The sequence below is a fragment of the Symphalangus syndactylus genome, chromosome 9, assembly GCF_028878055.3.
Source record: "Symphalangus syndactylus isolate Jambi chromosome 9, NHGRI_mSymSyn1-v2.1_pri, whole genome shotgun sequence".
NCBI lineage: Eukaryota > Metazoa > Chordata > Mammalia > Primates > Hylobatidae > Symphalangus > Symphalangus syndactylus.
Window position 1 is genome coordinate 61,903,033 of NC_072431.2, and position 129,481 is coordinate 62,032,513.

The following is a 129,481-nucleotide window of genomic DNA, read 5'->3' on the forward strand; positions in this document are numbered from 1 at the left end:
CTCCAGCCTGGGCAACAGAGCAAGACTCTGTCTCAAAAAAAAAAAAAGGAGGCTTTATTTCTCTTTGTATCTCATTAATGGATCACCTGTGATGGACATCACAGTCTGGTTTAATGCTTATTCAATAATAAAATTATTTTCTTTATTTTCTGAATTTGTGGAGAGAATATTCTAGGTTAACAGAAGAATTTATTTATTTATCTATTTATTTATTTTGAGATGGAATCTTGCTCTGTTGCCAGGCTGGAGTACAGTGGCATGATCTCGGCTCACTGCAATCTCCGCCTCCCGGGTTCAAGTGATTCCCCTGCCTCAGCCTCCCAAGTAGCTGGGACTACAGGCACGCACCACCACACCCAGCTAATTTTTTGTGTTTTAGCAGAGACAGGGTTTCACCATGTTGGCCAGGATGGTCTTGATCTCCTGACCTCATGATCTGCCTGCCTTGGCCTCCCACAGTGCTGGGATTACAGGCGTGAGCCACTGCGCCTGGCCTCAGAAGAATTTATTTTTAGTCTTTTCCTTACCAGTTTTTATGAAACAACTGGGCAAGAACACTGTTAGATTTCACCAAAAAATTGTGATGAATCATTGTCCTTATCATCCCATTTTTGAAAATTTACATTTTAATTGTAATCCAAAAATAAAATTCTAAGCCCCCACAACTGACTGAATGGACTCCCCTGTTGGCCAACAGGATCCAAAATAAACATGAAAAACTAATTCAGGTCATGATGGGAAGGAGGGGGTCGGACATGCCTTGTCATAACTCTCCTCCCTTCAGAGTTTAGGCACAGCTGACCAACATTAACATTAGAATAGAGATCATAAGACTGACAAAACAGGCTCTTTGTATCAGTAAGATACCCAACTCCAACCAGACTCTGATATAGCATCACATGACAGATAGCAGTCTCTGAAGGAAATCATAGTATTTTACCCCATAATATATTTTCTTTAACACACTTTAAAATAGTCCTGCAAAGCCATCTCTTTGGGGGAAATTTGCATTCTGTAGAGAATCTCCTTCCCTTACAGAAAAGACTCCAGGTCTTTTCCGGAGAGTCTGACACCTTTTAAGATCCAATAAGAGATATTTATCATCTATTCTCTCTGAAGCCTGTTCTGAGGCTTCACCTACATAACAAGAACCTTGGTTTCCACAATCCCCCTTATCTTAACTCAACCTTTTCTTTTCTTTCTTTTCTTTCCCTCCCTCTTTCTTTTCCTTCCTCTTTTTTTTTCTCTCTCTCTTTCTCTCTTTTCTTCTCTGTTGCCCAAGCTGGAGTGAAGGGCACCATCATGGCTCATGTAGCCTCAACTTCGCAGGCTCAAGCGATCTTCCCATCTCAGCCTCCTGAGTAGCGGAGACTACAGGCGTGCACCACCACGCCTGGATAATTTTTTTTTTTGTAGAGGTGGGGGTCTCACTGTGTTGCCCAGGCTGTCCTTGAACTCCTGGCCTCAAGGGATCCTCCCAGCTGACCCTCCCAGAATGCTGGGATTACAGGCATGAGCCACCACAATGGCCCATTTCTTTGTGTAGTCTTCCAACTGTTCAGCCAACCCTTAACTCTGAACCAACTGCCAATCTTTGAATCTACTAGTGACCTGAAAGCTTTTCCTGGCTGACCCAACATATACCTCCCATGTATTGATTTATGTCTTTGCCTGTAACTGCTTTCTCCCTAAGATGTATAAAACCAAGCAGTAACCCAACCACTTTGGGCTCACGTTCTCAGGACCCCCGAGACTGTGTCACCAGCCATGGTCACTCAAATAGGAGGCCCAGAATAAAACTCTTTACAGCCTTTGACTCTTTTTGGCCAACATAACCTAACCCTAAATATAATCCTCCTGGGGAAGGTAAGATCACAGGTATCTCTTTTCTTCGTTCGATTTGTGTGTGTATTTCCTGATTTCTCTACAGTTTTCAGGCATTCGCTGTGTGATCTAGAAAAGCTACAGAGTCTCACTCGGTCGCCAGACTGGAGTGCAGTGGCGCGATCTCGGCTCACTGCAACCTTCGCCTCCCAGGTTCAAGTGATTCTATCTGCCTCAGCCTCCCAAGTAGCTGGGATTACAGGCACACACCACCACGCCCAGCTAATTTTTGTATTTTTAGTAGAGACGGGGTTTCACCATGTCAGCCAGGATGGTCTCTATCTCTTGACCTCGCGATCCGCCCACCTCGGCCTCCCAAAGTGCTGGGATTACAGGTGTGAGCCACCGCGCCCGGCTACAAATTCTTTGTTCTTTTTCTTCCTTGGAAAGCATCGCTGGACATTTATCCCGTCCTAGTAGTCGAGTGAAACTTCTCTTAGCATTTCAGCGCAGTGACCATGAGACACCCTTTCCTTTCCTGCTCCTTATGGGAAACTCGGTTCTAACCCAGAGGACTGGGGCTCCAGGACCCAGTCACGCAGCCCTGGACTTGACCTTAAAAGGGAGTAAAGACAAACGTGAAGTTCAGTCCGGTGTTCAGGGCTGCCAAAGCTCATAGCCTGGAGTTTCTTTTTTTTTTTTTTTTAAGAATGAGGAAATTTATTAACCCAGCATGGTTTGTTCTAATGCTTCTTGTTGGCAGCTGCCACCTGTCCGGTGATTCTGTCCAGATCTCTCTGTCTCTGAGGTGTCAGTTTGCGGCCCCCATCTTGGTCCTTTTCCACCATTTTCAGCCCCTCCAGGGCTTGGAGGACCCGGCGGGCCACACTCTTGGAGCCTCGGCTGAAGTGGCTGGGCATGACGCCGTTTCTCTGACGTCCCCCATAGATCTTGGTCATGGAGCCAACCCCAGCGCCACCCCGGAGGTACAGGTGCCGCGCTGTGGAAGCAGCTCGCGTGTAGAACCAGTTCTTACCGTAGGGAGCAAGCTCTTTGTGCTTGGCCAGCTTGACGGTGTCCACCCATTCGGGGACTTTCAGCTTCCTGGACTTTTTGAAGAAGGCTGCCAGAGCTCTGACGAACTCCTGCTGGTTCACGTCTTTTACAGTAACTCCAGGCATCGTGCGGCCTCCGCGCTGCCAGCCAGGGGAAAAAAAGCTGGAGTTTCTTTTTTTTTTTTTTTGATTCGGAGTCTGTCTCTGTCTACCAGGCTGGAGTGCAGTGGCGCGATCTCGGCTCGCTGCAAGCAAGCTCCGCCTCCCGGGTTCACACCATTCTCCTGCCTCAGGCTTTCCGAGTAGCTGGGACTACAGGCGCCCGCCACCACGCCCGGCTAATTTTTTTGTACTTTTAGTAGAGACGGGGTTTCACCGTGGTCTCGATCTCCTGACCTCGTGATCCGCCCGCCTCGGCCTCCCGAAGTGCTGGGATTACAAGCGTGAGCCACCGCGCCCGGCCAAAAGCTGGAGTTTCTTAACCTCTAGTCGGGGTAGAGACATTTAAAACGGCCCCTAAACTTGGGGGGCGCATAGGCTCATGGGAAATAGAGTCCACTACTTGTCCAGGGACAAGCAGTGGGCCCTGAGAGGCGGACTTCCGGTGCACTTCTGCGCGTGTGCACCTCTCCCTGCGTGCGTGTTCGCGCATGCGCCCCGCCGCCTCACTGCCCCCCGCTTCCTGTGCGTCCTCAGGTCGCCGCTTGCTCTAGTTCCCAGGCTTTGGCCTCCAGTGGACGAGCATGGCGGAGCCTGCGGGGCTGGACGCTGACCGCCCGGGCCAGCACCTAGGCGGGCGCGGAGCTGTGCAGGCCAGGGTTCGCGCGGGCCGGGTGGAGGCTCGAGCGGGGACCCCGGAGCGTGAGCCCCGGAGTCGGCGGCGCTGCGGCCAGAGGGGCCGGGCGGGAGTTGGCTGAGGTGGCGGCGGCGGCGGCGAAGGGGCGGCGGGACCCGGGCCTGGCCCGTATGTGTCCTTGGCGTCCTGGACCAGGTAGTCGCTGTATGATGAGCCCCAGGGAGGCGGATCTGGGCCCCCAGAAGGACACCCGCCTGGATTTGCCCCGTAGGCCCGGCCCGGGTCCCTCGGGAGCAGAACAGCCTTGGTGAGGTGGACAGGAGGGGACCTCGTGAGCAGACGCGCGCCAGCGACAGCAACCCCGCCCCGGCCTCTCGGGAGCCGTGGGGTAGAGGCTGCGGAGCCCCAGGAGGGTAGGTCTTGGATTTTCGGGCCCAGAGCGAGAAGGGCCTGGGTGAAGTCACCGTGTGCTGGGGACCTTAGAGTGTGGGGCAAGGGGAGGGTCCCGATCGTTTGCAGGAGAGGCGTGTGTTGGGTTTGAGGGCAGGGTCCGGCTGCACCGAACAGCCGCTGCATGGGAAGATCTGGGAGGACGAGGCTTACGGGGGCATGGAGGGTGTCACCAGCCTCAGCTGCGGACGTCGTCTCCACTCCCCCCTAACCCCTAACAGCCCTTCCTCCTCCTCTCCGTGCTCCTGATTTCGACCGCCTCAAAACGTCCGTCAGCACCTCTGTTCTCTCATTTAAGCGTCTGCTGATTCCTCCCTTAGAGCTGCCCTGGAGAATAGTAGTAATGCAGGAACAGTCTGCAGGGATTCTCTCCTGCTGCCTCAGTTGTTAGGGGAAGAGACTGGGCCTTAGCAGGTGGGTGACTTGAGCAGGTCACCGATTTTGTGGGTAGAATTACTCATAGTAGAACTCAGGGGTCTTATCTCCCAGGCCCGTGTTCTTTCTCCCGTATCCTAGTTTTCTTAATAGAAAATTATTAGGGGCAGCAGTAACCAAGTTCAGTTAGATAATTTGGAAAGAAAGCCATATTTTATACACATTCATTTCATTTCTGAGAGCTCACATTCCTATGGCTTCTTTGATTTTTAAGCGGTTTAAAGAAACAATAAGAAAATGCGGGCCGGATGCAGTGGTTCACACCTGTAATCCCAGCACTTTGCGGGCCTAGAGCAAGAGTATCCCTTGAGACCAGGAGTTAGAGACCAGCCTAGGCAACATAGGGAGACCCTGACTCTACAAAAAATACAAAAGTAGCCAGGCATGCTGGGATGCACCTGTGGTCCCAATTACTCAGGAAGCTGAGGTGGAGGATCCATGGAGCCCAGGAAGTCGAGGCCGCAGTGAGCCGTGAATACACCACTGCACTCCAGCCTGGGTGGCAGATTGAGACCCTGTCTCAGCACACCAACCTCAAAAAACATGAGCCGTATAATGGGAATTTTTTTTCTTTTTGCATGTTGTATTTGATGGCAGACCATGTTACCCATGAGAGTCTAACTCATCTGATTACTACCTGATTATCTTAGAGTTACAAAGTTACAAGTGCGTGCTTCCCCTATCACTTTTTTTTTTTTTTTTTTTTTTTTTTTTTTTTTTTTTTTTGAGACAGTGTCTCTCACCCAGTCTGGAATGCAGCAGCGTGGTCTCGGCTCACTGCAACCTCCACCTCCCAGGTTCAAATGATTCTTGTGCCGCAGCCTCCTGAGTAGCTGGGACTACAGGCATGTGACACTACACCTGGCTAATTTTTTTTGTTATTTTTAAGTAGAGACGGGGTTTCGCCATATTGGCCCGAGGCAGGTGGATCACTTGAGGCCAGAATTCGAGACCAGCCTGGCCAATGTGGCGAAACCCTGTATCACTCTTTTAGACCCTTCTGAGTGTTTGCAGGTTGAGTGTTCACAGGATGTTAATCTATTGAGCTTTCTTTTGTGGTTCTTATGCAGGAGATTCCTGCCTTTGCAGGCCGGAGCACTCATGACTTAAATGACCTGCTTCTCCCCTCTAGGTCTACCAGCCACAGTCTCTGCACATTTCCAAGAGCAGCAGAAAAATGAACACATCGCAGGTGAGTTTTCCTACTTGTGTATATGTTCCTCCACTTTATTTTATGATGCATTTTAAGAGGTTTATAAGGATTCATACTTTTTTTTTCTTTTTTTTTTTTTTTTGAGATGGAGTCTTGCTCTATTGCCCAGGCTGCAGTGCAGTGGCATGATCTTGCTTCACTGCAACCTCCACCTCCTGGGTTCAAGCGATTCTCCTGTCTCAGCCTCCCGAGTAGCTGGGATTACAGGCATGCGCCACCATGCCCAGCTAATTTTTTTGCATTTTTAGAAGAGACAGGGTTTCACCATGTTGGCCAGGCTGGTCTCAAACTCCTGACCTCAGGTGATCCTCCCGCCTCAGCCTCCCAAAGTTCTGGGATTACAGGCATGAGCCACCGTGCCCAGCCAGGATTCATACTTTAAAATGGGAATGTGGAAATAGACATTATCCTGTAAAATATGGTTAGTGTGGCAGATCAGCACAAAAAATGATTTGTGAAACTTGTATGTGTGGGTAGTATATTTTAAGGCTGTTGAAATTGAGCCGCACCTAGGACTGATACTCTTGGCAGTCATCACAAAAGGAAAATGCCATCTTGTATTAGTCCATTTTCACACTGCTATAGAGAAATAACCAAGACTAGGTAATTTATAAAGAAAAAGAGGTTTAAGTGGCTCATGCCTGCAGGCTCTATAATGGGAAGCATGGCTGGGGAGGCCTCAGGAAACTTACAGTCATGGTGGAAGGCGGAGGAAAAGCGGGTACATCTTCATCACCAGAGCAGGAGGAAGAGGGAGGGGGAGGCGCTACACACTTTTAAACAACCACATCTTGTGATAACTCACTCAGTATCAGCACCAAAGGGGAAACTGCCCCCATGATCCAATCACCTCCCACCAGGCCCCACCTCCAACATTGGGGATTACAATTGAATACGAGATTTGGGCGGCCACACAAACCGAAACCATATCACCATCCATGACGTCGTTTGCATTGATTATAAGGAGAAACCAATTTTGTTACTTGGTGGATTAAAGTAACAATCTTAAAAAATCTTAAAAATGGATTTAAAAGATTTTCTAGGACTTGGAAAAATTTCTTCATTCAAGTTGATATAATTGTGGATAGCTTTCCTAATAACAACCATTAAATTACTGTAACGTATGGCTTATTCTTGGTGCTTATGTAAGCAGAGGGCCTGCTGCCCAAGGAGAACTTGGTGCATATAATTTTTCCGGGGACGGAAATATCGTGATCCAAGTAGACAGAATTCTATTTTTACTGTTGAGTCCTAGATCATGGGGGGAATGAATGACGTGATCATCCTTCAGATATTTGTTCGTCTTTTTGTTTGGGTTGCACAGCAAACAATACAAACAGTTACTCTCGTGAAGATTTCCTCATTTGTGTTTCTCATTTCAGTTCTCAGTGTTTTAGTTTTGTCCTTTTCACTTTGCTGAGTCAGTCAGTAAAGATTACCAGTGATTTAATTGCAGTCAAATCCAGCGGGCATTTCCTAGCCCCTTCCTCACAGGAACCTTTGTCTGCCTTTGACATCTGTTACTTCCAAACTGATATTTTCTCCATGGAGTCTCTCTTTTCTTGGCTTTTAAAAAGAGTCATCTGTAAGTATTTCTGTTTGTCTTTAAATGGTGAAGTCTGTTTTTTCTTTTTCTTTTCTTCTTTTTTTGAGATAGGGTCTTGCTCTGTCATCCAGGTTGGAGTGTAGACATGATCACAACTCACTGCAGCCTCAATCTCCTGGGCTCACATGATCCTCCTGCCTCAGCCTCCTGCGTAGCTGGGACTACAGGTGCACGCTGCCATACCTGGCTAATTTTTTTTGTGTTGTAGTAGAGACTGGCTTTCACCATGTCATGCAGGCTGGTCTCGAACTCCTGAGCTCAGACAATCTGCGTGCCTCGGCCTCCCAAAGTGCTAGGATTACAGGTGTGAGCCACTGCTCCCGGCCTAGAGATGTATTCTCACTGTATTGCTCAGGCTGGTCTCAAACTCCCAGCCTCAAGGAATCCTTTCACTTTGGCCTCCCAAAGTGCTAGGATTACAGATGTAAGCCACCACACCTGGCCAATAAGGAATCTTTTTTAAAAGGGGCTAGGAATAACATATAATACTGTCTTAATACATGTGGCAGTTGGGTTAAATCTTTTAGTAGTTCCCATAGTATGTCTCTTGCGTGCTCATTGTTTTGAAGAAACTGGGTTGGTTATCCTCAGTTTGGATTGTGTTACCCTTGTTTCACCTTTAGCACATTTTTAAAAAATGTCTTGTATGCCTTGTAAAATTGGTGGTTTGATCTGGAAGTCTAATCAGGTTTATGTTCAATTCTTTTCACACAACTATACCGTACGTGGCATTTGTCTACTTCTGGAGGCACCTGTTACCTTCTTTGTTTTTGTGAAGTTAAGAACTATTGACTGTTGATTATTGCTGTGATTTACTAGTTCATTAGGGGAGGCAAAATGGTATTCTGCTAATTTTATCATTTCTTCTTTATTTACTAGCCAAAATACCTTTCTTTTCTTTTGTTTTTTTTGGAGACAGAGTCTCACTCTGTCGCCCAGGCTGGCACATTTATGGCTCACTGCAGCCTCAAATTCCTGTGCTCAAGTGATCCTCCCACTTCAGCCTCCCAAGTAGCTGGGACTGTAGTCATATGCCACAATGCCCAGCTAATTTTTTAATTTCTAGTAGAGACAGGTTTCGCTGTGTTGCCCAGGCTGGTCTTGAACTGGGCTCAAGTGATCCTCTTCTTTGACCTCCCAGTGTTGGGATTATAGGCTTGAGCCACCACGGCTGGCCTAGAATACTTTCCTAAAGATAAATTTCTATTCTCCATTTGGTTATGTAATTCATGCAGGAAAGACAGTTTCTAAAATATTGAGTGGGCTTTTAAGCAGGAAGGTTTTTTTGTTTTGTTACCATTATGAGCTCACAGATTTAGACTGTGAATTTTTGTCTGGAGCACTACATGGAACCTCTTAAACACATAATAAATATTTCCGTACATAGAAGTTATGATTCTTTTTGAAAATTAAGTGGTTCCGTCTTTGGCCAGATGGAATCCCTTTGAGTTGGTTTCTGAGCCCTTTTGAAATATATTTGATATATTTGATAGCTAATATATACATAGAATATATATTTGATAGCATTATTTTCTATTCAGCATTTTATTTTGAAATCATTTCAAATTTTCAGAAAAATTGCAAGGATTTTACAAAGAAATCCCAGATACTTCCTTTTGTTCAGATACTTCATTCTTAACATTTTCCCACATTAATCATTTATATGCATATATACATATGTGTGTATATATATTTATATTTTTTTTTTCTGAACTATTTGAGAGTGGGTATGTCATGCCTCTTTACCCTATAAAGTTTTAGATTATATCTCATAAAATCAAGAACATTCTGTTAAATATCCATAGCACAGTAATTGAATTCAGGAAATTTATCATTTATTTAATACTTTTATCTATAGTTAATTTTCCAGTTTTGCCAATTTCCCGATAATTTCCCTTATAGCAATTTTTAATTTTTGGTAGAAGATTCAGTCTAGGACTGTTAATTGCTTTTAGTTTTCAATCGTTTTAAGTCTGTTTAATATGGATTTGTTCCTCAGTGCAATTATAATATTTGAAGAATACAGGCCAGTGATTTTATAGAAGTCTTTAAATTTAGGTTTCCCTGATCTTTCTTCATGATTAGATTTAGACTGTGAATTTTTGTCTGGAGCACTACATGGAACCTCTTAAATTTATGGCTCAGAATAGGATCTGTCTTGGGAAACTTCTGCGCATGCTTGAGAAGATGGCTTGTTCTGCTCTGGTTGGGTGGAGTGTTTGACAAATGTTAATGAGATCAGGTTGGTTGGTTGTGTTGTTCAGGTGTACTATATCCTTGTTGATTGTGTGCCTACTTGTATCAATTGTGGGGGAGAGGGGATTGAAATCTGCTGCAATTGTGGTTCTGTTTCTCTTTGCAGTTTTACCACTTTTTGCTTTATGTGTTATATTAGATACATAAATGTTCAAGGTTATTATGTCCTGTTGATTAATTAATCACTTTGTAAAATGGCCTTCCTTATCCCTGCTAATATTCCAGGCTATGAAATGTACTTTGTTATTTATGTAGCATTCTTTTGAGTAATGCATGCATGGTATATCTTATTCCATCCTTTTACTTTTAACCTATTTGCATCTTTATATCTAAAGTATTCTTTCTTGTAGGCAGCAAGATTTGGATCTTGCTTGTTTTCATCAGTCTGTTTCTGTCTCCTAATTGGGGATGTATAGACCGTTTACATGTAATGTGATTATTGATAAAACTAGTTAGATTATAGTCCGTTGTCTGCTTTCTTTTAGTCTCATCTTCTTTGTTTCTTTTTAAAACGTCTTTGTCTTCCTTTTGATTAGTTGAGAATTTTTTATGATTCTACTTTATATCTTTTGTTGGGTTTTTAGCTATCACACTGTTCTGTTATTTTAGTGAGTTAGAATTTATAGTATGCAACTTTAATTATCACAGTTTATTCTTAAGTAAGATCCATTTTTCTTAGAGTAAGAGAAGCTTACAATAGGATACTTCCATTTCTCTCCTCTTGGTCTTTACACTGTTGTTCATTTTATTTTTACAGATACACACTATCTATTACATTGTTGTTAATTAAACAGTTATCTTTTATTTTTTTTTATTTATTTATTTTGAGACGGAGTCTCACTCTGTCCCCCAGGCTGGAGTGCAGGAGTGCGATCTCGGTTCACTGCAACCTCTGCCTCCCGGGTTCAAGTGATTCTCCTGCCTCAGCCTCCCGGGTAGCTGGGCTTACACACACCCACCACCACACCTGGCTAATTTGTGTATTTTTAGTAGAGACGAGGTTTCGACACGTTGGCCAGGCTAGTCTCGAACTCCTGACCTCAGGTCACCTGTCTGCCTCAGCCTCCCAAAGTGCTGGGATTACAGGTGTGAGCCACCACACCTGGCCCAGTTATCTTTTAAAGAGATTTAAGTAATGAGAGAAAATACACAGTTACCATTTCTGGTACTCTTCATTCCTTTATGTAAATCTAAATTTTTATTTTCTGTCATTTTACTTCTGCTTGAAGGACTTTCTTTAACATTTCTTCTAGTTGATGATGAATTATTATATGTCTGCAAATGTCTTCATTCTGTCCTTGCTTTTAAAGGTGTTTTTGCTGGATTTTTCTCCACAGTGCTTTAAATATGTTTCTCTGTTGTCTTCCTGTTTACATTTTTTTTCTAAGAGAAATCTGATCTCATACTCATCTTTGTTCCCCTATATATAACATGTCTTTTTTTCTTTCCCCCCTTATTATTTTAAACTTTTTATCACTAGTTTTGGACAATTTGATTGCAATATGTCATGGTATCATTTTTTTCATGTTGCTGTTTTGGGGATCATTGAACTTCTTGGATCTTGGGTTTATGGTGTCATCACTTGAGGAACATTTTTATCATTATTTCTTCAAATACTCACCACCTCCCCTCCATTGATTCTTGTTGCCTGTATATTAGGCCACTTGAAATTTTCCCACAACACACTGTTGCTCTTTGTTTGCTTTTAATTCTTTTTTCTCTGTTTCATTTTATGTAACTTCTGTTGCTGTCCTTATATTCACTAATCTCTTTTTTCCACGATGCTGTTCATCTTGTCCAGTATAATTTTCATCTCAGATATTGTAGTTTCTATCTGTAGAAGGTTAGCGTGGGTCTTTTTTACATCTTGCCTGTCTCAATTTTTTTGAACATTTGGAATAGAATGGTGAACTCTCTCAGTGCTCTGTGCGGGTTGTAAACTCTGTGTCAATTCTGGGCCAGTTTTGATGGACTGATTGTTCTCCTTATGAGTTGTAATTTCCTGCCCATTTTCCCGTCTTGCAGCTCTTTCTCCTCACATCTGCCTCTGTTCGTCTTCCCTGCCCGTGGCCTGGAATCACTCAAGGCAGAAGTTGATTGGTTCACCTTGTTTATTTCCCATCACTCATAGATAACTCTACTGCCTGATAATCAGTGCCTTGAAAACCATTGCTTCAGCCCGGGCATGCTGTCTCATACCTGTAATCACAGCACTTTGAGAGGCCAAGGTGGGTGGATCACAAGGTCAGGAGTTCAAGACCAGCCTGGCCAACATGGTGAAACCCCGTCTCTACTAAAAATACAAAAATTGGCCGGGCATGCTGGTGCATGCCTGTAATCCCAGCTACTTGGGAGGCTGAGGCAGGAGAATCGCTGGAACTCGGGAGACAGAGGTTGCAGTGAGCCAAGATTGTGCCATTGCACTCCAGCCTGGAAGACAAGAGCGAGACTTCATCTCAAAAAAAAAAAAAACAAAAACAAACAAACCATTGCTTCATATATGTTCTCTGTTTTATTTTTCTTTCTGTTTTTGATTTTGTTGTTGTTCTTTGGTGTGTGCTGTTTCAGGTTGGAGGGTATATGCAGTACCTGTTAGTTTATCACAACTGAGGGCAGAAGTCCTCATGTCTCTCTATTTTTTCTAAAATATGTATTTTTTTCTTTGTAGAGACAGAGTCTTGCTGTGTTGCCAAGGCTGGTCTCAAGCTCCTGACCTCAACCAATCCTTCTGCCTCAGCTTTTCAGAGTGCTGGGATTACAGGCATGAGCCACCGCACCTGGCCTGGATCCAGTTTTATTCATGTCCAAATGGTTTTTTTCCCTGAGCTGTTTTTGATTTTCTTCCACCTCATATGAACTGTAGTGTCGGCTTATCTAGTTCCAGGAAAAAGCTTTTTGGTATTTTTATTGGGATTGCATATTTATAAAGTAATTTAGGGTAACTGATATCTTTGTATTATTAAGTTGACCTTAATAATACAACTACTTTTTTTTTTTTTTTTTTTTTTTTTTTTTTTTTTTTTTTTTTTTTTTTTTTTAGTAGAGATGGGATTTCACCATGTTGACCAGGTTGATCTTGAACTCCTGACCTCAGGTGATCTGCCTGCCTCAGCCTCCCAAAGTGTTGGGATTACAGGCGTGAGCCACCATGCCCGAGCACTTTTTTTGTGTGTGTGTGTCGGAGTCTCTCTCGTTGCCCAGGGTGGAGTGCAGTGGCACAATCTCGGCTCACTGCAAGCTCCGCCTCCTGGGTTCACGTCATTCTCCTGCCTCAGCCTCCCAAGTAGCTGGGACTACAGGCGCCCGCCACCACGCCTGGCTAATTTTTTGTATTTTTAGTAGAGACGGGGTTTCACCGTGTTAGCCAGGATGGTCTCGATCTCCTGACCTCGTGATCCGCCCGCCTTGGCCTCCCAAAGTGCTGGATTACAGGCGTGAGACACCGCGCCTGGCCAAGATTGAGATGTTTGAGATAAAACTCAGCAATGCAGATAGCCAGAGGCCACTGGCTATGAGAATACAAGAGCCAAAAGAACAAGGACCAGGCCGGGCGCGGTGGCTCACGCTTGTAATCCCAGCACTTTGGGAGGCCGAGGCGGGCGGATCACAAGGTCAGGAGATCGAGACCACGGTGAAACCCCGTCTCTACTAAAAATACAAAAAAAAATTAGCCGGGCGTGGTGGCGGGCGCCTGTAGTCCCAGCTACTCGGAGAGGCTGAGGCAGGAGAATGGCGTGAACCTGGGAGGCGGAGCTTGCAGTGAGCCGAGATTGCGCCACCGAACTCCAGCCTGGGCGACAGAGCGAGACTCCGTCTCAAAAAAAAAAAAAAAAAAAAAAAAAAGAACAAGGACCTGAAACTAGGTGAGAGCCCCAGAGCAGTGAGTTAGGAAGAAGACCAGGAACTGAGTGGTGGGTGCTCCAACATGAAGAGGTCCAGGAGAAGGGGAGGGCCTGGCAGCAAAGAAGACTAAAAGAAGTGACAAGGAGTAAAATGCTTATGTTTGTTTACATGTTTGTCTCCTTATTAGGTTGTCCGCTTTCTGAGAGCAGGCATGGTGTTTCACTCATTTCATCTCCCCAAAACTCAGTTCACTTGCAAAATAGGAGCTCAGTTGTGTTTTGGGTTTTTATTTTTGTGGGGTAATATATATTTTATATATATATATCCCCAAAGGATATATGTTTCCTATATGATTTCCAATGTGATTTCCCTTCCATAATCTGTAACATAAGGTATACAATGTTCATGGTTAACTTTACGAGTGAGCTTTGTAAAATGTTATCCCCCTATCCCTTTTCCATATCTCCCAATTCTGATCATGTTGCCATTACAGGGGCCAGTGTCATTCAAAGATGTGGCTGTGGATTTCACCCAGGAGGAGTGGCAGCAACTGGACCCTGATGAGAAGATAACATACGGGGATGTGATGTTGGAGAACTACAGCCATCTAGTTTCTGTGGGTGAGGATAGCTTGCTTTCTTTTTTTTTTTTTTTTGAGACGGAGTCTCGCTTTGTCGCCCAGGCTGGAGTGCAGTGGCGCGATCTCGGCTCACTGCAAGCTCTGCCTCCTGGGTTCACGCCATTCTCCTGCCTCAGCCTCTCCGAGTAGCTGGGACTACAGGCGCCTGCCACCACGCCCGGCTAATTTTTTTTTGTATTTTTAGTAGAGACGGGGTTTCACAGTGGTCTCGATCTCCTGACCTCGTGATCCGCCCGCCTCGGCCTCCCAAAGTACTGGGATTACAAGCGTGAGCCACCGCGCCCGGGCAGCTTGCTTTCTGAATGCTCTCAGTTGAATGGGGTTTTATCCTTGAGTTTGAAGAAATAAGTGATGACACCATTTAATTCCTTGTGGGCACTAGCTGGAGTGTTTATATTATTCTTCATTGAAAGGTTCTAACTTTGATAAGGTAAAAAATGGAGCACTTCTGTTATGCAGCTTATGAGGTGGCAACATCTTGTACTTTGGAGATTCTTTTTTTTTTTTTTTTTTTTTAATTTTTTTTTGCATACAAAAACAATAAACATTTTCTAAAAATACATACAAACAAAAAGATGCGTATCAAACATATTAGGAAGGTTGCACATGGGAAGTCAGGGAATAGAAATGGGGGTGGGAGTTAAAATAAATGAGAGAGGGACTTTATATGGATCAGTGATAATAACTCAATCCTCTATTTGACAAAGAAGTGGGAGAAGGAAGAGGAAGAAAAAGAAAGTGGGATAAAGGATCAGAAAGGGAGGAAAATAGAAAAAATTAGAGTATGACTCCAGGGTAGACCTGTTTTGTTGTCATTGAGTTGGTTGGTTGGTTTGTCTGTTGTATTCTTCATGTTTCGCCAAGTTGGCCAGACTAGTCTCGAACTCCTAGCCCGAAGTGATCAACCCGCCTCGCCCCCCAGAGTGCCGGGACCACAGGCGTAAGCCACCACGTCCAGCCCCCACATTGCTTCTGGCCTCCGTGGTAGACCTCCCAGACGGAGCGGCCAGGCAGAGGAGCTCCTCACTTCTACCCAGACACGGGGCGGCTGGGCAGAGGGGCTCCTCACTTCCCAGACGGGGCGGCCAGGCAGAGATGCTCCTCACTTCTTCCCAGACGATAGGTGGCCGGGCAGAGGCGCTCCTCACTTCCCAGACGATGGGTGGTCGGGCAGAGGCGCTCCCCACTTCCCAGACGATGGGTGGCCGGGCAGAGGTGCTCCTCACTTCCCAGACGATGGGCGGCCGGGCAGAGGCGCTCCTCACCTCCCAGACGATGGGTGGCCGAGCAGAGGCACTCCTCACTTCCCAGATGGGGCAGCCGGGCAGAGGCGCTCCTCACTTTCCAGACGATGGGTGGCCAGGCAGAGGCGCTCCTCACCTCCCAGACGATGGGTGGACGGGCAGAGGCGCTCCTCACCTCCCAGACGATGGGCGGCTGGGCAGAGGCGCTCCTCACCTCCCAGACGATGGGTGGCCGAGCAGAGGCACTCCTCACTTCCCAGATGGGGCAGCCGGGCAGAGGCGCTCCTCACTTTCCAGACAATGGGTGGCCGGGCAGAGGCGCTCCTCACCTCCCAGACGATGGGTGGCCGGGCAGAGGCGCTCCTCACCTCCCAGACGATGGGTGGCCGGGCAGAGGCGCTCCTCACCTCCCAGACGGGGCGGCCGGGCAGAGGCGCTCCTCACCTCCCAGACGGGGCGGCCGGGCAGAGGCGCTCCTCACTTCTTCCCGGACGGGGCGGCCGGGCAGAGGCGCTCCTCACTTCTTCCCGGACGGGGCGGCCGGGCAGAGGCGCTCCTCACTTCTTCCCGACGGGGCGGCCGGGCAGAGGCGCTCCTCACTTCTTCCCGGACGGGGCGGCCGGGCAGAGGCGCTCCTCACTTCTTCCCGGACGGGGCGGCCGGGCAGAGGCGCTCCTCACTTCTTCCCGGACGGGGCGGCCGGGCAGAGGCGCTCCTCACTTCTTCCCGGATGGGGCGGCCGGGCAGAGGCGCTCCTCACTTCCCAGACGGTGGGTGGCCGGGCAGAGGCGCTCCTCACTTCCCAGATGATGGGTGGCCGGGCAGAGGCGCTCCTCACTTCTTCCCGGATGGGGCGGCCGGGCAGAGGCGCTCCTCACTTCTTCCCGGATGGGGCGCCCGGGCAGAGGCGCTCCTCATTTCTTCCCGGACGGGGCGGCCGGGCAGAGGCGCTCCTCACTTCCCAGATGGGGCGGCCGGGCAGAGGCGCTCCTCACTTCTTCCCGGACGGGGCGGCCGGGCAGAGGCGCTCCTCACTTCTTCCCGGACGGGGCGGCCGGGCAGAGGCGCTCCTCACTTCCTCCCGGACGGGGCGGCCGGGCAGAGGCGCTCCTCACTTCCTCCCGGACGGGGCGGCCGGGCAGAGGTGCTCCTCACTTCCTCCCGGACGGGGCGGCCGGGCAGAGGCGCTCCTCACCTCCCAGACGATGGGAGGCCGGGCAGAGGCGCTCCTCACTTCCCAGACGATGGGTGGCCGGGCAGAGGCGCTCCTCACTTCCCAGACGGGGCGGCCGGGCAGAGGCGCTCCTCACTTCCCAGACAGTGGGTGGCCGGGCAGAGGCGCTCCTCACTTCCCAGACGGTGGGTGGCCGGGCAGAGGCGCTCCTCACTTCCCAGACGGTGGGTGGCCGGGCAGAGGCGCTCCTCACTTCCCAGACGGTGGGTGGCCGGGCAGAGGCGCTCTTCACTTCCCAGACGGGGCGGCCGGGCAGAGGCGCTCCTCACTTCCCAGACGGTGGGTGGCCGGGCAGAGGCGCTCCTCACTTCCCAGACGATGGGTGGCCGGGCAGAGGCGCTCCTCACTTCTTCCCGGATCGGGCGGCCGGGCAGAGGCACTCCTCACTTCTTCCCGGATGGGGCGCCCGGGCAGAGGCGCTCCTCATTTCTTCCCGGACGGGGCGGCCGGGCCGAGGCGCTCCTCACTTCCCAGACGGGGCGGCCAGGCAGAGGCGCTCCTCACTTCTTCCCGGACGGGGCGCCCGGGCAGAGGCGCTCCTCGCTTCTTCCCGGACGGGGCGGCCGGGCAGAGGCGCTCCTCACTTCTTCCCGGACGGGGTGGCCGGGCAGAGGCGCTGCTCACTTCCCAGACGGGGTGGCCGGGCAGAGGCGCTCCTCACTTCCCAGACGGTGGGTGGCCGGGCAGAGGCGCTCCTCACTTCCCAGACGGTGGGTGGCCGGGCAGAGGCGCTCCTCACTTCCCAGACGGTGGGTGGCCGGGCAGAGGCGCTCCTCACTTCCCAGACGGTGGGTGGCCGGGCAGAGGCGCTCCTCACTTCCCAGACGGTGGGTGGCCGGGCAGAGGCGCTCCTCACTTCCCAGACGGTGGGTGGCCGGGCAGAGGCGCTCCTCACTTCCCAGACGGTGGGTGGCCGGGCAGAGGCGCTCCTCACTTCCCAGACAGTGGGTGGCCGGGCAGAGGCGCTCCTCACTTCCCAGACGGTGGGTGGCCGGGCAGAGGCGCTCCTCACTTCCCAGACGGTGGGTGGCCGGGCAGAGGCGCTCCTCACATCCCAGATGGTGGGTGGCCGGGCAGAGGCGCTCCTCACTTCCCAGACGGTGGGTGGCCGGGCAGAGGCGCTCCTCACTTCCCAGACGGGGCGGCCGGGCAGAGGCGCTCCTCACTTCCCAGACGGTGGATGGCCGGGCAGAGGTGCTCCTCACCTCCCAGACGGGGCGGCCGGGCAGAGGCGCTCCCCACCTTCCAGATGGGGCGGTGGCCGGGCAGGGGCTGCAATCCCACCACCCTGGCAGGCCAAGGCAGGCGGCCGGGGGGTAGAGGCTGCTGCGAGGCCAGACCACGCCACCGCACTCCAGCCCGGGCAACACCGAGCACTGGGTGAGCGAGACTCCGTCTGTAGTCCCAGTACCTCGGGAGGCTGAGGCGGGCAGAGCACTCGGCGTCAGGATCTGGCGACCAGCGTGGCCAAGATGGCGAACGCGTGCCTGCATCCGAAGGAGAAAAGGCAGGCAGCGGTGGCGCGCGCCGGCAGTCCCAGGCAGTCCGCGGCGCGGGCAGCAGCAAGCCGAGTAGATTGTAGCCTGGGCCAGAGAGGGAAAGAAAGAGAGAGAGAGAGAGGGAGGGAGGGAGGGAGGGAGGGAGGGAGGGAGGGAGGGAGGGAGGGAGGGAGGGAGGGAGGGAGGGAGGGAGGGAGGGAGGGAGGGAGGGAGGGAGGGAGGGAGGGAGGGAGGGAGGGAGGGAGGAAGGAAGGTACTTTGGAGATTCTGAAGCCAAGCAGCTTGCCCAAGTCCTTCTTCTTTTCCCATTAACAGGGTATGATTATCACCAAGCCAAACATCATCATGGAGTGGAGATGAAGGAAGTGGAGCAGGGAGAGGAGCCGTGGATAACGGGAGGTGAATTTCCATGTCAGCATAGTCCAGGTAAGTTAGTAGAGTATCACATGTTAAAACATGCTCATCCCAGACCTTTGGGAGTGACTAAAGGGTTGTTTCTATGTACTCGGTACCCTCAGTAACACCTCCCAGCTCCCAAATATCACTTTCCTTCCTGCACGCATACCACATACATGAACTCTTTTGTTGATTTTACATTTGATTTACACTGGTAGGGATTTTTTCATTCTAACCTGTGCTGGGGACCCATTCACTTCCTCTTTCTCCAGCATTATCGGTAACTTATTTACTCCCTCGCCATTACAGAATTGTGAGTTGTTTGTTTGTTTGTTTGTTTGTTTGTTTGTTTTGGAGACGGAGTCTTGTTCTGTCACCCAGGCTGGTGTGCACTGGTGTGATCTCAGCTCACTGCAACCACTATCTCCCAGGTTCAAGCGATTCTCCTTCCTCAGCCTCCCGAGTATCTGGGATTACAGGCCCATGCCACCATGCCTGGCTAATTTTTGTATTTTTAGTAGAGACGGGGTTTCACCATGTTGGCCATGCTGGTCTTGAACTTCTGGCCTCAAGTGATCTGCCCACCTCAGCCTCCCAAAGTGCTCAGATTACAGTCCTGAGCCACTGCTCCCGGCCTTACAGAATTGTTTTGCTTTGGGGCATTCAGAAGTCTGACATAAAAATTAACTTGAGACTTTTCTGTTCATTCTTTTTATCTTCCATTTTCTTTCCTTTCTTGCTTTAAAAATACCTTGGACTTATTTTCTGCCCTCGATTTTATTTATTTCTTTAGGCATTCAGATACCAAAACCTCGTCCTCCACCTATGCTTGTGAATTCAGTCACAGCTTGTGGTGTACGTTATTTCCCAAAGTCCATGCTCAGTTGATGTGATGATATAGCGCTCCCTCAGCTTTCCTCTCTTTCCCCAATGCTCATTTATGACCCATCTGTGTTCATTTCCCCTTCCCCATAACTGGAATCATGCTCTGTCCATAGTAGACATTCAGGAAGTGTGAATTTCATAAGTGAACATCGGTTCCTTTTCTTGCCTCTTCAGGAGTGTCCTCCTAGAACCTGTTTTCTACTTTTTTGGTTTTCTTTGTATCCCTTAAAAGAGTTTATCTAATCTCAACTTCTAAGACCTTTTTTCCGTGTATTTTTGCAGCTTGCCTCCAAATTGATATGTCTGAAACTTTTAACTTAGTTGAATATTTTACTTGACAACATAGCAGTACCAGTGAGATAGTTCACTTCCTTCTCTCTCAGAATGTCTGATGATAAACTGTGCACATTCCAAAATCATGAATTCTATCTACCTTCCTCACCTCCCAGTATTCGATTGTGCTAGTCTTCTCTCCATGGTTTGTGTTCTTTGTCTTTTGTGAAATGCCTTGCAGATCATCAGCACATTCTGTTTCTTTTGACATTAGTGTTCAGTATTCTCCCATACCTGGATTATAGTGCATCCATCTTCCATTCAAATGATCGTTGTCCTTTTCCTTCATCTGCATTTTACTCGCCCAGATAATATATATTTTCCCTCCCTTTCTTCTTCCCCTCCCCTCCCCTCCCTCGCTCGCTCCCTCCCTCCCTCCCTCCCTTCCTTCCTTCCATTTTGAGATGGAGTCTCACTCTCGTCACCCAGGCTGGAGTGCAATGGCATGATCTCGGCTCACTGCAGCCTCCCCCTCTCGGGTTCAAGGGACTCTTCTGCCTCAGCCTCCCAAAGTAGCTGGGATTACAGGTGCACGCCACCATGCCTGGCTAATTTTTATATTTTTCGTAGAGACGGGGTTTCACCGTATTGGTCAGGCTGGTCTCTAACTCCTGACCTTGTGATCCGCCTGCCTCGTCCTCTCAAAGTGCTGGGATTACAGGCCTGAGCCACTGTGCCCAGCCTATTTATTTATTGAGACGGAGTCTCACTCTGTCACTGAGGCTGGAGTGCAGTGGCGCAATCTCGGCTCACGATAACCTCTGCCTCCCAGGTTCAAGCGATTCTTGTGCCTCAGCCGCCCGAGTAGCTGGGATTACAGGTGTGCACCATCACGCCCGGCCTATTTTTGTATTTTTAGTAGAGACGGGGATTCAGTATGTTGGCCAGGAGTTCACTCTGTTGAGCTCCTGGCCTTGTGATCTGCCCGCCTCAGCTTCCCAAAGTGCTGGGATTACAGGAGTGAGCCACTGCACCCGGCCCCCTTCATTTAATTTTAAATTGTGGTTAAAAAAAAAAACACCTAACACTGCCGGGTGCGGTGGCTAATGCCTGTAATCCCAGCACTTTGGGAGGCCGGGGCGGGCGGATCACGAGGCCAGGAGATCGAGACCATCCTGGCTAACACGGTGAAACCCTGTCTCTACTAAAAATACAAAAAAATTAGCCAAGCGTGGTGGCGGGCACCTGTAGTCCTAGCTACTTGGCAGGCTGAGGCAGGAGAATGGCATGAACCCGGGGGGCAGAGCTTGCAGTGAGCAGAGATTGCACCACTGCACTCCAGCCTGGGTGACAGAGTGAGACTCCGTCTCAAAAAAAAAAAAAAATGTAACATACAATTTACCATCTTAACCATTTTTAAGTGTACAGCAATGTTAACTGTATTTGCATTGTTGAGCAATAAACTTCAGCATTGTGCGTTGTGTGTCGGGTTTTGTCAAGCACGTGACAGCACGTGGTAGGTGTGGAGTGTGGCTCATCAGCAAGCGCTCTGGCAAGTCGTGCTTTCGCCATCTTCATCCCTACTTCCTGTGCTTCCACTCCCTTGGGTCCCAGGATCCCACTCCTTCAGTGAAACTCAGTCTTCCGTCTCTGCTTGGTGCTCTTGTCCTGGTTTCTGCTCAACTCAGCGCCGTGTCTCTGTTCCCCAAAGTTCTGTTTCTGTTCTGCACTGCCCCCTCCCACAAGGTCTCGGCCGGGCATGGTAGCTCACGCTTGTAATCCCAGCACTTCGGGAGGCTGAGGCGGGCAGATCACCTGAGGTCAGGAGTTCCAGACCAGCCTGGCCAACAGAGTGAGACCCGTCTCTACTAAAAATACAAAAATTAGCTGGGCATGGTGGCATGTGCCTGTAGTCCCAGATACGTGGAGGCAGAGGCAGGAGAATTGCTTGAAGCCGGGAGGCAGCAGTTGTGGTGAGCAGAGAACATGCCACTGCACTCCATCCTGGGCGACAGAGCGAGACTCTGTCATAAATGAATAAATAAATAAATAAATAAATAAATAAATAAATACTCATACTCTTTCTAGAGAGAGAAAGAGATAGACAGAGGAGAGAGATAGAGGGACAGAGGAGAGAGAGAGAGAGAGATCTCCGTCTCTGCCGCCCAGGCTGGGAGTGTGGAGGTGCTATCATGGCTCACTGCAGCCTCCAACTCCTGGACTCGAGATCCTCCACCCCACCTTCCAAGTAGCTGGGACTACAGGTGCACACAGCTGACCACGCCTGGCTCATTTTTAAAGTTTTTTTGTAAAAATGGGGTGTCCCTATGTTGCCCAGGCTGGAGTGTAGTGGTATGATCATAGCTCATGACAGCTTCGAACTCCTGGGCTCAAGCAACCCTCCCACCTCAGCTTCCACATAGCTGGGACTACAGGCCTGCCCACCACACCCAGCTAATTTTAAAAAATTTTCTGTAGAAGCGGAGTCTTGCTATGTTGCTCAGGCTGCTCTCCAACTCCAGACCTCAAGCCATCCTACCACCTCTACCTTGCAAAGTGTTGGGATTACAGGCATGAGCCACAGCACCCGGCCTGTCTGTTCTGGACACACTTGGAGCACTTCTTGCTCTTCCACACCATCTCAATGACCAGGGTTGTCCAGATGGCTTCTAAAGGCTCCTAACAGGGCATATCATGTGAGGACTGCATTTCATCTGTTTGTAGGACAGTTGTATGTACCTTCTTCATACCTCAGACCCTGTCTATATCTGAAGTGGTGGTATTTGCTTCCTCTCCCAGCCTTTCACCTCCTGTGCGTTCACTAAATTCACCAGTCACTAAGGCATGAAACTGACAGATTTTACTCTGAACGTCCTCTTCCTTCTGGGAGGTGCCAGGTCCTAGACAGCTGTCTCCATTTTTCTGTTCTTTGCATTCTCACTGCTCTCCCCCGGGCCCTCCTTCTGTACTTTAAGTATTAGCTTGCCTATTGCAGCAGTCTTCTCTTTGGTCCTCCTGATTGCCATCTCCTTCTGCCATCATTCAGTCTACCCATTCTCTTGAGACTAATCTTCCTAAAGCATGGATCTAAATATATTATTTAGGCCGGGCGCAGTGGCTCACACCTGTAATCCCAGCACTGTGGGAGGTGGAGGCAGGCGGATCACCTGAGGTCAGGAGTTCGAGACCACCCTGCCCAACCCGTCTCTATTAAGTATAGAAAAATTAGCCAGGCATGGTGGCACACGCCTGTAATCCCAGCTACTCCAGAAGCTGAGGCAGGAGAATCACTTGAACCCAGGAGGCGGAGGCTGCAGTGAGCCGAGATCATGCCACTATACTCCAGCCTGGGTGATAGAGCATGACTCTGTCTCAAAATGAATAAATCAATCAATCTCTCATTTACCTGCTCAAAAACTTTCAGTGGCTCCAAACTGTGGTCGGTTTACATGCTTAGCTCATTAGAATGCCATCCAAGCTCTAGATCTGTGGCTTTCAAGCTGGGCTTTGAGACGCATCATGAGTTCAAAGGAGAGAGTAAGGGGAAGAAGCTGAACTGGGGATTTCTGGTTTTCTAGCCCATTGTCAATCTTTGGGTTTTATTCCTTTTTCAAATTGTGCTTCCATTTAAAAAATGAGTTCCAGTTTAAAAAATATATATATATATATGCTGGACTGGGCATGGTGGCTTATGCCTGTAATCCGAGCAATTTGGGAGGTCGAGGTCGGCAGATCACTTGAGCCCAGGAGTTCGAGGCCAGGCTGGGCAACATAGGGAGACCCCATTTCTACAAAAAAATTTAAAAATTAGCCGGAAGTGGTGGCATGTGCTTGTAGTCCCAGCTATTCAGGAGGCTGAGGTGGGAGGATTGCTCGAGCCCAGGAGGTCAAGGCTGCAGTGAACTGTGTGATAGTGCCACTGCACTCCAGCCTGGATGACCGGGTGAGATCCTGTCTCAAAAAAAAAAAAAAAAAGTTCAATTAGCTGGGCATGGTGGCACGCACCTGTAGTCCCAGCTACTTGGGAATGCTGAGGTAAAAGAGGATTGCTTGAGCTCAGAGTTCTCAGGTTGCAGTGAGCTATGATTGTGCCACTGCACTCCAGCCTGGGCAAGAGTGATACCCTGATTCTGTAAAAAAAAGAAAAGAAAGAAAAGTGCTTGAAAACCATTGCAGTAAATGATCCATTCTAAACTATAATCCCACAAAGTGTTCATTTCCTACTTCTATTAGAACATGTCACATTCATTCAAAAAATATGTACTGATATCAACTATTTGCCTGCCACTGTTAAGGACTGGGAATAAAGCAGTGAACTGAACACGTTACCCTCATAATTTTACACTTTATTGCAGGAAAAGATGGACACTAAAATATATGTGTCAAGGCCGGGAGTGGTGGCTCATACCTGTAACCCTAGCACTTTGGGAGGCCAAAGTCAGGAGTTGAAGACCAGCCTGGGTAACATGGCGAAACCCCGTCTCTACTAAAAATACAAAAATTAGCCGGAAATCGCTTGAACCTGGGAGGCTAAGGTTGCAGTGAGCCGAGATCGTGCCACTGCACTCCAGCCTGGGCAACAGAGCAAGACTCTGTCTCAAAAAATAGTAATAAACAAAATAAATGTGTCAAATGGTGACAATTACTGTGAGGGGAAAAAAGTTCCTTGGGAGTGGGAAGTGATTACTTTTTATGAGGTGGTTGAGAAAGGCCTCACTGATAAGATACTTAGAGAGCTGAAGGAGGTGGAGAGAGAGCCACGCTTATCTCCAAAGGAACAGCATTCCAGAGAGGAATATGCATGGCATGTTTAGAACAGCAGGAAAAGCCAATGAGGCTGGAGCAAAGTTCAGCAAAGGCAAAGGCGGAGAGAGTTGAGATCCAAGAGGGAGCAAGGAGTCATGTCACGCCTTGATGGGGATGGTAAGGACTGTCTTTTACTCTGAATAAAATGGGAATCTTTGCAGTTTGAACAAAGGACTAATGAGATTCAACTTAGTGTTCTTAAAAAGATCTCTCTGGCCTCTCTGTTGAGAACAGTTCATAGGAGAACTCTGGTTAAAACAGGGTTCCTGGTTATAAGGCAGCACTCCAGGCAAGACAAGCCAGAGGTATGGATGAGAGAGGCAGAAGCAGATAGAAGTGGTCACATGCAGGATGTATTTTGAAAGTAGACCCGGCCAGGTGTAGTGGCTCAGGGCTGTAATCCCAGCATTTTGGGAGGCCAGGGCAGGAGGATCACTTGAGCCCAGGAGTTCAAGACTAGCCTGGGCAATGTAGCAAGACCCCGTCTCTAAAAAAATAAAAAATTAGCTGGGTTTGGTGGTTCATGCCTGTAGTCCCAGGGACTTGGGAGGCTGAGGTGAGAGAATCACTTTAGCCTGGGAAGTCATGGCTGCAGTGAGCTGTGATCATGCCACTGCACTCCAGCCTGGGCAACAGAGCGAGACCCTGTCTAGGAAAAAAAAAAAAAGAAAGTAGACCCAAAAAATTTGCAGATGCTTTGCATGCAGTGGGTAAGAGAAAGAGAGGAGTCAAGGATGAGTCCAGGGTTTTTGTTACATGAACTTTAATGGAGTTGTATTTATTGAGTTGGCAAAGACTGCAGGAGAAACCCATTTGGTGGGAGAGTGCGAAATTGGGAATTTGGTCTTGCACATGTTAAGTTTATTTTTTTCTTTAAAAAAAAATTTTAATGCTTTAAAAATAAATAGACAGATGGGGTCTCACTAAGTTGCCCAGGCTGGTGTCAAACTCCTGGGCTCAAGCTGTCCTCCTGTCTTGACCTCCCAAAGTGTTGGGATTATAGGCATGACCCACTGCACCTGGCTTTGCACATGTTAAGTTTGAGGTGTTTGTTAGATATCCACATGGAAACATCAAGTACACAGTTGCATATGTGGGTTTCGAGTTTAGGGATGAGATTGAGATGAAGATAAAAATGCTGCAGTCAGCCAGGTGTGGTAGCTCACGCCTGTAATCCCAACACTTTGGGAGGCCGAGGTGGGTGGATCACCTGAGGTCAGGAGTTTGAGACCAGCGTGGCCAACATGGCGAAATCCTGTCTCTACTAAAAATACAAAAAATTAGCCAGGTGTGGTGGTGGGCGCCTGTAATCCCAGGTACTTGGGAGGCTGAGGCAGGAGAATCGCTTGAACCTGGGAGGTAGAGGTTGCCGTGAGCCGAGATTGCACCATTGCACTCCAGCCTGGGCAACAGAGTGAGACTGTCTCAAAAAAAAAAAAAGGCTGGAGTCTTCAATGTGGAAACAGAATTTGGATTTGGACTTAAGAAACGGGATGAGATACCTGGGAAGGCATTGTATAGTTTGTCTCTGACTGGCGAGGGTGAGAGGCTCTGTTTTATTTTGTGTGTTTCTGTGTTTCTTTTCTTTTGTTTTTTTTTTTTTTTTACAGAGAGTCTCTTTTGCCCATGTTGGGGTGCAGTTGTGCCATCTCAGCTCACTGAAACCTCTGCCTCCTCGGTTCAGGCAATTCTCCTGCGTCAGCCCCCGAGTAGCTGGGGATTATAGGCGCCCACCACCACACCTGGGTAAATTTTTTGTATTTTTAGTAGAGATGGGGTTTCATCATGTTGGTCAGGCTGGTCTCAAACTCCTGACCCCAGGTGATCTGCCCACCTTGGCCTCCCAAAGTGCTGGATTACAGCTGTGAGGCACCGTGCCCGGCCTATTTTGTGTGTTTCTGATACCCCCTAGCACAGTTCCTCACACATTGGGTAGGTGCTCAATGAGTGCTTATTATACTGAGCAGGGACTTTGTGATGCAAATGACTGTATCCCCAATACCTAGCACAGAGTGGTACCCGGCAAATATTTGATGAATAAATGTGTATTTGAATAAAGTGGAAAAATGGTAACTGCCGTGGGAAATGTCGGAGATGGGTATTCCAGATCATGATTTCTCTCAAGATCACTCACCTGGTCACCACCACAGGATTTATTCTGCTTTATATTACTTTTTTTTTTTTTTTTTTTTTTTTTTGAGACAGAATCTCGCTCTGTCGCCCAGGCTGGAGTGCAGTGGTGCGGTCTCGGTTCACTGCAAGCTCCGCCTCCAGGGTTCACGCCATTCTTCTGCCTCAGCCTCCTGAGTAGCTGGGACTACAGGCACGTGCCACCACACCGGCTAATTTTTTTGTATCTTTCGTAGAGACGGAGTTTCACTGTGTTAGCCAGGATGGTCTCGATCTCCTGACCTCGTGATCCACCCGCCTCGGCCTCCCAAAGTGCTGGGATTACAGGCGTGAGCCACTGTGCCCGGTGCTTTATATTAAATTTAAACATACTTGAGCACCAAATTTGTATGCTTTTCTCTACAGTCGTCATATGAGTGAAGGTGGTAATGTGGGTTGCAGCATTTTCTAAACATGGCCAAACTTTGACCATCTGGTGAGCTTTTGGCATTTTCAGAATATTAGGCATCACTCCAAAACCTACTGAATCAGAATCTCAGGGGTTGTGCCCTGGAGAATTATTTTTTAAAAGCTTGCTAGGTGTTTCTGATTTAGCTCGTTCTCTGATGGCATTTGGATAATCAGTCCCAAGGCCCCAGGCCCTGCTCTGTCATTGACTATCCTTTTGAGTGAGTCATTTGATCTCTGGGTCTTTTTAAAAAATAAAACATATGAAAACCTGTCAGCTGGGCACTTATAAAAAATGAAGGTGAGAGCTGGGTGCCTAGATATGTTTGTAATACTTAATCTCATTTTGATGCATGCGGGGTCTGTGCTGATAGCCTCCTTTTATTCCTGATGCTGGTCATTTGCATCCTCTTTGCTTTTTTTTTTTTTTTTTTTTTTTTGATTAGTCTGGCTAGGGATTTCTTGTTTTTAATTCATCTTTTCAAAGAGCCAAAATTTGGTTTAATTGATTTTTTAAATGTTTCTATTTTAACTTCACTGATTTCTACTCTTTCATTAATTTTTTTTTTTTATTTTTATTTTTTGAGATAGTCTTGGTCTGTCACCTCTGCCTCCCAGGTTCAAGTGATTCTCTGCCTCAGCATCCCGAGTAGCAGGGATTACAGGCGTGTGCCACCACACCTGGCTAATTTTCCGCCACACCCGGCTAACTTTTGTATTTTTTAGTAGAGATGGGGTTTCACCATGTTGGCCAGGTTGGTCTCAAACTCCTGGCCTCAAGTGATCCGCCCGCCTCAGCCTCCCAAAGTGCTGGGATTACAGGCGTGAGCCACTGCACCCAGCCCAGTCTGTGTACAGCTTTGCCCTAGGCTTTACTCCCTGCCTGCTGGGAGGATGGAGAGGCGCCACAGATGAAAGCTCAGCATCCTTTCTCAGGTCTATTCTGAGAACATGCTCTGCACTCAGCATGTGCATGGCTATTGAAATTCCATAGTACACATGGGCAGGTCTGAATTTCAGTACCCGAATTTCCCATAGAAACTCTCCACAGCTTCTTCTCCCATGCTGTCAGCACACCTATAGTTTGCTTCAACTGTAATCTTTTGCCTAGGCATCAGCGGGGTATGCATTTGATTTACAGTGTTTTCAAGGAATACCCTCTGTGTAGCCACTTTTCTGCCCTGCGTGAGTTCTGGGTTAGGTGAAACAAAGGCAGCTGCCCTGTATCAGTCCTTTTGGCAGCCCTCGGGCAGCTGAGAACAGGAAAACACAATGCTTTGAGAATAAGGTCTGCTCTGCTGCCTTCAATACCAGAAACCACACTGGGAATGTGGGCTGCCATCTTCAAGGCTCCCACTGAACCATGGAAGGTTGTGGGGCAAGGGCAAGTAAAAAAAACCCAGTTTTCCTACCATTTTGAAGTTGCTTTTTTCTTGATTCAGTGTTCATTTGGAGTATTAGTCAGTTTTCACACTGCTAGAAAGAACTGCCTGAGCCTGGGTAATTTATAAAGAAAGGAGGTTTAATTGACTCACAGTTCCACTTGGCTGGGGAGGCCTCAGGAGACTTACAATCATGGCAGAAAGCGAACAAGAAGCAAGTACCATCTTCACTGGGTGGCAGGAGAGAGTGCAGCGGAAACTGCCACTTAAAAACCATCAGATCTCGTGAGAACTCCCTCACTATCACGAGAACAGTATAGGGCGAACCACGCCTGTGATCCAGTCACCTCCCACCAGGTCCCTCCTTGACCCCTGGGAATTACAATTTAGGATGAGATGTGCGTGGGGACAAAGAGCCATATCAGATGATTTGGTTATTGTAAACCTTTGATTATTTTTCTACAGTTCTCATGAAGTTGATTTAGACAGTTTTGCTTGGTTTATCAATGTTTCTGTGGGGGATGGGGACTTGGAGCTACCTACTCTGCCATTTTTGCTGAAATCAGTCAACATGTTATATTTTCACTTTTACATAATTCAATGTTTTCCAGTTTCCCTTGCGACTTATTCTTTGACCCATGAATTATTTAGAAGTGTATTTAATTTCCATGTGTTTAGAGATTTTCTGGTTTCTTTTTAAAATTGATTTAGTTTAATTATTTTATGGTCACAAAACATATTTCATATGATTTCAGTTATTTTACGTTTCTTAAGATTTGTTTTGGCTGGGCATGGTGGCTCACACCTGTAATCCCATCACTTTGGGAGGCCGAGGCGGGCGGATCACCTGAGGTCAGGAGTTTGAGACCAGCCTGACCAACATGGCAAAACCCCGTCTCAAAAACACAAAAATTAGCCAGGCATGGTGGTGTATGCCTGTAATCCCAGCTACTCAGAAGCTGAGGCAGGAAAATTGCTTGAACCCAGGAGGCGGAAGTTGCAGTAAGCCAAGATTGCACCTCTGCACTCCAGCCTGGGTGACAGAAAAAGACTCCACCCCAAAAAAAGATTTGTTTTATGACCCAGGTTCTAGTAAATCTTGCTGAATCTTCCATGGGCAAAGAATGTGTACCCTGCTGTTGCTGTGTGAAGTCTCCTGTAAATGTCAGTTCGGTTCCATTGATTGATAATGATGTTCAGTTATTGTATTGTTTGCTGATTTTCTTTGCCGTTTTTTTCCTGTGAATGGTCTAAGCTTCCTATTTCCTGTTTCTTTGTATATTTTATAGTTTTTTATTGAGAACGTTGCATTTTAAGTGTTACAATGTAATGACCCTCAAAATGTGATTCTCTCAGTCACCTGGGATTGCTGGGTTTTGCTTGTTGAGGTCTGGAGCTCTCCTTTTGTTACTTTTCCAAACTATTTTTGCAAAGTGTTTCTTCCTTGTGCTTGTGTGGTCACTGAAATTTGTTTCATTATCTCTGCAGTCAACCAGCCACCTAACATCGATTTCCTTAAATAGGTGGCTTTAAATGGGGTGGGGCAGGGGAGGATTTTGTCTCTTTAATAAACTCTTCTGAAGGATGTCCCTGGGGAAGCCACTATTGCTAAGAGGGCCAAATAAACCAAGGCAAGCATCCGTGCTGGTCCTCAGAGACCCATCAGACCCACCAAAGTGCAGAACCCACGGTTTTGGAGGACAGAGTTCCGCTGCTCGCCCTGGCATCAGCCAGCTGCTTCGGGAACTCAGGCTCAGGAATGGGGGAGTGTTGGCTGGTTGGCACATGCCACTCACTCGTGAAGATCAGCAGCCTCTCCCTTCATTGTTTAAGTATGTCTCTGGTTGTTAGGAGTTTCTGGTCATGTTTCAGAGTTCCAGAAGAGCTAATTCTCATCAGTCTTTCTAGCTCAGTGGTTGCTTCAGTGAAGGGACTGACCTCTAGACTACAGTTTCCTACTCTGCCATCTTATGTGACTATTGATATTTATTTATTTATTTATTTATTGAGACAGAGTCTTACTCTGTTGGCTGGAGTGCAGTGGTGCAGTCACGGCTCACTGCAGCCTTGACCTCCTGGGCTTGAGTGATTCTCTCACCTCAGCCTCCTGAGCAGCTGGGACTATAGGTATGTGCCACCATGCCTGGCTAATCTTTTTTTTTTTTTTTTTTCTTTTTGTAGAGATGGGGTCTCGCTGTCATGCCCAGGCTGGTCTCAAACTCCTGAGCTTAAGTGATTCCCCCCGCCTCAGCCCCCTAACGTGCTGGGATTACAGGCATAAGCTACTACACTTGGCCATGAGTCATTTTTAAAAAAACAGATTCCAACAACGTGTCTTTTTGATTGCTATGTTTAGAAGATTTATATTTAATTTTGGACGGGTTTTTATTACCTATTTTCTACTTGTTCCCTCTGGGTTTTTTTATACCTGTTTCCCTTTTCTTGCCTTTTTATGGGGTACTTGGACATTTCTTAGTATGCCATTTAACTTCATATGCCATGCTAAATCTTAATTCAGTATGCCATTTAGTATATATTTTTGTATAGGATTTTATAGGTGGCTGTAGAGATTATATTATACATACTTATGATCATTGGCTAGTATCAACCTTTTACCAGTTCAAGTAGAATGTAGAAGCTCTACCGCTTTCTAGGCCCCTCTGCCCTTTTTTATGGTATCGTTGTCTTGAATATCACCTCTACATACATTTAGAGCCACGTGAGATAATGTTATGATTTTGCTTTCGCCTATCAAATATAATTTTTAAACTCGAGATTATATTCACCCAAATATTTACCCTCTTATTGCTTTTTTAAATTTCTTTTTTTAAATTTAATTTTTATACTTTTTCTTCTGAAAAAAATCTCTCTGGATTTTTCTTCATTTCTTTTTTTTTTTTTTTTTTTTTGAGACGGAGTCTCGCTCTGTGGCCCAGGCTGGAGTGCAGTGGCGCAATCTCAGCTCACTGCAAGCTCCGCCTCCCGAGTTCAAGCAATTCTCCTGCCTCAGCCTCTCCGAGTAGCTGGGACTACAGGCGCCCGCCACCACGCCTGGCTAATTTTTTTGTATTTTTAGTAGAGACGGGGTTTCACCGTGGTCTCGATCTCCTGACCTCGTGATCTGCCCGCCTCGGCCTCCCAAAGTGCTGGGATTACAAGCGTGAGCCACCGCACCCGGCCTTTCTTCATTTCTTTTTTTTTTTTGAGACAGAGTCTCACTCCGTCACCCAGGCTGGAGTGCACTGGTGTGATCTCAGGTTACTGCAACCTCTGCCTCCCTGGTTCAAGTGATTCTCCTGCCTCAGCCTCCTGAGTAGCTGGGATTGCAGGCATGCACCACCATGCCTGGCTAATTTTTATATTTTTAGTAGAGATAGGGTTTCACCATGTTGGCCAGGCTGGTCTTGAGCTCCTGACCTCAGGTGATCCTCCTGCCTCAGCTTCCCAAAGTGCTGGGATTACAGGTGTGAGCCACTGCGCCTGGCCTCTTCAGATGTTTTTTGGGCACTGCACTCTTTTTCCTCTCCTTCTGGGAATTCAGTGACATGAATGTTAGTGCTTTTGCTGTTGTCTCATTGTTCATTTTTTTTTTTCTATTTGTTTTCTCTCTGTTGGTCAAATAGGATTATTTCTACGTAATTTTTTTCTTACGGCAAGATTGTCACGATACAGATTGGATCATTTCTGCTGCTCTATCATCAAGGTCACGAATTTTTTTCTCTGTTGTATCTCCATTCTGCTATTGAGTTCACCCATTGAGTTTTTTACTTAGTTATTGTAATTTCTAGTTCTGAAATTACAATGTAGTTCTTCTGTATATCTTCAATGAGACTTTATATTTTTCAGTGTGTTTTGAGAGTGTTCATAATTACTTCTTGGGCCATTTATAAGATAGCTCATCTAAAATCCTTATGCAATAATTCCAACATCTTTGTCATCTTAGTGTTACCATCTGTTGATTGTCTTTCCTCATTCAGATTTTTTCTGGTTTTTAGTATGAGTAGTAATTTTTCTGGGTTCAGATTTTTCTGGTTCTTAGTATGAGGAAAAAGTTTTAATTTTATCCTGGACACTTTGAGTGTTATGTTATGAGGCTGTAGTTCCTGTTTAAATATTCTATATTAGCAGGCACTCAACTTGTTTAGATTCGGGATGCACTTTCTGTGGCCAGCAGGGCTCTGGTTCTAAGATCAACTTAGTTTCCTAAGTTTTTGCAGAGCTCTTCTGGCCTCCTACACCTGTGTGCAACCCAGAGGCCAATTTGTTTTTGTTTTTGTTGTTTGGAGACAGTGTCTTGCTCTGTTGCCCTGGCTGGAGTGCAATGGCCCGGTCATAGCTCACTGCAGCTATAACCTCCCAGACTCAGTCACACCTCCTTCTCAGCCTCCTGAGTAGCTGGGACCAGAGGTACACACTACCACACCCAGCTAATTTTTTATATTTAGTAGAGACAAGGTCTCACCCTGTTGCCCAGGCTGATCTTGAACTCCTGCGCTCAAGTGTTCCTCCCATCTCGGCCTCCCACATTGTTGAGATTACAGGCATGAGCCACCGCACCCAGCCCTGGAAGCCAGTTTGAAACCTCAGAGTATTCCACATTGCCGTTGAGCTCTCAAAGCTTTTGCTGTGTTGATCCTGGTTGTTTTCACACATGGGCACTTGGAGGGCATGGTCAGGACTTCCACACATACTTAACCCGTTTCCCATTTAGGAAAAAAAAAAAGCGCAGCTTGGTGCTAGCGCTCATTTAATTTTACATAAACACACTTTTGAGGCTGAAGTAAATCTGACTGATTTTCAATGCGAAAATAAAATATGGAAACTGGGTTTGGCCTTCTTCCAAGTGTACTTCCCTTCCTTCCTTTCTTTACTGCTTTAAAGCTTTTTAATAAACTTTAACTCCTGTTCTAAAAGAAAATATATATATGTATATATATAAACTGTTCTTGGAGTTATTATTAAACAGAACTTGTCTTTAATCCGAATGTAACAGAAATGTATACGACATTATATTAGGATTAGAGAGGAGTATTCGGCGGGTGGGACGGGGAACGGGAAATGGGTTGGAGAATCCTTTCCTCTAGCTCCTTACTGTCTTTGAGAGAGGATGGGGTGTCACCTGTTACTGTGATTCAATCTTGTGCAGGTTGTGGATAGTCAACAGGGCCCTTCCACACAGTCTTTCCAGTGCTTGGTGGAGAGGGGAGAGATGCCACCTCTGCTTGTGTTGGCCCAAGGTGGGGAGGGTCAACAGGTCTTTGTTCCACAGTCTGTACAGTATCTGGGGCAGGGGAAGGTGCAGCTTTTTTCAGGCTGTTTTCCTAGAGTAGGCTGTGTGTAGTCAAAAGGGCACTGTCCTGCAGGGCCGCCCTCTTCCCTGTCATTTGGCTCGAAAGATGAGGCTCCTTTTGCGGGGGGCGGGGGCTGAAGGGGGCATTGGGCTTTCCTGGTTGTAGACTCTGCTCCAACTGATAAGACAGGGTATATAGGAGACCAAAGAACAAACCATCAAACCACCCTGGGAACTCACCACTGGGTCAGCCCTTCTCCACCTTTCCAGAATTTGTTTGTTTGATTGATTGGATCGTTGCTTCATGTATTTATTTATTTTTAATTGAGATGGTCTGGTTCTGTTGCCCAGGCTGGAGTGCAATGGTGCGATCTTAGCTCACTGCAGTCTCTACCTCCTGAGTTCAAGTAGTTCTCCTGCCTCAGCTTCCCAAGTAGCTGGGATTACAGGCGCCCGCCACCATGCCCAGCTCATTTTGTATTATCAGTAGAGATCGGGTTTCACCATTTTGGCCAGGCTGGTCTTAAACTCCTGACCTCAGGTGATCGGCCTGCCTTGGCCTCCCAGAGTGCTGGGATTACAGGCGTGAGCCACCGTGCCCAGCTGCTTCATGTATTTTGAACAGGGATTTTAGTTGTAATTAGAAGAGAAATATAATGGGTGTGCTTACTCCATCTCCTGTGGAACTGGAAACAACATTTGGCATTGAAAATTGTTGTCTTGATAACTTTTAGGGTGTTACTTCTCATTTTAGCGGCAATACATTTTGCTTCCATGTGATGAAACATCCTACCCATTTGCATGTTGATTGTGTCTCATGTCCCATCTCACAACAGGCAGTAAAAACCTAACCCTATCTCCAGCCCAAAGCACCTTGCTAAAGAGCCCGCACTGCAGCCACTGTGCCTTTGCACTCTGGCTCATGCGACCTCTCCAGATCTTCCTCCTCATTTCATCTGTTCACTGGGGCCCTCTTATCCATGTGACTCGCCTCAGCCTTTTCACTCCTTGCTGGACACGGAGTAGGATTATTGGGAGGATGAAATAGATGAATGCGTGTCAAGCATGTAGGAGAGCCTGTGGCACAGAAGCAGCACTCGGTACACGGTGCTGGTTGTTATAGCCCTCAGTTTTGGCATAAGCCTCAGCCTCAGGTAAAAGATAACCTGAACTCCCACCAAAGTACGAGAGTCAGATTCCTGTTCACCTCTATTTATAAATGAACTTTCTTTTTTTTTTTTTAAGAGACAGGGTTGCACTCTGTCACCCAGGCTGGAATGCAGTGAAGCGATCATAGCTCACTGCAGCATTGACTTCCTGGGTTCCAGGGATCCTCCTGCCTCAGCCTCCTGAGTAGGTGGGACTACAGGTTCACACCACTACACCCAGCTACTTGTTGTTGTTGTTGTTTTAGTACAGACGAGATCTCTATGTTGCCCAGGCTAGTCTTGAACTCCTGGGCTCAAGCAGTCCTCCCTCTTTGGCCTCCCAAAGTGCTGGGAGTACAGGCATGAGCCACCGCGCCTGGCCTGGATGAAGTTTTTCTTCACGCGGTACTCTGCACACATTTAGTGAGTACTCGCCATGCACCATATCCTATGTGAGGGATCAAAAGATAGGCGAGATACAGCCCATGTCTTCAAAGAGCCCACAGGCCAGAGTGGGAGAAATAGACACGCAGCACAGTGCTGTAAACTGATAGGAATGCAATGAAAATATACACAGGAGAGAGGGGACCCCAAAGGGAGGGTGGCCATATGTTTGGGGCTGAGGATAGGTTCCCAGAGGTGGTGACAGTTGGGCTGAATCTTAAAAGATAAGTGGGTTTTCCGGCCGGGCGCAGTGGCTCACACCTGTAATGCCAGCACTTTGGGAGGCCAAAGTGGGCGGATCATGAAGTCAGGAGATCGAGACCATCCTGGCAAACATGGTGAAACCCCATCTCCACTAACACACACAAAATTAGCCGGGCATGGCTGTAGTCCCAGCTACTTGGGAGACTGAGGCAGGGGAATCGCTTGAACCCAGGAGGCAGAGGTTGCAGTGAGCCGAGATCACACCACTGTACTCCAGCCTGGCGACAGAGAGAGACTCCGTTTCAAAAAAAGATCTAAGTAGGTTTTCCTAAGATGAGTCAAGGCATTTCCTGCAGAAGCAGAATGAGCAAAACTTGAGAGCCACAGACCAGCATGGTGGGTAATTCAGTGTCCGCGTCGTCAGTGGTACATGCCTACAGCCGTGTTGAAATTGTGTCTGGAGAAGCACATGAGCCAGACTCTCCCTGATTTACAAGGCTCTTCATCATCGGGTCCCTCCTTAACTCCAATTTCATCTCTTGTCTTATCTGTAATTTAGTCTGATATCATGCATTAATTATATACACGGCACACTGATACACAGCATTTATTTGAAAGACAAACCTCTTGGATGTGACTCTGGAGACAAGACCAGCAGCTCGAGACACATTCAATCCAAGGTATAAAATGGGGGAAAATCAGCTCCATCATGGTTTGAATTGAGGATGGGCAGAAGAGCAGAGAATAGCAGATGCCCAGGTGGCAGCAACTTCACTCTTTTCCTGTGGAGTTGTGGCGTCTCCCCACCTCCACTGCGTCAGGACATGCCATGTGCCGTCTCTTTATCCACAGCTGCCTCTGGCATCAGCAGAGAATAGTCATGGGCAGATGGAGCCGTGGATTAGTTCTTTTTTCCAGTCTTCCCTTACTTTATCTGGGTAAGATTGGGCAGATTGAATTTGATCTTCTATACTGGGGCCAGGGAGCAGGGTGGATCTAGACCATGCAGCTTTTCCCTACTGACACCAGGTTGGGAGCAGGGATTGGCTGCCATTGTCCTCTCCAGCCTCTGTGTTCCTGGGACACCGCTGACTGGAGGCTGCTTCTCTTCTAAGGGAGTCTGGCACAGAAGGCACGACCCAGAGCACATGGCACCTTCCTTCTCCTCCTGCACCAGTCTCCTTGCCCTCTGTATTGTCATCATACTGAAGCAAACCATTCAACTCAACTCACCAGGCTCTCTGGACTCCAGTCTCATTGATTCCTCTCCCTGAAACTCTTCCTTTTAGCCCCTCACATCCTCAGCTGAAGATCTCACTTCCTCCCAGAGGCCTTTGCCGACTGACCCCTCAGCTAGGCTAAATCCTCATCCTGCGCTTCCATGATAGCCTGTGGCAGATGCTATTTTCTGCAGGTGGCCACAGCCCTATCTCCCATCCCACACGCTCCTCTCATAACATGACCTTGTCACTTCTTCCATCACATGGTCAGGGTATGTCTCTTTTCCTTGAGCCTATGCACATCTTTGTGATTGCCCTGACCAATAAATAAAGCAGGACAGAAGCGACACTATGAGATTGCCAGGCTGCACTGTAAAAATGCCATGCCCTTCTGCTGTGTTGTCGTGGAATGCTTGCCCTTAGAAGTAAGCTGCCGGACTGTGATGAAGCCCAAACCAGCCCAGATGGGGAGACTGCAAGGAGGGGCCACATGGACAGATTCCAGCCCACAGATCATTTGAAGTCCTGGCTGACAGCCAGTATCAGCTCCTGGTTTTGTGAATGAAGATGCCTCTGAATGATTCCAGCCCCCTCCCATTGATCACACTTAAGCTCCACATCTTCCCAGCTGAGGCCCCACATGTCCTGGACCAGAGACAAGCCAGGCCTGTTGGAATCACAGAGTCCCTGATGATAATGATTGTTTTTTGCCTCTATGTTTTGGATTGGTTTCTTGTGCAATTAGTAACTGAAACAGACTTTACTTTTTTTTTTTTTTAATACTTTAAGTTCTAGGGTACATGTGCACAATGTGCAGGTTTGTTACATATATATACATGTGCCATGTTGGTGTGCTGTACCCATTAAGACTTTACTTCTTTATACTCATTAAGGAATGAGACTGTGTCTTTTTTGTTTTTTTGTTTGTTTGTTTGTTTTGAGTCCAAGTTTTGCTCTTCTTGCCCAGGCTGGAGTGCAATGGCGCGATCTCGCCTCCCAAGTTCAAGCGATTCTCCTGCCTCAGCCTCCTGAGTAGCTGGGATTACAGGCATGCGCCACCACGCCCGGCTAATTTTGTATTTTTAGTAGAGATGGGGTTTGTCCATGTTGGTTAGGCTGGTCTCGAGCTCTGGACCTCAGGTGATCCGCCTGCCTTGGCCTTTCAAAGTGCTGGGATTATAGGCGTGAGCCACCACACCTGGCCTGTGTCTTTTTTTTTTTTTTTTTTTTTAACTTTTTGTAGAGATAGGGTCTCGCTGTAGAGATAGGGTCTCACTGTATTGCTGAGGATGGTTTTGAACTGGCCTCAAGCGATCCTCCCACCTCAGCCTCCCAAAGTGCTGGGAGCACAGGCGTGAGCCACCGTGCCTGGCCTGACACTGTCTTCAGTGTTTATTGGTGTTTCCTGTGTTGCACAAAACAGGTGGTAGTAGTAGGTGCATCGTCAATAGTGAGTTTATGAGTAGAAGGTGTGTGTTTTTCTTTTTCGTGTGGGTGTCACACAGTTGGTGTCTATGCGCCGGGAAGCACACACCTGTTTCTGCTTCCAGAGTTGTCTCTGGCCTGCAGTTCTATGCTTCCCAGCTTGATCCCTTCCTCTCCAGGAATCTCCTCTCCCTCCCCACCCTGACCCGCCTATTGGTGAGAGATGCAACTGACTGTTTCTGCCACATTTTTTTACTTACAGGTGGTACCTATATTGTTCACTCCACCTCTGCAGGGAAGAGGGTGAAGAAATTAGAGGCTAGGGGTTCCAAACACAAACTTGACCCATTTTACCATTTTGTTAGCAACAATCTTGAGAGAATCAATACAAACTTTGGGTAGCTTGGTACTTTGCCCTTCAGGATAGTTCTTCCCTCGCAGTGTTAGGTTGTTGGGGTTAACCATTACTTGCCATTACAGATGAGCTTCGGCTGCCCTCTAGTGGCAGCAGCAACCTGGATCTCAGGAACAAAGATCATTCTAGCATTGGTACCAGCTCTGTGTCATGAGTATGTCATCAGTGCCCACCATATTACCTGGCATCTATTCGGAGCTAATAACTAACTAATATTGATTAACAAACTAGCCAACATGCACTGCTTTTTGTTTTTGAGACGAGTCTCACTAGCCTAGGCTGGAGTACGGTGGCACGATCTCGGCTCCTCCTCCGCCTCCCACCTCCCAGGTTCAAGCAGTTCTTCTGCCTCATCCTCCCTAGTAGCTGGGATTACAGGTGTGCACTACTACACCCGGCTAAATTTTTTGTATTTTTAGTAGAGACAGGATTTCCCTGTGTTGGCCAGGCTGGTCTTGAACTCCTGACCTGAGGTGATCCGCCTGCCTTGGCCTCCCAAAGCACTGGGATTACAGGTGTGAGCCACTGCACCCAGGCTTTTTGTTTGTTTGTTGAGACAGAGTCTCACTCTGTCACCCAGGCTGGAGTGCAGTGGCGCGATCTCAGCTCACTACAACCTCCGCCTCCTGGGTTCAAGAGATTCTTCTGCCTCAGCCTCCCAAGTAGCTGGGATTATAGGTGCCCACCACCATGCCAGGCTAATTTTCGTATTTTTAGTAGAGTAATTTAGTAATTTTTGTATTTTTAATCTCGAACTCCTGAGCTCAGGTGATCCACCCGCCTTGGCCTCCCAAAGTGCCGGGATTACAGACATGAGCCACCATGCCTGGCCCTTTGCCCACTTTTTGATGGGGATATTTGTTTTTTTCTTGTAAATTTGTTTAAGTTCCTTGTAGTTTCTGGATCTACAAAAATCTGCAAGATTCTGGATCTGACCTTTGTCAGATGGGTAGATTGCAAAAATTTTCTCTCGTTCTGTAGGCTGCCTGTTCACTCTGATGCTAGTGTCTTTTGCTATGCAGAAGCTCTTTAGTTTAATTAGATCTCATTTGTCAATTTTGGCTTTTGTTGCAATTGCTTTTGGTGTTTTAGTCATGAAGTCTTTGCCCATGCCTATGTCCTGAATGGTATTGCCTAGATTTTCTTCTAGGATTTTTATGGTTTTGGATTTTACATTTAAGTCTTTAATCCATCTTGAGTTAATTTTTTATAAGGTACAAGGAAGGGGTCCAATTTCAGTTTTCTGTATATGGCTAGCCAGTCTTCCTAGCACCATTAAATAGAGAATCCTTTCCCTATTGCTTGTTTTTGTCAGGTTTGTCGAAGATCAGATGGTTGTAGATGTGTGGTGTTATTTCTGAGGTCTCTGTTCTGTTCCATTGCTATATATTGGTTTTGTACCAGTACCATGCTGTTTGGGTTACAGTAGCCTTGTAGTGTAGTTTGAAGTCAGGTAGCGTGATGCCTCCATCTTTGTTCTTTTTGCTTAGTATTGTCTTGGCTATATGGGCTCGTTTTTGGTTCCATATGAAATTTAAAGTAGTTTTTTCTAATTCTGCAAAGACAGTCAGTAGCTTGTTGGGAATAGCATTGAATCTGTAAATTATTTTGGGTAGTATAGCCATTTTCACAATATTGATTCTTCCTATCCATGAGCATGGAATGTGTTTCCATTTGTTTGTGTACTCTCTTATTTCCTTGAGCAGTGGTTTGTAGTTCTCCTTGAAGAGGTCCTTCACGATTTATGAGAGTTTTTAAAAAGTCTTTGTCTGCTAAGTCCAATATCTGGGCTTCCTAAGGGCTGATTTCCATCAACTTATTTTGTTACTTTGAATACGTTCCCTTGTCTTTGCATGATTTGTGATTGTCATTGAAACATGGACATTTGAATATTGCAAGGTAGTGGCCGGGCGCGGTGGCTCAAGCTTGTAATCCCAGCACTTTGGGAGGCCGAGGCGGGCGAATCACGAGGTCAGGAGATCGAGACCACGGTGAAACCCCGTCTCTACTAAAAATACAAAAAATTAGCCGGGCGTCGTGGTGAGCGCCTGTAGTCCCAGCTACTCGGAGAGGCTGAGGCAGGAGAATGGCGTGAACCCGGGAGGCGGAGCTTGCAGTGAGCCGAGATTGCGCCACTGCACTCCAGCCTGGGCCACAGAGCAAGACTCCATCTCAAAAAAAAAAAAAAAAAAAAAATTGCAAGGTAGTAACTCTGGCATTTAGATGACTCTTCTCATTGTGTTTGCTATGTGTTTGTGAGTGAGTGTGTTTTTAATCATTGAAGGCTGTAGTAGTACATACGTTTAGTGACTTCCAAACTATTTTTGCAAAGATTTATCATTTTCATATGTGGTCGCTGAAGTCTCTGATTCTTTTAGCTTGTGTTCAACTCACATTTTGATAGAGATTTCCTTGAATACTAGGAGCTAAAAATGGAAGAAAACACCTCTCCCAGTCTTTGAAGCATGCCTTTGCACCACAGCTTTACTTCAGCACTTAGCTAGGCCTGCACTGACCCTCGTAATCAGGCCAAGGTGAAAACTTAGGGTCTTTGTCAGGTGTTTGTGAGCGAGCATCCTGCCCTGGGCAAAGCCCCTGAAACATCTCAGTGCTTGTGACTGCCCTGCTTTCCCAGAGGAATCCTCCCCAGCTTTCCTGCTTTCCCAGAGGAATCCTCCCCAGCTTTCCTGCTTTCCCAGAGGAATCCTCCCCAGCTTTCCTGCTTTCCGAGAGGAATTCTCCCCAGTTTTTCTTCTCTGATTTAGGAAGTCTCTATTAGTTTGCTAGGGCTACCATAACAAAATGCCACAGGCCATGTGGCTTCAACAGCTGGAAGTTATTTTCTCACAGTTCTAGAGGCCAGAAGTCAAAGATCAAGATGCCAGCAGGGCTGACTTCTCCAGAGTCTTCTCTCGTTGGCTTGCAGATAGCTGCCTTCTTGCTATGTCCTCATGTGACCTTTTCTCTGCATGTCTCTGGCATTTCTGCTTGTTTCTTTTGTGTTTTTTTGAGATGGAGTCTCGCTCTGTCTCCAGGCTCGAGTGCAGTGGCACGATCTCGGCTCACTGCAACCTCTACCTCCCAGGTTCAAGCGATTCTCAAGCCTCAGCCTCCCTAGTAGCTGGGATTACAGGCACCTGCCACCACACCTGGCTAATATTTGTATTTTTAGTAGAGACAGGGTTTGCCATGTTGGTCAGGCTGGTCTTGAACTCCTAACTTTAGGTGATCTGCCCACCTCAGCCTCCCAAAGTGCTGGGATTACAGGCATGAGCCACCATGCCCAGCCATCCCTGGCATTTCTTCCTGTTCTTTAAGGACACCAGAGAATGGAACTCAGCTCTTTCCCCTACTATTCCCGGGCGTGGTGGCTCACACCTGTAATCCCAGCACTTGGGAGGCCCGAGGGTGGGCGGATCACGAGGTCAGGAGATCGAGACCATCCTGGCTAACACGGTGAAACCCCTTCTCTATTAAAAAATACAAAAAAATTAGCCGGGCATGGCCAGGCGTGGCGGTGGGTGCCTGTAGTCTCAGCTACTCAGGAGGCTGAGGCAGGAGAATGGCGTGAACCCGAGAGGCAGAGCTTGCAGTGAGCCGAGATTGTGCCACTGCACTCCAGCCTGGGCGACAGAGCAAGACTCCATCCCCCCCAAAAAAAGAACACCAGTCATACTGGCTTAGGGTCCCACCCTTCTGACCTCATTTAGCCTTAACTACCTTTTTAAAGGCCCTATCTCCAGGTAGGTCATGTGGGTTAAGGGTTCAACATATGCATTTGGGGAGTACAATCAAGTGCATAACAGTAGACTGTTGTAGCAATGCAAGAATGGCCATGTTAAAAAAAAAAAAAGTGGAGGCCAGGCACGGTGGCTCACGCCTGTAATCCCAGCACTTTGGGAGGCCAAGGTGGGCGGATCACTTGAGGTCAAGAGTTCGAGACCATCCTGGCCAACATGGTGAAAACCCATCTCTACTAAAAATACAAAAATTAGCCAGGCGTGGTGGTGGGTCCCTGTAGTCCCAGCTACTTGGGGGACTGAGGCAGGAGAATCCCTTGAACCTGGGAGGCAGATGTTGCAGTGAGCTGAGATCTTCACCACTGCACTCCAGCCTGGGCGACAGAGTGAGACTCAGTCTCAAAAAAAAAAAAGAGAGAAAACAGTGGAGTGTTGTGAGTCTCAACTGTCAGGTTTTGCCCCAGTCCTGTGTAGATTGTTTGCCTTGCAATGTTTTTGAGCAATGCTCACTACTTTTCCAGCCTCAGTGAGTTCTAACTTCAGCAAATAGACAGGCATCTACATCATTCCCTCAGTAACTCTCAGATGTGTGATAGCAGATTTACCAGTAATTTGAAGGTAGGGTCTGCCCTGTCCCTGTGGAATGCCAAGAGGCCCCACACTGGGAATGCAGCCTTCTGTCTTCAAGACTCCTGTAGAAGCCAGGTGCGGTGGCTCACGCCTACAGTCCCAGCTGCTTGGAAGGCTGAGGTGAGAGAATCACTTGAGCCCAGGAGTTCAAGGGTAGAGTGAGCCATGATCACGCCACTGCACTCCAGCCTGGGCAACAGAGCAAGATCCTGTCTCTTAAAAAACATTGCCACAGAGGTTTTCTACCTTTCCTTTTTAAGTTGCCTTTTTCTTGATTCAGCATTCATTTGGTTGTTGTAAGGCTTTGGCTGTTTTTCAGAGTTGTTTCTAATAATAACTTTTTTTTTTTTAAGATGGAGTTTCGCTCTTGTTGCCCAGGCTGGAGTGCAATGGCGCCATCTCGGCTCACTGCAACCTCCGCCTCCCCGATTTCAAGCAATTCTCTTGCCTCAGCCTCCCGAGTAGCTGGGATTACAGGCATGTGCCACCACACTTGGCTAATTTTGTATTTTTAGTAGAGATGGGGTTTCACCATGTTGGTCAGTCTGGTCTCAAACTCCTGACCTCAGGTGATCCACCTGCCTCAGCCTTCCAAAGTGCTGGGATTATAGGTGTAAGACCACGCCTGGCTTTTTTTTTTTTTTTTTTTTCTGTTTCTGTTGGGTGATGGGAGCTTGGAGCTGTCTACTCTGCCCTTTTGCTGATATCAGTCCTCAATTATATTTTAAAGAGATTTAAATAATAAGGAAAAACAGGCACATATAAATATATGTAGTCACCATTTTCAATGCCTTTCATTCCTTTGTGTAGATCCAGATTTCCATTTGGTATTTTTCTTCTGCCTGAAGGACATCCTTAACATTTCTTATAGTGCTTATTGGTGATGAATTCTTTCAGCTTTTTATTTATTTGTTTGGGATAGAGTCTCGCTGTGTCACCCAGGCTGGAGTGCAGTGGCACCATCTCGGCTCACTGCAAGCTCCACCTCCCGGGTTCACACAATTCTCCTGCCTCAGCCTCCCGAGCAGCTGGGACTACAGGCACCCACCACCACGCCCGGCTAATTTTTTTGTATTTTTAGTAGAGACGGGGTTTCACTGTGTTAGCCAGGATGATCTCGATCTCCTGACCTCGTGATCCTCCCACCTCGGCCTCCCAAAGTGCTGGGATTACAGGCGTGAGCCACTGCGCCTGGCCTAATTTTTGTATTTTTTTTTTTACAGACAGGGTCTCACTATGTTGCCCAGGCTGGTCTCGAACTCCAGGGCTCAAGCGATCCGCCCACCTCAGCCTCTCAAAGTGTCTCCCAGCTTTTATGTGTCTGAAAATATGTTTATTTAACTTTCTTAAAATATATTTTCATCAGGTATAAAATTCTAGGTTTGCAGTTTTTTCTTTCAGCAGTTTAAAGATCAAGTTGCACTGCTGTCTTCTCACTTGCACTATTTCTGGCAAGAAATTTGGTATCATTCTTATCTTTGTTCCTGTGTAAATAACATGTACTGTTTTCCCAGCTGCCTTCAGGATTTGATGTATATCATCAGTTTTGAGCAATTTGATTACGTGACTTGTTACAGTTTTCTTTGTGTTTCTTGTACTTGACGTTGAGCTTCAGGTCTGTGGGTTTATATTTTTCGTTATGTTTGGAAAATTTTGGGCCATTATTTCTTCTAATATTTTTCCATGTCTCAACTTGGTAAACATATGGGATATAGTTAAAATTAATGTTAATGTCTTTCTCTGTTCATTTTAATATGTGTCAATTTGGGGTTAGTTTGGATCAAAATAAGGATTGATTGGTTGTTATTATGGGCTGTGTTTTCTTGCTTATTTATATGCCTAGTAATAGGATGCCAGGATGCCAGACATTGGAAATTTTACCTTGTTGAGTAATGGTCATTTTTTTTTTTTTTTTTTTTTTTTTGAGACAGAGTCTCGCTCTGTTGCCCAGGCTGGAGTGCAGTGGTGCCATCTCGGCTCACTGCAAGCTCCGCCTCCCAGGTTCACGCCATTCTCCTGCCTCAGCCTCCTGAGTAGCTGGGACTACAGGCGCCCGCCACCATGCCCAGCTAATTTTTTGTATTTTTAATAGAGATGGGGTTTCACCGTGTTAGCCAGGATGGTCTCGATCTCCTGACCTCATGATCCGCCCACCTCGTCCTCCCAAAGTGCTGGGATTACAGGCGTGAGCCACTGCACCCAGCCAGTTTTTTATTCCTATATACATTTTCTTGAGCTTTGTTTTGGGATGTATTTAAGATCACTGGAAAGTTGGATCCTTTCGGGTCTTGTTTTGATGATTCATTAGGTGGGTCCAGAGCAATGCTCAATCTAAGACGGATTCTTTCCCATTCCTAGGGTGCTTGAGTACTCCACGCAGAGGCCCTATAAATTGTGAGTTTTTCCCGTCTGACTTGTGGCGACCCCCATCTCTACAAAAAAATAAAGAGGCTGGGCACAATGTCTCATGCCTATAATCCCAGTACTTTGAGAGGCTGAGGCAGGTAGATCACCTGAGGTCAGCAGTTTGAGACCAGCCTGGCCAACATGGTGAAACCCAGTCTCTACTAAAAATACAAAAATGCAGCTGGGTGTGGTGGTGGGTGCCTATAATCCTAGCTACTCTACTGAGGCTGAGGCAGGAGAATCGCTTGAACCTGGGAGGCAGAGGTTGCAGCGAGCTGAGATCGCGCCACCACACTCCAACCTGGGCAACAAGAGCAACACGCCATCTCAAAAAATAAAAATAAGTAAATAAATAAAAGACTATCTCATCCAGAAATGCCTTTATAGATACGCCCATAAATAAATGTTTAACCAAGTATCTGTGCACCCCATGGTCCCTTCAAGTTGACACATGAAATTACCCTTCACTCCAGCCTTCAGCCATGGGTTTGTGTCATGCATAGATTTCTAGAACTCCCTGTTTACATAGTGCCCTCCTTTCTTTTTTCTGCCCCATTTCTCTGCCATTTCAGCTGTCTCAGCCTGATCTCTGCCTCCTCATCTCTGTCTCCTCAGCCCAGTGGGATCTCCCTACTGTGCTCAGACTCCAGCTCTCTGCACTGCAGTTGGGAAATGATCCCCAGGTAGAGGAGGAACTAGGTGACTCTGGGGCTCATCCCACAAGTTTCCTTACTCTTAGGGATCAGTCTTTTGCTTCCTGTTGTCCTCTGCCTGAAAGTAGTTGCCAAGTTGTACTGTTTTATATATCCACAACAGCATGTGTTAAACCAAAGTCTGGATCAGCAGACTGCCAGATTTTTTTTAAACAAATTTATTAATCAATACATTTTGTCCATGTCTACAGTTGTTTATGGTGGGAGGACTAACCTACAGCTGGAAGGATTAATTTTCAGCTGCTTTATAGTATTTTATTATATGAATTATACCAGTTTGCCCATCCTTGTGTTGATAGACATTACCCATGAAGTGTGTTCAAATTGTCTGTGATACAAATAATGCTTCAGTGACTATCTACCCAGAATGGGATTGCGGGTTTATAGGATACATACTTCTTCACCCTTATTTTTTACTAGATATTGCCAAATTGCTTTCCAAATTGTACTGTTTCATATATCCACAACGGCATGAGTTCTGTTTGTTCCACATCTATGCCAAGACTTGATCTTGTTAAATTAATTTTTCTAGTGTGTAAATGAGTGCAAAATATTGTTAGTCTTTCCTAGATTACTAGTGAGGTTAAATGTATATGTGTATGTACATATATGCACATATGTATATATATATATATATATATATATATATTTTTTTTTTTTTTTTTTTCGAGACGGAGTCTCGCTCTGTCGCCCAGGCTGGAGTGCAGTGGCGCAGTCTCGGCTCACTGCAAGCTCCGCCTCCCGGGTTCACGCCATTCTCCTGCCTCAGCCTCTCCGAGTAGCTGGGACTACAGGCGCCCGCCACCACGCCCGGCTAATTTTTTTTTTTTTTTTTTTTTTTTTGTATTTTTAGTAGAGACGGGGTTTCACCGTGGTCTCGATCTCCTGACCTCGTGATCCGCCCGCCTCGGCCTCCCAAAGTGCTGGGATTACAAGCGTGAGCCACCGCGCCCGGCCAACACATATGTATATATTATTAGGTATTTGTGTTTCCCATTCAATAGCTTTTTTATATCAATTGTCCCTTTTAAAAATTGGGTCATCTTTTTGTTATTGATTCTTTGGAGTTCTTTATAAATTCTACTTATGAATCCTCTTTTGGTTATGTGTATTACGTTGTTTTTCCCAGTCTTGGCTTTTTTTTAGATGCATATCTTGTCTTTTCCTATACAGAAGTGTTAACTTTTTGTGTGTGTGTGATGAGTCTCACTCTGTTGCCCAGGCTGGAGTGCAGTGGTGCGATCTCGGCTCACTGCAACCTCTGCCTTCTGGGTTCAAACGATTCTCTAGCCTCAGCCTCCTGAGTAGTTAGTACTATAGGCCAGGCAAATTTTTGTGTTTTTTATTTTTTTTAGTGGAGACAGGGTTTTACCATGTTGCCTAGGCTGGTCTCGAACTCCTGAGCTCAAAGCAATCCGCCAGCCTCCCCTCCAAATGTGCTAGATTATGTGTAAGCCATCATGCCTGGCCCAGAAGTACTAACTTTTAATGTAGTCAGATTTATCTATATTTTCCTAAATGATTTGTGCCCTTTGTGTATTCATCTCTTAACCTCTAAACACAGGAGTGCCCAGAGGACTCAGGCTATGGACCTCTCTATTTTCATTAATTCTCAATAATCTTGCTTGGTTTCAGGACATCTGTACCCTGATGGCTTTTATATGTAGCTCCTCCAGTTAACTCCAGCCATATACAGTAATTTAAAGAGCCCCTACCGACCTAGATACTATGTTTCTTCTTCCCCTATTACCCAAGTTTCTTGAGTAGGGAGTCTGCAGTCACTGCCTCCATTTCTTCACCTTCCAGTCACTGTTCAACCCAGGGCAGCTTGGCTTTTGTCCCACTAGTCTACTGATACTGAGATTTTTTTCTTAAGCAACACAGCCCACCCTCCGCCGCCCCCCCCCCTTTTTTTTTTTCAAATTAAGTCTTATGTGAAATCACAGTATATTAAGTAGAAGAATTACTTTGGCACTGGGTTGGGGAGGATCTGGAACCCAAACTGCACCTTCTTCTCATCTCTCTGAGTTGCCCCAGAGGCAATTATACCTTTCCAACTTTTCTATCCTCCAAACACCCTAATCTCCAGCGATACTGAACAATTCCATCTCTGGACTTCTGCACAGTGCTCCTTCATCTGCCTTGAACCTGCCAGACCTCTCAGCTCCAGGAGCACTTCCCTGCCTGCCTTCCCCTTTATCATAACTTTTTTTTTTTTTTTTTTGAGATGGACTCGCTCTGTCGCCCAGGCTGGAGTGCAGTGGCATGATCTCGGCTCACTGCCAACCTCCACCTCCCGGACTCAAGCAATTCTTCTGTCTCAGCCTCCCGAGCAGCTGGGACTACAGGCACGCGCCACCATGCCCAGCTAATTTTTGTATTTTTAGTAGAGACGGGGTTTCACCATATTGGTCAGGCCTGTCTTGAACTCCTGACCTCAGGTGATCCGCCTGCCTTGGCCTTCCGAAGTGCTGGGATTACAGGCATGAGCCACTGCGCCTGGCCTCCTCCTTTTTTTTTGTTCCCGGTATCACACTGATAACATTGAATTGCAGTCTTTTACTTACACATCTTCCTTACTAAACAGAGCTTATAAAGATCAGAGATCCTCTATTTTCCCCCTTAATCTCTTTAATGTACATAAACAATGGAATTAATAAATCAATGAATGAATGTCTGAGGAAACTTAACTACACCAAAGTGTATTGGCAGACTACCAGACTTTTTAAACAGCTTTATTAAGATATAATTTACATACTATACAATTCATAGGGTGGTGCAACCGCCAACACAGTCTAATTTTAAACTATGTTTATGCTACTAGGAGAAAGCCTGTAACTATAAGCAGTCACTTTCTATTCCCCACCCCCAAACCCACTCCCTAGCCCTAGGCAACCACTAATCTACTTTCTCAGACCGATAACTTTAGCACAGGTATAAATCGATCACAGAGCCTCAAAATCCACCCGATATCTGGGCCATGATGTGAAATTTGGTAGGTAATCGTCCCACGTTATCAACTTGTAGAAATGGAGTGGGGGGGGACTCAGCCGCCAGTGGCGTTTGTGAAAAGCACCTGGTAACAGGCTGTGCTGGAGGGGAGTTCAGCCCCTAGAAAAGATCACAGATTAGGAATTTTGTAAGCATAGGTCTGGGGCCCTTTTACTTTGGACGCGATCCTTCCACGGGATCGCCTCCGGATGGGTGTCACGCTGGGAGCCATGCAGGAAACCGCAAGAGTCAGAAACAGGCGTTGAAGGCAAGCAGCATTTTCTTTTTTTTTTTGAGACGGAGTCTCGCTCTGTCTCCCAGGCTGGAGTGCAGTGGCGCAATCTCGGCTCACTGCGAGCTCCGCCTCCCGGGTTCACGCCATTCTCCTGCCTCAGCCTCTCCGAGTAGCTGGGACTACAGGCGCCCACCACCACGCCCGGCTAATTTTTTTTTTTTGTATTTTTAGTAGAGACGGGGTTTCACCGTGGTCTCGATCTCCTGACCTCGTGATCCGCCCGCCTCGGTCTCCCAAAGTGCTGGGATTACAAGCGTGAGCTACCGCGCCCGGCCGGCAGGCAGCATTTTCCAAACCAGGTGGGTCTGGGGAGCTGCGGGGCTGTAGCGTCTTCCCGAGTCGCGCGCGCATGACGTAGCGGGCGCGCGATGACGCGACGCGTGGCGCAGTGCACGCTGGGATATTTAAGTCTCCTCCGCGGCGCGGAGCCGCGATGTCTCCAGCGGCTGCGGCGGCTGGAGCGGGCCAGCGGCGGCGGTCGATTGCGAGTGTCAGGGACGGCCGGGGCCGGGGCTGCGGCGGGCCGGCCGGGGCGGCGCTTCTCGGCCTGTCGCTGGTCGGCCTTCTACTGTACCTCGTGCCTGCTGCGGCTGCGCTGGCCTGGCTGGCCGTGGGGACTACCGCGGCCTGGTGGGGACTGAGCCGCGAGCCCCGAGGTTCGCGCCCCTTGTCCTCCTTCCTTAGGAAGGCGCGACATCGGCAAACACTGTTCGCTTCGCCTCCAGCCAAGTCGACAGCCAACGGAAACCTCCTAGAGCCGCGGACCCTGCTCGAAGGACCTGATCCTGCCGAACTGCTACTCATGGGCAGTTACCTGGGCAAGCCCGGGCCGCCGCAGCCCGCCCCCGCTCCGGAGGGCCAGGACCTGCGGGATAGGCCTGGCCACCGCTCACCCGCCCGCCCGGCGCCGCGCTTCCCGCCGACCCATCGCGTTCACCACGTTTACCCCTCTCTCCCCACTCCTCCTCTCCGACCCTCCGGGAGGCCTTCCCCACGGTAAGATGCGCTGATTTTCCCAGATCATCCTCTGGCTCGGCTGGCTTGAAATTGAGGACTTGACTTTTAAATCCGATTTGCTTTTTCATCAAGTCCGAAAGGGATTATGTGTGGTTTTGCCCTCCTTAACACCTTGGTGTATGCCAGCCGTCTCCTGCCCTCCTCTAACTCTTGGAATGAGATGTGTTGCCAAAACGATTCCCTTCTTCCCGGTTCTAAAAACTCCCCGAATTTTAGTGCAGTCTAGATTTAGTCTAGATTTAGATTTTCCCTCTCAAATTGTTGCAATCCATTGTTGAGACAGCTGTTAAGCAGCTGTCACTCTTTGCCCTTAGATGGAATAGGGGAAAGTTGCCATAAAAACAACGTGTTCTGTGTTGCTTAGAAAGAGACTTAAGTTCTTTGGAAAATGTCTGAACTCCTGGGTTTTTAACCGTTTAAAATTTTGACATTCTTTCATGCTTTGGTTCCATGATTTGTCTCGCATTCTCTGCAGGGATTGTGGGACTTTACCAAATCGGTTTGTAATAACACCTCGAAGACGCTATCCGATCCATCAGGCCCAATATTCCTGTCTGGGGGTACTTCCCACAGTGTGCTGGAATGGTTATCACAAGAAGGCTGTGCTGTCCCCTCGCAACTCCAGGATGGTGTGTAGCCCTGTGACTGTGAGGATCGCCCCTCCTGACAGAAGATTTTCGCGTTCTGGGATGTGAGTGTTATCGTTGGAAGAATACTCTCCCTTTTCCTGTCCACTTTATTCTTCTCCAGTTTTTCCTATGACAACATGACTACAACGCAAGAAAGGATGAAGCTGCTTATTTGAATGAGAAATACCAAATTCTAGTAAAACCGTTTGTTTTTCACTTTTTGCGCTTGATGAAAAAGTAGCTTTACTTGCTGAGGGGAACTGTTGTGAGTGTATAAATTATACTTTGGCCTGTTGGTTAGCTTCCAATTTCCGTTTCTGAAGTCTGTGCTATATGGCATGGGAATTAAAATATCTTACGGCTAGAATCTTGTCTTTCATTATAGACCAGAGCAGATAATCAGCTCAACACTGTCCTCACCATCAAGTAATGCCCCAGACCCATGTGCAAAGGAGACTGTACTGAGTGCCCTCAAAGAGAAGAAGAAGAAAAGAACAGTGGAGGAAGACCAAATATTCCTTGATGGCCAGGAAAATAAAAGAAGGTAACAGGCTCAGGAGAGTACTAAGCCGGTTTCCCGCTTCGACTCCTATGGGATGAGATGTAGACATTCCCATAAAGATACAGAGGCCACCTCCAGTTTGTGAGCCTTCGTAGGCCCCCTTCTTTGGCTTTCATGGAGGAACCTAATAACAAGGGTTTTAATGCTGTTCATTTCAAGGCACAGGTTAGATCAATGTTATAATTTACCTTTTCCATGAGTAGTAGAGATAAGCTGACAGCTGTTAGCCATGCTAGCCTCATGCTTCTGTAGAAATGTGTTAAAGTTTATTTTCAAGAAAGAAGGCTCTAAGTCTTCCCATCGGAATTTTGTGGTGTTCAGTTATTTGGGTAACCACCAGTTCTAGTGTTTTGTTTTGTTTTTTTTTTTTTTTTTTTTTTTTGGATTCGGAGTCTGTCTCTGTCCCCCAGGCTGGAGTGTAGTGGCCCAATCTCAGCTCACTGCAAGCTCCGCCTCCCAGGTTCATGCCATTCTCCTGCCTCAGCCTCCCGAGTAGCTGGGACTAGGTGCCCGCCACCACGCCCGGCTAATTTTTTTGTATTTTTAGTAGAGACAGGGTTTCACCATGTTGGCCAGGATGGTCTTGAACTCCTGACCTCGTGATCCGCCCACCTTGTCCTCCCAAAGTGCTGGGATTACAGGCTTGAGCCACCGCACCCGGCCCACCAGTTCTAGTGTCTTAATTGTGCTAAAGGAAATGCTTGTGAAAGAAAAATGAAAAATAGAGTTTGGTAGTTTTATCAATAACGAGATTAAAACCAATTTCCTGGCGGGGCAAGGTGGCTCATGCCTATAATCCCAGCACTTTGAGAGGCCGAGGCGGGTGGATCACCTGAGGTCAGGAGTTCAAGACCAGCCTGGCCAACATGGTGAAACCCCATCTCTACTAAAAATACAAAATTAGCTGGATGTGATGGCGGGCGCCTGTAGTCCCGGCTACTCCAGAGGCTGAGACAGGAGAACTGCTTGAACCCAGGAGGTGGAGGTTGCAGCGAGCCGAGACCATGCACTCTAGCCTGGGTGACAGAGCGAGACTGTCTCAAAAAAAAAAAAAAAAAAAAAATTCCTTATATGGTTTATAAAATAAGCTAATGAAAATGGAATAGTTTTTTTTTTTTTTTTTTTTTGAGATGGAGTCTCGGTCCGTCACCCAGGCTGGAGTGCAGTGGCGCAATCTTGGCTCACTGCAAGCTCCCCCTCCCGGGTTCACGCCATTCTCCTGCCTCAGCCTCTCCGAGTAGCTGGGACTACAGGCGCCTGCCACCACGCCCGGCTAACTTTTTGTATTTTTAGTAGAGACGGGGTTTCACCGTGGTCTCGATCTCCTGACCTCGCGATCCGCCCGCCTCGGCCTCCCAAAGTGCTGGGATTACAAGTGTGAGCCACCACACCTGGCCTAGTTTTCTAATTATAGAAAGAAAGGAAGTTGAGGTGGCTGAGCATTTATTAAGCACCCACTGTGTATGAGACCCTACTGCAAGTGCCATGGATAGAGCAGTGGACAAGACAAAATCTCTGCTCTCGTGGGACTCTTGAGGGAAACACCATTTTATAAGGCTGGGTGTGGTGGTGCACGCCCGTACTCCTAACACTTTGACAGGCCAAGGTGGGAGGATCGCTGGAGCCCAGTTGCTCAAGACCAGCCTGGGCAACATAGTGAGACCTCGCCTCTACAAAAAATTAAGAAATTAGCCAGGTGTGGTGGTGCATACTTGTAGTCCCAGCTGCTCTGGAGGCTGAGGCAGGAGAATCGGTTGAACCTGGGAGGCAGAGGTTTGTTGCAGTAAGCCAAGATCGTGCTATTGCACTCCAGCCTAGGCAACAAGAGCGGAAACTCTGAAAAAAAAAAAAAAAAAAAAATTACCTTTCAGAAGCTTAGGGATTTTAAACAACCATTTTCTGGTCTAGCATGGAATCTGTGCTCCATAGAGATAGTATAAGGTCCCAGAAATGTGAGAATACTTTAAAGGGACAAAAAAAAGTCATGTCATTTCATTGAGACTTTTTTTTGATTTGTCACAGGCGCCATGATAGCAGTGGCAGTGGACATTCAGCATTTGAGCCCCTGGTGGCCAATGGAGTCCCCGCTTCTTTTGTGCCTAAGTAAGTGCGAGTCCATCCGGATGAAATACCAGTTGTTTGGAAAAGGCATGATCAGCGCTGTTGCCCTGTAGATTTTCCTCTTTGTTTTTTGCATTGCTTAATTAGTTCAGGTTCACATTTTTGAAATTAGGAATATTCTAACTTGTCACAATTAACTGCCTTCTAATTCCTTTTAATGTTCTTGCATTAATATGGATGAAATATGCTGAGACTAGAGGTTTTATAAATATATTTAATAACCAAGCACATACACAGAAGGATTGCAAAGTTTGTGCAGTGGATAAGACAGTATGAAACTTAAATGTTAAATTTCTACATGTCAGTTTAAAAACAAACTGGAGGAAGAATTGGATGGAAAGGAAAGTAGCTCAAAAGTATGTGTGGAAAGACTTAGGATAACTTAGATACCTCATCTGAGTCAGCAGTGTGTTGTGGTTGCCAGGAAAGCTAAAGTGCTCCTGGTCTGTGCTGTTAGAAAAAAGAATAGAATGAGGCAGGTGGATGGTATTCCTGCCTTCCGTAGTTCTGCTCACTGTCCGTGGAGCACTGTGGTCAGATCAGTGTACTGCACTGCAAGGGAGGATGTACACAAACGGAAATTCATTCCCAGCGAAGCAATGAAGATGTTAAGGAGATTTGCAACAGCCCAAAGGGGTGGTGGTGGATGGTGGGGTTTTGGAGGTATGGAAGTATTAGCCCAGAGAAGAAAAATCTCAGGAGGAATAAGGAAATAAGTGAGGGAAGGATTGTCCTTCCCTCTCGTCTCCAAAAAACCAAAGGACTGTCCCTTGAAAGAAGCGAAATAACTTGCTCTGTTTGACTTCAAATAGGATCCGTGGGTGAAAGTTAGAGGAAATGGCCGGGCGCGGTGGCTCACACTTGTAATCCCAGCACTTTGGGAGGCCGAGGCGGGCGGATCGCGAGGTCAGGAGATCGAGACCACGGTGAAACCCCGTCTCTACTAAAAATACAAAAAATTAGCCGGGCGTGGCGGCGGGTGCCTGTAGTCCCAGCTACTCGGAGAGGCTGAGGCAGGAGAATGGCGTGAACCCGGGAGGCGGAGCTTGCAGTGAGCCCAGATCGCGCCACTGCACTCCAGCATGGGTGACAGAGCGAGACTCTGTCTCAAAAAGAAAGTTAGAGGAAATACACTGTAATCCACTGTGAGAATAAACTGGTTCATGGTTGATGTGGGTCACTCTAGGAGAGAGTTGTCTATATTGTAACAGGTTGGATGACTGTCCTACAGGAAAGATGCATAGGAGATTTCTGTTTCCACTGGAGGTTTAGAAAAATGATAAGTTCCTCTTAACTGTGATTTTTTTTTTAACAGCTTTGTTGAGGTATAATTGACATACGATAAACTGTGCTTGTTTAAAGCATGTGACATTTTGACACACATACACCTGTGGAACCGTCCCACCACTAAGATAATGAACATCCATCACCTCCAAAAGTTCCCACATGCCTGTAATCCCTCTCTTTAGTTCCACCCCTGTCCCCAGGCATCCACTGATCTGTCTTCTGTCACTGTAGGTAGGTATGCATTTTGCAGAATATTCTATAAATCATACATTTAAGTTTTAAATATTGGCTTTTTCTACTGACTTTGTCAGATAGATTTGGCCAGATTGTTAGCAGTAAAAATTAAAAGCATTATTCTCTTCCCATCATGTTATTAAGAAAGATGTCATGACCGTGGATGAAACCATAAAAGAATGTTGCCTTCAATAAAGCATCTAACTGTGTTCTTCTCTTTTATTAGGCCTGGGTCTCTGAAGAGAGGCCTCAATTCTCAGAGCTCAGATGACCACTTGAATAAGAGATCCCGAAGCTCTTCCATGAGCTCCTTGACAGGCGCTTACACAAGTGGCATCCCTAGCTCCAGCCGCAATGCCATTACCAGTTCCTACAGCTCCACTCGAGGCATCTCACAGGTACAAGTACAGCTCTTGTAATGTGGGGGACATGAATTCCCAGCATTCATTCATTGATTAGGGCCAGACATGGTAGCTTAGCCCGGTAATCCCAGCACTTTGGAAGGCCAAAGCGGGAGGATTGCTTGAGCCCAGGAGTTGAAAACCAGCCTGGGCAATATAGTGAGACCTTGTCTGTACAAAAGAATTTTTAAAGAAATTTTTTTAAATAAAGTAATTGATTAGCAAAGGTTTACTAATCACCTTCTATCTGTCAGACATTAGGATTGTCTTTTTTTTTTTTTTTTTGAGACGGAGTCTCGCTCTGTCGCCCAGGCTGGAGTGCAGTGGCGCAGTCTCGGCTCACTGCAAGCTCCGCTTCCCGGGTTCACGCCATTCTCCTGCCTCAGCCTCTCCAAGTAGCTGGGACTACAGGCGCCCGTCACCATGCCTGGCTAATTTTTTGTATTTTTAGTAGAGACGGGGTTTCACCGTGGTCTCGATCTCTTGACCTCGGGATCCACCCGCCTCGGCCTCCCAAAGTGCTGGGATTACAAGCGTGAGCCACCGCGCCCGGCCAGGATTGTCTTTAAGCTAATAGAAAATACAGATCATTGAGTGATCAATATAGGCCAGCGGAATGGAGTAGAAAGCCCGGAATGTAAAGCAGTCCATGTGTGCGAGCTGATTCAAGACACAGCTGTGTTGCAGATAAACGGACAGAGGGTGATTCGAAAGGTAGACTGAGTCCAGGTTGTATTGGGTCATAAAAGAGATTTATCCTATAGGCATTTAGAATTGAGCGCAGGGTTTTTAAACAAGTGGTCATGATTTTTTGTAAAGGGGATTATCGCATAGTATAGGGAACAGAGCAGGCTTTGCTGCTGGACAGACTTAGGTTCAAATCTTGGCCCTGAGGCTGGGCGGGGTGGCTCATGCCTGTAATCCCATCACTTTGGGAGGTCAAGGTGGGAGAACCTCTTGAGCCCAGGAGTTCAAGACTAGCCTGTGCAACAGAGCAAGACTGTGTCTCAAAGAAAAGAAAGAAAATGCTTGGCTCTGACATCTAATAGCTGTAAGGTCTCGGGCAGGCAAATCATATAACATCTCTTTTTCTTATCTCTGAAGTGCTGTTGCAATGATTGAGGGTAATATTTAAAAAGCACCTATTACAGTGGCTGTCAATAAGTGGGTACCCGGTATACAGCAGCCAGACAAAAAGGTGTAAAGCATGTAAGGAGAAATGTTTTTGAGAGGAGGAAAATTTTGAGACAAGTTCATCAGCCCAGAAGGCTCTGACAGTCATATAAATGAACATTAATAACCATAATATCATTATCCCTCTTAAATTATTAACCTTAATATTATTTAATATCTAGTTATTATTTTTGATATGCAAACTTTTCCAGCTTTGGCCTGTGGAAGCCAAAATCCTGTGTCCTTTATTTTGATCCCAGCAGTCTTCCACAGATAGCTTCATTGCTTTTAGCCCACCTTCCCAAAGTCCATTTTTAGCCTATACTGAAGTTGGCTGTTTCTTCAGAAAGCTTTGGTTTCTTCCAGTTAGAACTGTAGAGACTACAGTCCTAAGTTTTAGGAGAGATAAGATAGATCCTCTAGAAAGAGGAATGTAAATAATTAATTCATAATATTCCAAATTCAAATTTATGGTGGCAGGATTTTTTTTTTTTTTTTTTTTTTTTTTTGAGACGGGGTCTTGCTCTGTCACTCAGGCTGGAGTGCAGTGGTGCAGTCTCGGCTCACTGCAAGCTCTGCCTCCCGGGTTCACACCATTCTCCTGCCTCAGCCTCTCCGAGTAGCTAGAACTACAGGCGCCCGCCACCACACCCGGCTAATTTTTTTGTATTTTTAGTAGAGACGGGGTTTCACTGTGGTCTCGATCTCCTGACCTCGTGATCCGCCCGCCTCGGCCTCCCAAAGTGCTGGGATTACAAGCGTGAGCTACCGCGCCCGGCAGTGGCAGGATTTTTTATGTAATTTATTTGATTTTATATTTTTATGTATTACACCAAAAATATTGGTTTATAATACTTTGATCCTAGTACATGCAATTCTTTTTTTTTTTTGAGACGGAGTCTTACTCTGTCGCCCAGGCTGGAGCACAGTGGTGCGACCTTGGCTCGCTGCAGTCTCTGCTTCCTGAATTCAAGCGATTCTCCTGCCTCAGCCTCCCAAGTAGCTGGGACTACAGGCACCCACCACCACACCTGGCTAATTTTTTGTATTTTTAGTTAGAGACGAGGTTTCAACATGTTGGCCAGGCTGGCCCCGAACTCGTGACCTCAGGTGATCCACCCACCTTGGCCTCCCAAAGTGCTGGGATTACAGGTGTGAGCCACCATACCTGGCCCATGCAATTTCAAAATAGTGATATCAGTGTCATTGTTAACACTGTCATTATTAAGACTGCTGAAGTCAGTTTAAGAATTGTTTGTGATTCATTTTGTCTTTATATCCCTCTGTGAATCCTAGGGACATGTAATCAATATATTGTGTTTTATTTAAAGTAATGTTAATTGTCCTTTGGGTACACCAACTTTATATACAGTGAGGTTCGTTTGTCCAGTATGTTTGAAAGTTACAGGGATTTCTGTGTTTCCTTTTTGAAATAGTTCTATTTTAGATTATGTAAAATACTTGTTGTTTCAAAAAAAATACACTAAAACAAGATACACTCAAAAATTCAATTTCCATCCCTTTCCACTCTGCATTTTTCCTTCTTCTCCATTTTTATTATTTTTTGATTATCCTTTGTTATCGTTTTTTAAACGATATGCATATCAGTGTATCTGAAAACCGCCACTTTCTAACATTTAAGGTAGTAGACAGTATATACAGTTTTGAACCTTGCTTTTTCACATAATAGACAGTTGAGGTCCTTCCACAGCAGTACACAGAAACTCATCTTTGGTCTTACAACTGCATAGGTACCCTAGTCCTCTGTTGACAAACGTTGGGTTGTTTCAGTCTTCCGCTATCACAGATAATGTAGCAAAGAATACATTTGTTCATATGTCATTTCACCCTTGGCAATTTTGCCTCTGGAAAAATTCCTAGAAGTCAGATTCGGGTCAAGGGTTAAATGTGCAGGTAATTTTGCTGGGTACTGTTAAATCCCCCTACAGGGCATGTACCACTCAGCATTCCCCTCAGCATTGTATGAGAGGGACCATTTCTCCATGGCCTCACCAGCAGATTTGGTTATTGTAGCTCTGGGCTTTTACCAATTTGACAGGTAAAAAATAGTATCTAGGATGGGCGTGGCGGCTCACGCCTGTAATCCCAGCACTTTGAGAGGCCGAGGCAGGTAGATCACCTGAGTTCGAGACCATCCTGGCCAACATGGTGAAATCCTGTCTCTACTAAAAATATAAAAATTAGCTGGGCATGGTGGTACACGCCTGTAATCCCAGCTACTCAGGACGCTGAGGCAGGAGAATCTCAGGAACCCGGGAGGCAGAGGCTGCAGTGAGCAGAGATAGCGCCACTGTACTCCATCCTGGGCGACAGAGTGAGACTCTGTCTCAAAAAAAAAAAAAAGCTAGCTGAGCGCCACGGTGGCTCACTCTCGTAATCCCAGCACTTTGGGAAGCCGAGACAGGTGGATCACCTGAGATCAGGAGTTTGAGACCAGCCTGGCCAACATGGCAAACCCCATCTCTACTAAAAATACAAAAAATTTAACCAGGCGTGGTGGCGTGTGCCTATAATCCCAGCTACTTAGGAGGCTGAGGCAGGAGAATGGCTCCACCCTAGAAGGCGGAGGTCAAGTGAGCTGACCTCAAGCCACTGCCCTCCAGCCTGGATGACAGAGTGAGACTCCATCTAAAAAAAAAAAAAAGAAAAGAAAAAAAAAACAGTATTTAATTTTTGTCTCTTATGAGTAGTTTGATCATCTGTTCATATGTTGAATGATTATTTTCAGTTCTGTTCCCGTGAATCTTAGTTCATATCCTTTACCCATTTCTCTGAAGGGCTACCAGTCAAATCTCACGTTCAAGAGTTTTTCCTATAGTAGAGAAACCTATTCCAAATGAAGCAAAGTTTTGAACGTAAAATAGAAACCATAGAAGTGCAGTGTTAGAAGAAACAGGCTCCTCACTCGTTGCTGGTGGGAGTGTCAGTTGGTACAGCTCTCTAGAGGGCTTTGTGGCAGGAATTGTCCACATGAGAGATACACGCACCCTTTGATCAGCAGCTTTATGTTTAGGAAGTTATCCTACACACATACTGGGAAATGGATACAAGGATTTAATGTAACATTGTTTTAATAACAGCAGCTTGGAAACAATGTACATGTTATCTTTTCAGGGAGCTGGTTGAATAACTTAACAGTATTGGTGTAAGTTGAAATATACTATGTAACTGTAAAAAGAATAAGGCAACTGAAGAAGTACTCATGAGAATGATCTCAAAGGAATTATATAAAAAACAAGGGTCAGAATTGTATAGTATCCTCTATTATTCGGGCTTTTAAAAATCTTTTGGCCCGGCACCTTGGCTCATGCCTGTAATCCCAGCACTTTGGGAGGCTGAGGCGGGCGGATCACGAGGTCAGGTGATTAAGACCATCCTGGCTAACATGGTGAAACCCCGCCTCTACTAAAAATATTTTTTAAAAATTAGCTGGGCGTGGTGGCGGGCGCCTGTAGTCCCAGCTACTAGGGAGGCTGAGGCAGGAGAATGGCGTGAACCCGGGAGGCGGAGCTTGCAGTGAGCAGAGACTGCGCCACTACACTCCAGCCTGAGCGACAGAGCAAGACTCCATCTCAAAAACAGATAAATAAATATCTTTTAATATGCATAAAATAATTCTTACAGGATATATTAGAAACTGGTAATTGTTATTGAGATAAAAAGGAAATTAACTTTTTACTGTACATTCTTTTTTTTTTTTTTTTTTGAGACAGAGTCTCACACTGTCACTGGGGCTGGAGTGCAGTGGTGCGATCTCAGCTCACTGCAACCTCCACCTCCTGGGTTCAAGTGATTCTCCTGCCTCAGCCTCCCAAGTAGTTGAGATTACAGGCTCTGGCCACCATGCCCAGCTAATTTTTTGTATTTTTGGTAGAGATGGGGTTTCACCATGTTGGCCGTGCTGGTCTTGAACTCTTGACCTCCACCCGCCCTGGCCTCCCAAAGTGCTGGGATTACAGGTGTGAGTCACCGCACTCAGCCTACTGTACATTCTTATTGTTGGAATCGGTAACGTGCAAGTATTACCTTTCCTGGTTTTGGCTTTTTTAAGTAAAAAAGTAAAATTCCTCTGTCCCAGCGATCCGAGTCTCCATCCAGTAGGTACCCATTGTTAACATTTTTACTGTGTGCAAACACAGATAATACCCAGGATTTTTTGACTGTTCTACATAGCAGGGTCACAGCATATTTGCTTTTTAAAAAGCATCTTCTTTTCTCTTTTATCCATTACATCTTACGTAGCATTTTGTGTCTTGTAATTTGCCTCACTCTTTAGATGGCCTTATAAACAGAAAAACACAAATTGTAACCACCACCCAGGTCAAGTAATAAAACATTTTCATCACCCAGAAACCTCCCTCCTGCCCACTCCCCATCATGCTCCTCCTTTCCTTCTTATTAGCACCTTTTATAGTGTACCCTGTTTTTGAATTTTATATAGATGGAAATAGAGTATGCATTCTTTGGTGTTTGACTTGACATTTTACTTGTGAGATGTGTCCACATTCATGCACATAGCGGTAGGTAATTCATTGTCATTGATGTATATACTGTTCCACACTATGAATATAACCACAGTTAATTTATCCATTCTGCCATTGAACATTTGGGTTTCCAGTTTGCAGTTATTATATATAATATTGCTATAGATAATTGTCTAAGTCTTTTGGTACACATGAAATATGTGTATGCTCAGTTTTAGTAGATATTGCTAACCTTTTTTTTTTTTTGAGACAGATTCTCGCTCTGTCACCCAGGCTGGAGTGCAGTGGCGTGATCTCAGCTCACTGCAACCTCTGCCTCCTGGGTTCAGCTATTCTCCTGCCTCAGCCTCCCTAGTAGCTGGGACTATAGGTGCAGGCACATGCCACTGTGCACAACAAATTTTTGTATTTTTAGTAGAGACAAGGTTTCACTATATTGGTCAGTCTGGTCTCGAACTCCTAACCTCAGGTGAGGCCTCAGCCTCCCAAAGTGCTGGGATTACAGGCTAGAGTGCAGTGGCACCGTATTGGCACTCACTGCAACCTCTGCCTCCTGGGTTCAAGTGATTCTCATGCCTCAGCCTCCCAAATAGCTGAGATTACAGGCGTGCGCCACCACACCAAGCTACATTTTAAAATTTTTAATAGAGATGGGGTTTTACCATGTTGGCCAGGCTGGTCTCAAACTCCTGACCTTAAGTAACCTGCCCGCCTTAGCCTCCCGAAATGCTGGGATTACAGGCATGAGCCACTGTGCCCAGCTGCTAAGCAATGTATTAAAGGGAGTGTTTCAGTTTATATTCTTTTTTTTTTTTTTTCCCTGAGACAGAGTTTCACTCTTGTTGCCCAGGCTGGAATGCAATGGCACGATCTTGGCTCATGGCAACCTCCACCTCCTGGGTTCAAGTGATTCTTCTGCTTCAGCCTCCCAAGTACATGGGACCACACACATGCACCACCACGCCCAGCTAATTTTGTATTTTTAGTGGAGATGGGGTTTCTGCATGTTGGTCAGGCTGGTCTCAAACTCCCAACCTCAGGTGATCCAACCACCTTGGCCTCCCAAAGTGCTGGGATTACAGGTGTGAGCCACTGCGCCCAGCCCAGTTTATATTCTTACCAGCAGTATATGAGATTTTTATTTATGTTGTTCCATATCCTCACCAACACTTGGTATTGCCAGTCTCTTTAGCCATTCTGCTAAGTGTGAAGTAATATTTCATTGTGGTTTTAATTTGCATTTCCCTGATTACTAATGAGATAGAAATGCCAACTGTATACTGGCTATTTGTATAGCCTCTTTCGTGAGATGCCTGTTCAAATTTCTTGGCTCTTTTTTTTTTTTGAGACGGAGTCTCGCTCTGTCACCAGGCTGGAGTGCAGTGACACGATCTCGGCTCACTGCAAGCTCCACCTCCCGGGTTCACGCCATTCTCCTGCCTCAGCCTCCCGAGTAGCTGGGACTGCAGGCATCTGCCACCACACCCGGCTAATTTTTTGTATTTTTAGTAGAGATGGGGTTTCACCATGTTAGCCAGGACAGTCTCAATCTCCTGACCTCATGATCCGCCCACCTCGGCCTCCCAAAGTGCTGGGATTACAGGCATGAGCCACCGCGCCCAGCCTCTTGGCTCTTTTCTATTAAGTTGCCTTTTTCTCAGAGATTTGAATATGCTTTTTATATATTCTAGATAACAAGCTCTCTGTCATGTATGTGTTACAACAAAAGTGTCCTGCTCTTGCCATTCTACTTCCTTGTCGTTAGCATAGTTTGTGTAGTATTTAGGAAATCTTTGCCTGTCTAACCTAAGGTCATGATAATTTTCTTCTATGCTACCTTCTAGAAGCTTTATTATTTTATTAATACTTTTCATATGTAAATCCATAAAATCCACCTGAAATTGATTTTTGTGTATGGTGTGAGGTTGGGATCACAATTAGTTTTTTTTGTTTGTTTTTTACTGTAGAAATACCCATTTCTCTCAGCAACATTTATTGAAAGGACCATCCTTATTTCTCTGCAGCATCGCCTTTGTCTAATTTAAGTGTCCGTATATATGTGCGTCCATTTCTAGACTCTGTTTTGTTCCATTGGACTGTTTTTCTTACTACCCTTGTGCCAGTCTTTGTTTTACCCTTACCCTTATACTTTCAAGTCTTGATAGAGTCAGTCATCCCACTTTCTCATTTATTTTCAGGACTGTCTTGTTTCTTGGCCTTTTGCATTTTCATATAATTTTTAGATCAACTTGTCAATTTCCACACACACAAAAAAAAGTTTTGAGATACTGATTGGGATTGCCTTTCATCTACTGATTACTTTGGATGGAATTAACATTGTTATAATATTGACCTTGTTTACTTCTAATCTGTGATCATGGAATGTCATTCATTTCTTTATTTAACTTTTTTTTTTTTTTTTTTTTTTTTGAGACGGAGTCTCGCCCTGTCGCCCAGGCTGGAGTGCAGTGGCGCAATCTCGGCTCACTGCAAGCTCCGCCTCCCGGGTTCACGCCATTCTCCTGCCTCAGCCTCTCCAAGTAGCTGGGACTACAGGCGCCCGCCACCACGCCCGACTAATTTTTTTGTATTTTTTAGTAGAGACAGGGTTTCACCGTGGTCTCGATCTCCTGACCTTGTGATCCGCCCGCCTCGGCCTCCCAAAGTGCTGGGATTACAAGCGTGAGCCACCGCGCCCGGCCTTTATTTAACTTTTGAGACAAGGGTCTTGCTCTGTGGCCCAGGCTGGAGTGCAGTGGCATGATCATAGCTCACTACTGCCTCGAACTCCCAGGCTCAAGCAATCCTTCTGCCTCAGCCTTTTGAGTACAGGCATGCATCACCACACCTAGCTAATTTTTAAAAACTTATAGCAGAGACAAGGTCTCACTATGTTGCCTAGGCTGGTCTCAAACTCCTGAGCTCAAGCAGTCTTCCCACCTTGGCCTCCCTGAGTGCTGGGATTATAGGCATGAACCACCATGTCCCACCTCTTTCATTTATTTACATTATCTCTAATTCTTCTCTGTAGAAGTTTTACTTCTCTGGTATTAGATTTATTTCTAGGTATCTGGGTTTTTTTTGTTTTTTGAGATGGAGTCTCGCTCTGTCGCCCAGGCTGGAGTGCAGTGGTACAATCTCGGCTCACTGCAACCTCCACCTCCTGGGTTCAAGTGATTCTCCTGCCTCAGCGTTCCAAGTAGCCGACATTACAGGCATGCGCCACCACACCTGGCTAATTTTGGAGTTTTAGTAGAGACAGGGTTTCACCTTGTTGGCCAGGCTGGTCTCAAACTCCTGACCTCAAGTGATCCACCTGCCTCTGCCTCCCAAAGTGCTGGGATCATAGGTATGAGCCACAGTGCCTGGCCCTAGGTATATGGTTTTGATGCTGTTATAAATAGTGCCTTCAAAATGTGATTGACTGTGCCGGTGTGTAGAAATACAACTGATTTTGTATTCAGAAAGTTTGCTAAATCTGTATGTTCTTTAGGATTTTAGTACATACACTCATGTCTATGATAATGAGTTTTTCCTTTCCTCTGCAGTCTTATTCTTTTTATGTCTTACTGCACTTGGCTAGGACTTTGAGTTGAATAGACATGATAATAAACATCTTTGTCTTGTTATATCTGAAATGAATGTGTATGTACAGTCAGTGAAGTAGAAGAGTAATACTTTTTTCCCCTAATTGTTAAACCAGTTGTCCAGTTGTCTTCCAGTGCTAGCTAATCATTACAGTCACCTTTGGCATTTCTTTTTTTTTTCCTTGGTAGAGAAGAGACCTCACTATGTTGCCTAGGCTGGTCTCAAAACTCTTGGGCTCAAGTGATTCTCCCACCTTGGCCTCCCAAAGTGTTGGGATTATAGGCGTGCACCACCACACCTGGCTAATTTTTGTATTTCTAGTAGAGATGAGGTTTCACCATGTAGGCCACACTGTTCTCAAACTGACCTCAGGTGATCCTCCTGCCTCAGCCTCCTGAAGTGCTGGGATTACAGGTGTGAGCCACCTCGTCCGGCCCCTTTGGCATTTCCGACCCTTGCTTGCTCAGTGATGTGTATCCCTTAGTGTCTGGAGCACATTGTGAACAAAAATGCAAGGTTTATGTTTTTGTTTCAATTTTATTACTTTAACTACAGATAGGGTTTTTACACTTGATCTTAGCCAAAAGGCCGAGAAGCGATGTGAGATAGGGTTTTTCTGTGTTGCCCAGGCTGGTCTGAAACTCCTGGGCTCAAGCAGTTCTCCTGCCTCAGTCTCCCAAAGTGCTAGGATTACAGGCGTGAGCCACTGCACTCGGCCATCTATGTGCTTTTAAAGTTCCACAGGTGGCTAGGCACAGTGGCTCACGCCTGTAATCCTAGCGCTTTGGGAGGCCAAGGTTGGCAGATCACAAGGTCAAGAGATCAAGACCATCCTGGCCAACATGGTGAAACCCCATCTCTACTAAAACTACAAAAATTAGCCGGGTGTGGTGGCATGCTCCTGTAGTGTCCCAGCTACTCAGGAGGCTGAGGCAGGAGAATCGCTTGAACCAGGGAGGTGGAGGTTGCAGTGAGCTGAGATCGTGCCACTGCACTCCAGCCTGGCGACAGAGCAAGACTCCGCCTCAAAAAAAAAAAAAAAAAAAAGTTCCACAGGTGACTGAGAAGTGTGTGAGAACCAGCGAGGTAGTGTCAGGGATCTGAAGTGATTGAAAATGCCGCTTATATATTCAATCCTTGGATCCCTTTGATGAATTTTTGTATTCTGCTCTTTTATATCCATGTAATCCCATGTTTTTTAAACCATTGTGCTCTGGCCTTTCTTGCTGTTTGAGCGTAACTTCAACTGTTATTGCCGTGAGCAGTTTTCTCAAGCTCCTCCCGGGCCCAGCTTCCTGATGGTAGCCTCACTGAACTGTTCTGCTGCTTACCACTTGTCTGAAGCTTCCCCTTTTCCCTTTTTGAACTCTTATTAAGCATTGTTGGCTTCCTGTTTGTACTTATATGATGTAGCTGGTACTGGGTAAGAAATCACTAGCAGCTTTTCTAGTAGGAAAGACGGTCTGAGGTGACAGTTTAGTGGCTTTGTAATTAGGCTCAGGACTTACGAGACTATTTGCAGCGTCCGCTCTGTGCCATCTACTTTGCTGCTGGTCTGTGGAGGAAGCAGAGATGAAAACACCATCTTTGCTGTCAAGAACTTGCCTGGTGGAAGAGGCAGATGTATGGATAATCATCACATGATGATAAATGCCATCGTTGCTGCAAAAGTCATAAATGTTATGACAGCGGGTTTTTCTTGTTATTTTTGTTTGTTTGTTTCTTTTTGAGACGGAGTCTCGCTCTGTCGCCCTGGCTGGACTGCAGTGGCACGATCTCATCTCGCTTCAAGCTCCGCCCCCTAGGTTTACGCCATTCTCCTGCCTCAGCCTCCTGAGTAGCTGGGACTATAAGCACCCGCCACCACGCCCAGCTAATTTTTTGTATTTTTTTGTATTTTTAGTAGAGATGGGGTTTCACTGTGTTAGCCAGGATGGTCTCAATCTCCTGACCTCGTGATCCGCCCCCCTTGGCCTCCCAAAGTGCTGGGATTACAGGCGTGAGCCACTGCGCCTGGCCATGACAGCGTATTTTTAAAATGAAGTTAGTAAATTAAAATCGAAAATTTAATGGAAGCAAGACTAAATTAGTTTACTGGGTTATCTTCTTTAATTTATTTCTATCCTTTCCATAGACAGTCTAGCACAGGTTTGAATGTGTCCTGGCGCTTCATTACTGAGGCTAACGTTCCACCTAATATATGCAAAAGTGTGTCCATCCCTTCTACCTTTATTCACATTCCATTACTTTTATAGACTTTTCTTTTTTTGCTTTCATAATTAATACTGGCCGTTGACTTTCTTTTCAGGGGTCTTTCTTCACAAACAAATTTTTTTCATTTTCATTTTCTTTTCTTTTTTTTTTTTTGAGACAGGATCTCATTCTGTCACCCAGGCTGGAGTGCAGTGGGGCAATCTCAGCTCACTGCAGCATCCTGAGTAGTTGGGATTACAGATGCAAACCACCACACCCAACTGATTTTTCAATTTTTTGTAGAGACGGGGGTCTCGCTATGTTACCCAGGCTGGTCTCAAACTCCTGGGCTCAAGCGATCCTCCCACCTTGGCCTCCCAGCATGCTGGGATTACAGGCATGACTAACCATTTAACCATAAAAAATGGTTTTTTTAGTCACTTAAAAAGAGACTTCGTCGTGTTGAGGGTCAGATGCTAAGTTATCAGCACGCTCAGTCATGTCTCTCTTAATGTTTAGCTCTGGAGGAGAAGTGGCCCCAGTTCATCACCCTTCTCTAGCCCAGCCTCGTCCCGCTCCCAGACACCGGAGAGGCCAGCAAAGAAAATAAGGTACTCTGCGTTCTGCAGTTTTCATTTGCTGCGTGGACAGATGGGGGTGAGGAAAGGTGGGAAACGAACCTGGCTCTTAGGCTTTGTGCTGCTGTGACTTACAGAATCAAAGAAACTAAGTCCCTGAGAGGGACAGTGCGGCACCCACCTGAACCGCTATCCCTACAATCTTGGGTACTGACTCCAGTGGCCTCTGGCCGTCGCCTCCCACTCCAGCATGAGGGATCGGGTGCAAGCACAGAGGCCATGCAGAGTGGAGAGCAGAGAGTCGAGTCAGCGGGCAGTCGCCATCAGGTTCTTGACTTGAGCTGACGCCCTAGGTGCTTGCAGTTGGCTGGAATGCCACTCCCTCAGGGATCACATCTGTGTCTAGAACTCCCAGGGACTTGGCAGGTTGTAAGTAAGGTTTGAAGATTATCGTTTTATGCTTGTTTTAAGACAAAAGCTGTCTTCATGGCCTCTGTGAACAGCCTCCCTTCATTCTGTTGGAATTTCCTTTTGAGTTTTTTTATCCTGCATACTGAGATCTTAAATTATGGTTGTTTTAGACATTGGCCACTTGGTAGTTAGGAGGGTGTGAGAAATTATTTAATACTTCAGCCAAGAAGTCTTTCTAGACTAAATCGTTCCTTTTCTCCCGGCAGAGAAGAGGAGCTGTGTCATCATTCCAGTTCTTCAATTCCATTGGCGACAGACAAGGGGTCCCAGGGAGAAAAGGGTAGGTTGCTGAGGAGGGTCTGCTGTTGCTGGTGGAGGTGTTTGTGGAGGATATAGAGATTAATACCTATTGAAAAAAGGTCTTGAGCATTGCTATGTCTAACGCATGTTAGATACAAAGAGAGAGATTTCCTCTCCTTCAGAAGTTTATAGTCTGATGAGGGAGAAAGGCTACAGACGGGGGCTAACGATTGGATAGAGGTAAGCTCAGTTTGAGTCACCTTTGGGTGATCCTGGTAATTACTGCACAGTAAGCGGTTTGTGTGCGCGCCTTAATCTTGCAAACACTGTCCAAGCAACCAAACCATAGAAGATTGAATCTTTTCAGAGATACTCAGTGAAAACTCAATGTGAAATGCGAAGTGGATAGACACAACCATCCATTTCTGGAAGAGGGAAGGAAGCAAACGAGTCTTGGTTTCTTTCTTTAGTTGCAGATACAACCCCAAGGAAGAAACAAAACTCAAATTCTCAGTCTACACCTGGCAGCTCTGGGCAGCGTAAGCGGAAAGTTCAGCTGCTGCCTTCTCGGCGAGGGGAACAGCTGACCTTGGTATGGTCTTGTCCATCTACTCCTGCCCTCCCCGGCTTAGCTCTCCTAAGTCTTAGGAACGCTAAGGACAAGTTTCTTCTAGTTTTTTCTAATTTATTTTTGTTTTTGTTTTTGTTTTTTGAGACAGCATCACTATGTCACCCAGGCTGGAGTGCAGTGGCTCGATTTTGGCTCACTGTAATCTCTGCCTCCAGGGTTCAAGCAATTCTGCCTCAGCCTCCCAAGTAGCTGGGATTACAGGCGCTTGCTACCATGTCTGGCTAATTTTTTGTATTTTTAGTAGAGATGGGGTTTCACCATGTTGGCCAGGCCAGCCTCAAATTCCTGACCTCAAGTGATCCAGCTGGCTTGGCCTCCCACAGTGCTGAGATTACAGGCGTGAGCCACCGTGCCCAGCCTTCCTGTTTTTTCTGATTGGCCTGACTTCTTTTTCTCTTTGGTAGCCTCCACCTCCCCAGCTTGGCTATTTGATCACTGCCGAGGACGTAGACTTAGAGAAGAAGGCTTCGTTACAGTGGTTCAACCAGGCCTTGGAGGACAAGAGCGGTAAGGAGCATAGATCGTTGCACACTCGAGAGGTTTCAGGTGTGTTTTCTCTGGTTTTATTTTGGTGTTTGAAAAAATAGGTTTCTCTGGGAAAATCCCAAGTAGGGTTCCATGTTTTCTTGTGGTCTTTCTCGCCTGAGACATCCATGTTGGTGTTCACGGGAACTGGACAGCAGGGACCACTGCAATTGAGGGCAGGCATTCCTCCATGAGCTGTGCTGAGACCCTGCTCTCCGACAGGCATCTGGAAAGAAGTCCCAGACAAGCCAGGACTGCATCACCTTTCTTTCTTTCTTAGATGCTGCCTCGAACTCTGTCACTGAGACCCCACTTACCACTCAGCCTTCGTCTACCTTTACCCTGCCTGCTGCTGCAGCTGCCTCCTCACCCACCTCCCTCCCGGCCCCAAGCACCAACCCACTGTTAGAGAGCTTGAAGAAGATGCAGAGTCCCCCGAGCCTGCCACCCTGCCCAGGTGAGCTGGAGTGGGGCCGTGGATCCAGCCTTCTGAGCAGCATCCCCTGCTTGGGTTGGAATAAGGGCGTCGTGCCTATCAGTCACTGGAGATTGCCCTGGCTCAGCACACCGGAGCGCGCCCACATGTAACAGCGCCGGAGCCTGCATCAGGGAGTGTTAGAGAAGGGGTGCTGCGACGCTCGGGATCTGAAGCCTGGCTCGTAGCTGCCCTGAGCCTCGCCTTCCTCATCTGTCAGATGAGAATGATCTTCCCGGTGCAGCACCTCTGAAGTGTGAATGTGGTGGCGTGGTCAGGATGTCCTTGCCTATCAGAACCACCGGTCCAGAACAGCACTGCTTCCTTTTCCTCCAGCACTTTGAGGGCTGCTGGTGTTCCCGGCCCAGGCCTTCATGGCACTGTGCACGCACCTCTTTATCAGATGGTAACCTGGGGTTCGTACTCACCCTCCCTGCTCAAGGGCAGAGACTTCCCCATTCATAGTTGCGTGCTCTTAGCACCTGGCAGGTGAGCTTAGTAGGCAAAGTATATCTAGATTCATACGTGAACTTCAGAGTTCAGACAACTGGACTGTCTTAGTCTCTACACATTAGGCCCCCATTTTGGCCCCATTTTATCCCCTTCTGTCTGATGATCTGTGAGGTGGAAATAATGAACACTTCCTTGATTTACTGTACAGGCCTGTAGTGTAGACTTAGCTGAGTTTATTGACTGACTCTTGGATCCCAGGCTCTGTGGTAGGCGTGGGGAGGACACTGAAATACTGAATACCATCATCTTCGAAGTGTTTATGCCAACTTCACATTTTCTATTCTTCTTCCAGAATCTGCTGGAGCAGCAACCACTGAGGCCCCCTCGCCTCCAAAGACGCCCAGCCTCCTGCCCCCGCTGGGCTTATCACAGTCAGGGCCACCAGGGCCGCTCCCCAGCCCCTCCTTAGACTCCAAACCTCCAACCACTTTGCTGGGGCTGATTCCTGCTCCATCCACAGTACCAGCCACTGACACCAAGTCACCTTCAACCCTTCAGACAGAGACGGCTACCAAACCCCAAGCCACATCTGCCCCGTCCCCCGCCCCCAAGCAAAGCTTCCTGTTTGGAACACAGAGCACCTCACCTTCCAGCCCTGCCGCCCCTGCCGCATCTTCAGCATCTCCCATGTTCAAGCCCATTTTCACGGCCCCACCCAAGAGTGAGAAGGAAGGCCCAACACCGCCTGGCCCTTCAGTCACAGCCACAGCGCCCTCCAGCTCCTCCCTCCCCACGACCACCAGCACCACGGCCCCGACCTTCCAGCCTGTCTTTAGCAGCATGGGGCCACCTGCATCTGTGCCCTTGCCTGCTCCCTTCAAGCAGACAACTGCTCCCGCCACTGCTCCCACCACAACTGCCCCGCTCTTCACTGGCCTGGCCACTGCCACCTCTGCTGTGGCTCCTGTCACCTCCGCCAGTCTATCCGCAGACTCTGCTTCGAAGCCTGCGTTTGGCTTTGGCATAAACAGTGGGAGCAGCAGCAGTGTGAGCACCACAATCAGCACCGCCAGGGCCGCCTCACAGCCTTTCCTCTTCGGGGCGCCCCAGGCCTCTGCTGCCAGCTTCACCCCGGCCATGGGCTCCATATTCCAGTTTGGCAAACCTCCTGCCCTGCCCACAACCACCACAGTCACCACCTTCAGCCAGTCCCTGCCTACTGCCGTGCCAACGGCCAGCAGCAGCGCTGCCGGCTTTAGTGGTTTCGGCAGCACCCTCACCACCTCCTCCCCGGCCACCAGCAGCCAGCCTGCTCTGACGTTCAGTAACACGAGCACCCCCACGTTCAACATTCCCTTTGGGTCAAGCGCCAAGTCCCTGCTCCCATCATATCTGGGAGCCAACCCCCAGCCCACATTTGGGGCCGCTGAGGGGCAGCCACTGGGGGCCGCCAAGCCAGCCCTTGCCCCCAGCTTTGGCAGCTCTTTCACTTTTGGAAACTCTGCAGCCCCGGCTGCTGCACCCACACCTGCACCTGCATCCACGATCAAGATCGTGCCTGCACACGTGCCTACGCCCATCCATCCTACCTTTGGCGGTGCCACGCACTCGGCATTTGGATTGAAAGCCACGGCTTCGGCCTTTGGCACTCCCACCAGCTCACAGCCCGCCTTTGGCGGCTCCACTGCTGTCTTCTCCTTCGGTGCAGCCACCAGCTCTGGCTTTGGAGCCACCACCCAGACCGCCAGCAGCGGGAGTAGCAGCTCAGTGTTCGGCAGCACAACACCATCACCCTTCGCGTTTGGGGGTTCGGCAGCCCCCGCTGGCAGTGGGAGCTTTGGGATCAATGTGGCCACCCCAGGCTCCAGCACCACATCCGGAGCTTTCAGCTTTGGAGCAGGACAGAGTGGGAGCACAGCCACCTCCACCCCTTTCGCGGGGGGCTTAGGTCAGAACGCCCTGGGCACCACCGGCCAGAGCACACCATTTGCCTTCAACGTGGGCAGCACACCTGAGAGCAAACCTGTGTTTGGAGGTAAGGAGGGGCGTGGACTTGGGCTGCCGGGCTGGACACTGACAAGCTGTGCCCGCGAAGCCCGCGTTCTCGGGGAGCTTATGCTGTGGCAGTGAAGAGACAGGCACTGAATATAGAACTCAGTGAAATGCCAGGGCACGATACATGTTTTGCTAACGTAATAATGACTGGAGGAGCCGTTGTGGATTTAACTGGTCAAAGGCGGCCCTTCTGAGTAATTAACAATTGTAAGCTGAAGGTTGGGCGTAGTGGCTCACGCTTGTAATCCCAACATTTTGGGAGGCCAAGAAGTGTGGATCACTTGAGACCAGGAATTCAAGACCAGCCTGGGCAACTTGGTGAAACCTTGTCTCTACTAAAAATACCAGAAAATTAGCCAGGCGTGGTGGTACCCACCTGTAATCCCAGCTACTCAGGAGGCTGAGGCACAAGAATGGTTTGAACCCAGGAGTTGGAGGTTGCAGTGAGCCAAGATCATGCCACTGTACTCCTGCCTGGGTGACAGAGCAAGACCCTGTCTCAAAAAAACAAATGTAAGCTGAGTATGGGGGTGGGGTGGGGCTGGGCACAGCACAAGTGGACATGCCTTTCAGGCCCAGGATGGCGCATGCAAAGGCCCAGAGGCAGAAATATGTTTGGTGTGTTGAAGAGCAGAACAAAGACAAGCATGGCAGGAGGGCAGGAGCAGAAGCAGTGGTGTGGAAGGAGGCCAAGAGGCGAGGATTGTTTGTGGCCAGGGTTGGGTGTTTGGGTCTTAAGTGCTCAGGAAAACCATTGCAGAATCAGGCAGAAGAATGATGAATGTAGATCCCATGGCTTCTGTTTTCTTCGTGAAGTAGGAGAGAAAATCTGGGAGAGAGAGGGTCGGGATAAAGTGTATAAAAAAGAGGTCTTTTGAAATAGTCATTTTGGACAGTGGGGGAAAGGAACATCATATTAAAAAGTGCAATCAGTTTCCAGGCAGTTTGTGGGCTGGAGCATTGTGATCGTGAAGTTAAAGTGAGGCCAGTTAGCATGGCGTGTGTTTCCCAGTGACACTGTGGGTGTAGACCTAAGGTCAGTGGACAGCTGGTGCCACCCGGCCGTGGAGACCCCAGCAAGCACAGCAGGAGGGGCAGCGGGTCAGTGCCCCGATGCAGCTCGGGGTGCAGGAGTGGAGAGCGGGTGAAGTCAGCTGCAGGAGGGGTGGTGCTTGCAGGAGATTTGGGAGCCGGAGCAGTTGTGGTGACAGTGTGACCGCAGGAGTGGTGGCAGGGGTCGGGGAGAGGAGGTCATGGGGGTGGCAAGGTCGAGGGGCTGAGAGGACCATCAGTCAGCCTCACAGGGCGAAGTCACCATGAGTGGTGATGGGGAGGAAGCCAGTGAGCCAAGGGTCCTCTGTGAATCAGGGAGTGACCTGGCAGTTGACAGGTGACATGAGGACATGGCAGATTAAAGTGATCTGAACTTGAGTTACGGTATTTAGGGAAGGAAGAGAAACAGTGTGGAAGCAGCGTGGGAGCACAGGGAGCCTCCCCTCGCCCGGGCCGGAGGCCAAGCCCTGAGAGCAGCCTTCCCTGCAGAGGGGCTGCCAGAGAGGGCATCGGGCAGGCAGCCAGAGCCAGTCAGGGCAAGGCCGGGGAAGGGAGGGTACCCACGGGGCATCACAAAAGATGAGGGGTGGACAAACCAGGCTTCAGAGGGGAGGGGACAGGGGCTAGGGGGAAAAGGCCTGAACAGAGGAGGTAGCCAACCCGGGTACATGAGGAGGCGGGGGCCCCAGAGTACTCCCCTCTGCAGCGATGGTCAGGAGGCCCACGAGGTGGCTGCGGGGCAGGGGGGCTTTTTTTTTTTTTTTTTGGAGACAGAGTCTCGCTCTGTCGCCCCAGGCTGGAGTGCAGTGGCGCAGTCTCAGCTCACTGCAAGCTTTGCCTCCTGGGTTCACACCATTCTCCTGCCTCAGCCTCCCCAGTAGCTGGGACTACAGGCACCCGCCACCACACCCGGCTAATTTTTTTTTTTTTTTTTTTTTTTTGTATTTTTAGTAGAGACGGGGTTTCACCGTGTTAGCCAGGATGGTCTTGATTTCCTGATCTCGTGATCTGCCCGCCTCGGCCTCCCAAAGTGCTGGGATTACAGGCGTGAGCCACCACGCCTGGCCTAAGTAAGGAGACTTTTTCTCTGGCATGGCGTGGCCATTAGCAGGTGGGAGAAGCAGGCTGAGCTGGGGCACCAGGCATGAAGACTCGGTTGTCTGGCTCAGTTGCTGATGGAGGAGTGCCCCAGGAGCAGGAGTGGGGCTGAGGGTCCTGTGGGAAGTGCCCTGCAGAGCGCAGGCTCCTGCCCAGCCCTCTGCTCACTGGCCAGCTCTCTGCAGCTTTCTGTTCTCTTCATTCCAGGCACTGCCACCCCCACCTTTGGTCAGAACACCCCTGCGCCTGGAGCGGGCACATCGGGCAGCAGCCTCTCCTTTGGGGCATCCTCAGCACCCGCCCAAGGCTTTGTTGGTGTTGGACCGTTCGGTAAGCAGCAAGCTGCCCTGTGGCCCTGCTCGTCTGTCTGAGGAGGGGTTGGGCAGGGTGGCAGGCTCCTGGCCCTCTGAGGCCCCGTGAAGATCAGGTTCAGCACAGGAAGGACATTTCAGGTTAGGAGTCCAGCACAGCCCAGGGATGGGAGTTGGATGGCAGAGATCAGAGAGGAGCTGCCCGGGGCGGAAGTTTGCCTCCCATGGGAAGCCGGGTAACAATGGATGCGTGGGCCTCGCTCTGAGACTCTGGGAGTTTGCGTTTCAGGAGGCTCCTCCCATACAGTGTTGCTGACGCAGCAGGAAGGCCCTATTGAGGCACCCTGTGTTTTGTTACTGGCCTGGCCTTCCAGAGGTTCGGGCACCCAGAGCCAGAGTCTCAGGTAGCAGCTGCCCTGATGAGGTCTTGTTGAATCTTTCCAGGATCGGCGGCCCCTTCGTTTTCCATTGGTGCGGGATCCAAGACCCCAGGGGCTCGACAGCGACTGCAAGCCCGAAGGCAGCACACCCGCAAAAAATAGCCTTTGTCCCGTCCCTGTTCCCCCCACCCCTTCCCTAAATCTGGACCTTGGCACCTGCTAGGAAGAGCCTTGGACCCTTCCAGCTGCATAAAGCAAACCTACCCCGGATCTCTGGCTTCAGCCGTCAGGGGGTAGTGGCAGCCCTGGGGCCCCTTCCCTTCTCCTGGAGGAAGCACAAACCTCAGGGATGGGGAAGCAGGATGCAGAGGGCCAAAGCCCGGGACCTCTACTTGAACAGTTCCACTGGGGAGGCTGGAGAACTAAGGAAACACCTGTACATAGTGTCCGCTGCCCTGACTCCCGCTTAGCACGCCCTTAGGCAGGCGCCCCTTCTACCTTTCCCCGAGAGCCATCGTCGCTGGAGGGTGCAGGGTCCAGCCCGCCTGGTGTGCTGGTATGCACCTGATGGGATTTGGGAAATGGGTTATCCCTAAAGCTTTATCTTGCTTGGCTTAGCTGTGAGAAGTGGTTCTCTTCCTCTGGTCCCTTCTGGGGACTGTTTCCCCATTTTCTTGCTGCTGTGTCCCTCACCGGTTCCTTGCAGGATTCCTTCCTTTTTAAATGCCCTTGAATCTAGCTTTGCCTTGGAGACCCCAGTGGGTGCTGCTCCTGCCGTTTTCTTCCTGCCAAGTCTGAGTCAATGTCATCTCCAACCCTCTGCCAGTTTGGCCCCTCAAAGCTTGGTGGCTCAAGACTGTTAGCCTGGCAGAGCCAGGGGTGAGATACCTTGCTCCAGGAGGGAGAAGCTCTTGCAGCAGGCAGGATGCCCACCGCTGCTTCAGCTGCCTCCTCGCCCAGCTACCCTTTGGCCCCATTGGGCCCTCGTCTGCCTCTCCAGGATCGTATGTTTCAAGCCTTGTCCTGTGTTCCTTTGTCTGACGCTCTGTGTATTGCTCTTTGAATCGAGTTTGGAGGAAGAATTGAGTTGTATGAGTGGCGGCATGTTGGTAGTGCCGGACTTCCTATTTCAAGTTTTCTGGGGCCTCGCTAATTGAATGTGGAAAGTAGCACCGCTTGACGGCTACAAGTGCTGACTCCTGAATTTTCCAATGGTGTTCTGACTTCAAGGGCTGGCAGCCTGGGAGAATGGGCCCGGGGGGAAGCAAAGACCTCTTCCCTCTGCTGTTTCTGTCCCACTTACCTGACCTCACTGGAGGCTACATCACGCAAAGTAGATGTTAGAAAACCTAAATTAATGAACCACATTTTTAAAATCCTATTTTTCCCAAACAGGGCTCTCTGCAGCCCATCCTTTCCTTCCTTCCTTCGGAAACCACATACCCCAGGCCCAAGCACCTTGCTGCCACACCCAACCTCTTTGGGAGAAGTATGAATGCGTGTGTCTAAATTAAAAGAAAAAAATATTTAAACATTTTTTAACAAAAATTTATTTTTGTATTTAAGCTAAATTGCCTTTTAAATTCCTTCAAGCTTGGTTCATTGAGGTGGTTAAGTATAAATGCTATTTACTAGGATATTAGCTGTATAGTTAAGTTATACCTGTGCAAAGAAGAGGCTCAAATGCTGTCCCCAGCAGCTTTCCTGGGGGACTAGAGCTCCTTCTGGCCACGTTATATAAAATGTAATTCTTATTTCATAAATAATGTGATGTAAATGTAACCGGTGCCCCCCACCCCGTTGTGACTGAGGGTGAGTGTTATACACCCGGCTGCGTGTGCCCCTGAGGAGGGAGTGAACCTCAAGCCTAAATACCTGTTAGGATTGGAGGGTCGGGGTGGGCCCGGGCCTGGGCCTAGCAATCAAGCTTCTACCTGTACCTTACGTAAGGTAGACCCTCCTAGTGTCAGTACCTGAGCTAGTTTACCTCAGTTCCGCAGGCAGGACAGCCGGTCCGGGAACCCTGAGTGAGTGTGAGTGTGCATGTGTACTGTACGCGCACTGGATGGCAGCGGGAGGCTGGGACTTTCCATTACAAATAGAGACTTCATTCCTGTTGAGTCTAGTAGGAATTTTAGTATGAATGTGAGATTTTTCTCCTGCTTGTGTCATTGAGAATAAAAAACTGTGATCTATCATAGAGTACGTTCTGCTTTTTATTTCTGCAGGCAACACTTTGCTCACCAGCAAGAACACAGCCCGAGGAAGGGACCCAATACCCTTTCAAAACCCAAAGTGCTGCCTGCAGTGAGGGCCCAGGGTTCTCCACGGAGAGGACAGGCGTCTTCCTTTCCCACCAGGAAGGAGTCAGCCCGGAGCCTCTGCTATGTGCAAGGCAGTGTGCAAGCACCGGCTGCGGCTTTTTGCTGTCTCTTCTTTCTCTTTGGGGCTGGGCTGGATGTGCATTCTGGTGCTGATGCTTCAGCCTGTGAGGCTGAGCTAGAGAAGTGTAGATGTTAGATGTGCCAGTGCCATCCTGCGTCTCCCAAGCACACCCCCTACTCACTCACCTTGGCACCTTGACCCATTCAATTACGGCAACGAAGAAGCCACCGCTGAGCATGGTCTCAGTGGAGGCCCAGAGGCAGTGCTCGGCACCCAGGAACATGCTCAGGCCTCGGTGGGGCCAGGCAGGCAGGGCGGGAGCTAGCCTGCGAGAGAAACCACCCCAATGCTGGGTAAGAGAGCAGCTCATCCCGTCACACCCCCACCCCCCTCCACGATCCTGGCACATGTGCCGTACCTGAAGGCACCAGGGTTCTGCTGCAGCACATCTCACTCCCTGGCAGAGGGAGCATGTGGAGTAGACGAGCTGCTGCAGGGAAGGGAAAGCGAGTGCGTGGCACAGGGATCGCTGCTGGAACCCTGCCAGGGCATGCAGACGCGCCGGGCTTGGTTGTCCTGCCCGGGCTCCTCCAGCTGTCTGCTCGCCATACCTAAGGAAAAGCGTGTCTTGGTTAACACAGCTTCACAGGCTGCCTCAGTCCTGAAATCCTCGCTTCACAGAGGAGAACTTTTGCCCCAGGGTCCCAAGCCCATTAAAGTGTCAGAACTAAGACCAAAACAAATGACTCCAGGTCTAAGCTGCTGTGGACCTGCAAGTCCCTCGGCCATGCTTTCTCCCCATCTCACCCGAGCCACTGCAGGAAGGATCCAGCAGGACGTAGTGGACCTCACGGTAGCGCGGGTCTGAGGGGGAGACCGCCAGGAAGTCCTCCCCAGCCAGCTCACAGCAGGAGACGCCAGCCCATGGATGCCAGCCGCTTGGCATCCAGGTCAAAGGCAAAGATCTTCCTAGGGCAGAGGGCAGAACAGGGGTGAGCTGAGCACACATGGAGCAGCTAAGGGCCTGTCAGAGCTGACACAGACAACCAGAACATGCAGGTTAAGCCAGGACACACAATATTGAAACGGCCTAAGTTTAAAGGGCCCAGGGTAAGAGGTAACTGGCCTGGCGTCTCTGCCTCAAGGGCTAAGGGATCCACATCTCACACCTGCAGTGGGGGAAGCTTAGCTTGGGGCAAATACCGTGAACTGCTTTGGTGCAGCAGGAAAGAGTTAAGCAAAAGTCATCCTTTCAGCCTTCATTACCCACTGAAACGCACAGAATCAACCCCATGTCCTCCTCCTGCTCCTGACCATGGCACTCACCCTTGGTTCTTCAGAAGAGCAGCCAAGTGACTGGTCTTATTGCCTGGGGCAGCACAGGCATCGATGACATGGGAGCCTGGCGGGGGGTCCAGCAGCATGGCTGGGAGACAGCTGGCCTGGCAAGCAGAGCACAGGGGTCAGCTGAACAGAGACCCCAGGATAGGCCCTTCCCGTGCCTACACATTCTTCCCTTTTCAATTCCTCCTGCCTACCCTGTCCTGCGGAATGAGGTGTCCGGCCCGGTACAGTGGGTGTTCATGCAGATCTGTCTGGGCAGGAAACACCAGCAGCTCCGGCATCAAGGGGTCCAGGAGAAAATGCTTCCCCTTGAGGGCTCGTAAGTCAAGGCTGCCAGGGAAGAAGAACCATTCATTAATCATTTCCTGAATTTCTCCCTGCCAGGCCCCACTTCAACGGTCCATTCACACAACAAATGCTACCACAGCTATGGAGAAATCAACAGGGTGATAAGGGAATCCGGGAATCTGCAGTTGAGGGAATGGGTTGTCAAGCCAGACTGATGGGTCAGGAGCCCCCTCTACTGTTTACCAGCAGTGGGAGCTTGGGCAAGTGATTCAATCTCAGGCCCCACTGGCATCTCTGTAAAATAGTAGATGTGGAGATTCAGTGAGCCAATATATCCAAGATACTTACTTGCCACAATTTAATAAATGTTAGCTATTCCTGTTGAAGCATAACCTTAGAGAAAGGTTACTTTACAGGGGGGTGAGGGGATGGAGGGAGGTGAGAGCTGAGCTCATTCTTGATGGATGAGGAGTTAGTCATGTGAGGCGCTTAGATTAAAGCTACATTCACTATAACTCAGTAAAGGAGTCCCGCCCACTCTCCCCGACCCATGCAGAAATGGGCCTAGAGAGTCACATGTCTCAGTTCAGAAATCTATCCAAGTGGCAGAGCTGGAATTCAAACGCAAGCAGCCGTTCTCTGCTATTCCACCCTGGTGTCCAAGCAACATGGTAGAGGCAGAACGAAGAGGATCTTACAAAGAGTGGGGGAAAGGGAGACGGGCAGAGGCTGCTTATCAGAGCCACCAAAGGACAAAACAAGATAGGTGTGAGCCCAGTGGAGGAGGCATGGGGCAGGGACCAGCCACTGTTGCTGGCACACTGGTGCACGCAGCACTGTGGCAGATGGACCCAAAGAGAAGGCAGGAGGGACAGCACAGTGGAGCCAAGAAAGGGCTTAGCATGGCCAGGCGCGGTGACTCACGCCTGTAATCCCAGCACTTTGGGAGGCCGAGGCTGGTGGATCACCTGAGGTCAGGAGTTGGAGACCAGCCTGGCCAACATGGAGAAATCCCATCTCTACTAAAAATATAAAATTAGCCGGGCATGGTGCTGCATGCCTGCAATCCTGTAGGGAAACGAAAGAGAGATCAGACTGTTACTGTGTCTTACGTAGAAAGGGAAAACATAAGAAATTCCATTTTGACCTGTACCTTGAACAATTGCTTGGCTGAGATGCTGTTAATTTGTAACTTTGCCCCAGCCACTTTGCCCCAACTTTGAGCTCACAAAAACATGTGTTGTCTGGAATCAAGGTTTAACGGATCTAGGGCTGTGCAGGACGTGCCTTGTTAACAAAATGTTTACAAGCAGTATGCTTGGTAAAAGTCTTCGCCATTCTCTAGTCTCAATAAACCAGGTGCACAATGCACTGTGAAAAGCCGCAGGGACCTCTGCCCTGGAAAGCCAGGTATTGTCCAAGGTTCTCCCCATGTTAATAGTCTGAAATATAGCCTCGTGGGATGAGAAAGACCTGACCGTCCCCCAGCTCGACACCCATAAAGGGTCTGTGCTGAGGTGGATTAGTAAAAGAGGAAAGCCTCTTGCAGTTGAGATAGGGGAAGGCCACTGTCTCCTGCCTGCCCCTGGGAACTGAATGTCTCGGTATAAAACCCGATTGTACATCTGTTCAATTCTGAGATAGGAGAAAAACCACCCTATGGCGGGAGGCGAGACATGTTGGCAGCAATGCTGCCTTGTTATTCTTTACTCCACTGAGATGTTTGGGCAGAGAGAAACATAAATCTGGCCTACATGCACATCCAGGCATAGTACCTTCCCCTGAACTTAATTATGACATAGATTCTTTTGCTCACATTTTTTTGCTGACCTTCTCCTTATTATCACCCTGCTCTCCTATATGTTTTTTTGCTGACCTTCTCCTTATTACCACCCTCCTCTCCTACCACATTCCTTTTGCTGAGATAATGAAAATAATAATAAAAACTGAGGGAACTCGGAGACTGGTGCTGGTGCAGGTCCTTGGTATGCTGACTGCCAGTCTCCTGGGCCCACTGTTGTTTCTCTGTACTTTGTCTCTGTGTCTTATTTCTTTTCTCAGTCTCTCGTCCCACCTGACGACACATCCCACAGGTGTGGAGGGGCAGGCCACTCCTTCATCTGGCACCCAGCGTGGGGCCTTTCTCTAGGGTGAAGGTACGCTAAGAACATGAGCATTGAGGACAGCCGACGAGAGATTCCCGAGTACGTCCATGGTCAGCCTTGCAGTAAGCTTGTGTGCTCGGAGAAATCCAGGGTAACAATGGGGCAAACAAAGTAAATATGCCTCTCTCAGCTTCATTAAAATTCTCTTAAGAAGAGGGGGAGTTGGCTGGGCGTGGTGGCTCAGGCTTGTAATCCCAGCACTTTGGGAGGCGGAGGCGGGCGGATCACGAGGTCAGGAGATCGAGACCACTGTGAAACCCCGTCTCTACTAAAAATACAAAAAATTAACCGGACGTGGTGGCGGGCGCCTGTAGTCCCAGGTACTCGGAGAGGCTGAGGCAGGAGAATGGCGTGAACCCGGGAGGCAGAGCTTGCAGTGAGCCGAGATTGCGCCACTGCACTCCAGCCTGGGTGACAGAGCGAGACTCCGTCTCAAAAAAAAAAAAAAAAAAAAAAGTAGCAGAGTCTGTAATGGCTCGGTCAATGCAAAATGTTGACTATAATCAATTACAGGAGGACAGGAGGTAATATATCCTGAATCATCAAAATTAGGGCAAGGAGGTCCAAAATTATTTGGGCCATCAGAGTCTAAATCACGATGGCCATCAACTCCTCCTCCCGTGGTTCAGATGCCTGTGACATTACAACCTCAAATGCAGTTTAGACAAGTACAAACCCCAAGAGAGTATCAAGTAGAAAAGGATAGAGTCTCTATCCCAGCAATGCCAATCCAGCCACAGTATCCACAGTATCAGCCGGTAGAAAATAAAACCCAACCACTGGTAGTTTGTCGATACCAGCCGCCAGCCAAATTTCAGTATTGGCCGCCTCCAGAGGTTCAGTATAGACCTCAGGCGGTGTGTCCTGTGCCAAATAGCAGGGCACTATACCAGCAACCCACGACGATGGCATTTGATCCTACTGCACCACCTAGTGGACAAGGCAGTACACTGCATGAAACCATTGATACAGCCAGAAAACAGGGAGATCTTGAGGCATGGCAGTACCCCGTAATTTTACAACCGATACCGGCCGGCTGGGAAAGGGAGTCAAGCAGGAGCGTCTGTCCGAACTGAGGCTAGATACGAATCTTTCACCATGAAAATGTTAGCCGGGCACAGTGGCTCACGCCTGTAATCCCAGCACTTTGGGAGGCCGAGGCGGGCGGATCACGAGGTCGAGAGATCAAGACCACCCTGGCCAACAGGGTCTCTACTAAAAATACAAAAAAAATCAGCCAGGCGTGGTGGCAGCCGCCTGTAATCCCAGCTACTTGGGAGGCTGAGGCAGGAGAATCGCTTGAACCCGGGAGGCGGAGGTTGCAGTGAGCCGAGATCGTGCCATTGCACTCCAGCCTGGGCAAAAAGAGTGAAACTGTCTCAAAAAAAAAAAAAAAAGAAAGAAAGAAAGAAAATGTTAAAAGATATGAAGGAAGGAGTTAAACAATATGGACCCAACTCTTCTTATATGAGAACATTATTAGATTCCATTGCTCATGGAAATAGGCTTATTCCTTATAATTGGGAAATTTTGGCTAAACCTTCCCTTTCACCCTCTCAGTTTCTACAGTTTAAAACCTGGTGGATTGATGGAATACAAGAACAGGTACAGAAAAATCAGGCTACTTATCCTACTGTTAATATAGATGCAGACCAATTGCTAGGAACAGGTCCAAATTGGAGCACTATTAACCAACAACCAGTAACGCAAAATGAGGCTATTAAACAACTAGAGCTATCTGCCTCAGGGCCTGGGAAAAAATTCAGGACCCAGGAACCACCTGCCCTTCTTTTAATTCAATCAGACAAGGCTCTAAAGAGCCATATCCAGACTTTGTGGCAACGTTGCAATATGCTGCTCAAAAATCTATTGCAGATGATAACACCCGAAAAGTTACTGTAGAAATAATGGTTTATCAAAATACAAATCCAGAATGTCATTCAGCCATAAAGCCATTACGAGGAAAAGTTCCAGCAGGAGTTGATGTAATTACAGAATATGTGAAAGCTTGTGATGGGATTGCAGGAGCTATGCATAAGGCAATGCTAACGGCTCAAGCGATTACAGGGGTTGCTTTAGGAAGACAAGTTAGAACATTGGGGGGGAAATGTTGTAATTGCGGTCAAATCGGTCATCTAAAAACAAATTGCCCAGGCTTAAATAAACAGTAAAAATTAAGGGCCACCTGGCCTGTGTCCAAGAAGAGGAAAAGGAAAACATTGGGCTAAGGAATGTTGTTCTAAATTTGATAAAAATGGGCAACCATTGTTGGGAAATGGGAAGAGGGGCCAGCCTCAGGCCCCACAACAAAGTAGGGTGTTCCAATTCAGCCATTTGTTCCTCAGGGTTTTCAGGGACAACAACCCCCACAGCAGATATCACCGTTTCAGGGAATCGGCCAATTGCAATGTAACAGCTATCCCCCGCCACAGCAGGCAGCACAGCAGTAGATTTATGTTCCACTCAAATGGTTTCTTTACTCCCTGGAGAGCCCCCACAAAAGATTCCTACAGGGGTATATGGCCCGCTGCCAGAAGGGACGGTAGGCCTTATTTTAGGAAGATCAAGTCTAAATTTGAAGGGAGTCCAAATTCATACTGGGGTAATTGATTCAGATTATAAAGGGGAAATTCAGTCTGTTCCCTGCAGTGCCAAGCCAGGTGATAGAATTGCTCAGTTATTGCTTTTGCCTTATATTAAAATTGGGGATAGCAAAACAGAAAGAACAGAAGGGTTTGGAAGTACCAACCCTGCTGGAAAAGCTGCTTATTGGGCTAGTCAGGTCTCAAAGAATAGACCTGTGTGTACAGTCATTATTCAGGGAAAGCAGTTTGAAGGATTAGTGGATACTGGGGCTGATGTTTCTATCATCACCTTAAATCAATGGCCAAAAAATTGGCCTAAACAGAAGCCTGTTACAGGACTTGTCGGTGTGGGCACTGCCTCAGAAGTGTATCAAAGTGCCATGATTTTACATTGTCTAGGACCTGATGACAGAGTACAGTTCAGCCTATGATTACTTCTATTCCAATTAATTTATGGGGCCGAGACTTCTTACAACAGCGGCATGCAGAGATTACTATTCCAGTCTCCCTATACAGCCCCATGAGTCAACAAATCATGACTAACATGGGATAGCTCCCTGGTAAAGGACTAGGGAAGGATGGAGAAGTCATTAAAGTTCCAACTGAGGCTAAAGGAAATCCAGAAAGAAAAGGAATAGGGTATCCTTTTTAGGAGTGGCCACTGTAGAGCCTCCAAAACCCATTCCATTAACTTGGAAAACAGAAAAGCTTGTATGGGTAAATCAGTGGCCACTACCAAAACAAAAGCTGGAGGCGTTACACTTATTGGCAAAGGAACAATTAGAAAAGGGACATATCGAGCCTTCATTTTCATCTTGGAATTCTCCTGTGTTTGTAATTCAGAAAAAATCCGGCAGATGGCGCATGCTGACTTAAGAGCCGTTAATGCGGTAATTCAACCCATGGGGCCTCTGCAATCCGGGCTGCTCTCTCCAGCCATGATCCCTAAAGACCGGCCTTTAATTATCACTGATGTAAAACATTGCTTTTTTTTTACCATTTCTCTGGCAAAACAGGATTTTGAAAAATTTGTTTTTACTATACCAGCCATAAATAATAACCAACCACCAGATTTCAGTGGAAAGTGTTACCTCAGGAAATGCTTCATAGTCCAACTTTTGTAGCTCAGGTTCTTCAACCAGTTAGAGACAAGTTTTCAGACTGTCATTCATTATGTTGATGACATTTTGAGTGCTGCAGAAACAAGAGACAAATTAATTGACTGTTACACATTTCTGCAGACAGAGGTTGCAAACGCAGACCTGACAATAGCATCTGATAAGATTCAGACCTCTACTCCTTTTCATTATTTGGGAATGCAGGTAGAGGAAAGAAAAATTAAACCACAAAAAATAGAAATAAGAAAAGACACATTAAGAACAATAAATGACTTTCAAAAATTGCTAGAAGATATTAATTGGATTCGGCCAACTCTAGGCATCCCTATTTATGCCATGTCAAATTTGTTCTCTATCTTGAGAGGGGATCCAGACTTGAATAGTAAAAGAACATTAACTCCAGAGGCAACTAAAGAAATTGAATTAGTTGAAGAAAAAATTCGGTCAGCACAAGTAAATAGAATAGATCACTTAGCCCCACTCCAACTTCTGATTTTTGCTACTGTACATTCTCCAACAGGCATTATTGTTCAAAATACAAATTTTGTAGAGTGGTCATTCCTTCCTCACAGTACAATTAAGACTTTTACATTGTATTTAGATCAAATGGCTACATTAATTTGTCAGGCAAGACTAGGAATAGAAAAATTGTGTGGAAGTGACCCAGATAAAATCATTGTTCCTTTAAACAAGGAACAGGTTAGACAAGCCTTTATCAATTCTGCTGCATGGCAGATTGGTCTTGCTGATTTTGTGGGAATTATTGATAATCATTACCCAAAAACAAAAATCTTCTAGTTTTTAAAATTGACTACTTGGATTTTACCTAAAATTACCTGACATAAACCTTTAGAAAATGCTGTGACAGTGTTTACTGATGGTTCCAGCAGTGGAAAAGCAGCTTACACCGAGCCAAAAGAACGAGTCATTAAAACTCAGTGTGGTGATTCCTCAGGGATCTAGAACTAGAAATACCATTTGACCCAGCCATCCCATTACTGGGTATATACCCAAAGGATTATAAATCATGCTGCTATAAAGACACATGCACACATATGTTTATTACGGCACTATTCGCAATAGCAAAGACTTGGAACCAACCCAAATATCCAACGATAGACTGGATTAAGAAAATGTGGCACATATACACCATAGAATACTATGCAGCCATAAAAAAATGATGAGTTCATGTCCCTTGTAGGGACATGGATGAAACTGGAAACCATCATTCTCAGCAAACTATCGCAAGGACAAAAAACCAAACACCGCAAGTTCTCACTCACAGGTGGGAATTGAACAATGAGAACTCATGGACACAAGAAGGGGAACATCACACACCAGGGACTGTTGTGGGGTGGGGGGAGGGGGGAGGGATAGCATTAGGAGATATACCTAATGCTAAATGATGAGTTAATGGGTGCAGCACACCAAATGGCACATGTATACATATGTAACAAGCCTGCACGTTGTGCACATGTACCCTAAAACTTAAAGTATAATAATAATAAAATAAAAAAAAAGAGCAGAGTTGGTTGCTGTCATTTCAGTGTTAGAAGATTTTAATCAGCCTATTAACATTGTTTCAGATTCTGCATATGTAGTACAGGCTACAAAGGATGTTGAGACAGCCCTAAGCAAATATAGTATGGATGATCAGTTGAATCAGCTGTTTAATTTGTTACAACAAACTGTAAGAAAAAGAAATTTCCCATTTTATATTACTCATATTTGAGCGCAAACTAATTTACCAGGGCCTTTAACTAAGGCAAATGAACAAGCTGACTTGCTGGTATCATCTGCCTTCATAGAAGCATAAGAACTTCATACTTCCCATGTTAAAAGACATTTATTATCTTGTTTTGCTGCCATGGGAGTTCCAGAAAAAAATTAAAACAGATAATGGGCCAGGATACTGTAGTAAAGCATTTCAAAAATTCTTAAATCAGTGGAAAATTACACATTCAACAGGAATCCCTTATAATTCCCAAGGACAGGCCATAATTGAAAGAACTAATAGAACACTCAAAGCTCAATTGGTTAAACAAAAAAAGGAAAAAGAGAGTAAGGAGTATAACACTCCCCAGATGCAACTTAATCTAGCACTCTATACTTTAAATTTTTTAAACACTTATAGAAATCAGACCGCTATTTCTGCAGAACAACATTTTACTGGTAAAAAGAACAGCCCACAGGAGGGAAAACTGATTTGGTGGAAAGACATCAAAAATAAGGCATGGGAAATAGGTAAGGTGATAACATGGGAGAGAGGTTTTGCTGTGTTTCACCAGGAGAAAATCAGCTTCCTGTTTGGATACCCACTAGACATTTAAAGTTCTGCAATGAACCCATCGGAGATGCAAAAAAAAAGTGCCTCCACAGAGACAGAAAACCCGCAATTGAGCATCATCGACTCGCCACGTGAACAAAATGGTGATATTAGAAGAACAGACGACATTGCTGTCCACCAAGAAAGCAGAGCCGCCGACCTGGACCCAACTAAAGAAGCTGACACAGTTAGCTGAAAAAAGCCTGAAGAACACAAGGGTAACACAAACTCCAGAGAATATGCTGCTTGCAGCTTTAATGACTGTATCAACGGTGGATACAAGTCTGCAGGAACAGCTGCAGCTAATTATACTTACTGGGCCTATGTACCTTTCCCGCCCTTAATTCAGGCAGTCACTTGGATAGATAATCCTATTGAAGTATATGTTAATAACAGTGCTTGGGTACCAGGCCCCACAGATGACCGTGGCCCTGCCCAACCTGAAGAAGAAGGAATGATAATAAACATTTCCACTGGGTATCATTATCCTCCTATTTGCCTGGGGAAAGCACCAGGATGCTTAATGCTTACAACCCAAAATTGAGAAGTACCTACTGTCAGTGCCACCAGTAAATTTACTTATCACATGGTAAGTGGAATGTCACTCGGTATCGGGGAACCTGCCCCGATAATCACGTAGGTTCTTTTCTATTTTCCTAAGCATCTGTTGGCTTGAGAAATAAAAGGACAGAGTACAAAAGAGAGAAATTTTAAAGCTGGGCGTCTGGGGGAAACATCACACATTGGTAGGATCTGTGATGCCCCACAAGCCACAAAAACCAGCAAGTTTTTATTAGGGATTTTCAAAAGGGGAGGGAGTGTGCGAATAGGTGTGGGTGACAGACAGCAAGTACTTAACAGGGTAATAGAATATCACAAGGCAAGTGGAGGCAGGGCGAGATCACAGGACCACAGGAACAAGGTGAAATTAAAATTGCTAATGAAGTTTCGGGCACCATTGTCATTGATAACATCAGGAGACAGCGTTTTGAAATCAACCGGTCTGACCAAAATTTATTAGATGGGAATTTCCTCTTCCTAATAAGCCTGGGAGTGCTATGGGAGACTGGAGTTTATTTCACCTCTGCAGTCTCAACCATAAGAGGCAGGTACACCCCGGGGCAGGGGGGGCCCAGTTCAGAGACCTACCCCTAGGTGCGCATTCTCTTTCTCAGGGATATCCCATGCTGAGAAAAAGAATTTAGTGATATTTCTCCCATTTGCTTTTGAAAGAAGAGAAATATGGCTCTGTTCTGCCTGGCTCACTGGCAGTCAGAAGTTTAAGGTTATCTCTCTTATTCCCTGAAAAATTGCTGTTATCCTGTTCTTTTTTCAGGGTGCCCACATTTCATATTGCTCAAACACACACGCTGTACAATTTTTGTAGTTAACGCAATTATTACAGGGTCCTGGAACGATATACATCCTTCTCGGCTGACAGGATTAAGAGATTAAAGTAAAGACAGGCATAGGAAATCACAAGGGTATTGACTGGGGAAGTGATAAGTGTCTATGAAATCTTTACAATTTATGTTTAGAGATTGCAGTAAAGACAGGCATAAGAAATTACAAAAGTATTAATTTGGGGAACTAATAAATGTCCATAAAATCTTCACAATCCACGTTCTTCTGCCATGGCTTCAGCCGGTCCCTCCATTTGGGGTCCCTGACTTCCCGCAACAACTCGGGTCACAAATAAATAATGTACAGGACTCTTCTTATCAAAGATCATTAAAATTTAGGCCTAAGGGAAAACCTTGCCCCAAGGAAATTCCCAAAGAATCAAAAGACCCAGAAGTTGTAATTTGGGAAGAATGTGTGGCAGATACTGCGGTGGTATTACAAAACAATGAATTTGGAACTATTATAGACTGGGCCCCTTGAGGCCAATTATTATGATTGTATGGGCCAGACTCACTCATGTTCACAGGCCCCATCTGTCTGGCCCACTAATCTGGCCTATGATAGTGATTTAACTGAAAGGCTAGACCAGGTTTATAGAAGGTTAGAATCACCCTATCCATGGAAATGGGGTGAAAAGGGAATTTCATCACCTCGACTAAAGTTAGTTAGCCCTGCTACTGGTCCTGAACATCCAGAATTATGGAAGCTTACTGTGGCCTCGCACCACATTAGAATTTGGTCTGGAAATCAAGCTATGGGAACAAGAAATCGTAAGCCATATTATACTATTAACCTAAATTCCAATCTGACAATTCCTTTGCAAAGTTGTGTAAAACCCCCTTATATGTTAGTTGTAGGTAACATAGTTATTAAACCAGATTCCCAAACTATAACCTGTGAAAATTGTAGATTTACTTGCATTGATTCAACTTTTGATTGGCAGCACCGTATTCTGCTAGTGAGGGCAAGAGAGGGCGTGTGGATTCCTGTGTCCATGGACCGACCATGGGAGGCCTCCCCATCCGTCCATATTTTAACAGAGGTATTAAAAGGAATTCTAACTAGATCCAAAGATTCATTTTTACTTTGATTGCAGTGATGACGGGTCTTGTTGCAGTCACAGCTACTACTGCAGCTGCTGGAATTGCTTTACACTCCTCTGTTCAAACTGCAGAATGTGTAAATAATTGGCAAACGAATTCCTCAAAATTGTGGAATTCTCAGACCCAAATAGATCAAAAATTGGTAAACCAAATTAATGATCTTAGACAAACTGTCATTTGGATGGGAGATAGGCTCATCAGCTTGGGACATCCTTTTCAGTTACAGTATGACTGGAATATGTCAGATTTTTGTATTACACCTCAAGCCTATAATGAATCTGAACACCACTGGGACATGGTTAGACGCCATCTACAAGGAAGAGAACATAATCTTACTTTACATACTTCAAAATTAAAAAAACAAATTTTTGAGGCATCAAAAGCCCAGTTAAATCTGGTGCCAGAAACTGAGGCAATGGTGAAAGCTGCTGATGGCCTCACAAATCTTAACCCCGTCACTTGGGTTAAAACCACTGGAAGTTCCATAATTGCAAATTTTTTTTTTTTTTTTTTTTTTTTTTGAGATGGAGTCTCGCTCTATCGCCCAGGCTGGAGTGCAGTGGCGCAATCTCGGCTCACTGCAAGCTCCGCCTCCCTGGTTCACGCCATTCTCCTGCCTCAGCCTCTCCGAGTAGCTGGGACTACAGGTGCCCGCCACCACGCCCGGCTAATTTTTTTGTATTTTTAGTAGAGACGGGGTTTCACCGTGGTCTCGATCTCCTGATCTCGTGATCCGCCCGCCTCGGCCTCCCAAAGTGCTGGGATTACAAGCGTGAGCCACCGCGCCCGGCCGATAATTGCAAATTTTGTATTAATCCTTGGAAGTCTATTCTCCCTGTTATTAGTCTACAGGTGTATCCAGCAGCTCCGGAGAGACAGTGACCAGTGAGAATGGGCCATGATGACAATGGCGGTTTTGTCAAAAAGAAAAGGGGAATATGTAGGGAAACGAAAGAGAGATCAGACTGTTACTGTGTCTACGTAGAAAGGGAAAACATAAGAAATTCCATTTTGACCTGTACCTTGAACAATTGCTTGGCTGAGATGCTGTTAATTTGTAACTTTGCCCCAGCCACTTTGCCCCAACTTTGAGCTCACAAAAACATGTGTTGTCTGGAATCAAGGTTTAAAGGATCTAGGGCTGTGCAGGACGTGCCTTGTTAACAAAATGTTTACAAGCAGTATGCTTGGTAAAAGTCTTCGCCATTCTCTAGTCTCAATAAACCAGGTGCACAATGCACTGTGAAAAGCCGCAGGGACCTCTGCCCTGGAAAGCCAGGTATTGTCCAAGGTTCTCCCCATGTTAATAGTCTGAAATATAGCCTCGTGGGATGAGAAAGACCTGACCGTCCCCCAGCTCGACACCCATAAAGGGTCTGTGCTGGGGTGGATTAGTAAAAGAGGAAAGCCTCTTGCAGTTGAGATAGGGGAAGGCCACTGTCTCCTGCCTGCCCCTGGGAACTGAATGTCTCGGTATAAAACCCGATTGTACATCTGTTCAATTCTGAGATAGGAGAAAAACCGCCCTACGGCGGGAGGCGAGACATGTTGGCAGCAATGCTGCCTTGTTATTCTTTACTCCACTGAGATGTTTGGGCAGAGAGAAACATAAATCTGGCCTACATGCACATCCAGGCATAGTACCTCCCCCTGAACTTAATTATGACACAGATTCTTTTGCTCACATGTTTTTTTGCTGACCTTCTCCTTATTATCACCCTGCTCTCCTACCACATTCCTTTTGCTGAGATAATGAAAATAATAATAAAAACTGAGGGAACTCGGAGACTGGTGCTGGTGCAGGTCCTTGGTATGCTGACTGCCAGTCTCCTGGGCCCACTGTTGTTTCTCTGTACTTCGTATCTTATTTGTTCTCAGTCTCTCGTCCCACCTGATGAGATATCCCACAGATGTGGAGGGGCAGGTCACCCCTTCATAATCCCAGCTACTCGGGAGGCTGAGGCAGGAGAATCGCTTGAACCCAGGAGGCAGAGGTGGCGGTGAGCCGAGATCGTGCCAGTGCACTCCATCCAGCCTGGGGAACAAGAGCGAATGTCTCAAAAAAAAAAAAAAAAAGGCTTAGCAGGGAGTAACAGCATCAGCATCAGATCTGCCTTTAGAGCTTCCTATAGTCAACCTCAAGGAAAATGCAGTGAGACAGTCTGGAAGCAGAGAGACCAGTCTGGCAAGTTCTTGTGGTCATCCCAATAAGAAATGAGTGCTTAACCTAGGCAGTGTCTGGGGGAATTAAGAGAAAGGAATGGAGGCCGGGCACTGTGGCTCATGCCTGTAATCCCAGCACTGTGGGAGGCCGAGGCGGGCAGATCACCTGACGTCAGGAGTTTGAGACCAGCCTGATCAACATGGTGAAACCTCATCTCTACTAAAAATACAAAAATTCGCTGGGCATGGTGGTGGGAGCCTCTAATCCCAGCTACTCGGGAGGCTGAGGCAGGAGCACTGCATGAACCTGGAAGGTAGTGAACCAAGATCATGCCACTGCACTCCAGCCTGGGTGAGAGTGACATAGCAAGACTCAGTCCCAAAAAAAAAAAAAAAAAAAAAAAAAAAAGAAAGGAGTGGAGCTGAGAAAGATGCTGAAGATTGGGGAGTAAATGATTGGAGGGAGGGGAAGGAAGCATCTAGGATGACTCAGTTTCTGGCTTGACCAAATGGGTGGAAGATGGTGACATCTGTTGATTTAACTGGGGATGTACTAGGTGTAAAGTCTGAGAGAAAAGATGACGAATGCAGCGACTGTAGCATCTGTGGTGCATTCGTAGGAACCTGAGGAGGGAAGACTGCAAGAGGGAAGTCTACACTGGGCGGTGAGAATCACCAGGTGGGAGGCAGGAGTTAAAGCTAGAGAAAAAACGGAGAGATCGAGACGAATGTAGGATGGGGCTCCTAGGAGTTCGATGTTTAAGGGATGGGAGGAAGACAAACCTTGGAGATGGAGAAACTGCTAGAAAGGCAGGAAGAAAGCCCAGAGAGCAAAGCCACAACTATCCAACCACTTCTCTTCCCAGTACCCCAGACACCTCCCTAGAAGAGGACAGCCAGGGCTCTAAGCTCTCACCTGGAAGCCCGACCCTGATAGGAGAAACCTTGTCTCTTGAAATAATCAACTACATCATCGGAGCAGGTCTTGAGAGCATTCACACGCACAAATCGAGGCAGCTGGGAGGCTAGGACACAATGAGCAGTGAGTAGGCAGGAGCAAAGTTCCCCGCCTCCCCCACCCCCCAAATCCTTCCAGCTCACCTGGACCAGGCCTGGATCCCACTTCCAACAGGTCCTCATTCCGGCTCACACCCCGATGAACCTTGAGCCGAGCCAACTCAGCCTTGAGCCTCGCCTGGTGGCGGCCCAACAGAGCCTTCCATCGGCCCCCACCCCCTCGAAAGCCCTTTCCCAACAACAACTCATACACTAGCACCTGGGGATGAGGGAACAAAGACAAAAACGCCCTAAGCATGAAGCATGAATGCCTTAGAACTAACTCTAATAGAGCCCAGGCACTGGAATGGCTAAAGAGATCACCTGGCTAGATGGTAACAGATACAGGTGGGGTACCTTACTCAAGATCACACCAGAAATTAACTACACAACAGGATCGGAACCTGGCATCTTGCTTAAAAGCCTTAGACCCTTTCCCCACAGATGTTCACCAGTAGATATCTGCACCCAACTTCTTGCCAACATTACCCTTTCGTGGGTGTGGGTTTGGGTTTTTTTTTTTTTTTTAGAATCAGGGTCTAGCTCTGTCGCCCAGGCTGAAGTGCAGAGGCCAGATCATAGCTCACTGCAGCTTCGAACTCCTGGGCTCAAGTGATCCTACCCCCTCAGCCTCCGGAGCAGCTGGGACCACAGGTGCGCGCCGCCACGCCCGACTTCCTTACAGTCTCCGCCACTACTACTTTGTACTTCGGTTATTTAATCCTTCAAAACACTCTAAGTTAAAGCATTTTCATCCCATCTCAATTCGTAACCCAGGGAAGGTCTGCTCATACTCATTTCAGATAAGCGACTTGCTCCAGTGCCGCCGTGCAGGGCAGCAGGTCTGAGACCAGATGACAAAGCGTTGACCGTCGGGGTTCACTTCCCCGTCCGTCCCCTCCCCTCACCTTGGCCAGGTGCGGCCGCAGCTTCTTCGCACGGAGGAGGCCGGCGCTGGAGATCACGGCACCCAGCACTGCAGAGTATCGCTGCGTTTCGCACACCAGCGCGTACAGCTGCTTCACGTTCTGTGTGGCCGAGGGTGAAAAGCTGGGTCGGGGGCTCTGCCGGCCCTCCTCCCCGGGCCCCACCTCCCGACCCCACCCGGGCCCGTCCCACTCCACCCTGGGTTCCTCACCCCCCACCCCTACTTCTGGCGCCCGGTCCCGCTACCTGGAAGTTGCTGGAGTACACCAGCCCCTTGATGGAGCCCTGGCTGCTCCCCACGCCCGCCAGCACGCCTGCAGCTGCAGCATACAGCCCCATGTTCCCGCGCGCCTTTAAGGCTCTGTGGCAAAGCGCACCCGGCTGTGCGCCCGCCCGGACTTCCGGGGTCCAAGAGCACGACCTTCCGGGGCCGGAAGTGCCGGTCGAAGTCCGCCTGCGAGGCGTGTGTGTGTGTGTGTGTGTGTGTGTGATCGCGCACCTGCCGGGGTAGGGAGTGCGAGGCTGCAAGCCCGTTTCGCCACTTCTTCTCTAGTTCTTCAGTCTTTGTCAATCTGATGGGCAAATAATGGGATTTTACTGCTGTTTAACTGCAGTTATTGAGGTTGAGTATCTTCACGTGTATTGGTCTATATGTATATATATATATATATATTTTTTTTTTTTTTCTTTTTTTCAGACAAAGAGTCTCACTCTGTCGCGCAGTGTCGCGATCTCGGCTCACTGCAACCTCCGCCTCCCAGGTTCAAGCAGTTCTCCTGCCTCAGCCTCCGGAGTAGCTAGGACTACAGGCCCGTGCCACCACGCCCGGCTAATTTTTGTATTTTTAGTAGAGATAGGGGTTTCACCATGTTGGCCAGGCTGGCCTCAAACTCCTGACCTTAGGTGATCTGCCTGCCTCGGCCTCCCAAAGTTCTGGGATTACAGGTGTGAGCCCCCGCGCTGGCCATAATTTTGTGTCTCCGTTTATTGTCTTATCTTCCTCTGCCATGTGTCCTCCGATGGCTGTGTTCTCAGGGAGGCTTTTTCTGTGTAATGGCAGAGAAGGTCCTAGCAACTCCAGGTCCACGATACCTGCCACTCACCCTGCACCAGTAACCACATTAGTCCCAGAGCCAAGCAAGAAAGCACACGGGGTATTTGGGTACCTGGAATGGGCCGGTTTGGCCAAATTAAGTGATGTAGGTATGATCCAGGCCTCAAAGCCACAATAACGGTTTTGTTTTTGCTTTTGATGAGGTCCTACTCTGTCACCCAGGCTGGAGTGCAGTGGCACCGTCATAGCTCACTGCAGCCTCGAACTCCAGGGCTCAAGCGATCCTCCCACTTCACCCTCCAAGTAGCTGGGACTACAGACGTGCACCACCACACCCAGCTAATTTTATCTTTTGTAGAAATCCGATCTCATCATGTTGCCCATGGATGGTCTCAAACTCCTGGCCTCAAGTGATCTTCCCACCTCATCTTCCCAAAGCAGTGATTACAGGCATGAGCCACTGTGCCCAGCGAGGATTTTGTTCTTTTATTTTGAGAGAAATGGTAGTCCTCTTAAGGTTTTTAAGTCATGGAGTGCTGTGCTCACATATACTTCTTTAAAGATCAGTCTGGCCGGGTGCGGTGGCTCACACCTGTAATCCTAGCACTTTGGGAGGCCTAGGCAGGTGGATCACTTGAGGTCAGGAGTTCGAGACCAGCCTGGCCAACATGACAAAACCCATCTCTACTAAAATACAAAGATTAGCCAGGCATGGTGGCAGACACCTGTAATCTCAGCTACTTGGGAGGCTGAGGCAGAATCGTTTGAACCTGGGAGGCGGAGGTTGCAGTAAGCTGAGATTGTGCCACCGCACTCCAGCCTGGGAGATAGAGCAAGCTTCTTTCCCCAATAAATAAATAAATAAATAATCAGTCTGGTTACAGTGTGGGGATATAGGATGGAGGGGGCAGAGTTGAGGCAGGGAGAGACCAATGGGGGTCATGGCAGTCACCTAAACAAGAACTGGTTGCCTGGACTGAGTTGGTGGCAGTGGAGTTAGGTTGAAGTTGGCAGTGCGACCGCTAAGTTAAATCCACAGAACTTGCTCAGGAAAAAGGACAGGTCAAGAATAACTCATAGGTTTTCAGTTTGGGCAGTTCACACAATGCTGCTGTGTCTTTTGGTAGGATGGGGAAACCCAGGGTGGTGGAGTGAACAACGGCCACCCAGAGAGAGCAGGTCCTAATTCCTAGAGCGTGGAAATGTCACCTTCTACAGAAGAGATCTGTAGGAGTGATCCGGGGAAGGATTTGGAGAGAAGGTTATCCTGGATTATCTGGGCAGGCCCTACGTAGCATCATGAGTATCCCTGTAAGAGAGAGGCAGAGGAAGGCCAAGAACAGTGGGTCACACCTGTAATCCCGGCACTTTGGGAGGCCAAGGCTGGTGGATCCCTTGAGCCCAGGAGTTCGCAACCAGCCTGGCCAACATGGTGAAACCCCGTCTCTACCAAAAATATAAAAATTTGCTGACTGCACGCCTGTAATCCCAGCTACTCAGGGAGTTAAGGCAAGGGAATTGCTTGAACCTGGGAGGCAGAGGTTGCAGTGAGCCGAGATCACACCACTGCACTCCAGCCTGGGCAACAGAGTGAGACTGTCTCAAAAAACAAAAAATAAGAGAGAAGCAGATGAAGATTAGACCAGCACATACAGAAAAGGCCACGTGAAGACGGAGGCAGAGATTGGAATGATGAGGCCACAGGCCAGGAAACACCAGGGCGTGGCGGCCACCACCTGAAGCTGAAGAGGAAAGGGGCAGGTTTTCCCCGACAGTCTCCAGAGGGAGCTCGGCCTTGCCATCATCGTGATCTTGGATGTCTGGCCTTCGGAACCATGAGAGATTAAACTTCCGTTGTTTGAAGCTACCAAGTTTGTGGTCATTTGTTACAGTAGCCAGAGGACACCACAGCCACAGGATAAATCTCAGGGATGGGGGAGTAGGAAGATCATGAGCGTGGTTTTGGACATGCCCTTGACGTCCAGGTGGAGCTGCTGAATGGCTGGAGCTGTAGTGGATGTGGCACGTTAAGGGTCAGGTCTCCTGGAGAGGGAACTTCTGAGTCATCCCTGTGGAAGTGATGACTGGAGCTGTGGGGTGGAGGTGTAGACAGCCAGAAGAGGAGCTTGGAGGACCTCAGACCATAAGTGGTGAGGAGGAGAGGCTGAATCCTCAAAGGAGACTGAGGAGAGGCAGGAGGAGAGTCAGGGCTGTGGGGACGTGAGGGTTGCTGTTCACCCCCGCTAGGCTCCCTCAGGCCCTCTCACTGGTCTGTGCACCCAGTTTGACTTCCAGTGGCCAGAGCCAGCATCTTGGTTAGAAGGCTACCCCGGAGCTTCCAGGACCCACTTAGCCTGTGGGTATCGTGAGTCAAAGGGTTATGGGAGGCTGAGCACAGTGGCTCACGCCTGTAATCCCAACACTTTGGGAGGCCAAGGTGGGAGGATTGCTTGAGGCCCAGACCAGCCTGGGTAACATAGCAAGATCCCGTCTCTACTAAAAATTTAAATATGGCCGGGCACGGTGGCTCACGCTTGTAATCCCAGCACTTTGGGAGGCCGAGGCGGGCGGATCACGAGGTCAGGAGATCGAGACCACGGTGAAACCCCGTCTCTACTAAAAATACAAAAAAAAAAAAAATTAGCCGGGCGTGGTGGTGGGCGCCTGTAGTCCCAGCTACTCGGAGAGGCTGAGGCAGGAGAATGGCGTGAACCCGGGAGGCGGAGCTTGCAGTGAGCCGAGATCGCGCCACTGCACTCCAGCCTGGGCGACAGAGCGAGACTCCGTCTCAAAAAAAAAAAAAAAAAAAAATTTAAATATTAGCTGGGCATGGTGGCAGACACTTGTTGTCCCAGCTACTCAGGAGGCTGAGGCAGGAGGATCACTTGAGCCCAGGAGGTCAAGGCTGCAGTGAGCTACAGTTGCACCACTGCACTCCAGCCTGGGTGACAGAGCAAGATCCTGTCTCTAAAAATAAAGACTCAAGGCTGAGCATGGTGGCTCACGCCTGTAATCTCAGCACTTTGGGAGGCTGAGGCAGGTGAATCATTTGAGGTCAGGAGTTCAAGACCAGCATGGCCAACATGGCGAAACCCCATCTCTACTAAAAATACAAAAATTAGCTAAGCGTGGGGTGTGCACCTGTAATCCCAGCTACTCAGGAGGCTGAGGCAGGAGATCACTTGAACCTGAGAGGTGGAGGTTGCAGTGAGCTAAGATCGTGCCACTGCACTCCAGCCTGGGTGACAGAGTGAGACTCCACCTCAGAAAAAAAAAAAAACAGACTTGAGCATAAAGTGCTGGGATTACAGGCGTGAGCCACCATGCCCGGACTTTTTTTTTTTCTTTTTTTCTTTTTTTTTTTTTTTTGAGTTGGAGTCTTGCTCTGTCACCCAGGCTGGAGTGCAGTGGAGCGATCTCAGCTCACTGCAACCTCCACCTCCCAGGTTCAAGCAATTCTCGTGCCTCAGCCTCCCGAGTAGCTGGGATTACAGGCATGCACCACCACACCCAGCTAATTTTTGTATTTTTCAGAGACTGGGTTTCACCATGTTGGCAGGGCTGGTCTTGAATTCCTGACCTCAAGTCATCCTTCTGCCTTGGCCTTCCAAAATGCTGGGATTACAGGTGTAAGCCGCCATGCCCAGCCTCTGTCCTTTCATTTAAACCCATGTCGGCCGGGCGCGGTGGCTCACGCCTGTAATCCCAGCACTTTAGGAGGTCGAGGCGGGCGGATCACGAGGTCAGGAGATCGAGACCACGGTGAAACCCCGTCTCTACTAAAAAAATACAAAAAAAAAATTAGCCGGGCGAGGTGGCGGGCGTCTGTAGTCCCAGCTACTCGGGAGGCTGAGGCAGGAGAATGACGTGAACCCAGGAGGTGGAGCTTGCAGTGAGCCGAGATCGCGCCACTGCACTCCAGCCTGGGCGACAAAGCGAGACTCCGTCTCAAAAAAAAAAAAAAAAAAAACAAAAAACCGATGTCTCCTGACCAAGTTTTCTCTAAGACTAAAAGAAATGTGAGAAACAAGGAGTCTCCCATAAACAGGGAGTGAGGAAGGCTTGGGAACTGCACGTGTTCGTTTGTTGGGTCTAGAACATGGATCCGCTCTCTTCCCACAATCTGCAGAGCAAGTTTCAGGCAGGGCTCATACTGCCTGCTGCGCAAGGGTGAGGAGGGTAAGCAAGGGATGCCCGGTGCTCCTGGATGTTGCTTCTGGCCATTTCCCACCTCTCCCAGCTCCCACTCCTCCTGATATCCTGCCTTACACCCACCCACCCCGAACTTCTCATAACCAGAGTCCGCACGCCACTCCCCCTTTTACAGGACCGTTCGCTCAGCTTGCCTGGCAAACTCGGGTCCTGGGCCCTTCTCAGCCATCAGGCCTGTGCCCCTCTGCCAGGCCCCCCAGACACTTGCTCCTCCTCTAGTGTTTTTTTGGTTTTTTTTTTTTTTTTTTGAGACGGAGTTTCGCTGTTGTTGCCCAGGCTGGAGTGCAGTGGCGTGATCTCGGCTCATCGCAACCTCCGCCTCCTGGGTTCAAGCGATTCTCCTGCCTCGGCCTCCCGAGTAGCTGGGATTACAGGCATGCGCCACCACGCCCAGCTAATTTTGTATTTTTAGTAGAGACAGGGTTTCTCCATGTTGGTCAGGCTGGTATCGAACTCCCGACCTCAGGTGATCCGCTCGCCTTGATCTCCCAAAGTGCTGGGATTACAGGCGTGAGCCACCGTGCCCAACCTCCTCCTCTAGTGTTTTGTTTTGTTTTCTGAGATAGGGTCTCGCTCTGTCACCCAGGCTGGATCATGCAGTAGCATGATCACGACTCACTGCAGCATCAAACTTTTAGGCTTAAGCAATCCTCCCACCTCAGCCTCATGAGTAGCGGGGACTATAGGCGCATGCCACCATGCCCAGGTAATTTTTTTATTTTTGTATTTTTTGTAGAGACGGGGGTGTTACTACATTGGCCAGGCTGGTCTCGAACTCCTGGCCTCCAGCAATCCTCCTGCCTTGGCCTCCCAACGTACTGGCATTGCAAGCACGAGCTACCCTCCTCTAGTATTTCTGTAGCTTGAGTGAACTTCTGCTGTTCTAGGTACCCACAGTTCACCATCTGCCTCCCCACCCGTCTACGAGACCCTTGAAGGCAGGGACGTGACTTTCCTCTGTTTTCCCCAGGCTCAGTTATAGAGCCAGCTGTGGGCAGCTGCTTGGGAGGCGCTGGTTAAGCCGAATGGAGGAACCAGTGGAGCTGAGAGGCCCATGCCCGCAGCCAGCAGACCCTGGCTGAGCTCTCTCCAAGGTTATTACCTGGAGGCCATGGAGTGGAACTTCTGGAAGGCAAGAGAGAGGCAGGTTAAGGCTAGAAGGTGGGAAGCCAGGGCACTGTTGGGAAGGGGAAGGCCCTGGCAGGTGTAGGGATGGGACACCTCCCTGTCCACTCACCCGGATGAACTCGTGGTGGTCCTCATTGCCGAACTGTTCCAGCACACACTCGGCTCGGACCAGCCGCTCTCGGGTTCCCTGGGCCTGCTCCAGCTGCATGACCAGGGAGGCCACCAGGCCACGGGTGTGACCCCCTATCCCCTCCAGGCAGCGGGCCTTCTCCTCGTCCACCAGGTGGTGCAGCTCCTGGAACTCGCGGCGGATCACCCAGCTGAAGAACATCCGACTCATTCTGGGACAGGGAGGGCTGGTCACTGCAGAGTCTCAGCCGAGCTGCCAGGCTCTGTCTGGCTGGCCTCGGTGTCCCCAGGGCCTTCCTGACCGGGCTGGTCCTGGGACCTGAGTCTCAGGGGAGGCTGCATGGCCTAGCGCCGGGCAGGAAGTTCACCCCATGCATGGGGAGCCCTGGCGGTGGCCGTGGGGAGGGTGGCCCCAGCTCCCATTTCAAATGGAGGGGCTCTGCTTCAGCCTGTTTTAATTTTTAATTTTTTTTTAAGAGACAGGGTCTCACTCTGTTGCCCAGGCTGGAGTGCAGTGGCACGATCATAGCTCACTGTAGCCTTGACCTCCCAGCCTCAAGCAATCCTCCTGCCTCAGCCTCCTGAGTTGCTGGGATTACAGATGCACGCCACCGCACCCCACTTTGCCTATTTCAGCTATTAAATGTGCATGCTCGGCTCCTGTTTCTGTTTCACAGCCACCTCCAGGGCCGGGGCTACACGCCTCCCAGCCCCATGTACCTCTCATTTCGGGAGATCAGCCAGGGCCCAGGGCTGCCAGCCTCTCCACACCTGCGCACCCAGGTACTGGGAGGGCATCATGACAGGCTGGCAAGGTCAAGCAGACACAGGTGGCACAGGGGTGGAGGAGTCACACCCATGCTGGCAAGGTCAAGCAGACACAGGTGGCACAGGGGTGGAGGAGTCACACCCATGCTTTAAGCTGTTTACCCCCTGGGACTCAAGTCCTGGGTTATCTCCGTCTCAAGGACACAGAGGGCAAAAGCCAACTTGGAGCTAGTCCTGACGACAACTGGGTTGAATTCCCCTGAGAGGATTTGCGCTTTCCCCACCCCGCCCCAGAATGCTTTGAATTCTGGCTTTATATGGAAGGCATGGTTTTCTGTAAAGGACCAATGAGAACTGAGCTCTACAGGAAAGTGAAGGTGGCCGGTCCCAGGCAGGGGCAGAGGGAAGGGGCACTCACGACGATTTGGGTCCGGTTGTTCACCAGTTTGGCGATGAGCTCATCCACCTTCTTCTGCTCCTGCTTCAGCTCAGAGATGAGGGCTGCGAGCTCCTCCTGGAGGCAACAGGCCATGGCCCCATGAGCAGCTGATCCCTCCCCCTCTCAGCTCCTTGGGTCACCTTCTTGGGAGTATCCCAATGGCCACAAGCACTCCCAGGGAAACCAGGGTGGGAACCAGAGCCACCCAGGTACCCTTGAGTCCAAAACAGGTTACATTGTTCAAGAATAGTCCGGGAGCAGTAGCTCACGCCTGTAATTCCAGCACTTTGGGAGACTGAGGTGGGACTTCACTTGAGGTCAGGAGTTCAAGACTAACCTGGCCAACATAGTGAAACCCCATTTCTATTGAAAATACAAAAATTAGCCAGGTGTGGTGGTGCACCCCTGTAGTCCCAGCTACTTGGGAGGCTGAGGCACGAGAATCGCTTGAACCTGGGAGATTTGAGGTTGCAGTGAGCTGAGATCATGCCATTGCACTCCAGCCAGGGTGACACAGTGAGACTCTGTCTCCAAAAAAAAATAAAATAATTCAAGAATATTCTAAGGGCCAGGCGCGGTGGCTCACGCCTGTAATCCCAGCACTTTGGGAGGCCCAGGCTGGCTGATCATGAGGTCAGGAGATCGAGACCATTCTGGCTAACACGGTGAAACCCCGTCTCTACTAAAAATACAAAAAATTAGCCAGGCGCAGTGGCGGGCCCCTGTAGTCCCAGCTACTCGGGAGGCTGAGGCAGGAGAATGGTGTGAACCCGGGAGGCGGAGCTTGCAGTGAGCCGAGATCGCGCCACTGCACTCCAGCCTAGGCGACAGAGCAAGACTCCGTCTCAAAAAAAAAACACCAAAAACCAAAAAACAACAAAAAAAGAATATTCTGCATTGACAGCAGGAACTTCTCAGGCATAAGAGGGTCTCGATGTCACCCCTCTGCATGACATGGAGAGAGTCACTAAATGTTACAGCTACCAGAAGTCATCATGTGATGCACTTCCTGAATTGAATGCTGTCTGCAGGGGACCCACCAGGTGAACTCTGTGGTCACCAGCAGATCCAGAATTAGTGGGTATTTAATCAGAAGCCATCACAAAAAGGCCGGCGCCAGGTGAGGCTAATTCTACGGCCAGTGGTGCTTACACGGGCCTGAGTTAAACCTGGTGAATCCTCACGCCTATAAACACCTGAATCCATTCCTGGTGGGCTTGGACACAGCACGGATTTGCGACCTTCCCTAGCTGACATAAATGCACTTCTCCTGGACTGTCCTGGCCCCAAATCTGACCTAGCCTTGGGGGTGCCAACCGGGACCCCTGGACCACCATCTACTGCACAACTTGACCAGAGCCCCCGTCAGTTTGTACCCATGCAGTGTACAGAATATTTGGCTTAGATCGTGCCCAAGCACCAGAGAGCTGCAAGGCGCTTTCAGGAAGGGAGTTGAGTAAAGAATAAAGCACTTGCTGGCATAAACGGACAGAGTCCTTGCTCTGGAGAACGAGGCATCAGAACATCTCACAGCGGCCTAAGAAGGGCATTCCTAGGCCGGGCGTGGTGGCTCACGCTTGTAATCCCAGCACTTTGGGAGGCCGAGGCGGGCGGATCACGAGGTCAGGAGATCGAGACCACGGTGAAACCCCGTCTCTACTAAAGATACAAAAAAATTAGCCGGGCGCGGTGGCGGGCGCCTGTAGTCCCAGCTACTCGGAGAGGCTGAAGCAGGAGAATGGCGTGAACCCGGGAGGCGGAGCTTGCAGTGAGCCGAGATTGCGCCACTGCACTCCAGCCCGGGCGACAGAGTGAGACTCCGTCTCAAAAAAAAAAAAAAAAAAAGAAGGGCATTCCTTTTTTTTTTTTTTTTTTTGAGACAGAGTCTCGCTCTGTCGCCCGGGCTGGAGTGCAGTGGCGCAATCTCGGCTCACTGCAAGCTCCGCCTCCCGGGTTCACGCCATTCTCCTGCCTCAGCCTCCGAGTAGCTGGGACTACAGGCGCCCGCCACCGCGCCCGGCTAATTTTTTGTATTTTTTAGTAGAGACGGGGTTTCACCGTGGTCTCGATCTCCTGACCTCGTGATCCGCCCGCCTCGGCCTCCCAAAGTGCTGGGATTACAAGCGTGAGCCACCGCGCCCGGCCAAAGAAGGGCATTCCTATGTCACCCTCCCCAGGCAGACAGATGGGACTCATTCCTTCCCCGAGAGAGGAACTAAGTTATGCAAATCAATGCACCCATCAATCGAGCATCTCAAGATCTCAATAAACAGAAGGCAACAGGAACACCTAAAAGAGGGCAATAAAGGAGTGCAATTTAGTTGTATTCTGTGTCGCAGCAGAGAAGAGCCTTGGGATCATCAAAACCCAAATCTGGCTGGGTGCAGTGGCTCACGCCTGGAATCCCAGCACTTTGGGAGGCCGAGATGGGAGGATCACTTGAGGCCAGGAGTTTGAGTCCAGCCTGGACAAAATAGTGAGACCCTGTCTCTACAAAAAAAAAAAAAAAAAATCCCAAATCTAAAACAGGGACCCAAGCTGGGCTGCTGGATCCTAACCACAAAGGACAGACAAGCTCCCAGCCTGTGTCCCTCCCTCCTCCCCATCAACTAATAAAACATAAACTTGGCTTCCTCACCTGCAGTCGGCTTCCACCTTCCATACTCCCCTAAACCCGCTCTTGCCAAGACAATCAGTTCTTACTGCTGCATCTAACACTTTTCAGTCCTCAGAGACATTTCACGCATGTGATCTCCTCCTTCAGTCTCTGTCTCTCTGATTTCCAGGAGGCCACACTCAGCCGCTGTTCCCGCTCTGAGGATTTTTTCTATCCCTTTTTTCAGGGCTCTCTCTCGCTCAATCCAGATTTTAAGGCTGGTACCCCTTGGGGTCATCATCAGTGTCTTCCCTTGTCACTATGTAGACTCTCCTGGGTTGGTCTTCTCCACCAAAGGGGACTTCAGTGACCACCAGGAGGAAGGACCCTCTACACCTCTCGCCCTGAGCCCTATCGCTGTCCTGGTCTGCACGCCCCCCGACCCGACTACACATCCCCAGGCACCTCCCGCTCCACCTGCCCACGCCAGATCCTCCCTTGCAGTCACTTCATCTGTGCGAGGGCGAATTACAGAGCTGGAGTCAAACTCCTCGTCCCTCACCCTCCTTGCCACACACAGTTGTCAGGGTTTTTTCTTTTTTTATTTTATTTTATTTTATTTTGCACACAAAACAATAAACATTTTCTAAAAGTATATACGAACAAAAAGATGCATATCAAACATATTAGGAAGGTTGCACATGGGAAGACGGGGAATAGAAATGGGGGGTGGGAATTAAAGAAAATAAATGAGAGAGGGACTTTGTATGGATCAATGATAATAACTCAATCCTCTATTTGACAAAGAAGAAGGAGAAGGAAGAGGAAGAAAAAGAAAGTGGGATAAAGGATCAGAAAGGGAGGAAAATAGAAAAAATTAGAATATGACTCCAGGGTAGACCTGTTTTGTTGTCGCTTGGTTCGTTGGTTGGTTTGACAGTTGTATTTTTCATATGTTTTGCCATGTTGGCCAGGCTGGTCTCGAGCTCCTAGCCTCAAGTGATCAACCCGCCTCAGCCTCCCAGAGTACTGGGACTACAGGTGTGAGCCACCACATCCAGCCCCCACATTGCTTCTGGCCTTTGTGGTAGACCTCCCAGATGGGGCGGCTGGGCAGAGGTGCTCCCCACATCCCAGACGGGGCAGCCAGGCAGAGGTGCTGCTCACTTCCCAGACGGGGCAGCCGGGCAGAGGTGCTGCTCACTTCCCAGACGGGGCGGCCAGGCAGAGGTGCTGCTCACTTCCCAGACGGGGCGGCCGGGCAGAGACGCTCCTCACTTCCTAGACAGGGTGGCGGCCGGGCAGAGGCGCTCCTCACATCCGAGAAGGGGCGGCCGGGCAGAGGCGCTCCTCACATCCCAGACGGGGCGGCCGGGCAGAGGCGCTCCTCACATCCCAGAAGAGGCGGCCGGGCAGAGGCGCTCCTCACATCCCAGACGGGGCGGCCGGGCAGAGGCGCTCCTCACTTCCCAGACGGGACGGCCGGGCAGAGGCACTCCTCACTTCCCAGACGATGGGTGGCCGGGCAGAGGCGCTCCTCACTTCCCAGACGATGGGTGGCCGGGCAGAGGCGCTCCTCACTTCCCAGACGATGGGTGGCCGGGCAGAGGCGCTCCTCACTTCCCAGACGGGGCGGCCATGCAGAGGCGCTCCTCACTTACCAGACGATGGGTGGCCGGGCAGAGGCGCTCCCCACTTCCCAGATGGGGCGGCCATGCAGAGGCGCTCCTCACTTCCCAGATGGGGCGGCCAGGCAGAGGCGCTCCTCACATCCCAGACGATGGGCAGCCAGGCAGAGACATTCCTCACTTCCTAGACGGTTTTTTCTTTTTGAAATTTGTCTTTGGTCTGCCCCAGGCCTTTGTCCCAGTTCCCACCAACTTAGGTCCTGGCACCCTCATCTCTCACTGTCCTTCTATCTCACCCTCAAAGCTCCCCTCTGCCAGAGGGATCTGAGCATATCATCACGGGCTTAAAACCCTCCAGCCCCCGCCTTTCTCCCTCATCCTGTGAATAAACTCCAAATCCCTTCCTGAGTCACACTGGCCTCTCCATGCCCTGGCCACAGCTTACCTCACTGGGCCTATCTTGCCCCCACCCATGCTCCCTCCAGCTTTATGCTGGGATTACAGGAGTGGCCACTGTGCCTGGCCAACCAGGCTAATTTTAAAATTTTTGTAGAGACAGGGTCTCGCTATGCAGCCCAGGCTGGTCTCAACTTCCTGGACTCAAGTGATCCACCCACCTCAGTCTCCCAAAGTGCTGTTATTATAGGCATAAGCCACCCAGCCATGTGTTTTATAACAGGTGTTTTATATACATAACACCCAGCCAGGTATTATTATTACTCGTCTTAAAGAGTGATCTGCTAGGTTTGGTGATGGCCTATAAAGGCAGGAATTCACTGATTCAGCATTTTGGACATTTACAATGTGCCAGCCATGGCTCCAGGCACTGAAATACACCAGGGGACAAAATGAAGTCCCCACCCTCATGCACCAGAGAGTGCAAACAGGGGAGTGTCCAGAAACAAACAAGGGGCCTAGGGCAGTGGCGCATGCCTGTTAATTCCAGCACTTTGGGAGGCCCAGGCAGGAGGATCTCTGGAGGCCAAGGAATTCAACACCAGCCTGGGCAACATAATAAGACCCCATTTCTACAAAATATAAAAAATGAGCTGGGCATGTTGGGGTGCACCTGTAGTCCCAGCTACTCGAGAGGCTGAGGTGGGAGGATTGCTTGGGCCTAGGAGTTGGAGGCTGCAGTGAGCCATGATCACACCACTGTACTCCAGCCTGGGCAACAGAGTGAGACGCTGTCTCCAAAAAGAAGAAAAAGAAAGGTGGGGGGCGGGGGAGGGAGGGGGAGAGAGAGAAGAAGGGAGAAGGAGACAGAGAGGGGGGCGGGAGAGAGAGAAAGAAAAAAAGAACAAGAAACAAACCAGAATTAACGAACCAGAACTGCAAATAAAAAAACAGGAAGGGGTGAGCACGTGACATCAGGGAGCTCCCCGTCCTGTGCGTGTGGCTTCAATCCCCGGCACCTGGGTTGAGCTGCCGCCCAAACGCTAAGGAATGAATGCGCCAGGGCAGGGCTGCAGAGAAATCGAGGATAGCTGGATCCTTTTGGTGTCAGGTGATGGCGCCACAGAGCACAGGATCCGGTCCCCGCGGGCCCCGCCGCCCCACCTGCACCCTCGCTCCCCACCTTCATGCGGCTGTAGACGGTGGAGACGGGCGTGACCGGGTGGTGTTGGTGGGAGCCCAGCAGACCGCAGAGGCCACAGATGAGCTCCTGGTCCTTCTCGCAGAAGAGGCTGAGCGGGTTCCGGTGGTGCACGCAGACCTTGGGCTCCGGGTCCCCAGGGAGCCTCAGGGCTTCGATCACCCGGGCCAGGGAGACGTTGGGCGGGGAGCTGCTGCCGTCCACCGCCTGCCGGCACACGGGGCAGCGCAGCTCGGCGTCCAGGTGGCAGGACAGGGAGACCAGGCAGCCCTTGCAGTAGGAGTGGCCGCACTGTAGCATCAGGGGCTCCTTGAAGACCTCCAGGCAGATGGGACACTGAAGCCGGTCCTCCACTCCGGCAGGCTCACCTGCCAAGCCATCTACACTCACTGCCTGGGCTGAAACACAGGCATCCGACCTCAGTCCTGTCCCCTCCCCTCCCTCTGTCCAGCACTCACCCACCACCCTCAACCCTAAGGAGCACCAGAATTTCAGAGGAAACACTTTGAGTCCTGGAACCCAGTCCTAACCCACATGACCTTGGGCCCTAGTTTCCCCAGCTGTAAAACAAAAGACTGCAGTGAAAAAACTGGTCCCTTGAAGATACGTGTGTGTGTGTGTGTGTGTGTGTGTCTACATATTTTTTTTTTTTTTTTGAGACGGAGTCTTGCTCTGTCGCCCAGGCTGGAGTGCAGTGGCGCGATCTCGGCTCACTTTAAGCTCCGCCTGCCAGGTTCACGCCATTCTCCTGCCTCAGCCTCCCGAGTAGCTGGGACTACAGGCGCCCGCCACCACGCCCGGCTGATTTTTTGTATTTTTAGTAGAGACGGGGTTTCACCATGTTAGCCAGGATGATCACGATCTCCTGACCTCATGATCCGCCCGCCTCAGCCTCCCAAAGTGCTGGGATTACAGGCGTGAGCCACCGCGCCCGGCCGTGTGTCTACATTTTTTTACTCAAATTTGGAGACAAGCATGAAAGAGACCATCTGCAGGGTCATTTGCAGTGACACTAATAATGCAAGGTCCAGCCCCGGCAGGCATCCGGACCTAGAACTGGACAGCAAAACCCAGGCAAGCTCCCCACCTTCTAGATCAGTTCCCAAACTTTCGAGAAACTGTTGAAAGCAAAAGTATAATAGAGATTCTAGAGGCCCACCTTCAGTGGATCTGCTTCAGGGGGTTTCCAGTGAGACCCAGAACTCTACACTTATAGGTGACACTCCCAGGTAATTCTACAGAGCCTGGAACCTACAAAGCCTCTACCCTGATCTCCCACCTGCTCCCCCACGAAAGCTTGTCAATGGGGCAGAAGCACCAGCAGCCCCCAGGGAGAGCCCGACATTGGAATACCTGGCTTCTCACAATCCCCTGGGCCTCCCACTACGGCCTCAAGCCAGCATCACTGGCTTTTCTTCTTCCCAGCAGGGAACAGCAGGCACAGAGTCAGAAGTGGGAAGTGCAGCTGGACGCCTGCACCACTGCCTGGTCTCTGCCTCTTCTCTCCTCCCCTTTCCCAGCAACGCCCCTGTGTCCCCAAGGTCACCAGAATCAGGTGGAAACTGGGTTACATCACGGGACTGGGGAGGCAGCCTTTGTTGAGCCTGCTCTGATAACATTCAGGTGCTGGCCTTGGCCACTGTGGAGGAGGGGCAGAAACAGAGGGACTGGGTACACCGTCCACACCTCATGACCCCAACAGGAGCAGATAGGTGCTGGGAAACAGTTCTTTCTGAATCTCAAACTCGTGCTCTTACTCTCCTTTTTTTGGGTGGGGGTGCTGGGGGCTGGGGAAAGACAGCTTCTTGCTCTGTTGCCCAGGCTGGAGTGCAGTGGTGTGGTCACAGCTCACTGCAGCCTCCAACTCCTAGGCTCAAGCCATCCTCCTATCTCAGCTGCCTGAGTAGCTGGGACTACAGGCGCATGCCACCATGCCAAGCTAATATTAAAAAAAATTTTTGTAGATACCGGGTCTTGCTTTGTTGCCCAGGCTGGTCTTCAACTTCTGGGCTCAAGCACTCCTCCCACCTTGGCCTCCCAAAGCGCTGGGATTACAGGCATGAGCCTTACTGCACCTTCCTTCTCTCTCTCTTTTTTTCTAATACAAACTGGCAGATGATGGTTCGATCTCTCTAATTAATTTTTTTATTTTATGGTTTTATTTATTTTAGTAGAGACAGGGGTCTCGCTTTGTTGCCTGGGCTGGTTTTGAACTCCTGGCCTCAAGCAATCCTCCCGCCTCAGCCTCCCAAAGTGCTGGGATTACAGGTGTGAGCCACCAAGCCTGGCCTCTTCTTGTTTTTGTTTTTTAAGAGATTTGAAGGTATCTTTATTTACTTAGATTTTTTAAATCGAGGTATAATATATACAAGTGTGCAAATCTTAACCACACAGCTTGATAAACACTTGATGTATATACACCCACTCTCAACAGCAAGATGTAGAGTATTTCCAGAAAGCTCCCTCCTGCCTCCTCCCAGTCATAACTCCTAACAAGGATAGCCACTGTCCTTATTACTATGTTGTCATGTGGCCTGTTTTTGAATGTCACATAAACAGCATCATATAGAATGTACCCTTTTGTGTCTGGTTTCTTTCACTCAATAATATTGAATTGTGAGTTGTTTTTTTTTAATGTGAAGTCTCTCAACGTTTAGAAATTCAATGACCTCTGTTACACAGGTGTTGTTTGTTTGTTTGTTTTTTGAGACGGAGTTTTGCTGTTGTTGCCCAGGCTGGAGTGCAGTGGCACAATCCAGCTCACTGCAGTCTCCACCTCCTGGGTTCAAGCGATTCTCCCACCTCAGCCTCCCACATAGCTGGGACTACAGGCATGCGCTACCACACCCAGTTAGTGTATGTGTGTGTGTGTGTGTGTGTGTGTGTGTGTGTATTTTTTGGTAGACATGGGGTTTCACCATGTTGGCCAGGCTGGCCTCAAACTCGTGACCTCAAGTGATCCACCCACCTCAGGCTCCCAAAGTGCTGGGATTACAAGTGTGAGCCACCGCACCCGGCCAGAAAATATTATTAAAAATAAAAAATGAAGGCCAGGAACGGTGGCTCACACCTGTAATCCCAGCACTTTGGGAGGCTGAGGTGGGTGGATCACGAGGTCAGAAGTTCGAGACCAGCCTGGCCAATATGGTGAAACCCCATCTCTACTAAAAATATAAAAATTAGCTGGGTGTGGTGTTGGGCACCTGTAATCCCAGGTACTCAGGAGGCTGAGGCAGGGGAATTACTTGAACCTAGGAGGCGGAGGTTGCGGTGAGCCCAGATCGCACCACTGCACTCCAACCTAGGTGACAGAGTAAGACTCCATCTTGGGGGAAAAAAAAGGAATAAAAATATAAATATGCTGCGGAGGGACATTGGTGTGGGGGGGGCTTGAGTCAAATCTCCGTTGTCCCCTGTCCTGCCCCTCTTCCCGCTCCCTCCTGCTGAGCTTACCCCACTGCTCAGGTCAAGGCAGAATGGCCCCTCTAGGTAAGAGAACCATTCAGACCCAGACAGTTGCCTCCCAAAAAGGGAAAGAGCTTGGGGGTGCTGGAGGTTTGGTAGCTGCTTTTGGAGAAATCCCAAAGACAGGAGCAGCACCAGGAGGCCAGTCTCTGGAAAACAAGTACAGTGGAAAAGGTAGATTCTGGAAAAGGGGCCATATGGCATCCCAGAAAGAGCCCCGAACTTACTCCTGCCAGGTGACAGCCCCGGCGTCACTGCAGTGGCACCCATGAGGCCTGTAGCAAGGGAGCTTCTGTCACTCTGTGCTGGGCGCACTGTGGGTGTTCGAGGAGTGCCAGTGGAGTGTGAAGTCGCTGACGCTCACCTTCCTGTGGGCTCTCACATTGAGGTAGGCGATGAGATGGGGAAGTCTCAGAGGTGGCTGGAGTCGTGGTCTGTTCCTGAACAGGCTCGCCAAGCTTCGGTTGGTTGGTTTTTTTTGAAACGCCTCCTACACAGGTCGAGAGACCGCCTCACACACAGTGTGGACCTCAGTACCCTCCACACAAGGTAAAGTCACTTTTCAGCCAGCCATGGTGGTTCACGCCTGTAATCCCAGAGCTTTGGGAGGCCAAGGCGGGAGGATCACTTGAGCCCAGGAGTTTGAGACCAGCCTGGGCAATATAGGAAGACCCTGTCTATAAAAATTTTTTTTTAATTAGCCAGGGGTCATGGTGTGTGCCTGTGGTCTGGGTACTTGGGAGGCTGAGACAGGAGGATCACTTGAGCTAGGGTGGTTAAGGCTGCCGTGAGCTATGATCGTGCCAGTGCACTCCAGCCTGGGCGACAGACCCTGGCTCAAAAAAAAAAAAAAAAAAAAGGTCATTTATCTCCACCTGCTGCCCAGCCCCTGAGCCAGACACTGTCCTGCTGCCCCTCCTCCCCGCAGCCCCATCCGACTGGTCTCTGAGGCTTTGGGCTTTGTGGCTTTAGGTAGCCACTCCTCCTCTCCATCTCTCTGCCCTGCCCGGATGGGATGCTAACACTTCTCACCTAGATTGATTACTGCCAAACTGTCCCCACGGCCTCCCCTCTCCACCTGCCAACCTGCCTCGCCCCAGCTGGAAGTCCTTCAGTCGCCTCAGTAGCCTTTGAGACCAAGTTCAAACTCTTTATTTAGCACAGAAGCCCACCCTGCTACCCCCCACAACAGCTGGTCTCTGCCTTCCAGCCGCACTGAACCACTGCGGGTCCTGAATGTCCACAGCAGCCACCCCCACCCCGTGCCTTCCCGCCAGCGGCTCAATCCTCCTGGACTACATCTCCACCTCTTTCCAAAACAGCAGAGGCCCCATGGCTCACAAGCCTCAGGGCGCAGGACCCAGGAGTCCAGGCACCATTGCCCCAGCAGCCACGGAAAAGGGGCCCCTCAGCACAGGAGTGAACTCTTTCCCAATCCAAACAAAACTACAGGAACTCTCCTCTTTGCTTGGTATTAAAATATTCCTTTCTCATGTTTTCAAAGAAATATTTTCATTTCCTTATACAAAAACCATGCATAGAAGATAGTTAAAAATATATGCATAGGCCCGGCACGGTGGCTCACACCTGTAATCTCAGCACTCTGGGAGGCCAAGGCAGGCAGATCACCTGAGGTCAGGAGTTCGAGACAAGCCTGACCAATATGATGAAACCCTATCTCTACTAAAAATACAAAAATTAGCTGGCATGGTGGCACGGGCCTGTAATCCCAGCTAGTCGGGAGGCTGAGACAGGAGAATCACTTGAACCCAGGAGGCGGAGGTTGCAGTGAGCCGAGATTGCACCATTGCACTCCAGCCTGGGCAACAAGAGTGAAACTCTGACTCAAACATACACACACACACCCACACCCACACATAAACACACACACACACACACACACACACATAAACCTGGAGAGAAAAAAACAGCTGAAGCTCCACCTCCTCCTCTGGGCAGGCTTCCCTGACCACCATCCAGGTAGGTGGTGGCCCCTGGAGTGTGCTGGGTCACACTCCTGCCACGGGACCCCAGGCAGGCGTGCAGGCCGCAGTTCTAGGACAGTCACCAACCCAGGGAAGTGCCGGGGGGCACATGGAGTGAACAAAGTCATGCTCTGTGGCTTTTCGCCACCTGGGGCAATGGAGCTCCCTTCTTTCATGCTGTTTGTGACCCTCAGATTCGATGACATCCTCAGGTGCACCTGCACATTGCCAGACACACAGTGGGGGTGTCGGGAGAGCCCCAGGGCCTCCGAAAGCAACCTGTTGGCTAGAAATGCAGGGAGGTTTTGAAACATAGTTGTGAATAATTGTCAGAAAAACCACAGTTGAGGCCAGGCACGATGGTTCACGCCTGTAATCCCAGCACTTTGGGAGGCCAAGGCGGGTGGATCACTTGAGGTCAGGAGTTCAAGACCAGCCTAGCCAACATAGAGAAACCCCGTCTCTACTAAAAATACAAAAATTAGCCAGGCTTGGTGGTGTGCACCTGTATTCCCAGCTACTCGGGAGGCTGAGGCAGGAGAATCACCTGAACCTGGGAGGCAGAGGTTGCAGTGAGCGGAGATCACACCATTGCACTCCAGCCTGGGTAACAGAACCAGACCCTGTCTAAAAAAAAAAAAAAAAAGAAAAATCACAGTTGACTTGAAGAATTGAAACCCTAAGCCATGTCACCTACCTCTTCTACGTCCCCTAACCAATTTGGGTCCCCAACCCAGGTTCGTTTTTGTTTTGTTTTGTTTTGTTTTTGAGACAGGTTCTCGCTCTGTCACCCAGGCTGGAGTGCAGTGGCAGGATCTCTGCTCACTGCAACCTCTGCCTCCCAGGTTCAAGCGATTCTCATGCCTCAGCCTCCTGAGTAGCTGGGATTACAGGTGCCCGCCACCACACCCGGCCAATTTTTATATTTTTAGTAAAGAAGCAGTTTCACCAAGTTGCCCAGGCTGGTCTCGAACTCCTGACCTCAGGTGATCCACCTGCCATGGCCTCCCAAAGTGCTGGGATTATAGGCATGAGCTACCGCACCCATCTCCCAGCCCAGTTTAGAGGAGGAGCCATCACAGGGGGCACCCCTGGCCCTCATGGACACTGCACGTCTGCCTGGGCCAGGTACCTCCATCCCCTCTTCACACACACACGTGGCCCTGCCTCCTGGCAGCAGCTCCTCAAAGGGCACTGGAAGGTCCACTTGCCCCACCCCACCTGGCATTTGGACTATAAAGCAGGTGCCTAGATGGGCGACCCCTGTGTGGACACAGCCGATAGCTTGTAGCCATCAATAGCACAGTGTTCCGCGGTGGCATACAAAGAGCCTCACTCCGGCTCCGTGGAATAGACGTGAAAGTCACTGAGGTGCGTTTCCAACCTCAGAATTACTCAGCAGCCCTTCCCTGCGTCACTGGCTCCTCTTTGATTCTGCAAGGAGGCCATTCTCAGCTTCCCCCTTAACGCCCAGATCCCCCTTCCCTTCCAGGCACCCCCAAGCCTCTCTCCAGGCCCAGAGAAAATAAAAGCCACCAGGCAGGAAATAAGCCCTCCCACGGGCCAAAGACCCCTTCCCTCACACCTCCTCCTACTCCTGAATCTTCACCCACCCTCACTGCCTCCTCTGGGTCCTTGAGGGCAGGCATGCCTCTTCCTCTGTGCCAGTGACACTGGCCCCACGGGCTCCATTACCATCCTCTACCTGCAAGCACAGCCCCGTGCCTCCTTCCAAATGTGACAGTCCTCCAAGCCTGCCTCCTCCTCTCACCCAGAGCCAGATCCGTTCATTTTATTCCACTTATTTATGTCTTGAAAATGTAATCCATTCACACAATTCAAAATTGAGGTTTAACAAGTGCCCTCCCACCCATCCTTGTGTCTCACCCATTCTAGGCCCTTCTCACTGTTAGCATTTTCTTAGTCATGCCTCAAGGAGAGTGAGTGACTTTTTGTTTTTTTTTTTGAGATGGAGTTTCACTCTTGTTGCCCAGGCTGGAGTGCAATGGCGTGATCTCGGCTCACCGCAACCTCCGCCTCCTGGGTTTAAGTGATTCTCCTGCTTCAGCCTCCCAAATAGCTGAGATTACAGACATGCACCACCACGTCTGGCTAATTTTTTGTATTTTTAGTAGAGAGGGGGTTTCTCCACGTTGGTCAAGCTGGTCTCGACCTCCCGCCTCAGCCTCCCAAAGTACTGGGATTACAGGCATGAGCCACCGCGCCCAGCCGAAATTTTTTTTTTTTTTTTTTTATGAAGTCTAGCTCTGTTGCCCAGGCCGAAGTGCAGTGACACAATAATAGCTCACTGCAGCCTCAAACTCCCAGGCTCAAGTGATCCTCCCACCTCAGCCTTCCAAGTAGCTGGGACTAGAGATGTGCACCACCACACCAGGCTAATTTATTTTATTTTACTTTTTGGAGAGATGAGGTCTTGCTATGTTGTCCAGGCTGGTCTCAAACTTTTGGCCTCAAGCAGCCCTCCTGCTTCAGCCTCCCAAAGTGCCAGGATTACAGGCGTGAGCCACTGCACCCAGCTGAGAGTGAGCAATTTTTACATGACAGTATCTTTATATATTCTTCCCTATTTAAAAAAAAATTGAGATACTGGCTGGGCACAGTGGCTCACACCTATCATCCTGGCACTTTGGGAGGCCAAGGCAGGAGGATCATTTGAGGCCAGGAGTTTGAGGCTGCAGTGAGCCATGATTGCACCACTGCATTCCAGCCTTGGCAACAGAGCAAGATTCTGTTTCAAATAAATAAATAAAATGAGATATTCACATAACCTGAATTTTACTCTTTTAAGGTATACAATTCAGGAGGTGTGTTTTTTAAGCATTGTGCAGCTATCACACTATCTAATTCCAGAATATTTTCATCACCTCAAAAAGAAACCCTCACCCCACAACAGTCACTCCCCACTTCTGACTCCAGATTTGCCTTTTTTTTTTTTTTTCTTAAACACAGTCTCCCTTTGTCACCCAGGCTGGAGTGCAGTGGCGGAATCTTGGCTCACTGCAACCTCTGCCTCCTGAGTTCCAGTGATTCTCCTGCCTCACTCTCCCAAGTAGCTGGGATTACAGGCACATGCCACCATGCCCGGCTAATTTTTTATTAGTAGTAGAGACTGGGTTTTTATCATGTTGGCCAGGGTGGTCTCGAACTCCAGACCTCAAATGATCTGCCTGCCTCTGCCTCCCAAAATGTTGGGATTACAGTCACGAGCCACCGCACCCGGCCCAGATTTGCCTTTTCTATAGTTCATAGAAATGGAATTATATTTGGCCAGACACAGTGGCTCATGCCTATAATCCCACCACTTTGGAAGGCCGAGGCAGGTGGATCACCTGAGGTCAGGAATTGGAGACCAGCATGGCCGACATGCTGAAACCTCATCTCTACTAAAAATACAAAAATTAGCTGGGTGTGGTGTTGGGCACCCATAATCCCAGCTACCTTGAGGCAGGGCGTGGGGGGTTGAGGCATGTGAATCACTTGAACCCAGAGGACAGAGCTTTCAGTGAGCCAAGATTGCACCACTGCACTCTAGCCTGGGTGACAGAGCCAGACTCCGTTTCAAAAAAAAAAAAAAAAAATTGAATCATTAAATGCGTAGACTTTTGTGTCTGGCTTCTTTCACTTAGCACAATACTGTCCAGGTTCATCCATGTCCATATGTCATTCTGTCATTCTTTTTTTTTTTTTGAGACGGAGTCTCACTCTGTTGCCCAGACTGGAGTGCAGTGGCACGATCTCAGCTCACTGCAACCTCTGCCTGCCAGGTTCAAGCAATTCTCCTGCCTCAGCCTCCCAAGTAGCTGGGACTACAGGTGCCCACCACCATGCCCGGCTAATTTTTTGTATTTTTAGTAGAGACAGGGTTTCGCCATGCTGGCCAGGCTGGTCTCGAACTCCTAGCCTTAATGATCCACCCGCCTTGGCCTCCCAAAGTGCTGGGATTACAGGCATAAGCCACCACGCCCACCCCTCCAGCCTTTTTTTTCTTTTTTAAGAGGGTCTCACTCTGTCACCCCGGCTGGAGTGCAATGATGCAATCATAGCATATTCTAGCCTCAACTTCCTGGGCTCAAGCCATCTTCCTGCCTCAGCCTCCAAAGTTGCTGAGACCACAGGCATGTGCCACCACACCTGGCTAATTTTTGTATTTTTCGAAGAGACAGGGTCTCCCGATGTTGCCCAGGCTGGTCTCGAACTCGTGGCCTCAAGCAATCTGCTTGCCTCAGCCTCCCAAAGTGTTAGGATTACAGGTGTGAGCCACCACGCCCGGCCTGTCATTCTTTTTTATGGCTGAATAATATTGCATTATATGGCGCTACTCAACATCTTTTGTTTGGCCAGGCGTGGTGGCTCACGCTTGTAATCCCAGCACTTTGGGAGGCCGAGGCGGGCGGATCACGAGGTCAGGAGATCGAGACCACGGTGAAACCCCGTCACTACTAAAAATACAAAAAAAAAAAAAAATCTTTTGTTTATCTGTTCATTTGTTGATGAACATTTGGCATGTTTCCACTTTTTGCCTTTTATAAAGCTCCAATGAACATTTGTGTATATTTTTATTTAAACACCTATTTTCAGGCCGGGCATGGTGGCTCACACCTGTAATCCCAGTACTTTGGGAGGCTGAGGCGGGTGGACCACCTGAGGTCAGGAGTTCGAGACCAGCCTGGCCAACATGGTGAAAACCCCATCTCTACCAAAAATACAAAAATTAGCTGGGAGCATTGGTGGGCACCTGTAGTCCCAAGCTACTTGGGAGGCTGAGGTCAAAGAATTGTTTGAATCTGGAAGGTGGAGGTTGCAGTGAGCCGAGATCTCGCTACTATACTCCAGCCTGGGTGACAGAGCAAGACTCTGCCTAAAAAAAAAAAAAAAAAAAAAGACCAAATTAATGATTTTGGCACTCTTGCTGAATTATCAATTCACCATAGATGTATGGGTTTACTTCTGGACTCCCAATTCGATTTCTATGACCAATATGTCTCTTATAATGCCACTACCACAGTCTTGATTACTGTAGCTTTGTAGTAAGTCTTTTATATCAGGAATTGTGAGTCCTTCAACTTTGTTTTTTGTTTTTGTTTTCAATTTTGTTTCACCTATTCTGGGTTCACTGCATTTTTCCACGAGTTTTGGAATCAACTTGTCAATTTTTGCCAAACAAAAAAGGCAGCTGGGGCCCGGGTGTGGTGGCTCACACCTGTAATCCCAGCACTTTGGGAGGACAAGGCAGGCAGATCACCAGGTCAGCAGTTTAAGACCAGCCTGGCCAATACGGTGAAACCCTCTCTCCACTAAAAATACAAAAATTAGCTGGGCGTAGTGGTGGGTGCCTGTAATCCCAGCTACTTGGGAGGCTGAGGCAGGAGAATCGCTTGAACCCGGGAGGCAGAGGTTGCAGTGAGCCGAGATTGTGCCACTGCACTCCAGCATGGGTGACAGAGCGAGCCTCCGTCTCAAAAAAAAGAAAGGCAGCTGGGATGTTTTTTTGAGACACGACCTTGCACTGTTGCCCAGGCCGGAGAGCAGTGACATGATCATAGCCCACTGCAGCCTCGAACTCCTGGGCTCAATCGATCCTCCTTCCTCAGCCTCCTGGGTAGCTGGGACTACAGGCTGGCACCACCACGCCTGGCTAATTTCTATATTTTTTGTAGAGATCATGTTGCCAGGCTGGTCTCAAATTTCTCAGCTCAAACAATCCTCCCACCTTGGCTCTTGAAGTGCCGGGATTACAGAAGTGAGCCACCACACCCGGCCACCACTGGGATTTTGATTGGGATTGCGTTGAATCTGTAGATCACTTCGGAAGTATTGAAATTTTATTTATTTATTTATTTATTTATTTATTTTTGAGACACAGTCTCGCTCTGTCGCCCAGGCTGGAGTGCAGTGGCGCAATCTCGGCTCACTGCAAGCTCCGCCTCCTGGGTTCACGCCATTCTCCTGCCTCAGCCTCCCAAGTAGCTGGGACTACAGGTGCCCGCCACACGCCCGGCTAATTTGTTGTATTTTTAGTAGAGACAGGGTTTCACCGTGTTAGCCAGGATGGTCTCGATCTCCTGACTTCGTGATCCGCCCGCCTCGGCCTCCCAAAGTCCTGCGATTACAGGCGTGAGCCACTGCGCCCAGCCTGAAATTTTAATAATATTAAGTCTTTTAATCCATGAACATGATTTCCTTCCATTTATTTAGGTCTTCTTTATTTCAATGATGTTTGTAGTTTCTTTTTCTTTTGGAGATGGAGTCTTGCTCTGTCACCCAGGCTGGAGTGCAGTGGCATGATCTTGGCTCACTGTAACCTCCGCCTCCCGGGTTCAAGAGATTCTCGTGCCTCAGCCTCCCAAGTAGCTGGAATTACAGGTGCGCACCACTGTACCAGGCTAATATTTGTATTTTTAGTAGAGAAGGGGTTTCACCATATTGACCAGGCTGGTCTCAAACTCCTGACCTCAGATGATCCGCCCACCTCGGCCTCCCAAAGTGCTCAGTTTACAGGCGTGAGCCACTGCGCCCAGCCTCATCTTTTCTTCCACACAGATGCTTCGTCTTGGGTAAACTCCTCGACTCCCAAGGCCCCCGCCTCCATCTTTAAGTCAGAGCCCCCTGAACCTCCTCCTCCAGCCTCACCTTCCTCCAGCCTCACCTTCCTCCTGCCTCACCTTCCTCCAGCCTCATCGCTCCACCCTGGACCTTCAGCTCCGCACCCCCGGAGCCTCAGAACTACCCCTTCCGGGGCCTCAGAACTACCCCTTCCGGGGCCTCAGAACTACCCCTTCCGGTTTCTCCTGGGTAACCTTCCGCCTACCTTCCTGAGAGTGGTTAGTGACAGCAGCCAAGGCTAGAAACCTCCAGACTACTGTGCTTGAGTCCTCTCTTACTCTTTACTTCCCAAATCCCATCAATTGTCATGTCTTGTGCCTTCCGCCTCTCAAATATTCAGAAAACAGATGTATGCTGGGCACGGTGGTGACTCAAGCCTATAATCCTAGCCCTTCGGAAGGCGTTGGCAGAAGGATCGCTTGAGGCCGGGAATTTTAGACCCGCTGGGGCAACGTAGTGAAACCCCTTCTCTACAAAATAAAAATAAAAATTAGCTGGGCGTGGTGGTGGTGTGCCTGTAGTTTCAGCTACTGGAGAGGCTGAAGCAGGAGGATCACTTGAGCCCGGAGTTCAAGGCTGCAGTGGGCTATAGTCATGCCACTTCACTCCAGTCTGGGCAACAGAGCAAGATCCTGTTTAAAAAAAAAAAAAAAAGCAGATCTAAAGAGGGGCCTGGCGTGGTGGCTCACGCCTGTAATTCCAGCACTTTGGGAGGGCAAGGCGGGCGAATCACCTGAGGTCAGGAGTTCAAGACCAACCTGGCCAACATGGTGAAACCCCATCTCTACTAAAAAAATACAAAAATTAGCCGGGCGTGGTGGTGGATTCCTGTAATCCCAGCTACTCGGGAGGCTGAGGCAGGGAGAATCGCTTGAACCCAGGAGGCGGAGGTTGCAGTGAGCCGAGATCATGCCACTGCATTCCAGCCTGGGCAACAGATTGAGACTCCGTCTCAAAAAATAATAATAATTGGCCAGGCGCGGTGGCTCACGCCTGTAATCCCAGTACTTTGGGAGGCCAGGACCGGCAGATCACCTGAGGTCAGCAGTTCAAGAGCAGCCTGACCAACATGGAGAAAACCCGTCTCTACTAAAAATACAAAATTAGCTGGGCGTGGTGGCACATGCCTGTAATCCGAGTTACTAGGGAGGCTGAGGCAGGACAATCGTTTGAACCTTGGAGGCGGAGATTGTGGTGAGCCGACATCGTGCCATTGCACTCCAGCCTGGGCAACAAGAACAAAACTCCATCTTAAATAATAATAATAATTTAAAAATTTTTAAAAGAGGTATAGAGCAGGCTCGTGCCTCCAGCACCCAGTTCTGCACACTGGGTAACAAGATGGGTGGCAGCCACCCAGCCCTAAGCATCGGGAGCTCTGGTGTCAACACCTGAGGCAGGTGCAGGACCAGGGCAGGAGAAGGGGCTTCTGCAGAAAGCGCCTAAGGGAGGTGGTACACACTGAGCTGGTCTGAATCAGCAGAGAGGAGAAGGAAGCGTTTGAGTTACGCTGCATGGTGAAGACGCCCAAGTGCAGCGGTCAGGAACAGTCAGTCCTCAGGGAAGGCGGGAGAGCAGAGGAGTGAAGGTGAGAGTTGGGGGTGGAGTCAGATGACAAGCTTAAGTTCGTTCACATCCCCCCCCACCCCACTGCCTGCATGACGTGGGGTACAGTACTTCCTACTGAAGCCTCGGTTTCCTTATCCGAAACCTGGGGTGTGGTGGGGTCACCTCCATTCATGCTTGTGGAAGTCCTTTGTAAATGAAATGTGCAGGACAAGCTTAAGGGGGTCCCAAGGAGGGGAATGCATCTTACACCTTGCAAAGGCCACCAAGTCCAAGTCCAAGTGCCCAGGCTTTATTTTTCAGGTGGGGTGATCTTCACGCAGTGCAGGTATTCCGTGGGACTTTTTTTTTTTTTTTTTAGACAGTGTCTTGCTCTGTCACCCAGGCTGGAGTACAGTGGTGCCATCATAGCTCACTGCAGCCTCCACTTCCTGGGCTCAAGCAATCCTCCCACCTCAGCCTCCCCCGTAGCTGGGACCACAGGCACGCACCACCACACCTAGCTAGTTTTCTTTTCGTAAAGACAGCGTCTTGATAGGTTGCCCAGGCTGCTCTGGGACTCTTGGCCTCAAGCAATCTTCCTACCTCCACCTCCCCAGTCGTTGCGCGATGGTGCCTAGCCAAGATGGGACTCTCATTCCGACAGTCAAAAACCCGATTTAAAGTAGCTCAGACACGCACAGAATGGATTGGCTGCTGTTGTGGACTCTCCGAGGGTGGCTCCATCTGCAGGCACTGTTGGATCCAGTACCCAAAGATGATGTCCCAGCATCTGTCTCTCCAGGATCTCGCCTTTGTACCCTGCCCTCACTGGCTGCCTCTCATTTCTGCTTCCCTCTGTGTGGCTTCCTGTTGGTGGCAGGGTGAGGCCCCCAGGACAGCGGGCAGCCTCAGCCTCACCCTTTCCCAGTACTGAGACCCAGAATCTCACTGCGGACTTCTTGAGACAATCCCAGGGAAGGCTTTGATTGGCTTAGCTTGAGGCATCACTGCTCATCCCTGGACCATTCAGAAGCTCAGTGGTGCTCCCTGATTGACCACCTGGTTTAGCGCTGCTTCTGCGCTGGAGGTAGGAGCCACGTGAGGAGGTCCTGGAATTGGGGAGGCAGGGTCTTGGGAGTCCAGGCTGAGACCTCCTCCCCTAGGGAGTCCTGGGGATTCTTAACAGAGTGATGAATCCTCTGTGAAGGGCACAGAGCCACAGATGGAGAGGGATGATGGGGACAGATCTGGGCTGTGCCCGGAGAGGGGACCCTGCCAGGAGTGAGTGTCCTATGGAGGCAGGACGGGCTCCTGCAGTTCCCAAGGTGCCCTTAGGCCCCCACAGCCCCTGTCCCCAGCCTTACACAGAGTCCTGAGACTTCGGGGAAATGATTTCACTGTGCCCGTTTCACCGGTGAGGTTCAAGAGGCCCCAGGTCGCAAATCACTAGACCACCCAGCCTCCACTCAGTCCAGGGGGACTTCCACGGAGAGCCAGTGCTAGGTGTCCAGGGCGATTGGCAGAACCACGGGCCCTTTCTTCATCACACCAATACGTTTGGGTGGAGGCGAGCTCCTCTCGCCCTAGTTGGTGGCAGGGCTGCAGGAGAGGCACAGACCTTGCAGGGGGTGGGGGAATTGGGGCCAACAGGGGACGCGAGGAAGGCCCGGGGTATCTCCTGTGGGAGTCCAGCGGAACCTGGGCGGGCTTCCCGGAGGAGGCGGCCTCCGAGCCCCTGGGCACCCATGACCCGCCAGGGCCTGGAAGAAAACGGATGGCACAGGAGCAGAGGGAGGGGAGACGGGCAGGGGTGCGGCCCCCACCCGGGGGTTCGAGGCGCACAGGGCTCCCTGCCGCCCTCCCGGCCGTCCCGCGATTCCTGCACGTCAGCAGAGCGGAAACACGGAGCGGCGCCAGCCAGGGCGGGCTGGATGGGGCCTGGCAGCGCAGCCGGCGCTCCGCGGGTTCGGTTCCGCCCGCGTTTGTGTTGGCAGCGGCCCGCGGCGCGCGGCCAGGCGCATGAAAGTTGCCTCTGTCTGCGCCCCAGCCACCCCGCTCGCCTTTCACTCTTAATATAATCTTCACTTCATTTTTAACCCAGCAGAGGTTCTCTTGGAATTTTTCCCCTTCTTCCAAAAATACATGTGCGTGCGTGTGTGTTTGCAAAAAGCTTTTGACGGTGAAGGTCGGGATTGTCCCTGGGAAGGGAAGGGCGAAACCCGAGGCGGAGAGGGAGGGAGACAGAAATGTCTGTCTTCCTTCCTGTGCTCGGGCCTCCTCGGGGTCGCCGCCGCCGCCGCTGAGGGTCCTCCATCCTGTGCCCCCGGGGACTGGGGATGCAGGACAGGATGGGGGTCCTCCTCCGACCACTCCCTCACCCCCAATCCCGGGATGAATGAACGGGCTGTTTGGAAATCGGGGTCAGCAGGGAGCGGTGGGCGCCTCCTCCAGGGGTCCCTCCCTGGAGCTGGTCAGAGAATGGTGTCACCAGGTGTGGCCAGCTAGGGCTGTCCTCCCAGAGCGAGTAGGAAAGGAGACAGGACATCAGTCCTGCTAGGAAAGACCCTACTCTTTTTTATTTTTATTTTTTTCTCTGAGACAGGGTCTTGGTCTGTCACCCACGCTGGAGTGCAGTAGTGCAATCATAGCTCACTGCAGCCTCTATCTCCTGGGCTCAGATGATCCTCCTGCCTCAGCCTCCCGAGTAACTAGGACTCCAGGCAGTGCCACCATGCCCAGCTAATGTTTTGATTTTTTTTTTTAGAGATGGGGTCTCGCTATGTTGCCCAGACTGGTCTTGAACTCCCGGCCTTAAGCAATCCTCCTGCCTTGGCCTCCCAAAGTGCTAGGATTACAGGCGTAAGCCACCGTGCCCAGCCCTAGACCCTACTCTGTGCTGATGCTTGCTTCTGGGCTTAAATAGCCTGCCACAGGGTCCGGAAACTGTCACCAGTCAGCCCTTTGTTCACTTGCTGGGCAGAGGGGCGTTACACCTGAGGGAATTTTCCAGATTATACCCACGGTGGCTGTTTGGAGAGTTCTCACTTCAAACATCGCAGGGCTCATCACAGAGCTTTCCACGCATATTCCCAGGCAAGTCTCTTGTGGCCAGGGAAGTCAGGTATGATTATCCCCACAGAAGGGAAAAAGAAGGCTCAGAGAAGACAACTAACTTGTCCCCAAGTTGTGGAGCATGAGGATGCTAGGGTGGGAATGAAAATGCAGGTGATGGGAAGCCCAGGTTCTCCCCACTGGATGCCTGGTTTTCAAACTGTTTTCTGCAGAGCTTCTGTTCGTATTGGGGGTCCTGGAAAGGTACGATTCTAATTATTTAAATATATATAAGGCGAGGCACAGTGGCTCATGCTGGTAATCCCAGCACTTTGGGAGGTCCAGGTGGGGGCACTGCTCAGGCTCAGGAGTTTGAGACCAGCCTGGCAACATAGTGAGACCCCGTCTACAAAAGTAACCTTCTGCCGGGTGCGGTGGCTCACACCTGTAATGCCAGCACTTTGGGAGGCTGAGGTGGGCAGATCACCTGAGGTCAGGAGTTTTGAGACCAGCCTGGCCAACATGGCGAAACTCCATCTCTACTAAAAATACAAAAATTAGCCTGGCGTGGTGGTGCACACCTGTAATCACAACTACTCGGAAGTCTGAGGCAGGAGAATCGCTTGAACCTGGGAAGAGGAGGTTGCAGTAGCAGAGATCAGCATGGCAGTCTGGGTAACAGAGTGAGATTCAGTCTCAGAAAAAGAAAAAAACTTCTTTAATTAAAAAAAAAATTAGTTGGGCATGGCCATGGTGGCACATGCCTGTATTCCCAGCTACTCGGGAGACTGAGGCAAGAGGATCCCTTGAACCCAGAAATTGGAAGAGGCAGTGAGCTATGATTGTGCCACTGCACTCCATCCTGGGTGACAAAGTAAGACTCCATCTCAAAAACATATTTAATTTGTGTGTATATTTGGACTTCTGGTGTAAGCAATATAGTAGGAAGTTAGATAACCTGAAAACCATCCTGCTCTAAACATCTTAGTTACAAAACACCAACCACATTCTGTTTTTTGTGTTTTTTTTTTAATTCCAGAGTCAGGGTCTTGCTCTGTTACCCAGGCTGGTGTCAAACTTCTAATTTCAAACATTCCTCCTGCTTTGGCTTTCCAAAGTGCTGCGGTAACAAGCAAGTGCCACTTATTTCTTAATTTAAAAGAATGGAGCTAGGAGCAGAGGCTCAGGCCTATAATCCCAGCTCCCCTGGAGGCTGAGGCGGGAGGATTGCCTGAGCCCAGGAGTTCTAGGCTCCAGTGAGCCATGATCATACCACTGCACTCCAGCCTGGGCAATAGAATGAGACCTCCATCTCAAAAAAAATTAGGAGGCCAGACACAGTGGCTCACGCTCATAATCCCAACACTTTGGGAGGCCAAGGCGAGCAGATCATTTGAGGTCAGCAGTTCAAGACCAGCCTGGCCAACATGGTGAAACACCGTCTCTACTAAAAATACAAAAATTAGCTAGGCGTGATGGTGCACACCTGTAGTCCCAGCTACTTGGGAGGCTGAGGCAGGAGAATCACTTGAATATGGGAGGCAGAGGTTGCAGTGAGCTGAGATCACACCACTGTACTACAGCCTGGGCAACAGGGCAAGACTCTGTCTCAAAAAAAACTAAAGTAGGGATTGAAACAGTGACGCCAACTAAAATGAGGCTGTCCAAGCTATCCCCTCAGTGAAACAAATGCTTGAGAAAGAAGATTTTTAGGCACAGAGATATAAGAAAGAAATTTGCCTGTCTCAACCTGAGCTGGTGGAATTTGTTTTTAAAAAAATCTCTCCCATAAAAGGCTGGGCACGGTGGCTCATGCCTGTAATCCCAGCACTCTGGAACCGAGGCAGGTGGATCACTTGAGGTCAGGAGTTCGAGACCAGCCTGGCCAACGTGGTGAAACCCCATCTCTACTAAAAATACAAAAATTAGCCAGGCATGGTGGTAGGAGCCTGTAATCACAGCTACTCAAGAGGCTGAGACTGCAGTGAGCCGAGATTGCGCCACTGCACTCCAGCCTGGGTGACAGGGTGAGACACCGTCTCAAAAAAAAAAAAAAAAAACTCTCCCATATTAAAAAAGAAAGAAATCTCTCCTGAGGATTTCTTACCATGGGCCAGTGCTCTCACGTTTCAGATTCAAATGAACTCCACCCTTTTCATCCTAAAACTCAGAGATCGACATAAATATTGATCCTAGACTAATGATATCTGTGTGGGGCTCCCACTGATGAAGCCCTGTGGATGTGGACAGAAGGAAGCAGGCATGACGAAAACTCGGGAGGTACACTAACAGCAGAATAAAGACCCAAGAACAATCTCATAGAGACGATGAACTGTTCAAAGAAGTCAAAAACACAAGAGTAAGAACTAACACTAGGAAAGAAGAATGGATCTGGCCGAGCGCGGTGGCTCACACCTGTAATCCCAGCACTTTGGGAGGCCAAGGAAGGAGGATTGCTTGAGTTCAGGAGTTCAACATCAACCTGGGCAACATGGTGAAACCCTGTCTCTACAAAAAATACAGAAATTAGCTGGGCATGATGGCACATGCCTGTAGTCTCAGCTACTTGGGTGGCTGAGGCAGGAGGATCGCTTGAACCTGGAGGCAGAGGTTGCAGTGAGCTGAGATCGCACCACTGCACTCCAGCCTGGGCAACAGAGTGAGACCCCATCCCAAGGGGAAAAAAAAGAAAAGAAAAAAGAATAGATTTGAGAAAAATCAAATGGAACTTCTAGAAATGAATAATATAGTAATTGGGCCGGGCACGGTGGCTCACGCTTGTAATCCCAGCACTTTGGGAGGCCGAGGTGGGCGGATCACAAGGTCAGGAGATCGAGACCACGGTGAAACCCCGTCTCTACTAAAAATACAAAAAAAAAATTAGCTGGGCGTGGTGGCGGGCGCCTGTAGTCCCAGCTACTCTGAGGCTGAGGCAGGAGAATGGTGTGAACCCGGGAGGCGGAGCTTTCAGTGAGCCGAGATTGCGCCACTGCACTCCAGCCTGGGCGACAAAGCGAGACTCCATCTCAAAAAAAAAAAAAAAAAAAAAAGAATAATATAGTAATTGAAATTAAACATTCAAGTGCATGGTTAAACACCACATTGACCATAACTGAAGAGAGATTTAGTGAACTAGAAGACAGATATGGGATGATTTCTCCACAAAGAAGTACAGAGTTTAAAAGTACCCATGACACAGAGTATGGTAGATTGCATGCAAAAAATGGCCAAAATTCCACTTTGATCCCAGAGTTTGTTTGTTTTATTTATTTATTTGAGACGGAGTCTTGCTCTGTCACTCAGGCTGGAGTACAGTGGTACAATCTTGGCTCACTGCAACCTCCAACTCTCAGGTTCAAGCAATTCTCCTGCCTCAGCCTCCTGAGTAGCTGGGATTATAGGTGCCCACCACCACACCTGGCTAATTTTTATATATTTAGTAGACATGGTGTTTCGCCATGTTGGCCAGGTTGGTGTCAAACTCCTAATCTCAGGTGATCCACCCACCTTGGCCTCCCAAAGTGCTGGGATTATAGTCGTGAGCCACCCTGCCCAGCCTGATCCCAGAGTTTATCATCTAAACCACTGTCACATATAGGCCACCAACACAAAGGTGTAATAAATGTCACTTTCTTATTTTATAAAATTCAGTTTTCCACCATGTGATTTTAATGCTTCTAACATCTAGAAATAGAGTCTTCTCCTCCACCACTTTGCAACTTGTTTGACCAATAAAAGTGACAGAAGTAAAGCTGAGCATGATGACTCATATCTGTAATCTCAGCACTTTGGGAGGCTGAGGCAGGAGGATCACTTGAGAGCAGGAGTTTGAGACCAGTCTGGGTAACATGGCAAAACCCTCTTTACAAAAAATACAAAAAGTAGCCGGGCATGCTGGCATGTGCCTGTAGTCCCAGCTACTCAAGAGGCTGAGGTGAGAGAATCACCTGAGCCCGGGGGTTCGATGCTGCAATGAGCCATGATCACACCAATGCACTCCAGCCTGAGCAATAGAGCAAGACCTTGTCTAAAAAAATAATTAATTAATTAAAATAAAAAGATTAGCTAGATGTGGCAACACATGCCTGTGGTCCCAGCAGCAGGGGATGCTGAGGCAGGAGGACCTCTTGAACCCAGGAGGTTGAGGCTGCAGTGAGCTGCGTTCAATTCACTATACTCCAGCCTGGGTGACAGAGTGAGACCCTGTCTCAAAAAAAGGAAAAAAAAAAAAAAACAGAAGCGATGCTGGTTTCTGAGCTTTGGCTGCAAGAGGCTATGCACAACACTGCTCACTCTCTTGAAACCCTTAGTGAGTACGCTGAGACAAGCCCGCCGGAGGATGAGAGACTATGTGAAGCAAAGAAAATTCCAACTGAAGCCATCCTAGACCAGCCAGCTCCCAGCTGACCTGGAAATTGCCTGTGTATGCGTGAGTGACCCCAGCCAACCAGCCAAGAACAGAAGAACCACCCAGCTGAGTCTAGCCCAAATCAATGATCCACAGAATCATGAGCTAAATAAACAATTGTTATTTTAAGCTTGTAAATGTTGGATGATTTGTTACACAGCAAAAGCTTGCTGATACAGAGAGAATAAAAGACATGAATAGAATGAGAAGGTCCAACATACATCTACAAGGAGTTCCATAGAAGAGAGAAGAGGCAAATGATGGACAGGACATATCCAAAGAGATGATGTCTACCAAGTCTCAGCTTCTGTGAAAAATATCAATCCTCAGTTTCAAAAAGTACTGGTTCCAGGTGAGATAAGTATAAATAAATCCACACCTAGACACATCACTATGAAGCTGCCAAACATCATAAAGATCTAAAAGGCAATCAGAAAGAAAAGACAGGTCGGGCACGATGGCTCACACCTGTAATGACAGTACTCTGAGAGGCGGAGGCTGGTGGATCACCAGAGGTCAGGAGTTCAAGACCAGCCTGATCAACATGGAGAAACCCCGTCTCTACTAAAAATACAAAATTAGCCAGGCATGGTGGTGCGTGCCTGTAATCCCAGCTACTCAGGAGGCTGAGGCAGGAGAATCGCTTGAACCCAGGAGGTGGAGGTTGCAG

The 129,481-nt window shown here is 48.7% G+C and overlaps 4 protein-coding genes and 2 pseudogenes across 9 annotated transcripts; 2 read left to right on the plus strand and 4 right to left on the minus strand.

Annotated features, from left to right (window-relative positions):
* Nucleotides 1-2,510: 2,510 nt before the first annotated feature.
* LOC129489756 (small ribosomal subunit protein eS19-like) lies at nucleotides 2,511-3,423 on the minus strand. Its single transcript, XM_055292834.2, has one exon. The coding sequence runs from the start codon at nucleotides 3,003-3,005 to the stop codon at nucleotides 2,568-2,570; it is 438 nt and encodes a 145-aa protein (XP_055148809.1). The 5' UTR covers nucleotides 3,006-3,423; the 3' UTR covers nucleotides 2,511-2,567.
* A 530-nt stretch (nucleotides 3,424-3,953) lies between these two features.
* On the plus strand, nucleotides 3,954-43,818 carry LOC129489757 (zinc finger protein 569-like). Its single transcript, XM_055292835.2, has 5 exons — nucleotides 3,954-4,088; nucleotides 5,693-5,752; nucleotides 13,972-14,210; nucleotides 18,923-19,038; nucleotides 20,306-43,818. Exons 2-5 carry the CDS (start codon nucleotides 5,738-5,740, stop codon nucleotides 20,374-20,376), a joined length of 441 nt encoding a protein of 146 aa, XP_055148810.1. The 5' UTR covers nucleotides 3,954-4,088; nucleotides 5,693-5,737; the 3' UTR covers nucleotides 20,377-43,818.
* Nucleotides 43,819-49,506: 5,688 nt separating this feature from the next.
* Nucleotides 49,507-77,510, plus strand: POM121C (POM121 transmembrane nucleoporin C). 6 transcript variants are annotated; one of them, XM_063646327.1, is made up of 14 exons: nucleotides 49,507-49,634; nucleotides 50,020-50,331; nucleotides 50,828-51,043; nucleotides 51,367-51,525; nucleotides 53,566-53,646; nucleotides 55,412-55,583; nucleotides 67,565-67,656; nucleotides 68,301-68,374; nucleotides 68,805-68,926; nucleotides 69,370-69,472; nucleotides 69,771-69,947; nucleotides 70,771-72,453; nucleotides 74,832-74,954; nucleotides 75,380-77,510. In XM_063646327.1, exons 2-14 carry the CDS (start codon nucleotides 50,138-50,140, stop codon nucleotides 75,475-75,477), a joined length of 3,294 nt encoding a protein of 1,097 aa, XP_063502397.1. In that variant the 5' UTR covers nucleotides 49,507-49,634; nucleotides 50,020-50,137; the 3' UTR covers nucleotides 75,478-77,510. The 6 variants fall into 6 exon arrangements, with proteins under 6 accessions (XP_063502397.1, XP_063502398.1, XP_055148750.1 ...); XM_063646328.1 differs by having other exon boundaries at nucleotides 50,061-50,331; XM_055292773.2 differs by lacking the exon at nucleotides 49,507-49,634 and having other exon boundaries at nucleotides 49,651-50,331.
* On the minus strand, nucleotides 65,314-65,452 carry LOC129490949 (uncharacterized; annotated as a pseudogene).
* A 3-nt stretch (nucleotides 77,511-77,513) lies between the features above and the next one.
* Nucleotides 77,514-94,584, minus strand: LOC129489740 (28S rRNA (cytosine-C(5))-methyltransferase-like; annotated as a pseudogene).
* A 5,568-nt stretch (nucleotides 94,585-100,152) lies between these two features.
* TRIM73 (tripartite motif containing 73) lies at nucleotides 100,153-108,173 on the minus strand. Its single transcript, XM_055292828.2, is given in 6 exon segments — nucleotides 100,153-100,570; nucleotides 100,683-100,898; nucleotides 100,900-100,914; nucleotides 101,889-101,984; nucleotides 107,713-108,083; nucleotides 108,086-108,173. Coding segments are annotated over 6 exon segments (750 nt in total). The 5' UTR covers nucleotides 108,111-108,173; the 3' UTR covers nucleotides 100,153-100,543.
* Between the last annotated feature and the right edge of the window lie 21,308 nt (nucleotides 108,174-129,481).

Coding starts and splice junctions, on each gene's coding strand:
- LOC129489756 (XM_055292834.2), bottom strand. CDS start 3,005: ATGCCTGGAGTTACTGTAAAAGACGTGAACCAGCAGGAGTTCGTCAGA.
- LOC129489757 (XM_055292835.2), top strand. Junction 14,211..18,922: donor CTGCAAGCTCTGCCTCCTGG/GTTCACGCCATT, acceptor ACTATCTCCCAG/GTTCAAGCGATTCTCCTTCC. Junction 19,039..20,305: donor GGTTTCACCATGTTGGCCAT/GCTGGTCTTGAA, acceptor CGTATTGGTCAG/GCTGGTCTCTAACTCCTGAC.
- POM121C (XM_055292773.2), top strand. CDS start 49,769: ATGTCTCCAGCGGCTGCGGCGGCTGGAGCGGGCCAGCGGCGGCGGTCG. Junction 51,044..51,366: donor AGATTTTCGCGTTCTGGGAT/GTGAGTGTTATC, acceptor CTTTCATTATAG/ACCAGAGCAGATAATCAGCT. Junction 53,647..55,411: donor CCCGCTTCTTTTGTGCCTAA/GTAAGTGCGAGT, acceptor CTCTTTTATTAG/GCCTGGGTCTCTGAAGAGAG.